The 104,906-nt window shown below is 45.5% G+C and overlaps 3 protein-coding genes across 3 annotated transcripts in view; 1 reads left to right on the top strand and 2 right to left on the bottom strand.

The window, feature by feature from the left end:
• The window catches only part of Dram1 (DNA damage regulated autophagy modulator 1), a 39,747-nt gene extending 29,240 nt beyond the window's left edge, over positions 1-10,507 (bottom strand). Inside the window, exon 1 of the mRNA XM_052165025.1 lies at positions 10,069-10,507. Coding sequence (XP_052020985.1) covers positions 10,069-10,199 — 131 coding nt within the window. The 5' untranslated portion in view covers positions 10,200-10,507. The remainder of the gene's footprint in view (positions 1-10,068) is intronic.
• Positions 10,508-29,771: 19,264 nt separating this feature from the next.
• Positions 29,772-101,951, top strand: Gnptab (N-acetylglucosamine-1-phosphate transferase subunits alpha and beta). Its single transcript, XM_052165770.1, has 21 exons — positions 29,772-30,086; positions 52,238-52,323; positions 63,560-63,679; positions 64,216-64,257; positions 66,394-66,599; positions 70,677-70,741; positions 71,081-71,215; positions 80,713-80,874; positions 81,751-81,930; positions 82,125-82,295; positions 83,706-83,829; positions 85,221-85,424; positions 85,815-86,872; positions 89,090-89,289; positions 89,459-89,678; positions 90,855-90,968; positions 92,554-92,639; positions 92,880-92,978; positions 94,736-94,903; positions 97,936-98,026; positions 100,410-101,951. Exons 1-21 carry the CDS (start codon positions 29,970-29,972, stop codon positions 100,485-100,487), a joined length of 3,726 nt encoding a protein of 1,241 aa, XP_052021730.1. The 5' UTR covers positions 29,772-29,969; the 3' UTR covers positions 100,488-101,951.
• LOC127671096 (COX assembly mitochondrial protein homolog) lies at positions 51,751-52,213 on the bottom strand. Its single transcript, XM_052165772.1, has one exon. The coding sequence runs from the start codon at positions 52,142-52,144 to the stop codon at positions 51,824-51,826; it is 321 nt and encodes a 106-aa protein (XP_052021732.1). The 5' UTR covers positions 52,145-52,213; the 3' UTR covers positions 51,751-51,823.
• Positions 101,952-104,906: the final 2,955 nt, after the last annotated feature.

The raw sequence follows: 104,906 nt of genomic DNA, 5'->3' as shown, positions 1-104,906 counted from the left end.
TCACGCCTCTCGAGTAACAGAATTAAACTGTAAGGTCTCTTCGACAAGCGATGGCATGCTTGCTCTATCCGATTTCTCTCCAGAATTCCGAACTCACAGCAGCCATCATCGGTGCGTTAGCCTGTACCCAGTAGGCTCATATCCCCACCCTTTCATCACCATAGGTAGTTGTCAACACCACAACTACCTAAGGAAAAACAGGAACTTTGCCATGACTCTACAAATAGCATTATGATTTATTCACTTATCAATAAAACATACAACAATCAGAATTCATCAACAAAAAGTGGGTGTGGTGTGGTTGGTCACTCTGTTGCTGCAGCAGATGAGGGGCTGAGGCAAAAGGATTACCTCAAGTTCAAGGCCAGCCTAGAATGGATGGATGGATAGATAGATAGATAGATAGATAGACAGACAGACAGACAGATAGATAGATAGATAGATAGATAGATAGATATTGATCCTCAAGCAGCAAGGAGGAGAGAACTCCTTTGATCCCAGTACTTGGGAAGCAGAGGCAGGCAGATTTCTGAGTTCGAGGCTAGCCTGGTCTACAGAGTGAGTTCCAGGACAGCCAGGGCTACACAGAGAAACCCTGTCTGGGGGGGGGGGGGAACCCACCCCCCAAAAAAATTAACAAAAAACAAAAAACAAAAACCCTCAAAACCCACCTACACAATGACTCGAACAAGGCCGCACCTCCTCCAGTAAGGCCACACCTCCTAGTAGTGCCACTCCCTGTGGCCAAGCACTGGAACGAATCTATGGGGGCCAAACCTATTCAAACCAACACACACACACACACACACACACACACCCGTGTGTGGTTATGTATGTCCTTAATCCCAGCACTCAGGGGACAGAGGCAGGCAGACCTCTGTGGGTTCAAAGCCAATCTGATCCACATATTGAGTTACATGCATGTCAGGGCTATATAGTGATACCCTGTCTTAAGAAAAGAACTCTTCACAAATCTGTCAGGTCTCTGACATTACATATTATAAGGTAAGTGAATGTTGAGTAATACCTTCTACCTGCTGCACAAATGCAAAGAATGTACCACCAAGGGGCAGTCAAACCTTCTGGTGAGCCTCTTTTATTTTCCCCTTTAAGATCAAACCTAAAGATACCTTCACACGAGGTCAGAGGGAGAGAGGCTGGCCAGTCACAGCTATCGCCATATATACTGATCTGAGGATTCAACCAAGCCAGAATCCAAAACACCATCTGAATGGCAGGTGTGCTGAATTCCCTTGCCATTATCCCCTAAACAATACTGTTCATCAGCTTTTCTCATAGTGTTTACTTTGTATCCTAAGAAATATAGCGATGACTTAGGGCATACAGGATGCTGGGCAGGGTTTTAGGCCAACCCTAACCGGTTTGAGCAGTCACTGACTTCAGTATCCTCAGAATCTTGTATCCGGAGGCTGTCTAGAAACCAGTCCTTCACAGATACTGAGGGATGGGATGTGTATTTGGGTAACATAGGTATCTCTGGGTGCCTGATTCAAGAAACTGGGAATGTGAGAAGGCAAGGCAGCACTAGCTGAGATCAGTCCATCTTGCTCCCAAGAATCACGTGGCTTCCCAGAGTTCTTGGCCCTGCCCTGGCTCCTCCCACTTCACTGATCTTTATTATTATTATTATTATTATTACATGTAAGTACACTGTAACTGTTTACAGACACTCCAGAAGAGGGCATCCAATCTCATTACAGACAGTTGTGAGCCACCACGTAGTTGCTGGGATTTGAACTCAGGACTTCTGGTAGAGCAGTCAAGTGCCCTTAACCGCTGAGCCAACTCTCCAGCCCTTCTCTGGTTCTCTTCAGGGGGTATTTATGGTAGCAACTGGGCGAGAGGAAGTAATATTTCATTTGCCCGTGGCTTAGAAGCTGTTGTAGTCATCATTCACACAGTAATTTCAAAACAAGTTGAACCTGGGAAATCAATTACAACCACATTTCCTATGTTTACATTTATGTAAGGTAAGCCAACTTTGCATAAGTCCAAGAAGTTTGAGGAACAAACTCCAAACTAGTTTTTTGCCAAGGTGGCGAATAATCACTTAACACTCAAACAATACAAAGAACACAGGCCTGGTACACAACTTTCCCAAGCGTGGACAAATGACATTCTTCATCAGCAGATAGGTGTGACTTCCCATTGTCTAAGGCCAGGGGATGTTGATACTGAGCACAAGGTGTAACATTATCTGTTTTTAGACAGAGGCTTATTAGCCTAAGGCAGGCTCAGTAGGAGACCGAGTCTTAATGGAATAAGGCTACTGGGTACACACACAGTCATTCTCTGGCATATGCACCATATACGATGAATAATTGAATAAATATAAAAACGAAGGCAGTGGAGGACTGGCTAGACAGCACGTGCCTGTAAATCCCAACACAGAGGCACTGAAGCAGGAGGGTCATGAGTTGGAGGCCAGCCTCAGGAATTCTGTCTGCCTCCAAAAAGGCAAAGCTCTTGCCTTCTCCAGGACTGGTGTTAGCTGTTAACGTTTAGCCTTTAATCTCCACTTGAAAACAGGAGAGTCACACTCTAAAGACCTCTTGACATTTCAGTCTATCGAGGGCACACGAAAGAGTTAGCGTAAGCCAAGCACCTCAATGATGAAGAGTTAGCGTAAGCCAAGCACCTCAACGATGACTCCGGAAGAGCCTGTGAAAGCCTGACTCCTGACTGCAAGCACACAAGGCCCTGCTCGCAGGACGCTGAAGGAATTGTGGTCACACAGGCCAGCGGAAAAGAGTTCCTAACTGTGTCCGTCGGAATTAGTTTTAGGTAGTTCTAGATGTTCAGGCTGTCTTCCTACTTATAAAGCCTTGGGCAAGTCATTTTTAAAGTATTGTCTTTTTGTTTTTAAAGGTTTATTTATTGTTATATGTAATACACTGTACCTGTCTTTAGACACCCCAGAAGAGGGTGTCAGATCTCATTGTGGACCGTTGTGAGCTGCCATGTGGTTGCTGGGAATTGAACCCAGAACCTCTGGAAGAGCAGTCAGTGCTCTTAACCTCTGACCCATCTCTCCAGCCCTTCTTTTCTTTTTAAAGTAACAACACTAACTACTTTGTGTTGGGTCTTTTGTTTTTATTTTGAAAGTTGCGTCTCATTCTATAACCCTGGCTCAATTGGATTTCACTCTGTAGACTAGGCTGGCCTTGAATTTACAGTGATCCACCTCCCTCTGCCTCTCAAGGGCTGAGGTAAGTACAAGCCACCACGCTCAGTTTAATTTTTCCTTAAGACAGGCTCTTGCTATGTAGCCCAGGCTAGCCCCAGATTCACAGATATCCACCTGCCCAGGACTCCCCAGTGCTGTGATTCAAGGCATAAGCTACATCCATCCCTCATTTTGATTTTGAAATTAAAAACCAGATCAAATTTTTTATGTCCTTTACTCTGCAACTCTGGTTTTCGATTTAAAGTGTCTTATTTCTATAGGTAGCCCAGTTTTCTGCCTGACCGAGCAGAAATTATGGTCATGAGGAACAACATAGATGGTTAAATTCTGTATAGTCTATTGAGCAAAACCAGACTCCTCATCAAAAGTGCTTACAAAAGGTCAGCCCAGGACCAGACTGACAGAACTGTAAGAGTTCACATGTGTAAGAGTATCACATGCCAGATACAAGCACACTTCCAAGGAAAGTTTAAGAGGGTAGCCTAGATGATTTGAATGGAAGTCCATGTGGATAAACTGATACCCGAGAACGAGACACTCCAAATTAAGCTTGTTTGGCTGTGCTTGAAATGTGGGTGTGGCCTAATCCCATGAGGCTAGTTTTGTTTATTCTTGGTTTTGATGACCTTGCATTAATGGGTTTACAATGCAGACACACACACAAAATGTTATATTACTCCAACATCTACATGTAGCTGGCATCTAATTCCATGTCTTAAGTTTAAAGAGTAGGGTAGCAGGCCAATTTGTTTAAAATATTGAAAACACAGAGGTGGGGGATGAATGCTAGGAACATTCTTATAATGTCTTAGTGACATTCATGTGGCCCTCTGCCACAACAATTTTATTAGTCTCTTTATTTGAGGGGCTGGTGATTAATCTAAGACCTGGTGCACACTAAACAATTCCTTATTTCCCCCCTTTTCTTGAGACAGTGTCTTGGTATGTGGTCCTGTCTGTTGTCCTAAGGCTAGCTATGGAAACCAGGCTGGCCTTGAATTCAAGTGCTGAAATCTTCCTATCTATCTCAGGTTCCTCCCTCAGACCTAAAGCAGTACTCTTGCCTCTGTCCCTCACTTGAGTGCTGAGATTAAGTACCACAGTAGCATAGCCAGCTTCCGATTCATCTTCAGCCAAGCTGATACAAGTGTGTCCTGTTTCTTCTCTCTCTTTTGTTTCTAACTAAAAGTAGCAAGCTTTGTTCTGCATCTTGCCTTTCACCTGTGTAATAATGTATCCTGGAGATTTAAAAGTCACAGGGATATGCTTCAAAGAGAAGATGCCACACAGCTCTTGCAGGAAGCACCACAGTTCTCTGGCTAATCTATTTACTCAGCAAGTTCTTTGTTATGGCTACTTAGACAGTTTCCAAGCTTCCTGAAAACAATTCTGTAACTCAGTGGGAGAGACCTTGCCACACACTCTAAGATTGCTAGAGATTGTTCCCTACCGCACATTAACAGGTAAATAAACGAGTGACAGGAAACACTGTGAGCTACCTCACAGGTATGCATTTCCTTCAGACAGGTGGGCAAACCTGTAGGATGCTCCTCAAAAAAGAAAAAAAAAAAAGCAACTGTTACACATAGGATGTGTTTCACATTTTCATAATTTTGGGGGGTTGTTTTGTTTGTTTGTTTGTTTGTTTGTTTGTTTACTAAAATCCTTCCATACAATTTAAAAATCAGGGGCTGGAGAGACGTTCAGTGGTTAGGAACACTGTCTGCTCTTCCAGAAGACCCAGGTATGATTCTCAGCACCTCCATGGCTGCTGCTGACAACCATTGTCACTCCAGTCCCAGGTGACCTGATACGCTCTAGTCTCCCAGAGCATCGGGCACACACATGGTGCACAGACATACACCATGGAGGCAGGTGTATGCACCATGTTATGCAGGCAAAACATCCATTCACATAAAAAAATTTAATTTTTGGGGTTTTTTAATTAATTAATTAATTAACTAATTAATTAATTATTTTGAGATAGGGTTTCTCTGTATAGCCCTGGCTGTCCCGGAACTCACTCTGTAGACCAGGCTGGCCTCGAACTCAGAAATCCACTTGCCTCTGTCTCCCAGAGTGCTGGGATTACAGGTGTGAGCCACCAATGCCTGGCAAAATTTAAATTTTTTAATCAATTTGCATTCCCAGGAAAAGGTCTGTGTCCCCCCCCCCTCCCCATTCCCCAGCCCCACCCTTACCTCCCACACCCCTCCCCCACCAAACGTCACAAAAGTGTTATCAGATGAAAAACAGCACCAGTGAATCCCAACTGGAGTCATTTCTACACTTGATCTTAGCCAAAAGGCCAAGAAGCAAGCGATACTGGAATCCTTTCTGTGCGTTGAGTCTGAGGATCTTTCCACGTCTCAGAATCATCTGACCATTTATGCAGCATTAAAGGGTTAGCAAGGCCTGTTATCTAAGCCCTGGAGAGCTGGAAGCAGGAAGAGCGAAAGTTCAAGGTAATCAAGTTTGAGACCGGCCCGGACTACTTGAGACTTGATGTCAAAAGACAAATAAAACCAAAAAGAAAAAAAAGGGGGGGGGGGGGGCAACAGTGTCTGTCACAAAGTTATCTGATAAGGAAGCAAGACTTCAAGGTCATCCTGGGTAGTGGTTTCCCTCTAATTTCAGAAATGCTAAAAATACCAGACCACTGTCACGGCCAAAAGGTGAAGAGAATTCACGCAGAGGAACTAAGCATCCCAACCAAGCACTCAATCAACTGGCCTTAGCATACAGAGATCCACCATGACCTTGGGTAAGGGATGTTTGTTTTTTTCTTACACATTTTTCATATGGATCTGGGGACCAAGCACGGGACCTGGAAGGTGGTAGAAAACACACTTAGTACCGGGCTCCACCTCACTCCCCAAGCTTTTGTGGATTGTATATTTCTGATCTGTTAGAAGACCATGTGTGCTAAGGTGAATGGAGGACTGGGGAGAAGGCATGTGGCTGGCCTCTGCCGCCGTCAAGCAGTTGGACTGTATAGATGTGGTTGTGTCCACCTAGGAGCCTCAGAAGCGCCTTGGAGATCCACAGGCCAGTGCCCCACACCGTGAAATGGGCACATTAAAACTGCAAGCATGCGGGGCGGTGGTGGCCTTTAATCCCAGCACTTGAGAGGCAGAGACAGGCGAATTTCTGAGTTCGAGGACAGCCTGGTCTACAGAGTGAGTTCCAAGACAGCCAGGGCTATACAGAGAGGCCCTGTCTCGGAAAAAAAAAAAAGAAAGAAAGAAAGAAAGAAAGAAAGAAAGAAAGAAAGAAAGAAAGAAAGAAAGAAAGAAAGAAAGAAAGAAAGAAAGAAAGAAAGAAAGAAAGAAAGAAAGAAAGAAAGAAAGAAAGAAAGAAAGAAAGAAAGAAAGAAAGAAAGAAAGAAAGAAAGAAAGAAAGAAAGAAAGAAAGAAAGAAAGAAAGAAAGAAAGAAAGAGAAAAAAAAACACTGCAAGCACATGGCCTCAAAGATGAGTCAGTGGGCAACACACACACACACATGCACGCACACACGCACGCACGGATTGGTTATAAGAGTCCAAAGAGTGGTAGAACGCAATTTTAAATCTTGAGCTACCTTTCCAAGCATTATTAGAACAGGCTTGGCTAAGATGATATTTAAAGAAAGGAAAAAATCTGGAGATAGCTAGACAGACCATACCTCTGAAGAGAAGAGCGTGTGTCGACAACATCCCGGGAAGGCCTATAGGCAGTACTCCACGGCAGAACTCTCGCCTGCACTGCAAGGTTCCACCACCAGAACCAGAAGCAAAGAAAGCCCCAGGGCTTGGGAGCCAGTGATTCTGAAGCCGAGCTGCTGGGTGACTGAGTCAGGAGGATGGAGACCCCAGCATGGGCTACAGGGGGATGCCCAGTTTCAAAAAGGAAAAAAGGTGAGGGAGGAGGAGGCATGGCTAGATGTGATGACCCAAGCCTGGAATCTCACAGCTCCGGAAGCTAAGGCCGCAGGAAGACTCACACATATGAGGCTAGGCTGGGCTACATAGCAAGACCCTGCCTCACAAAAAAACAGACTCAAGACAGACATAGAAAGGAATGTCGGTGTGACAGAGAAAGTACAAAGAGGAAAGGAGAGAAGAGAGGAGTGGGTAAGAGGGAGGAGGGGAGAGGAAGACTCGCAAGACCCACTGAGAGTGAGAGTAAACAGAGGACTTGTTTTGAAACAGGGTCTCTCTTTGTAGCCCTGCACGTCCTGGAAACGACCTGGTATACACCAGGCTGTACTCAGAGATTGGTCTACAGAGGGCTTTGGTGACTTTTTTCCCCTTTGTCTTGCTGTTCTGTCATACTGGAGTTTTGCTTTTGTTTTTGTTTTTGTTTTTTTTGGTTTTTGTTTTTTGTGTTTTTGGATTTGGTTTTTCCAGACAGGGTTTCTCTGTATGGCCCTGGTTGTCCTGGAACTCACTCTGTAGATCAGGCTGGCCTCAAACTCAGAAATCTGCCTGCTTCTGCCTCCCAGAATGCTGGGATTACAGGCGTGCACCACCACCGCCCGGCTCATGCTGGAGATTAAGCCTAGAGTTTTGCACACACTAGGCAGGCGGCCTATGTACTGATATAGCCCTGGCTGTCCTGGAACTCACCGTGCACACCAGGTTGGCCTTGAACTTACAGAGATCCTGCCTCTGCCTCCCAAGTGCTGGGACTGAAGGTGTGTGTGAGCTTTCCTGCCATTGTTCTTGATGTCTGCTTCTAGACATCTAGCTCTTGCCTGCATCTGGCCATTATATCAAAGGCTTAGAGTCAGCCCAGTGCCCATCCCCCACCCACTCCACTAGAAAGGTAGCAAACAATTCCAAACCCCAGGCACATTTGGGCAATCGTGTTTGTTTTGGATTATAGTTCCTACCACCGGTGTGGAGTTCCCTAAGTCAGCACTCCTAAAGCCTTCCTTGTTAATTTATAAGCCCCTTCTCCTTGGAGTGCCTGTGATTTCAGTCACAACAGTGTCACCTCAGTCAGCTCATTGCCCCACCCTGGTTATCTCCCATAGATAACCAGATTCACTTTAAGGGGAAGCCATTCATCACATCAGACCCAAGGGTTCCCGCCTTGCCACTGACAGCCTGGCCCACCCATATCACATATTAGCTGGGAGCGAACTTCAGATCTAGGAAAAGCATAGCTATTACTTCCTCTGCAGAGTAGCAAGGACACGAGCTCATTTTTATACATGTCACAGCAGTAGAACTTGATTCATTAATGAGAGAAGGGACAGGCTGGAGAGATGGCTCAGTGGTTAAGAGCACTGACTGATCTTCTGAAGGTCCTGAGTTCAAATCCCAGGAACCACATGGTAGCTCACAACCATCTGTAATGAGATCTGATGCACCTCTTCTGAGGTGTCTGAAGACAGCTACAGTGTACTTACATATAATAAGAGAGAGACAGAGACAGAGAGAAGGGACACAGATGCTGGTTCCCAGGACTGAGACATGCTCTGAGGAACCATTCCAAGGGTTTCTCAGGGACACAAGATCAACTACTTAAATCTTCCTCAGGGCTGGAGAGATGGCTCAGTGGTTAAGAGCACTGACTACTCTTCCAGAGATCCTGAGTTCAAATCCCAGCAACCACATGGTGGCTCACAAACATCTGTAATGGGATCTGACACCCTCTTCTGGGGTGTCTGAAAACAGCTACAGTGTACTTACATATAACAATAAATAAGCCGGGTGGTGGCGCACGCCTTTGATCCCAGCACTTGGGAGACAGAGACAGGCGGATTTCTGAGTTCGAAGCTAGCCTGGTCTACAGAGTGAGTTCCAGGACAGCCAGGGCTACACAGATAAATAAATAAATAAATAAATAAATCTTTAAAGTCTTCCTCAAAGGACACAGCTACCCCATCACTAAATACAGAGATGTTAAAGAGGTTCAGGTTGTTGTCCCTGCTGTGTATAAAGCGACCCTCAGGAAAGATGGAGCCTAAGTACGAAACAAAAGTAATAAAGGAGCGAAAGAAACATCTCAGGTTTTGACAACTTGAGGGCTCTGACTTTAGAGGCATCAGGTCCAGAGGCGTCTGAGGCAGGTCCATCCTAAATGTGCTACCGTCGGCTCAAGGGGACCAGGATTCGAACTCGGTAGGATCTCCACCAGTTTAAACCTTTTTTTTTTTTTTTTCCGAGACAGGGTTTCTCTGTGTAACCCTGGCTGTCCTGGAACTCACTCTGTACACCAGGCAACTCACTCTGTACACCAGGCTGGCCTCGAACTCAGAAATCTGCCTGCCTCTGCCTCCCAAGTGCTGGGATTAAAGGCTTGCGCCACCACTGCCGGGTCCCACTTTCTTTCGTGGAAAAGAAACTTAGCTGTTGAGAAATGAACCCCCCCCCCCCCCCCCCGTGGTGGTGAAGACTTTTAAATCCTAGCACTAAGGAAGCAGAGGAAGGTGGCCTTGGGTATACCGCCCTAGGGTTCAGGCCAGCCTGGGCTACACCAGGAAATCCAGTCTCAGAGACGGAGAGGGGAGGGGAGGGAGGGAGGGAGGGGAGGAGCCAGGAGTTGTTGGGAAGAGAAACAGATGAGCGGTTTGCCACATGCCTGGATCTACTTATAATAATAAATGGTATCTTAGGAACTCTCCTTGTCTGAGTGTCACCAAAGATTTTATCCCATACCCCAGTAGAACGGTGCCACTGACGGTCTTGCCGCCCTCTTGATGCTGCTCTGAGCACAGTTAAAGGCAGAACCCACATGTGCTTCCTGCCTCTCTAAACACGCCCGGGGCGTCAGTGATTATCTTGTCACACCTTTCCACTACCCGAGCCTGGCCCGGACGCCTTCCCTTCATCTCCGCTGCCCGAGTCCCTCGTACTCCTCTCGCCCCTCACCTGATGTAGGGGAGAAAGGGGTTGACGTGCCCAGAGAGCACCGCGACCACGTAGGAGATGATGAAGGCTGCGGACGACCAAGTCACCAGGAGGAAGGGGACGAAAGCCATACCCCTGAGGAAGCACAGCATCGCGGTGAGAGGGCGCTGAGCTCGTCGGACCACGACGCCGGCTTGCAGCGGGCTGCCTGGAGGCGGTGGCCGAGACACAGACAGCTAACGCGCGGCGGCGGCGGCGGCGGCGGGACGGAGGCTCCGCGACGGCCGGGGCAGGCCCAGCCCCGGAGGGAGGGAAGCGCTCAGAGGCGAGAGGGCGGAGGGCGGACGGGCAGCCCCGTGGGTGGGGCGCGGGCGGTCCAGGCTTGTTGCGAAACCGGTGAAGTCACAAAGCGGCAGCCTGGTCCCGCGGAGCTAGAGCTCGCGGCCACCTCCCCGCCCACGCCACGCCACGCCACGCGGGACCACTCGGCTTCCTTTCGCTTTTGCTTGGGACAGCGATGGGTGGGTGCGGCGGGAGACGCGGGACCCCCGCGGGGTTGGCCAGCTCTTGAGCAAGTCCCGCCAAATTGGCTGGATTCCCAGCTCCTCCTTCCTTTGGGGGGTTTCCCTCTGCGCCTCTCTCTCCAGCACCCACTGAGCTTCCTGCCAGCCTGGCCACTGGTGATGCCCACTCCATCAGGTTGCACTGTGGGTGCAGGGGTTCGGGCAGAGGGACTCAGTGATGTTTGGGCCACTGGGTGTGGACGTCATACATACCTACCTGTGTGATAAGCACTGGGAAAGCCAAATCGCATAGTAGCCAGGCCTGAGAGCACGGGTCTGTCATCCCCACTGCCTAGCTACTAAAGAGGCTGAAGCAGGAGGATCACAGGTTTAAGGCCTGAAAGCCTAGCTTTGTGAGCCAACCTCAAAAGGGCTGGGAATGTAGCTCAGTGGTAGAACACTTGCCTAGAATGGACAAAGGATCTCCCTCAAGCAAGTGACAGAAAGTTGGATCCAGCCCTGGCCCCCGGCACCAAAAGCTACTTGGAGTATTTATTTCCTAGCAGCAAGATAAGATGACTTGATCCTTTTCAGATCCACCCCAGTCTCCACCAAAAACCAAACTGATCCGGTGTTCCTGCTGCTCAGGCCAGCTCTGAGCTATAGTTTGGGAATCCTGAGGCCCACGGTTGGCCATAGATGACCTCATATGGGTTCAGCTCAGCCACATAAATGTGCCTTGCAAGACACACCATGCTAGGGAATAGCCTATAGGGATTAAACACCATCAGAACTAGAAAAAGAATCGACCGGCTATATAGAACAGAATTTTAAAAATGAAATAGACGCCGGTCGGTGGTGGTGCATGCCTTTGATCCCAGCATTTGGGAGACAGAGGCAGGCAGATTTCTGAGTTGGAGGCCAGTCTAGTCTACAGAGTGAGTTCCAGGACAGCCAGGGCTACACAGAGAAACCCTGTCTCAAAAAAAAAGAAAGAAAGAAAAAAAGAAAGAAAGAAAGAAAGAAAGAAAGAAAGAAAGAAAGAAAGAAAGAAAGAAAGAAAGAAAGAAAGAAAGAAAGAAAGGAAGAAAGAAAGAAAGAGAGAAAGAAAGAAAAAGAGAAAGAAAGAAAAGAAAAAATAGACTAGATCAGAGCTGGAGACCCAAGACAATAACAGAGCTTTCAAGGGGACATCTGGGGACAAGCACATGACCTCCAGCTAGCACCCAGCCACATCCCTAACTCCAAAAGGAAATAATTAACCAGACCAAAGCGAGAATGTCTTGGCACGCCAAGGAGACAGCAAAACTGCACAGACTGTAAATGCTTGAAATGGCTCAGCAGTTAAGAGCACCGACTGCTCTTCTGAAGGTCGTGAGTTCAAATCCCAGCAACCACATGATGGCTCACAACCATCCATAACGAGATCTGACTCTCTCCCTTTTCTGGGGTGTCTGAAGACAGCTACAGGGAGTAAGTAAGGGCCGGAGCAAGAAGAAAAGTGAAGACAGCTTCAGTGCATTTACATATAATAAATAAATCTTTAAAAAAAAAAAAGACATTTAAATACCCATGAGGCAAGGGGTGACTTGGTTTTAGCTCACATATCTGCAACTTCGACACTTGGAAAGGCTCAGCAGGACAGCCAAGAGCTCAGAGCCAGTCTGGGCTACACAGTGATGACTTCTCAGGGGGAGGGGTGTTCTTTGGACCCATTTAAAAATCTTCAGCCAGAAGTCCTTACAGCATCTGGAGGACCAATCCCCCAGTCATTTCGAGCTTAAAGAAACCTGGGCCTACGAGAGGGCCCCGTGGTTAGAGGGACTTGTTACCAAGCCTGATGACCTGAACGCCATTTCATGGACCCACAAAACAGAAGGAGAGAACTGACTGCCCTGATCTATCTTAGACTTCCACACATAGCTACAATACCCCCAACACACACGTGCACACACAACCTTAAATATCGCAAAAGCTGTCATTCAGAATATTCCCTGTACATCTTTCCCTAGTTTCCTGTGTTTTGGAAACCTACTCTTAGTCAGTCTTCTGCCCCATCTCCACCCCCCACACCTATTTCTCCTTTTTTACCATTAGTAAAATATTGATCAAATGAAATTCTCCCTTAGGCAAAGGACTAATGATCCTCGCAAAAGCACCTTAAGTTTTTGTTGATTGTATATTTCTTTACAAACTCCAATTTGACAATCCCTATTTTTGTTGTTAGGGTCTCTCTTTCTCTCCTCCTCTTCTTCCTCCTCCTCCCCCTTCTCCTTCTTCTTCTTTTTCTTCTCTCTCTCTCTCCCCTACCCCATCTTGCTTGTTTTTGAAGCTCTGTCTGTGTGATCTAGGCTAGCCTCCAACTTCCCCAGCTTCAGCCTCCTGAGTGCTGAGATTACAGTTCCGTACCATCACAGTGGGCTCACTAATCATTTAAAACACTGAATATAACGAGTTGTCTGATCAAGTGGCAACAACAACACTTGCTCATGCTGGTGTTTTAAGGAATATGGATGAAATTTATTACAAGTTGTACCAGATGATTTGGTGTGCCAACTTGGCATAGGCTGAAGTAATCACAGAGAAAGGAGCCTCCCTTGAGGAAATGCCGCCATGAGATACAGCTGTAAGGCATTTCCTCAATTAGTGATCAAGGGGGGAGGGACCAGCCCACTGTGGGTGGTGCCATCCTGGGCTGGTGCTCTTGGGTTTTATAAGAGAGCAAGCTGAGCAAGCCAGGAGAAGCAAGCCAGTAAGCAGCACCCCTCCATGGCCTCTGCATCAGCTCCTGTCTTCAGGTTCCTGCCCTGTATGAGTTCCTGTTCTGACTTCCTTTGGTGATAAACAGCAGTGTGGAAGTGTCAGTGAATAAACTCTTTTTTCCCCAACTTTTTTCTTGGTCATGATGTTTTGTACAGGAATACAAACCCTGACTCAGACAAGCTGGTACCGGGCTGGAGAGATGGCTCAGTGGTTAAAAACACCAACTGTTCTTCCAGAAGTCTTGAGTTCAATTCCCAGCAACCACATGGTAGCTCACAACCATCTATAATGCAATCCTATGCCCTTTCCTGGTGTGTCTGAAGAGAGCAATTGTGTACTCGTATACATAAAATAATTAAAAAAAAAAAAAAGACAAACTGGTATCGGGAATGAGGTCTTCCTGTGACAGCCTGACCATGTTTTGGGGAGGACTGTGGAAGGACTTTGGAGCTTTGAGCTAGAAGAGCCATTGGGATGTTAGCTCTGTGGGATGTCCTGTAGGAGCTTGGAGGGTAATGTTGAAAATAGTGCAAATGATGAAGGCCTGGCTTGTGAAATTTCAGAGGGAAGATTAAAGACTCTTATCAGGACCATTGCTGTTTTGATTGTGAAGAGTCAGTGGTTTTGGTTAGCTGTGGCTGAAGAACCAGCTGTGAGTAACAAGATCACACAAGCCGGGCAGTGGTGGCGCATGCCTTTAATCCCAGCACTTGGGAGGCAGAGGCAGGTGGATTTCTGAGTTCGAGGCCAGCTTGTTCTACAGAGTGAGTTCCAGGACAGCCAGGGCTACACAGAGAAACCATATCTCAAAAAAAAACAAAAAAAAACAAAAAAAAAAAAAAAAAGGAAAAAAAAACAAGATACCAGAACCACTAACTCGAAACCTTTGCATTACTGACATACTTGATGCTGGTTAGCTGGAGCTAAGAAATTAGCAGTGATTAAGAAGAGACGAGCATTACTAAGGTGAAATCTTCTGGGAAGTGTTTCCTGAGAGCACAGAGAAGCTGTGTTCCAGAGGAAGCCACGGTTGTACCTCTTGTTGGCAGCCAGACTTAGTAATATATAAGTCACCCAGGTGATACTGGTTTTGAAACATGAAGGGGCAGCTGATGTTTGACATTGTGAGAGGCCAGGAGAGGCCATTGATGAAGGTGCAGCCTCATGGCAGTTGAAGGCCCAGGACTGAAGGGGTCATGCAGAGAAATTGAGGCTCATCACCATGAAAAGAGCCTATGAGAGGCTATTTGTGAAAGTGCAGTCCAGTTACAGCAGAAGACAGCAGTGTTTTGGAGATGCCAGTGCCATGAGATGACCACCAAGAACAGCAGCAGCAGTGGAGTACAGGCAGCTGGAGCCTAGAAGACAAGCTGTGTGCTACAAAGAGCAGAGCTGGAGAAGTGACCCAAGCCCTTGGAGGAGGCAGAAGATGGTGAGTGGACCCCAGACATTGGACAGAGTTGATTTTGATTGTGACTGTGCCCTAATATTTTCCCTCTTGAAGTAAGGAAGTATTAGTGGAGCCCACAGTTAAAAGACTTTGAATTATAAAAAGACTTTGAATTTCAAAAGAGGTTGGATATTTTAAAGGGATTGAAATTTTAATATGTAAGAATTTTTAAAGACTGTGGGACTTTTAAAGTTGTTTAGAATTTGGGAATGTTTAAAAAAATAAGGGTTGAGGCTTAAGAGTGGTGTGTTTGTATGTCAAGTTGACAAGGGGTCAGTTGGTCTGGATGGTTTTGTGTGTCAACTTGACACAGACTGGAGTTATTACAGAGAAAGGAGCCTCCCTTGAGGAAATGCCTCCATGAGATCCAGCTGTAAGGCATTTCCTCAATTAGTGATCAAGGAGGGAAGGCCCTTTGTGGGTGGAGCCATCCCTGAGCTGGTGGTCCCGGGTTCTATAAGAAAGCAGGCTAAGCAAGCCAGGGGAGGAAAGCCAGTAAGAAACACCCCTCCATGGCCTCTGCATCGGCTCCTGCCTCCAGGTTCCTGCCCTTTGTGAGTGCCAGTCCTGACTTCCTTTGATGATAAACAGCAATGTGGAAGTATAAGGTGAATAAACCCTTTCCTCCCCAACTTGCTTCTTGGTCATGATATTTTGTGCAGAAAAACAAAGCTGACTAAGACACAAGGTAAATCTGTACACCCAAGAACAAATGCAGACTACTTAAGGGTTATCCATTTTTGTTAATTACAATGAATACATTAATTTTGAGCAAAGCCAGCATAATGATTCATTTCCATTGCCAACTTAATAGTACTAAGAAACACCTAGAACATTAAGGTAACACACCATGGATGTGTCTCTGAAGACAGTTCCAAAAAGGCTTAACTGTGTAGGGAAAACAGACTTTCAAGCAAGCAGCACCATCCTGTGGGCTCTGAGTGAGTAAGAAGGAAAGGAAGAAAAAGCCAGAGGGACACTTTCTCCCTCAGTGCTACAGAACAAGCTTGCCCTCCATGGTGGGCGGAACCCCTGTGGACTGTGAGACAAAATAAGCCCTTCCTCCTTTAAGCAGCCTTTTCTTAAGTAATTAGTCACAGCAGCAAGAAAAGTAATGACTGCAAGCAGTGTACTGGGGACTGTCAACCAAAGGCTGACAACTCCAGGAAGCAAAGAGGCAATTAAATCCAAGGCGACATCAAATGCAATCTAGTTAGACTTACCCGACAAAAGCATGTCTTGGGTTTCAGGAAGTTATATCATATCAGCCACCTTGGAAGACAGATTGATTGGTTGAGATGCTATGCTACATAAAATCCTGCAGCCACCTGTAGGTACCTGGGCTTTCTCTCTCCCACGTCTCTACATTTACATATTTATATTGTGTGTGTGCGCACACGTGTGTGAAAGCGTGGACTCATGCCATGGTATGTGCGTGAAGGTCAGAACTATTTAGAAGAGCCAAGTCTCTCTTTCTACCATGTGAGGGTTTGTGGGTTCCGGGGAATCAAACTTAGGTCATCAGGCTTAACCACAGGTTAATGCTGGCCCCCAACCTGGGCTTTCTCAAAATCTATTCGCATGTCAAACATTAGCTAAGAGACAGGTCTGCCTTCATCAACCTTTGTAAAGACTTAGTTCTTAAAGAATTTGGAGGGGCCTGGAGAGATGGCTTAGCATTTAAGAGCACTGATTGCTCTTCCAGAGGTCCTGAATTCAATTCCCAGCAACCACATGATGGCTCACGACCATCTGTAATGGAGATCTGATGCCCTCTTCTGCTGTGTCTGAAGTCAGGAACAGTGTACTCATGTGAAATAAATACATCTTAAAAAACAGAATTTGGAATAAGCTCATTAGGATTTTTGTCATCTTGACACAAGCTACAGTCATCTGAGAAGAGAGAACGTCATTGAGAAAACGCCTCCTGCGGACTGGCTTGTAGGCTAGGCCGTGGGGCATTTTCCTGATAAATGGTTGATCCAGGAAGGTCCAGCCCACAGTGGATCATGCTACTCCTGGCCAGGCAGTCCCAGGTTATAGAAAAAGAAAACTGAGCAAGCCACGGAGAGACAGCTAATAAGCAGCATCCCTCCATGGTTTCTGCTTTGGGTCCTGCCTTAAGTTCTGTCATGACTTCCCTCCGTCATCAAGCCTTTTCCTCCCCCGGTTGGCTTTGGTCAATATTTTATTACATCAAGAGATAACAAACTGGCCGGGCGGTGGTGGCGCACACCTGTAATCCCAGCACTTGGGAGGCAGAGGCAGGCAGATTTCTGAGTTCGAGGCCAGCCTGGTCTACAGAGTGAGTTCCAGGACAGCCAGGGCTACACAGAGAAACCCTGTCTCGAAAAAACCAAATCCAAAAACAAACAAACAAGAGAGAGAGAGAGAGAGAGAGAGAGAGACAGAGAGAGAACAAACTAAATAGGATGCATGCTGGGCCACCTGGCAGGCAGGACAGCAGTTATGACCCACGTGACCATTAGTCATTCATAGCAAGGTGGATCCCTACATAGGTATATAACCATAACTAACTGGTGTGCGTGTGTGTGTGTGTGTGTGTGTGTGTGTGTGTGTGTACAGCATATAATGTCAACCAGCCCTGAGAGTACACTGCTGCTTTCTCTTTCAAAGAATTGCCATACAACAGATCTTCCCAAATACCAGTTTTACAGATGTGTTTGCCACCACGCCCAACTCTTAACTTCTGTATTTAAAAGAACAGGGAATATTTTGACTTTGCATGCCTCAGTTATTTCCCCATGAGAGAGATTGCCGTGCCAAAAGAGCAAGTAAATGTCTTATTTATTTATTTATTTATTTATTTATTATGTGTAAGTACACTGTAGCTGTCTTCAGACGCACCAGAAGAGGGCGTCAGATCTCGTTTCAGATGGTTGTGAGCCACCATGTGGTTGCTGGGATTTGAACTCAGGACCTCTGGAAGAGCAGTCAGTACTCTTAATCACTGAGCCATCTCTCCAGCCCCTTTATTTATTTATTTATTTATTTATTTATTTATTTATTTATTTGTAAATGTCTTTATATAAACCTCCTAACTCGCCTGAGAGGATGGGCACACCATTAGCCTGAGTATGTCAGTCAAATATTACTTCCATTGGCACGGGAGCTATAACTACTGATATTAAGTTTTAACCTATATGCCCTTGTAAAGTCCATGATTGCTATTTTCCTTGTATCAATTTACTAGTGATTTACTAGAATCTGCCTTCTCACTGGCAGAATCCCATTCGTTCTGCCCCTCCCTGAAGGATTACTAGCTCTTAGTCTCCTGTGCAGTTATGGGTGCTATTTGACTTGATTTAGACCCATTCGTGAAATAAGTATTTTGCGGTATCTATAAAAATGCTGTTTGGGGGAAGCTGTCTTATTATCCGATGAGATGACTGAACTTCCTCAGCTGCACTGGAATATGGAGTCACTGACTTTAGGAAAGGAGGCTTTAATAGTGGTGGGGTTGGTGAGAAAGGGTGTTTCCAGGTTCTTGGTTTTATTCAAAAAAAGTAAAGGTTCATGAAGATTTCCAAAAGAAACAAGATAACTTTATTTGGGACTAAACAATAGTACAAATTAAACAGGGATGCACTGTCTGGGCCTGGCGGTGTGTGCCTTTAATCCCAGCACTTGGGAGGCAGAGGCAGGTGACTCTCTGAGTTCGAAGCCACCCTGGTCTATAGAGCAAGTTCCAGGACAGCCAGAGCTACACAGAGAAACTCTGTCTCAAAAAAATAAAATGAAAGCCAGGCAGTGCATAAAAGTCATTAATATAATAGGTCTCCATGTCATTTTATTAGGGAACAAGGATGCAGTAGAGAATCTGAAATAATAGTACTTTTACAAACCAGCTGGAGATATTCCTAAAGAATTGGGTAGAAATTCACTTTTCTAAATACCTCTGAAATACAATCACACACCCACTTGTGAATTATCCCCAAATTTATTCCTTTTGAAATGCTTTAAAAGCTCTGCATGGTCCTTCTCCCAAATCAAGTTTTTCCAAATTCAAACTGCACTCCTTTTGTTTCTTCCTTACACATCCATTTCCAATCGGCAGCTTCAAGTGTTGCAATGAGTCTATAGGCAGGTCAGTGATCCCAGCACTCTGGGGGGCTGAGGCAGGAGGATCCAATCGTTCATGACCTGCTGGGGCCACATAATGAATTCCTGTTTCAGAAAATTAATAAGACAAGGCAAGATCATGAAGAAAGACTTAAGAAACCTACACAGGCTAAAGGGAGTAAGGTAATGACTTACTAAGGCTGGATCCTGGGACATAGATGTTTAGTAAATAGATTAGTAAAAAGAAAATCAGTGAAGTATGTACAACTCTTTAATTATAATTTTCTATAAGTTTAAGATTATCCCCCAATAAATATTTCTTCTAAAAAGAGCTATAATTGTTTATGTGAAGTGAGCTCAACATAAAGTTCTTTAACTATAACACACACATGCACACATACACACATATTCACACACACTCACACACACATATACACACATATACACACACATTCACACACTCACACACACACACACACACACCTTGTCCCAGAGATTGAACCTAGAGCTTTGCACATACACACACACACACTTTTTCCCAGAGATTGAACCTAGAGCTTTGTAAATGCCAACCACATATCTTCCACCAAATCGCAGGTGGTAAGCTTCTTAGTTCCTAATTTCATACCTCAGTCCAGGAAGAGTGATGGTGGTCTTTGTAATCCCATCACGAGAAGGATCTGAAGTTCAAGGTTAGCCTCTGCTATATAGAGAGGCTGAGGACATCCTGGGCTACATAAGACTCCATCTCAAACAAAACAAAAATTTCATATATTTTAAGTCTCCTAGTTTATAGTGGGAGAGCTGTGTGTCACACATCCAGGACCCTAGTATCGGCTGGCAGATCCAGGGTCTGGTAAGCACCTAATCCCTAGCGGACACCCTCTTGTGTCTTTATGTATCAGGAGCCTTGCTCTTTTGGTGTTTTCTTCTAAAAAGCACATGTGCTGAGTAATATTGGTTATCAAATCGGATCTTGAATCAGCTAGGAGACGAGACTCTCAGGGGGTGCGTAAAAGCATTTCCAGGAAGGATTAACAAAGGTGAGAAGACCCTCCCTGAAAGTGACCCGTCCCTTCCGAGTGAGGCCCACGTCTATGGAGGTAGGAAGGAGAAAGCGGTCTTGCCTGCCTGCCTCCCTTCGCTCCTCGGTGGTGCGCATGCTTGTGTGGATGATTCCTATTGGCCCTTCTGCAGTCCTTTGCTGACGTGGACTCCAGCTTCCTCGGCTCTCTGGCAACTTTCAAGGCCCTTAGCCCCAAATCTGACACACCCCGCCCCGTTTCATAGACTGAACAGCTATTGTGTTCTTCTGCCTTTACACTTTGTTTTTGTTTTGTTTTTTAGTGTTTCAACACAGGGTTTCTCTGTGTAGCCCTGGCTGTCCTGGAACTCACTGTGTAGCCCAGGCTGGCCTCGAACTCAGAAATCTGCCTGCCTCTGCCTCCCAAATGCTGGGATAAAGGCGTGCACCACCACTGCCCAGTTGTGTTTTTTTTTTTTAACATTTTTTTAAAAGATGTATTTATTGTTTTATGTAAGTATATGGTAGCTGCCTCCAGACACATCAGAAGAGGGCGTCAGATCTTATTACGGATGGTTGTGAGCCACCATGTGATTGCTGGGATTTTGAACTCAGGACCTTCAGAAGAACAGTGTTCTTGAACCGCTGAGCCATCTCTCCAGCCCCTGCCTTTACACTTTGTAAACAGCCATTGTCGGACCATTCATTTAACCCAGGGTTTTTATAATACACCTGCATTTTATCTGTTCTGTTCCTTTTGAGAACCCTGCATAATACAGGGCACTAATTCTGTCTGGAGGGCTCCATCCCTGTGACCTAACTTGTTCCCAAAGGTTTATCCTTCTAATACCATCCCACTCAGTTTCAGGTTAGGGCACAAACATGGGGTTCATAATGTGAGTGTGATGTTATTGTGCACTGGGTAAAGATCATCCTTGTATTATTCAAATGCTGACTTTCGGCCTCCATATCTGGTTGCAGTCCTTATTCTAAGAATCTCCTATCTTGCCAGGCTGGGATGCCAGGGCGACAGGAGCCTGAGTCAACTGGCCCCACTGCATCCACAAAGAGGCTCTCGTTCAGGTAGTTTCCTCCTTGTTTACACAGCCCGGAACCCTGATCCATAGGGTGGTGCTCCCCACATTCAGGACAGGCCCTTTCCACTCCTATCAACCCCAATCTAGACAGTCCCTCACCAGTGTCTCCCTGTGGTTCTGGATTTTGTCAAGTTGACAATATTAACTCGTCTCCTTTTTCTGTATGTGGAACTGGGGCTTCAACCCGGGGCCTTGTGCATGCTTTCTTTTTGTGATCAGAAGAAATTTTAAGTGTGCTCTTGAAGATGTGTATCTTAGTCAGGGTTTCTATTCCTGTACAAACATCATGACCAAGGAGCAAGTTGGGGAGGAAAGGGTTTATTGAGCTTACACTTCCACATTGCTGTTCATCACTAAAGGAAGTCAGGACTGGAACTCAAGCAGGTCAGGAAGCAGGAGCTGATGCAGAGGCCATGGAGGGATGTTTCTTACTGGCTTGCTTCCCCTGGCTTACTCAGCCTGCTCTCTTATAGAACCCAAGACTATCAGCCCAGGGATGGCACCACCCACAAGGTGCTAGGTCCTCCCCCTCGATCACTAATTGAGAAAATGACCCACAGTTGGATCTCATGGAGGCATTTCCCCAACTGAAGCTCCTTTCTCTGTGATAACTCCAGCCTGTGGCAAGTTGACACAAAACCAGCCAGTACAATGGGGACTGCATAGACTCCTTTACATGCATTGGAATTCCCGGGAATGGATCCTTTCAAAATAGGGAGTCAAGACAGGAACCAGAGAAGGCTATCAACAGTCACTATGTGAGTGACTGATGCTGTGTGTGATATATATATCACACACAGATATAACACACACACACACACACACTATATATATATATACATACATATATATATATACATACATATATATACACATATATACATATATATGTATGTATGTATGTATGTATGTATGTATACTTGTATATGTTTTCCATAGTGTCTTAGTTGGGGTTTTATTGCTGTGAACAGACACCACGACCAAGACAAGTCTTATAAAGGACAACATTTAATTGGGGCTGGCTTACAGGTTCAGAAGTTCAGTCCATTATTAAGGCAGGAACATGGCAGCATCCAGGCAGGCGTGGTGCAGGAGGAGCTGAGAGTTCTACATCTTCATCTGAAGGCTGCTAGCAGAATACTGACATCCAGGCAGCTAGGGTGAGGGTCTTAAAGCCTACACCCACAGTGACACACCTACTCCAAAAGAGCCACACCCCCAAAGAGTGCTATTCCCTGGGCCAAGCATATACAAACCATCACATGGTGAGGTCCCTGAGCTGTGAGTGAGTTCTGAGTTTTGCAGATATCCCCAGATATGCGGGAGAGTCGCTCTTCACTATAGAAAGTCAGGATTTCAACACAACACGGGCTTTAGAGATTATACAGTGAGTTCGGATTTTCTGACCTCTAATCTTTACTTACTTACGTTATATATCTAACCCCTGAAATGTGGATTGTTTCTTTTTAGAGTGTCCCTCTGCTTACGTCTGTCCTTCCTCGAGGCTGCCTCCTCTGTCTAAGCTCAGTCATGGCTTCCAGATGTGGAGCCATGCTGGATACAGGCGCTTCTTGACGATCTGCCTCAGAAGCAGCCTTCTTCAGGAAGTCTTCCCTACCAGCCCAGCTGTTTGACCCTCGAGCCACTTCTTTGTATCCCAGGGCTATTTTCATTTCATATTCCCCAACATTGACATGTTACCCTACCAACTGGGTTCTAAAGAATTTGCTAAATTTCTGTCTCCAGTGCCAATAACTGACACACACTGATTGATTAAATAAATGTTTGTTGAAATATAAGAAAGTGAATGTTTGGTATTAGTTTAAGCCTTTTACCAAGACTACCTAACTTTATATGTCTGTCTGTACATGCCAGCTGCCCATTGTAATCTGATAAGAGGCACCGTGCCCCTGAGCATGGAAATCAGAAGGTGCCTAACAGCTGCCACGGAGGATACGCCGCCCTCTTCTGGCCCCCACAGGCACTGCATGCATGTTTGCAGAGTTATACATTCAAGCAAACCACCCATATACATAAAATAAAATGAAAATAAATCTTCAGGGCTGAAGAGACGGCTCAGTGGATAAGAGCACTGGCTGGCTGCCCTTCCATAAGTCCTGGGTTCGATTTCCAGCACCCACTTGGCAGTTTACAACTCCAGTACCAAGAGATTTGGTCCTCTGTTCTGCCCTGGATAGGCACTAGGTATGAATGTGGTACACAGACATGCATGCTGCAGTAAACACACACACATATATGTTACATGTTATATATTATATTTACTATATATTATATTATGTTTATTATATTACCTATTATATGTTATTTATTATACATTATAATTATATATTATACATTATATCCTATATCCTATATTATATTATATTTACCAATATAATTACATAATATGTAATTACATAATATTACATATTATACATTATTTATTATTCATTATATATTTATTATATATATTAACAAAAATACATTTGAAGGAAACACAGGAGATTTGGAAATGTCAGTCTCTCTCAGAGGCAGAGAATCCAAGTCCTTAGTGACTGTTGTAATGACAACTCAGTTTTTCAAGGCATTGCCTTTTAGGGCCATTGCATCTGAGACTTCCTTGATTTCATAATAATCTCTGGCAAGTGGTTTTTATTAGAGTTATGAAAAAGTACTTCTGAGAAATTTGGGGCTTTCCATTATGACAATGATGATGAATTTCTTGTAAGTTTTAAGAGGTTAGTTTCCCCCCTCTTCCCTTATGCACAGTTTCTAAGTTAAGTCCCAAATATAGAAATTTATATGATCTGAGTTTCTCGATCAAAGCTAACCTCAAATCTTTACTGACTTCAACAGTCATGTATAGGACTTTTCTTTTAGGTGAAATACATATTCAGTTGTCCTTATCTATTGAAATCCCGAGGAGCACTGCTCTCATTCATAAAGACCAAGACCACACTGATATATCTGCCTATTAGTGTCCCATAAGAGGTTTTTATTTTTAAGATTTTATTCACTTATTTTTATGTATAGGAGTACACTGTCACTGTCTTCAGATACACCACAAGAGGGCATCAGATCCCATTACAGATGGCTGTGAGCTCAGGACCTCTGGAAGAGCAGTCAGCGCTCATAACCTAACCTCTCTCCAGCCTCACCATGAGAGGTTTGGTGTGGTACAGACTGAAAGGCCTCTGCTGTGTGTGTCTCTTCCCTTGATAGTCTATAAGCATTGAGAAGTGCTTGAAAAGAGGCCAGGGAGGTAGCTCTGTGGGTTAAGTCTTCACCACCTAGCCTGAGTGAGACCCATTTGACCCCAGACACCCATATGGAAAATGGGGCACACTGCTTCCATCAAATTTTCCATGCGTGCTTGGGTACACACACACACACACACACACTTAAAAAGAAACTTGAAAAATGGAAAGTTACAGGAATATCAGTGCAACAGCAACTGCTTGACTCCCATTTCCAAAATCAATAGCAAGTTTGTGGTTGGGGGCTAGAGATCTGGCTCAGAGGGTAAGAGCGCTTGCTGCTCTTGAAGAGGACCAGAGTTCAACAACCAGTGCCCATATCAGGCAGCTTATAACTGCCTGTAACTCCAGTTCCAGCTGCTTCAATGGGCCTCCACAGGCACCTTACACACGCGTGTGCATACATGCCAAAAAGACATATACACAAATAAGAATCCAAAATGTTCAAAACAAGTTTTGGAGGGAGAGATTTCTTTACTGATGTACTTTATTTTACTTTGTAATTAATGTTTTATTGAGTACACAATAACCCAGAATGTAAGATTAGTTCATTTAAAAACACATTGATTGCTGGGCAGCAGTGGTGCACTCCTTTAATCCCAGCACTTGGGAGGCAGAGGCAGGTGGATTTCTGAGTTCGAGGCCAGCCTGGTCTACAGAGTGAGTTCCAGGACAGCCAGGGCTACACAGAGAAACCCTGTCTCGAAAAAACCAAAAATAAATAAATAAATAAATAAACAAACAAATAAATACACATTTATTTAAGGTTTTTTTTTTTTAAATTTGTGATTGAGGATGCATAAAGGGAGCACCCAATTCCTGAAAACAAGGTTGTGGTGCTCAAGTTAACCTTATTTGTCTAGAGGCTACTAGGTCCAATTTGACCCCAGTTCCTGTTCGTTTAGGAGAAGCTATGTGGCAGGAACGAACACACAAGGCTGGGAGAGAAGAAGGTTGGAGATTTACCAAGAAAAACAGTTAGGAGAGTTAGGCCATAGGGTGGTATCATTATTTGATTGGCTGATTCTGATACACCAACTCACAAAGGTTAGAGACAGCACTATCTCCCTAGAGATAGCATTGGGGGTTAAAGGTGAGTACTTTTAAGAAAAGTTAGCCTGGTATGGAGGATGCCTGAGTCCCAGCATTTGGAGAACAAAGGCAGAAAAATCCAGATTCAGAGCCCAGCTTTTAACTACACTGCAAGTCCGAGGCCAGCCTGGACTGTATAAGACCTCGTTTAAAAGCAGAAAATAACTGCTAAACATATGAATTAAGATTCTAGAGTGTGGGTGGAGGAAACTGATTCAGTTGCCAACTCTTTGAGAGGGATAAGAAAAAGAGTCGAGGAGACAGAGCTTGTTTCTTGCCTGAAAGGCTTGGGAAATTTAATCATTAATAAAGCTAGAGAAGGCAAATGTGGCGGGGTTGGGGAGTTTCGTTTTAGAATTATAGTCTGAAGTATCTGAAGGATGTCTACAGGAAGACAAGAACTGGGTGCTTGGGGAACGGAGGTGCCATTTGAAGTAGCGAGGTCACTGTGGAGCAAACACTGTCAAGGAGGAAGGAGAGGGGGAGGGGAACTGGAGCAGACCAGCGGACACTGGCAATCGTCACCCAGAATTCTAGGAGTTCAAATCAAAGAGAAGCTGGCGAGCCGGACTAAAGTGTGAATTCCTTAGAGTGGATCTCTCTGACCGCACAGCGAAAGTGGGTCTCCAAAAGTCCTAGAAATCCGAAATGCCCCCTACAGGCTTGTCTTGATTACCTTGGTTTCCAACTGGTGTCTCCTTTGAATGCTGAATGCTGTAGAGTGTTAGGAATTAAGGCCTAAGCAGGCCACAGGGGTGGTGGGCCTTCGAAGGTTACGCTCCCTCGCCTCTCTCCATCCCCCCCAAAGCCCCCTAAGGTTCCAGTGTCCTTTCTGCTTCCTGGTTAGTTGCCAAGTTCTGCCTCACGGTCCTGACCACCATGGCAGGTGGAAATGTCTCTGAAATCCCGAGGGCAAAGAAACTTTTTCCTCCTTTGAATTGTTCTTATCCGGGGCATTTTGTTCAATTAATACCTAAATTTTCTTTAGCTGACCTAAAGAAGAATGTCTCTGAACAGGTGGAATCGCATACAGTTCCGGAAGCGGAGGCAAAAGAATCGCTATAAGTAAATTCAGAGCTAGCCTGGACTACAGGTGCTAGCCCGGGCTACAGTTTTTCTTTACCAACCAACCAACCAACCAACCAATCAATCAAAAACTCTCTGACCTATGCTTCCTAACACTAGATCATAGACCCTCTGCATCCAGTGGAGCACTGGCAATTACCTGAAGGAAGAGAGGCTACTTAGAGAAAGAAAGGGGAATCTGAACAGAATGTTGGCTTCTCCACCCGATCCAGAAGGTATCAAGTCGGAGTGATGAAGTCTCTATAAAATCCCAAAGGGATCGGCGTCAGAGAGTTTCTGGGTAGCAGAACATATTCTGGTTTCTAAGAGTTGGTACTCCAGAAGAGGGCATGTGCCCTACAGATCTCTTCCCCTTTCTGACTCTTCATTTTGATCCTTCTTTTCTTTCTGGTGGTGTGGGTATCAGATTCAGAGCCTGCACATGATTGACAAACCCTCTATTCCTCACACCGTGGTTTCCTGAGATGCCAGGTCTCAATATCCAGCAAAGGTAGCCTCATATCTGTGACCCTCGGCCTCTGCCCCACCCCAGCTCTGCCCCACCCCAACAGAGCAGTGAGATTATGCAGGCATGAACGACCACACCTGGTACCTTAAGTTTGCATTTCTGTTAAGATAAACACTAGAGTGGGGCGGGGAAATGGGTTTATTCACTTTATAGATTATAAGCAGTCTAGCCTTGGAAGCCACAGCAGGAACTCAAGCTTGGAACCTGGAGGAACTCAAAGTATTGGCTTGCTGCCTCGCTTGTTCCGTTTCCTTTCCATCTGCCCAGGGTGATACTGCGGAGAGTGTTCGGGGCCCTCCCACATCCATTATTAATCAAGAAAATGCCTTGCACGCATGCTCACAAGCCAATCCGATGGAGGCATTTTCTCAATAGCGGCCCGTCTTCCTAGGTGACTATAGGCTACGTCTGGTAGGCAAAGCTAACGGGCACACTTGGCCAATTTGTAGCCTTTGTAACACATTATAATGAAGCAGCAATGTAAGGAAGTTACTTCCTGCATTCTGCCAGCTGCTCAAGAACCCGGTGAGATAGCGGTTTCAGGGACCGTGGGAACTTCAGTTTGTATTGTGTCCATAAGCCATAAGCACTGAGAAACCTGGCGAGGGGGTGGGGCTTGACTGGCATCTAACTAGAGGGCCCACTATTGGGCACTGAACCCTTGGGATCTGCTGCTACTGTGCTGGTTTTGAGCTCACGAGGCTTCTGTGTTGATTACGGTGTGAGAGTAAAGGGAACACGGGGAATTGCTGGTCGAGAGGCAAGTTCTAATTGTATAGAGCAGAACAGCCTTCAGTGCTATGCCAGGAATCGGTCGATAACTTTCTGCTTCAAATTTGTACCTCTGAAAAGCAGCCGTGGCTTAATGATGATCGCCTTTGCCGTGGGTGTGGTATTAATCTTGGCCAGTAGGGGGCAGTGGAGGAATACTGCAGGAACAGGCTGTTGATTCCTCGGGAATCTAGTGTGTGGCTTTTGCCCAGCCATGTATGCCCAGAAAACAGTCTTTCTTTCTTTCTTTCTTTCTTTCTTTCTTTCTTTCTTTCTTTCTTTCTTTCTTTCTTTCTTTCTTTCTTTCTTTCTTTCTTTCTTTCTTTCTTTCTTTCTTTCTTTCTTTCTTCCTTCCTTCCTTCCTTCCTTCCTTCCTTCCTTCCTTCCTTTCTTTCTTTCTTTCTTTCTTTCTTTCTTTTTCTTCCTTCCTAAAAAAGATTTACTTATTTTATGTATATGAGTACACTGTAGCTGTCTTCAGACACACACCAGAAGAGTGCATCAGATCCCATTACAAATGGTTGTGAACCACCATGTGGTTGCTGGGAATTGAACTCAGGACCTCTAGGTGGAGGGGTCAGCACTCTTAACCGCTGAGCCATCTCTCCAGTCCCAGAAAACAGTCTTATCATACCCTTGCCATCTTGGCGTGGGTTTGCTGACCTCACTCTGCTGCCCTTCCCTGATGGAGACACAGACCCAGGGTGCCCCCGGGCCTGACACCTCCCTCCGCTCTCAGTAAGAAGCATCTCACAAGACGCAATAAAAATCGCTGCTTAGTGGGAAATCTAAACTTTTGAGAAGGTTTATAAGAAATAGTGTAGCAGGCCCAGGGTTCGGTCAACATGGCACTGGAAAACAAAAATACTGGGGAGAAAAATAAACTAAGTATCAAGCTTGAGAAACATAGTCAAGAACATCTGAACAAACCAAGAATAAGACAAATGGAGGTTACAAAGACAATGGAACAAAGCATTTAACTAGAAAGCCTGACAAAAAGAGGTGGGCTGGTAGAGCGGCCCTGTAATCCCAGTTGGGAGGGAGCGGAAGGAAGAGTTCAAGGCTTGCCTGGTGATGTTGGGAGTTCGAATCCAGCTGGGGCTACTTGAGACGCTGTTTCAACATCTTCCACACCCCTACTTCCCAGCTTCTCCCACTCCTATCCCTCCCCTGCCCACCCCACCCCCAAACAAAACAAAACAAAACAAAACCCAATAATTCTCCAACCACTGAGCAAATGAAACAAAGTAGAAAACTAAGGGGTTTCATTTTAATTTTCTTTTGTTTATTGACAGGGTCTCACTACCAAGACCAGACTGGCTCATAACCTTCCTGCCTCAACTTCCTGTCCCAAGTGCTTTACAGGTGTGCAGTGTAATGAGAGTGATTTCCCATATGGGGGGGGAGGGGAACCCAAACAAACAAACAAACAAAAAACCCAAGAAAACAAACAAAAACAAAACAAAAAAGACCCAGACAGTTCTCCAAGTGAATTTGACCTTTTTTCAATGCCTGCTGGGCAGTGTTGGCGCACGCCTTTAATCCTAGCACTTGGGAGGCCGAGGCAGGCAGATTTCTGAGTTCGAGGCCAGCCTGGTCTACAGAGTGAGTTCCAGGACAGCCAGGGCTACACAGAGAAACCCTGTCTCAAAAAATAAAAAATAAAAAATAAAGTAAAATAAAATAAAACGTCTAGAGTAGATTATTATGTCATTTGGGGCATGCTGACTGTGCATTCCCTAGCCACGATCTTTCAAATTTTCTTTCAAAGATAAATTTGAGACATGAGCTGTGTTTTTTTTTTTTTTTTTTTTTTTTTTTTTTTTGGTTCAGCAGGGTTGCCCATCAGCGTACTGCAGGGGATTGCTTAACCTGTTGATTGATCCAGTGGGTCCCCCCCTACTCCCAAGTCTCGCCCCGAGGGCCCAGAGGGCTGGGCCCCCAGCGCACGCGCAGACGGGAGGGTGCGCGCCTGCCCTTGTCCCTCCGTCCTCCAGGTGGCGCTGGCGACCCGCCGCCGCCTCTCCGTGACCAACCCCGGGTGGCGCCGGGCGCCTTGCGGGCCCTGGGTCCGCCTCCGCCGCGCCGAGGGCGTGGGCTCCGGGCTCCCGGAAGCGGCGGCCGCGGCGTGGAGCCCAGCGGGCCGTCGGTCGCCGGAGCGACCATGCGCGGCAGCCGGGGGCTGTGAGCTAAGCGCGGCGGCGCGGCCGGGGGCCCCTGGATGGCAGCTCGCTGAGGCGGTGGCGCGGCGCGGGCTCCTCCCGGCGTGGGGTGGCGGGGCCGGGGTGATGCTGCTTAAGCTCCTGCAGAGACAGACCTATACCTGCCTATCCCACAGGTATGGGCTCTACGTCTGCTTCGTGGGCGTCGTTGTCACCATCGTCTCGGCTTTCCAGTTCGGAGAGGTGAGTAGCGGAGCCGCGTGCGCAGCTCTCCCCGACCGAGCCCCGCGCGCGGTGCCGGCACCCCGAGTCTCCTTGCCTCCCCATCCTCCCTGCGTGCAGCCTGGGGACCAGCACACGGCCCACCAGTCCCAGGCGCGATGAGCGCGCATCCTCTCCGCGGCTCGCCTGCTGCAGCTGGACTGGACGTCCGGGCCTCCCATGCTTTAGCGTGCATGGGTTCCCTTCCTTCTGCAGGGTGTCCCCAAGAGTCCTCTGGTCATTTGATTATGGCTCTAAGGCCTTGCGCTGGTGAAACCCTCTCCCAGGGTTTGTATTTTTTTCTGTAGCGAATCCTTCATTCCGTGGCCCTCCGTCGGATCCAGTCCTGCGGTGCCACCCTATTAATCTTTCACCGTTGACCAAACACCTTATCTTCTGTTTCTTCTGGATCTCAGACTTTGTCTTAGCCACATGCGTGGCTTTGCATGTGAATTTTGCGCGGTTTTGCATGTGAATTTTGCAGAGTGAAAGGGGAGTGTTTTTTTTAATTAACTTTTTATTCCTTTTTCATAATTGCTCTGCTGGTTTTTTGTACAGCTGCATGTCAGCGGGTGGAGGCCTTACTCGTGAGAATGCACAGGCTCTTTAGAAGCACCAAGTGCTTATCTCAGACGAACTAGGGCCCTTGTCAGGTGACTAGGACTGCCTGCCGGATCTTGGACTTCAGCCCGGGACCTCTTGAGAGCCAGCACAGACCCTTGCTAATACTTTTTAGATCAAGTCGCTGTCCTTCTTGGACTGAGAACTGCGCTTAATTGATGTGCAGTAAAGCAGTTTGGTTGGACTGTAAACTCTTCAAAGGGCAAAGGCAACCGGTTTGGGAGGTGTGAAACACCAGATTAAATACATTTTATGCTCCTTTGGAGACTATCTTGAATGTTTTGGGGCTGCAATTACTCTTCAGTTTAAATTTCAGTGATTTGATTCTTGCTAGACTGATACAGTATTTTCTATCTCAAGTGTGCAAAGGGGTATGAGTAGGTCAGAAATAAATGGGCACAAGTGTGCTCTTCAAAAAACACTGCTCCCCCCCCCCACCGGAAGAAAATATGTGATTTCAAAGAGTTTGAAATGGTCTCCCTGTTTTATTTATTTGCTTATATTTTAGTAAGAGGTTTAAAGGGTTTTATAATTAACAGAACGCTTTTATGAAACTGCACAATACATGTGTGTGCCCTCTGCACCTACACTGGACTGTAAGCTCCGTGGGGGAGGTGGTATCAGTTTATATGCTGTAACCCTAGCCCAAGCCCCGGTGCCAGGCAGTGCCAGTGTGTGCATACAAAGTATCTATTTAGTGACTGGCTGAACAGTATGGCCTGTTTCTACGTGTGTTTTTAGTGGTTCTAGGGACTAGAAAAAAGTAATTTTATGGGTGAGAATGAGACTGTCCCCGACTTCCCAGTGTGGGGTATTTTAATTTCCCACTACTTCCTGTTCAGCCTATGTTTCGTGTGTTATAACTTGATATGTTTTTGCATAGTCAGTGTCTTACTGCTTTTGGATGACTTTTTGTTTTGTTTTTTGTTTTGTTTTTTGTTTTGGATTTTGGTTTTTTCGAGACAGGGTTTCTCTGTGTAGCCCTGGCTGTCCTGGAACTCACTCTAGAGACAAGCTGGCCTCGAACTCAGAAATCCGCCCACCAGTGCCTCCCAGAGTGCTGGGATTACAGGCGTGCGCCACCACCGCCCGACTATGACTTTGTTTTTGAGGAAGAGCCTCACTAAGTTGCCCAGGCTAGCCTGAAGTTTCCAGTCTTCCTTTAGCAGCCTTTCCGAATGCTAGGGTTACTGGTTTATGTTTTTAACGTGGTTCATTTTAAGTGAGCTGTTTACTGACCACGGTGTAAAATACATTTGTTACAGCCTTGAGTTTGAGGCAGGGCCTCACCACGTAGCTCAAGCTGGGTTGCAACTCCCTATGTAGACCAGGCTGGCCTTGCACTCAAATCCAAATCCAAATCCACCTGCCTCTGCCTCCAGAGTGCTGGGATTCGAAGTGTATGTATGCCACGAGGCTTGGCTCGTGGGCACAGATCGTAAAGTTTAGATTAAATGAGAGAAATAAGAGTAAAAAAGTGTCACCAGGTAGCAGGAGAGGTGACAGCTGGCGTGTGGTGGGCAGAGGGTTAGGGAGGGGTAACCTGGCTGTGACTAATGACTCCGGTTGGTACTAAACATGGTAATAAGAAGCGTAGTCCTTACTAGGTATTCTCCTAACTGCTTCACACACTAATTTAGTCTTCATCTTCAGCGTCATCTGATACGGACAGTATTATTTTACCAGCCTCACAGGTTATGCAGCCGAGGTGTTCGCACAAATTAACACAGCTAATTCACAGCAGACATGTGCTTCAAACTTAAGACAGCTGGCTTTGATGCTAACATCATAACACCTCTTTTAAAAGATTTATTGATCTATTTATCTTATTCGGATCAGTGTTTTGCCTGTATGTATATGTGTGAGTAAGGTCAGAACCCCTGGAACTGGAGTTACAGACAGTTGTGAGCTGCCATGTGGGTGCTGGGAATTGAACCCAGGTCCTCTGGAAGAGCAGCCAGTGCTCCTAACCACTGAGCCATCTCCAGCCCCCAATAGTCCCTCCCCCTTTTTTTTTCAAGAAGGCTTTCATTCCTTATATGAATTATGTACATGCATGTGGGTGCATATGCGTCACCGTGTGCTTTTGGTTCTTTCTCTGCACCTTGTGGTTCCCAGGAATCAAACTCAGGTTGGTCAGCAGGTCCCCTCATCCTCAAAGCCATCCCCTCACTGGCCACCACCTTTCTTTCCCCTGCTGGGGATTGAACCTGTGACCTGGTGCATCCCGGGAAAGAGTTTCGCCATTGGGCTTCACCCGAGCGCCTGATGGTTAGTTTCCCAAGCAGCCCTGTCACATCTGGGAGGAGATCTGACCCCCCTCAGCTTCCTCTTCTTAAATAAAGGCAAGGCTGTGTTGCTATCAGGGTTGCTAGGGGAAATTAAGTGTAGGAAGCAGTTGGTGAGATTGATAGCACCTAACCAACGGTTGTTAAGCCATAATGGTTGATGCTATCACGTCAATTGTTTAGCCTCAGCCTTCACTCTGAAATATTCTGGTGAACTAGGACTTGGATTATGTAGGTGGCACCCCGCAGTTAACTAGCTGTGACCCAAAGGAGGCTAAGATGGCTATTGTTAAATTGTGGGCTCATTAGTTCCCTCCTCCTAGTGTAGGAGGTAAAGTGGGTATTTGAAGATTTGTGTGTGTGTGTGTGTGTGTGTGTGTGTGTACACACGTCTGTGTGTCTGAAGATCTCCTGGAGCTGGAGTTACCGAGCTGGCTTCTCAGTATGGGAGCTGAGATCCAAACTCTAGCCTACCAGAAGAACAATAAATGCTCTTAAACCCATGGAGTCATCTCTCCAGCCCCTAGCCCTGCCCCCCATGTGTATGTGTGTCTGTGTGTCTGTGTGTGTCTGTGAGTTTGAGACAAGGTCACTTGTAGCCCAGGCTGGCCTCCAACTCCCTATGTGCTTGAGAATGTCCTTGAAATTCCTTCGGACCCTTCTGCTTCAACCTCCCTAATGCTAGGGTTATAGTTGTTATATAGGATTATAATTTTGTTATTGAACTATTAAAGTTTAAGACCGCTGTACCCAGTACCATCCCGGACTCTATGCATGTTAGGTAAACACTGTACTAATTAATCTATCCCACCCCACCCCCCTAGGTTGTTGCTTTTTAATTAGCCATTTGAATACTTGTCCAAATTTGGAGAAAAAAATTGAATCAAGGACAGGATCTACTAAGTAATTTGTTTTCCCTTACAACTCAAGCCAAGTACGTGCTAGAAAACCCCTAGGAATTCTGATGAAATAGGATACAGTTGAATCCAAAGGTGACAATCTAGGGTGAGCCCTTGAAGTGGAGATATGGGTCTGAATGAAATAAGGACGTGACAGCTCCCAGATGTGCTTGAAAGGAAGGCTCTTTTTAATATTAATTATTTTATTTGTTTACACGACAAATGTGGTTCCCTCTTCCACATCTCTCCAGAAAGAAGGTGTTTATTATGGGTGTGAAGGAGAGAACAGCCAGAGGCATCTGGAAGAGTCCAGAGCAGGGAGAGAAAAAAGTGGACTGGTCCCGGCCATGGGGTGGGGGAGGGAAGAGGGGGGAGGGGAGGGGACAGGGTGAGGGAGGGGGAGGGGAGAAGGTGAGGGGGGAGGGGAGGCAGCATCAAGGGGGAGCTGGGGAGAGAGAGCACGCGGCTGAAATGGCAGGGTTATGTAAGAAGGAGAAGCAGTGAAGCCTGTGAGCTAGAGTTTAGGGGAAGGGTGGACGGGGAGCCTGTTCCTCAGTATGCTAATAGACACCACACGTAACCGATTGTCCATTTGTCCCAAGCTTCCTTTGCAGTGACTGCTCACAGTCTTACTGTGCTGTGGGGTGAGGGCAGCAGGGAAGAACTGGCCTACTGTGAGTCTCCTGGGTCTGGGAGCCTGGGTTTCTTATATGGAGCACCAAACGGTGACTAAACGGTATCCTAGAAGAATCCTTTTGTGTGTGTGTGTGTGTGTGTGTGTGTGTGTGTGTGTGTGTGTGTGAGACAGGGTTTCTCTATGTAGCCCTGGCTGTCGTGGAACTCACTGTGTAGACCAGGCTGGCCTCAGACTCAGAAATCCTGCCTGCCTCTGCCTCCCAAGTGCTGGGATTACAGGCGTGCGCCACCACTGCCCAGCCTGGAAGAATCCTTTATGGGCTAATTCATAAATGCTGGATTCTGCTCTGTGTGGTATAATATGTCTGTAATATTAGCATTCAGGGGACAGGCAGGAGGGTTGAGTGAGCTTTAGAGGTTACCCTGGGCTACACAGTGAGACACTGACTCTAGGGGAAAAGATACAAACTTCTGGCTTTAACATTAGTATTTCGTGTGCCTTATTATACTTGCTATTACGTGTCTTTAAAACATACTTTAACGAGGAAAATGTATTTCAGGCCTGTCCTCAGTTATGTTCCACACACCCTTTCCAGAAACTTCTACAGCTACTACATTATCCTAACATCAAGTCCCTGCACTTTCCATAGTGCATGGATATTTGTACTCTGTGAGAAAAATACTGACTATAAATAGCCTCGTCAGTTACCTCAGGTGTGCCTTCTCTTGTCTGGAACATACCACTTTCTTATGTAAACCACATGTGGAAACAAAATCAACTCACTTGAGAAAGTCAGTAGGCGAGGTCAAAGTCCATCCCTGGTCTGTGAGAATTCCCCCTTTCCTCCCTTCCCTTCGACTTGCCTATTTATGATCTTGGTCCTGGATTAATGATGTACTCTCCTTTTCAACGGTAAAGAAGGATTGAAAATGGGATCCGAGGCTAGGCGGTGGTGGCGCACTCCAGTAATCCCAGCACTCAGGGAGGCAGAGGCAGGTGGATTTCTGAGTTTGAGGCCAGCCTGGTCTATAGAGTGAGTTCCAGGACAGCCAGGGCTATACAGAGAAACCCTGTCTCGAGGAAAAAACAAAAAAAAAAAACAAAAAAAAAACAAAAAAAAAAAACAAAAAACAAACAAACAAACAAAAAAAAAACCAAATCCAAAAAAACAAAAAGAAAAAGAAAAGAGAAAAAAAGAAAAAAAAGAAAACGGGATCTGTCCGGCTAGAGTTAGTTACCTTACTCACTAGTTTCTTAGCTGGCTAAATTTCAGGAAAGAAATGTGTTACCATGTTTGTATTTGATCAGTTTCCTGATTTAACTGTTTTGTATGTTCTTGGTCAGAGGCAAAAGAAGGAGGGGGTTGAGGGGGGAGGCAGAGATTCCATCTGAGGGGATATTCTATTCCCTGGCCTGCACAGTGCCCAGACTGAGTTATTTCTCAACTCGTCTTGTGGATTGGTAGTTCTCTCTCTGTTAGGAATTGTTTTGCTAGATATGATGGTGTGTGCCTTTAATACCAGCCCTTGGGAGACAGAGGCAGGTAGATCTTTTGAGGCCAGCCTGGGCTATGTGTATAAATAATTGCTGGCCAGCCAGGGCTATGTAGTGAAAACCAATCTTGCAGAAATCAACAAAAACAACAACAAAATGGTTTCAAAATTACCAGCCAACATATTCAAGACCTCTCCCTCCCATTTAAATATTAAAAATAATGTACATTATTGGACATTTCTCTTAAGAAACCTATACTGTGGTTGGGAGTTGGAACTCATGTAAAGGCTGAAGGAGATCCTCTGGCTTGCACACACAACATGCACATGCACAAACGTGTGTGCCCCAGTAAAACAACAAAAAAAAGATATATGAACTATAATATTAGTGGAATTTGTGCAGTGGAGGAAATGCTAAAGATCACATAGAACTTTTCTTTTGAAAAATATAAATCTTTTTTGGGGGATGCTACTATCAGATATCAGACTCTAGTTCATTAGCAAAGCAGAGACTTTGTCTCAGTCACTATTCAACTCTTGGTAAAAGAAAATTGCTTATTAACTGAAAGGTGCTAAATAGATTCCGTAGCATGGTTGGATGGAGGGATGAATTAGGGGCGATTTTTAATTAGCATCCTTTTAACCTCAGTGCCAATGAAGATAAGTTTTATACTCTCATAGAATGTATGGTTACTTTGTATTTTTTAAACATAATGTTACTGTAACATTATGTCCGTTCTGATGTTCTGAAATTCATTTTTGTCCTAAGGAGATTTTCCCAGAACCCTGAGACTGGCATTCTGTAGGATGCACACGGTATGGTAGATGGTTCTTAGCTCAGACTAGGAGAGAGGAGACCACTGCAGACACGAGAACTGCCTAATACTGGAAGGGAAAAGGGATTTCAGTATGTGGATGCGTAGGTACGCAATACCAGCTTAGTTTAAGGGAAGAAAATCACGGGTTGAAGCATTTTAGAGGGACCTTCGTGACCTTTGCAGGAGGCACAAGCTTGTAGGGTGGCCTCGTAAAGGCGTAGGTGGGCAGACAGAGAAAAGCAAAGAATGCTTTGGGAAGTGAGAGATTTGGAGTAGGGAGCTGAGCTTGGTAATGTAGAGAAGTCTGTTCCCTTTTGCTTGTTGAATCACTAGTCACTGGAAATGGCCGCCACCTCCATCACTATCAGTGACACAGGGTTGCAAGTGACAGATTCCCACCCAGCTCAGACCACGTTTTAAGAAAAAAGGGAACTTGTTAGCTGGTGTAACTGGACTGGGTAACGTTCTGGCAGGGTTGGATCACGGTGCTTGAATGGTGCAGAAATTTGTCCTGGTCTGGTCCTTCACCTCCCTTGGGCAGCCTACCACAAATGGGTGTGGCCTCGAGTTTCTCTTCTGCCTGAGAGGAAGTGCAGAGACTTTCTCAGGAAGGTAGTCCACACTTGAAGCTGCCTGCCTTGCTTGCCCTGGGGTCGAGTGCCCCTGCCATACCTTTGTGTACCTCCTGAATCCTCTGCAGAGCCTTGGGGATGGGCAGGCCTGGAAGTCACACCTGAACCACTGGATCTGTGAACCCTGGGAATAGTTACCAGATTGTTATCAAAGAACTGGCCAGAGCAACAGATGTCCAAGATACCGGGTTCCGTCCAAAGCCATTTCCTTTCCTTGGCCTTTGCATTATGCCCATGATAACTGGTTGCCCTTTATCTTGTAGACATGATCATGGCCGTTTCCATGGAAAGTGTCTGTGAAATTTGTTTTCTTGTCTGGGCATATTATCCTGGGAGTTTGCTAAATACAGCTTCAGGGTACTTCATAAGGCTTCCAGCAGTAATTCAAATATATAACATATGTAGCAATTTCCAAGTTACATTTGGTCAGATTTTAAGGTCTAATCTTTTTATTAATGAATTTTAGTATGTTGTGAAAGCAAAACTTAGCCTGACCCTCCCCCCCCACTCCACCCCCCACTCCCGCCTTTGGCAGGCAGTTTGTGTCTGGATGTTCTCTCTTTCTTTTGCAGGTCTCCCCACCCTCACCCTCCCTTCCCCCTTCTCACAGCTCCTTAGTCTTAACTTTGAGACTTGACAAGACTACTTCTTTACGTACTTCCCACTCCGCTCCTGTGACAGACACGCGTGTTTATCATGATGGTGTTCTTCCCACCCTGAGCCCAGACATAGTGTCAGGAGAAAGAACGCAGCAGTCTGGTCTTCTACCAGTGTCCCAAAGCTCTCCCAGGAGTGGAAGGAGAACTTTCCTGAGTCCTAAGCAGCTCTTTCCGGGCACTGTCACCAGTTGTGTCAGAATGACGCCTGAAAACACGCAGACATTTGTACTACCTAGCAGTGAAGTTCCTTTATGAGGAACACGGAGGACGGGCCATTACCTGTGCTTGTCCCAAAGAATAGTATCCTGCTACTTGGGCCCAAGAAGTGTGGTGCTCCTTGGTAACAAAACCATCTCTGTTGGTCTGGACATGGTAGTATACACCTTTAATTCCAGCTTTGGATAGCTAGAATAGGCAGATCTTTGTGAGTTCGAGGCCAGCCTGGTTCCACACTTAAGCAATTACTTCAGATTACAAACTGTAGTGTTGCTTAAGCATTAGAGTGGCCAGTCTCAGAGAGGAACAGATTCCAGAGCCTAAGCTGATACTTTGTGCCTCCCCTCGCTAGGCCTGCAACACACAGCAAACCCCAAATTAAGGAGAGGAGGTGGGTTTGGGGGCCCTTCCCTTTCCTAGGTCAGCGTGCCTCCGTTTCCCCTGTGCGCATGCAGAAAGCAGCAAGAAACAAGGGCAGAAAGGCCTTCCTCTGTAACCTCATCCGAGGGGGCCACTGAGGGGGCCACGTCAGGGTTGGCAAGTGTCAGAGTTCGTTCTCTACTGAATTCCTTCAGAGGATATTGGGGCCACTCCTTACCTCCACGCTTGCAGCTGTGGCTCGGTCATCCGCGGTGTGACCAAATGTCACTTTCATTTAGATGGGTTTCTTATTCCTAACATAGTCTCTAGAGCTTCTCATCTTCACCTTTGCCTCTGTGCGGGTTGGGGTGGGGGTGGGGTGGGGTTGGGGTGGGGGTGGGGTGGGGTGGGGGTGGGGTGGGGTTGGGGTGGGGTGGGGGTGGGATGGGTTCTGGACTCTAGGTGTTTTTTTGTTTTTTTGTGGTTTTTTTTTTTTTTTGGTTTTTTTGGATTTGGTTTTTTTTCGAGACAGGGTTTCTCTGTATAGCCCTGGCTGTCCTGGAACTCACTCTGTAGACCAGGCTGGCCTTGAACTCAGAAATCCGCCTGCCTCGGCCTCCCAGAGTACTGGGATTACAGGTGTGCGCCACCACTGCCTGGCTCTGGGCTCTGTCTTATGTGTGACCCACTTTCAGTCCATACACATCTTGGGCTCCAGGGAGGGCGTGTGAGCTGATTCCAGGCGGTTGACTACCACCTTTCTGTTAGCTGACAGCCCTTTGTGTTTCTGAGGTGCCAGTCAGGGCTGGCACTTACCTACCAGCATCATGAGCTATAGTGAGCTGTGTTGGTGATCCTGCTGAGTCTGTCCCTGGCCTTGGGGAGATGGGGACCGTTTCTGTCTTTGGGTGGGGTGGATCAATCGGCAGTTACAGAATGCCTTCTGCAAAGCTTCTAGCCTCAGGATGTTATGCATGGTGGGGATGACCCCCCATTCTATAGGAAACTCTCTGTTTTGGTCCATTACTTACTTGGCCCTGGAATGGCTTCTTGTGTTTGGTGCTCCAGCCTATTTTATGTGCACAGCAGCTCCTCGGTTGATCTAGGGTGCCCAGGAGATAAAACTTAACTTCCCGTTCTGTTCTCAGCAACCTGGGCTCAGAGGTGACGTCTCTTACCTTAAAATTCTGCTGTCACCACAGAATGCTTGGCTCATTTATTCTGTTAGGAAATACTTAACCAGGCCCCTGGGGACAAAGAAGACATGGCTCTTGCTGACGAAGAGCTTGGGTGGTGAGGCATTAAAGGCTTCTTTATCACAGTCCAGAGCCATGCTGTAACCATGTAGAGGGTGTGGTGAGAGAGAGGCCGTGAGGGATGACCTGTACCTGGCCTGCCTGCCGGGATGCCTGCCTTGATGCTGTGTAAGCTCAGCAGGAGGCGGGAGCACCCAGACAGGACAGAGGAGGGCAGGGCTGACTGGACTTGGGCATTCACTTTCAGTCAGTTTGTGGTGATACACCCCCCCCCCCCAGGATGTTTCGCAACATCTGGAGACATTTTAGATGGTCATAGCTAGACATGAAGTGAAATGTTGCTACTGGCTTTAATGTGTAGAAGCTAGGGATTCTGTTAATATTTGGGACAATCCCCCTCCCCCCCTCAGCAAAGAATTATCCAGGTGGCCCAAGGCCCTTGATCCTGTGAAGGCTCCATGCCCCAGTGTAGGGGAATGCTGGGGAAGGGTGGGGGTGGGGGTGGGGGGCCTGAGGTAGGAGTAGGTGGTGGAGGGAGCACCCTCATAGAAGTGGGGGGGAAGGGGGAATGGGATGGGGGTTTCCAGAGGGGAAACCTAGGAAGGGGATAACAGTTGAAATGTAAGTAAATAAAATATCCAATTAAAAAAAGGGGGGGATTATTCAGACCCAACGGCAGTGGTGCTGATACTGAGAAACTACCATTTCCCAATCAAAGAACAAGACTAAAGGCCTTGACATTGAGGGTAAAGATGCCTGCCTGTCACCAAGTCTGGTGACCTGAGAGTGAGTCCCAGGACCAATGGGAGAAGGAGAGAACAGATTCCCACAAGTTGTTTTCTGCCCTTTGTGCGTGTGTGTGTGTGTGTGTGTGTGTGTGTGTGTGACAGTGACGGCCCTGGTATAAGGGTGACTGGTATAGTTGTAGTGACCCTTCCCCCAGCACAGGGGATTTTGGTAGTACCATTAAAGATTGTTTTGTATTGGCATCTAATACCTGACACCCAGGAATACTGCTAAATAATGATAACCCAGCCCTCATAACCCAAAACAAAACAACCCTCCCCAAACAAAACAACAACAAAACAAAAAAAAAAAAACCCTGTCATGGCCCCTTACCAGTGGTAGAAGATTTGAGAAATCCTGAGAGAGACTGTAAGAACGGCTGAGGGCATGGTACTCTGCAGGAGCCTTGGACTAGACTGGCGTGGAGAAGTGGGTAGGACAGGAGCGCTCAGGAGGCCCAGTCCTCTGCATGCCTGCCAGCCCTCCACTAACACCTCCATCAAAGAGTAAGCAAAATGGGCAGTTGGTGCTCCCGGTCCCTAACAGTAGGTGTTCCGGTGAATCTGTTGAGGGAATAGTATGGCATCAAAACTTTTTTTTTTGGATTTGGTTTTTTCGAGACAGGGTTTCTATGTATAGCTCTGGGTATCCTGGAACTCACTCTGTAGACCAGTCTAGCCTCGAACTCAGAAATCTGCCTGCCTCTGCCTCCCAGAGTGCTGGGATTACAGGCATGTGCCACCACCATCCGGCTAAAACTTATTTTTGTACACTGACTGTGCTGGCTGTTTTTGTGCCAACTTGACACAAGCTAGAGTCCTCTGAGAGGAGGGAGACCACATTGGGGGAAAAAATGTCTCCATAAGCTGGTATGCCATTTTTGTAATCAGTGATCAGTTAGTGTGGGAGGGTCTGGACCATTGTGGGTGGTGCCATCAGGGCTTGTGGTTCTGGGTTCTATAAGAAAGCCAGTAAGCAGCATTCCTCCATGGCCTCTGCATCAGCTCCTACCTCCAGGATTCTGCCCTGTTTGAGTTCCTGCCTGACTTCCTTTGATGATGAGCAGAAATTTGGAAGTGTAAGTGGGGTAAAACCCTTTTCTTCCCAAGTTGCTTTTGGTCGTGGTGTTTTGTCACAGCAATAGTGGTCCTCACTGAGACACTGATTGTGACTAAACCTAGTGACAACAGGTGGGCTAAATGAGGTGTCAGATGTCTACAAGGCACCTTGCAAAATGCTTGGTAGAAAGCATCCAATAAACACTAATTAAAGGCCATATGTCCCCTCTGGGGAGCTCTTCTAGCTGTGATATCATGCTGGCAGAAGTGGGAGACCCACTCTCTCAGCTGGTGCCTGTCAAGTGTTCCCCTAGAGACAGCACAGAAGCTCACAAGGGCTGCCTGGCTGTGCTGTATTATGTTACTGGGATAGCAGAGGGGCAAGTAGTACTTTATTAATATGGCTTGCACTTTTATAATTACGAAGTAGATGTCTTCTCTACTTCCTTCTAGAAAGCAACATGCCAGTGTCTGTAGCGGATGATAGATATTCTTAGTATACCATTTTAAATTTTTCCAGTCTTGGGACAGTTTGTTCCAATCTTGTGATGCAGATGGCAGTATCTTTAGGAGGTGATTAGTCAGCCTGTGGTGTGGTTGATTCATCCACACAGCACATTAAGCAAGAAGAAAGGATCTCAGAGACATCCTACAGATCAAGTGTTATTCAGACAGAGGGCACAGCATTCTGTGATCAGACGGAAAGCTGTATGGCCCGCTTTTAAATTGATTTCTAAGATTCTTCATTTATTTTATGATTCTAGTTAATCCTTTCTCCTTGATGTGCCTGTTTCCCCTTTATTTATAGATGTACTTATTTTATGTGTATGTGTGTTTTACATTCAAGTATGTATGCCATCATGTGCGTATCTAGTGCCCTTGGAGGTCAGGAGAAGGCATCAGTTTCCCTGGGACTGGAGTTACAGATGGTTGTGAGCCGACATGCTGGTGCTGGGAATTGAACCCAGGTCTGCTGGTTAGCACAGCCAAGTGCTCTTAGCCATAGTTCCATCTCTCCTGCTCTGTACATGGCTGTTCTTTGCTTTTTGTTTCCAGTCCCTTAACATCATGTCCATTTCTTCTTTATTTCTTATTTGATAAAGATTCTTCACCAAAATTCCAGAGGTTGTCCACGTGACAGATCTGTGGAGGTGTTTACTGTGGTCAGGTTCTTGGGTAGATCTCCTTCTGTATTTGAGGAATTCAAGTTCAATGGGAAATGGCCCCGAGAATGGACTTAACATCTTCGCTGGACAACGGTGGTAAAGAGAGGTTGAACACGTTCCAAAGATGTTGACAGAGGGCACCACAGTCAGAATGAAGGAAATGGGACATAGAGGGTCATGAGAAGAAAACCAGAAATGACGCAAAGGACTGGTGGGAGGAGGGCTGCTGATGGCTACAGGGTGACCACAGGCTACCCCACTGCCACACAGAGCCGTGAACGGAATGCTGAGTAAGAGGGCAACTTTCTTTGTCTCTGTGGGGTGGCTTAGAAGGTTTGATAACCACACAATACAAGCCAGGCACAGTGACGTTCATTTCCTTCAAGAGTGAGTTAAACCCAGATGAGAGGATGCTTGCCGGTAGTGGAAATGTGGCACGGGGCTGGCTGCTAGTCACTGTGGGAATCTCACATTGGCCATGGTGGAGGAATAACTCAGTCAGGGAGGAGGTCCTTGGCGGCGTCATCTGTCTACTTCAAGGCCACCATTATTTCAGTGAGGAGTAACACTGCCGTTGCCCAGCCAAGCTACCCATGCTCTGAACCAAGAGTGTACTTGTTTGGTCCCTAACTTACCTCTTAGCACCCCAACAACATCAACATGCCGAGGACAGAGGGACCCTGGCAGCAGCCCTTTCAAACCCTTTAGAAATTACAGTTGAAGCCAGGTGGTGGTGTATGCCTTTAATCCCAACACTTGGGAGGCTGGTAGATCTCTGTGATTTTGAGGCCAGCCTTGTCATCAGGGCTACTTCTAGAATAGCCAAGACTACCTAAAGAAACCCTGTCTTGAGCCCCCAACAAGGCACTGATCTGAGTATGGCTTAATATCATTAGGACTCATTTTATCACAATGTTTTTCTGATTTCTTTTTTTAGACTAGTAGCATTTGGTACTACTAAGTCCCAGGTACAGTAAGTCCCTGGACTATCTAGTCTCTGGTTCTAGGTCACCCAAGTAGTGTTGGGTATGGATTCAATCTCACAAACTAGGCTTAAGTCAGATCAGTTATTGCTTGGTTATCTCCACAGCTTTGTACCACCATTGCCGTAGCATCTCTTTTAGGCAGGAAACCATTATAGATCAAAGGGTTGTGGCTAGCTTGGTGTTTGTTTCTCATTTGAGAGCATGCAGTATACCCTCCTATACCAAAGACACCAGAATACCAAAGACACCAGAACGGTGGTTTTCAACCTTCCTAAATATCTGATAAATATCTGTTATGCAGGATATCTGATATGTGAACCCCAAAGAACTGTTGCACTAGAACCTAGGGGTAAAAGGTTCTATGTAGGCACAAGCTTAATTTCTCAATGCTCAGTGAATTGTGTAGGTGTTGTCTTCAGCAATAAGGCCTCACTGTCAGATTGTGGAGAACAACCTATAGTCTTTGCTACAGCCTGGGTTGTTTAAGGATTCCCATGAGGCCCTTCCTGGCCAACAACTCAATTAGATGTAACCCAGTCTTCATCGTGGAAGCTACATTTTGTGACAAGAGATGGCCAATTGGGACTCTGTCTCCCTCATTTTTTGGCGATTTCATTTAGATTGCCTTCATATACATGCATATTTTAGGAGGCTTCTATTGTATCAGGGCTCCATACTACCCATCAATGGCTCTTAATTTTAGGTGTCTCCCTGTATTTTCTCCTGTTCCCCATTCTAACCCCCCATCCATCCATAATTATTCTTTATCCCTTTCCTAACAAGATCTATTTGTCTCCCTTACTCCCTTAATCTATACCTAACTTCTGTGGTTCTATAGCCTGTAGCTTGGCTATCATTTACTTAACAGCTAATACCCACATATAAGGTAATACATACCATATTTGTCTTTCTGGGTCTGAGTTACCTCACTCAAAATGATTTTTTTTTTTTCTGGTTCTGTCTGTTTGCTTGTAAGCTTCATGATGTCATTGTTTCTTTAGACAGCTGAGTAATGCCCCATTGTGTAAATGAACTACATTTTCTTTATCCATTCTTCTGTTGAGGGACATCTGGGTTGTTTCCAGTTTCTGGTAATGAACTTAGTTGAGCAAGTGTCTGGTAGGATGAAGCATTCCTTGGTGCTATGCCCAAGAGTGGGAGGACTGGGTCTTGAGGTAGACGGATTCCCATCTCCCTGAGGAACCCCCAAACTGTTTCCCATAGTGACTGTACAAGTTTGCACTCCCACCAGCAATGGGTGAGTGTTCCTTCCTCTTACTCCACATTCTTGACAGCATGGGCTGTGACTTGTGTTACTGATCTTGGCCATTCTGAGAAGTATAAGATAAAATCTGAAAGCAATTTTGATTTGCATTTCTCTGATGCCTAAGGATGTTGAACAATTTTTTTTTTTTTTTTTTTTTTTTTTTTTTTTTTTTTTTTTTTTTTTTTTTTTTTTTGCTTCTTGGCCATTTGATTTTCCTCTTTTGAGACATATCTGTTTAGATCTGTACTTCATTTTTAATCGGGTTATTTTGTTTTGTTTTTTTTGTTTTTTTTTTTTTTGATGTCTAGTTTCTTGGGTTTTTATGTATTTTGGATTACCCCTTAGATGTGTAGTTGGTTTTAAAAAAAAGTTTTCATATTGTGTAGGCTGTTGCTTTGTCCAAATAATGAAGTCCTTTGCTGTGCAGAATAGTCTCAGTTTCTTAAGGTTGTTACAGAATATTCAAACTTGTTTATAGTTAGGGTGTGGCTTAGCCCTTAGCACATACCTTCAATCCCTCTGGCTGGAATACAAACACACCCTTAGTACACGCCTTTAATCTCAACAATGAAGGTAAAGAAAGTTTGTAGGAGGAAGTAGCCACTTTTGAAAGTGATCTCTACTTGAGAGGTAGACAAAGTGACAGAATCAGAGAAAGATATGGCAGAATAGGATATGTCCAACTCTGGAGAAGAGGAAGGAAAGGGAAGCTACTTAAGGGGGAGACAGACAGTCCAGGAATACAGCAGCATTCCTGGAGACAGTGCACTAGAGTTGAGAGGGCAGGTAGAGGGGCACAGAGAGGGAGGAGGAGGCAGTGTTACCAGGAGAGTTTTACAGAGACAGATTGAAGAGAGAACAAGGTAGACACAGTAAGACAGAACAAGCAAGAGAACGAGAAGGAGCCAGAAGGTTAGAACAGATTGCTAGAGTTAGTTTGAGGTCAAACAGCAATTCAGAGGCCAAGAGAAACTTCAGATTGAGTAAGTCATCCGGGAGAGGAGTTTAAGCCAGAACACATGAGTTGAACCAGATAGCTAGAGTTAAGAAAGAGGAAGAAAGAATGAGTGAGCTTATCCAGCAGCAGGTCTCAGAGACTGAAAACATTCTAGGCCTAGATTAGATTGTGCAGAGGCTGAAAGCTTCTGGGACTAGGCCTAGGTTAGCAGACGAGGCAGTAAGCCTCCCAGACAATAATTACAACAGAAGAAAAGTTACTCTTACATGATGTCCCACTTAATAATTGTTGATCTTAGTGCCTGTGCTAATAGTGTTCTATTTAGAAAGACTTTTCCTGTGCCAATGTGTTCATGGCTATTTTTACTTTTCTTCTATCAGGTTTAGTGCATCCAGGTTTATGGTTAAGGTCTTTTATCCATATGGAGTTGAGTTTTGTTCATGGTGATAAGTATAAATCTATTTGTATTTTTGTACATGTAGACACTGAGTTTAATCAGTACCATTTGTCTGTTATCCAGTGTGTAGTCTTGGCAGGTGTCAGTAGACATGTGAATTTATTTCTGGATTTTCAGTTTAATTCCATTGTCTGTTTTTGTGTTGTAAGACCCTAGCCCTCAGTTGTTGGTACTAACTTCAAGACGTCCCCAAGTGAGACACCGAGATGCAGATCGATGCAAAAGCAAGAGGTTTATTTTCTGGCGCATCGGGGTCAACCCTCAATTGGTCCCTTGAGGAGAGTAATGAGAAGGCAACCCCAAATGTACAGTTTTTATACTTTTTAGGGGCACAGGTTACATCAGCCAGGTTACATTTCAAACCTATTGGCTAAGCATGTTGACCTTTAAATCTATTGGCTAGCAAGCATGACACTACCTGGGACTTTCCAGAGGGTCAGGTGACTATCATAGTCAGTATATTGAGAATCTTTTACTCAAGAATGTAGGTGGAGAATGGAACTTGGCCTAGTCTTGACCCGAGGCAGGTGAGTGTAAGACTAGCAAGGACTAAGAAATGTACCATAATGTAGACATTCTGAGTTTCCGATTAGGAAAAGCCCTAGCTATGTTATGCAGAGTTCATGTGCCCCTCCAGCTTCATAATCTGCCACGTTCTCCGTCCTTAAAAAAAAAGGGAAGAAATGTGCTTTTGCAGAGAGTGTTGTGCCTGTGTTTGAGCCTGCTCTTTTGCCCCTTTAAGTTCTAGTTCTCATCTTCACCACAACCCTGTGGAAATGGACTCAAAGTAGAAAGTTCTGGAGAGAAACTCGGGAGTGGTGAGCAGTTCCAGGATTCCACCCTCATGCATCCATTAGCCTTGTCTGAAAGCATTCATGATGTTTGTGCTGGGCATGGTGGGAGGATCTGGAACTAAAAGTGTCAGATCGAGTTCCTAGCTTGTAGGCATGGAGACAGCTAGTCTGTCTTTGAATTGATACGTAGAAACTGTGCATATGTTTACGAGATGCTGTGGGATATTTTGATAAATGTATACATTGTAGAAAAGCTTTGGCAAATAGGACTGATAAGTATCAGGTTCGAATACATGCCTTCCGATTGTAAATCTTTGGATGTTTGTATTGTGTGGGGATAAATACAGGATTCTGTACATATCATTCACATATTCTGCCCTATATTCCAGACCCAATTCTCCTCTTTCTTTTTCCATTAAAAAAAACTATTATCTTTATTTTATATCTACTTAAAACATTCTTCCATATAAACGCTTTTACAAGAGTGTTTTGCCTGCATGCACATCTATGTATCATGTGTATGCATGATGCTAAGGAAGCCAGAAGACACTACCAAATTCCCTGAAACCAGAGTTATAGACATTTTGAGTTGCCATGCAGGGACTGGGAACTGAACCCGGGTTCTTTTCAGGAATAGCAAGTGCTCTTAACCACTGAGCCATCTTCCTAGACCTTCCCCCTCCTCTTCTTCTATATGTTTAATCATGTGTGTTCGTATATGTGTGTCTATGTGTGTTACAGGTAAGGGTGGTTAGTTTCTGGCTGAGGCCAGAGGCATGCGATCCCCAAAACTGGAGTTACACAGGAGGGTGTAGCCCAACCAATGATGTGAGTGCTGGGAACCGAAACCCATTCCTCTGCCCGAGTAGTGTGCTGTCTTAGCTGCTGGAGCACCTCTTCAGCACCACAGCTTCCCTCTTAGCAGTGTTCCTAACAGATCCCCAGCAGTGTGTTACATGTGTGTGCATGCAAGTGTATGATGACATGCGTGTGGAGATCAGAGGATGACTTACAGAAGCCGGTCTCGACTTCATCTGAGAATTTGAGCAATAAGGGCTGAATAAGAAAATGCACTTTTTATGTAATCGCAGGCATTTGTAGCCATCTGAGGGAAATAGTTCTGGGTCGCTGGATGTCTGGTGTGTTAGGTAAACATCGGTTTTAGAACTGCTGAATGGCTGCATTCATAAGTGTAAATTTAATGAGCCAACTGCAAGCTAAGTCTGAGGGAGCAGCCTGGGCAGAGCTAGAGTCAGGTGACCCAAGCTCAGTCCCATGGCTAAGGAGGGAGGAGGGAGGGACCCCTGGAGGAGAAGTCAGAGTCAGGGGGACAGCTCAGTCAGTAAAGGGCCCGCCCTGCAAGCATGAGGACCTGGGTTCTGTTCATGAGCACTCACAGTAAAAATGAGTGCAGACACATGTTCTCCAGTCACAGTCCTGGAGAGAGAGGTGGGGACAGAGCCGGGTGGCCATCCAGCCTAGCAGAATCAGAGACCTCCATGCTTAACGAGAGAAAATGAGGAAGATATCTTTGATATCCACATACATTAATGCACTCGCATAAGGGGACGGGGTGGGGGGGAAGGGGAGAGAGGCCGGAGACAGACAGACAGAAAACAGAAAGACAGACTGACGGACAGAAACAGAGAAACATTTTTACCTTCTAATGGGATTTATTTTTAAAACTAATGCCCCCCCCCATATGGCATATCACAAATAACTTTCATAAATAGTATTATAGTTCATCTAGTCTCAGATTTTACCAACAAGCCACCCTGATCGGTGGGGTCTGTTTGTTTACCAACAAACCATATTTAGAGGAAAATGGTTTAGAGCAGTGGTTCTCAGCCTTCCTAATGCTGTGACCCTTTAGTACACAGTTCCTTACGTTGTGGTGACCCCACCTCCCCAAGCCATAAAATTATTTCATTTCTTAGAAAATTCCTTTTTACCAAGTATTTCATTCATGATAAAATTATATCATGAATCATAATGTAAATATCTAATATAAAAATATCTGATATGGGAACCCGAGAGGGGGTGGAGACCCACAGGTTTAGAGGTTGATTTAGAGGATGGCATCTGGAAGAAAAGCTTCCAGGGGCAACCTAGCACTCCCTATGTAAAAAGTGACATTAATCCCTGCGTACGTTTTAAATTTGCCTTAGTGCAGCATAATGTTTTAAGTATCCTGCCATTACAATAGTGAAGGTTCCAGAAGCCATGCTCTGTTTAATAAGAGGTCTAGCGTGCCTGGCTAACAAAAAGCTAATAAGGACATCAACGCTGAGGCTGGAGAGGTGGCTCAACATTTAAGAGTGCTGGTCCTTCTTCTCCCAGGGGTCCTAGGTTCGATTCCCAGCACCTATATGGCAGCTCACAATTGTCTGTTGCACCAGGTCCAAGAAAGCCAATGCCCTTTTCTGACCTCCACAGGCACTGCAAACACACGTACAGACACACATGCAGGCAAAAGTAAAAAAAAAAAAAAAATTCAGATGAAAGCAGCAAAGCCAACAGCCAGGCATGGGGTGGGGCTACGGACCGTGGGTGGCTGATTTCACTGTCAACAGTCAAGATAAAGGTTGCTGGAGCAAAGGATGAATGGTGAGACGTGGATTGAGCTGAGTGTGACCCTTGGTGAGGTCGTACACACCCACCCTTCTGTCTACCGCATCTTCTGGACGGCCTGCTAACCGAGAACGATTTTCCTCGCTTCATTTTGTGGTTTGCTTGCTTCTCAAACGAATTGATTGCTACGTGTATACTCAATAAATTGATAGTCATGCAGTTTATACTATTGAAAGTTGGCACACCTGCATTTCACAGGATAGATGACATTTTATAGCTACGAGTTTGGTTCTGTGTGACATGTCCAGGAATTTGAAGCCCAGCGGGAGGACAGTGGTTTGCAGGTCTAGCTTTGTTCACCATGGTAATGGCAGGGTCCTGGGTCTTGCCAGGAATCCTGTAGCCATCCTGCCTTGGCAGAGAAACAGCACGGAGCTAGAAGGCCTGTGGTAGGGAAGCCACCGGAGTAATAGAGGGGGAGGAACATGCTTCTAGAAAGAGGAACTAGTCAGCTCTCAAGAATTAAGCTAGAGAGCTGGCAAATGTCACTGGACGCGACAGCATAGAACCTTGGTAGGCCAAGATGGACGAGGGCAGAAGTGGGGGACAGGACTGATGGTTTCTGAAGGGTATGGATGACTTTGAAAGCTATAGAGGATTTCAGATGGAGTTATCAGCTAGTACGGTGTAAAGTGAAGGCTTTCCAACAACCTAGAACGTGCTTATGCACCGGTAGGCAAAATCTATGGTGCGGAAAAAGGAAAGGAGGAAAGGCCATGAGATGGGCGAGGCCATTACACAGAGGTAGGGTGTTGGCTCGGAAGGAGGACCCTTCCTCAGGACTCAGGAACGGAGGAGGAGATGAGGCCTGTGTACGGATGTTAGTGAACATCCGTCGGGAGCTTCTGTGGCTAGGCCATCAGTGGAAGCCTGGTAGTACTCGTAAGGTCATGTTAACCTCTTCTGCTGTTGGTGTTCTTCTGACACTGTTCTCCCAGACATCAGCGGCTACGGCGGCTGTTCTCCAGAGCTTCTGCTAATCCTTGCATGGCAGAGCATGGCCATAGTAAGGACCCAGCTTTCTGTCCTAGCTCCAGTGTCTCCTGGTATCTATCTACCTATTCTCTGCTTGAAAAAGCTAACCACATGGGGCTGGAGAGATGGCCCAGTGGTTAAGAGCACTGGCTGCTCTTCCAGAGGATCTGGGTTCAGTTACCAGCACCCACGTAGCAGCTCACACCTGTTGTAACTCTGGTTCCCTCACACAGACATTCATGTAGGCAAAACACCAATGAACACTTAAAAAAAAAGGAAGACAAAAAAATCCAACCACACCGTCGGCCTCTTGCAACTTGCCCCAAACACATTCTTCCAACTAGCTGGCATTGTCTTTCTCTCCCTCCTTCCAGACCCCATTCCAACATCACTCCTGAACATTTTGTATTCCCAGACCTCATTCCAAGGCTAGTGAGATCCTAAGTCTTCTCAGATGGCCAAGCCATGGTTGTAGCTTATTTGCTGGCCAGAGCAGGGTGTCTGATGTGGGGCACCCGTGGCGTGGGTGGGTGGGTGCTTTGGATCACCTCATCTGCTCCTTTCAAAGTTGTTTATGACTTGAAGTGAACTTTTGTACTGAGCTGTTAGTTGATTTTTTTTTTCTGAAATAAATATTTTCATTTAAAAAAATCAGTATTTTCATGGTTGCTCATAGAGTGAGCAAACATTGTTTCAGTCCATCATTTCTGGTTTACATTACAGCTGGCTTCCAGAAGATGTGACTTCTGATCACCTCTTTGCCTACATGTTTGTGGGAAGCTTCCGTAGCCTTTGCTTGGTAGGAACTCTAATTTTTCTGAATTCTTCCCTTTCCTTGAGGTATTCCAGTTTGCCTTCTTCATAGAAGGCTGGATCATTGTAGTAAGCAGTTAGACAGTCTTTCAATGCAGAATTCTCCTTCCAGCATTTTAATACTGTAAGGATCCCAGAGTCCTTGCAACATCTGGTAAAATTTTCAACGTGTTCAGAACACCTTTCTCTGGCCTTTTCTCTCATGTTCTTTGAAATCCAAACATCTTTCTCAACATGTCTGAGATGCTGCTCTCTGGGGTCCAGCTCCATCTTGGAGGGCAGAGAAGCAGCAAGCTACTCACGGGCTGTGAACTATTAGTTTTTGATGCACAGAAAGTGTTGGTATTTCTCTTTTTCTTGTAGGTGGTTCTGGAATGGAGCCGCGATCAGTACCATGTTTTGTTTGATTCCTACAGAGACAACATTGCTGGGAAATCCTTTCAGAATCGGTAAGATGAGAGTCATTTTGTAGAGCGTCTGTTACTTGAATTTAAATAATAAGTCATATGTTAAATATGGTGGTCACTATAGTGGGTTACAGCAAATTGGGGGATCTCTGCTATAGGTTTCAGATGATGGAATCTATTCCTGGCTTTTGGATTGATGCAAACTAGTGATCTGTTAGTATATTTTAAATATGTCTTACCCGGCAGTGATGAGGATCTTAGATCTGACACAGAGGTAAGCACTAGATGGCTATTAAGAATATTACAAATGGCCCAAGAGGATGGGGCTCCGGATCTGCAACATTCCAACCCTCTGCAGTCAGATAGTGCCAGGCACTCATTTTTCCATGTAGACTTTTTAATAGAGGTGTGCTTTTGTTCTCAGAACTTCAGTTTATATATTTCAAAGTATATGTACCCACCTGAAACAACCTTTTAGTCCATCCCATTTTGTAGGTAAAAGTATGTTCAAGAAACAACCTTGCCTTGCAGTGCTAAATAGACTAAGTAGCAAGGACTCATTTTATGCCTCAAGTTCTGTGAGGTACAGGATGTGGAAACTGGGTAGCCAGTACACAGCCTGCTTGCCTCACTGTCAGTCACACATGCCCTAGTAACTGCCAGGCTGGGCCTTGCAAGTTTGGTCATCCCATCTAGCTGTGTCTGTCTGTGAGGGACACCTCACAGTGTCCTGGTCTTTCCCTGTTTAGGCCAAGATTCCCAGTGAACAGCTATTTCACACTCTTGGAGATTTTACCCCTTATAAGCCAGGCCTCAGAATAGAAGCAGTTTTTACCCCCACTATCCTATCCCCTCTCTGTGGATGCAGTGAATCACCAAGGTCCTTTTCATATTTAAAAAAGTTTTTAATTAAAAGAAATGTAAAAATCATGTGTTTATATATGACTGGGTGCAGTTACACGTAGGTGCCCATTGGAGGTCAGAAGAGGCCATCAGATTCTCCCGAACTGGAGTTTCGGGCAGTTGTGAGCAGCCTGATGCGGGTGCGGGGAACCAAACCCACATCCTCTGCAAAAGCAGTCAGTGCTCCTAACCCCTGAGCCATCTCTCCAGCCCAAGCTCTCAGACTTTGCTTTGGTCTTTAGTGGACACTAAGGGTAAATGACATACATCGCTTCCACAAACGGTAACTCCTGCAGCTGTACGAAGTTCTGGACACAGATGCGTGTTTCTGTTGTAGCAGTATTAGGGGACAGAACGTGTAATCAAAGTAAGGGAAAAACCCCTCCCTTAGGGTCCATAAAGCAGCAGTTTTCAAAGACACCCAGGCTTTCAAAGAGCCTCCAGTTCAATGAAATAAGAGATCTCTCTATAACAAATGTTTGTCTGTTATTTGATTTTTGAAAACTATATACATTAGTGAATGGTATAAAAACAAATGTGTAAAATTGCTCATATCCTAGTATTTTACCACTGCATCTCTTAAAGGGAACAGAAGAGGCTGGTTCTCTTTATAAATACGTATGATGAATCAGAGTAGTTATTAGCCCGATTTTATGTTGACTCTTGAGTACACACGTGCCTTTTTAATGTCCTAGATCAGTGCTTCCCAACCTGTGGGTCACCACCCCTTTGGGGGTTGAGCAGCAGATATCCCGCATAGCAGATATTTGCAATATGATTCATAACAGTAGCAAACTTACAATTATGATGTGGTAATGAAATACTTTTACGGTTGGGAGTCACAACTACAAGAGGAGCCGTATCAAAGGGTTGCAGCATTAGGAAGGTTAAGAACCACTGTTCTAGAGGATGTTCACATTAACTGCGTGGTGATTGCTTAATTAAGTAAATGCGGTTGAGTCACTAGTGCAACTAGCCATCTTTTCCGTGGTAACTCTTACTACTTTTTAGAGCAGACAATAGTATGTTCACTTGAACACAGTGATCTTGTCCTTTCAAGGAGAGCAAACAATAGTTTTTGTTAGTAATGATAACATTTGTGTTTTCAGGTTTATAGAACTTGCTTCCAATATGGAGACATTAACAGGTTTTGTGATTAGTTCGGGTCTCCTCTCTGCAGTCACATTTGTTAATCTTATGTAAGAAGATTAATAAAACGTATCAACCTTTGGCAGATCTACATGACCGGTTAAGCCTTTGGTTTCTAATGTGTGATGTTACAGAATCTCAGATTAATAATTAAACTGTTCCACGTGCAAGAAAGGCCAATGGGTTTAATATAAAAAAGCCCTAGAGTTCTCAGATTCCACACAGCAGCTAACTCTTAAGTTGCTATGGCTGATTTTGGTTTTAGGGTCAGAGTATAAACTATTGTCTGAAAAAGCTATTAAAAGATGCCCTCTCTCCCCATGTCTGTGTATGCAGAAAATTTCTCCAAAGCTCTTTCCCTTTTGGCTGGCCAAGCATCACATGTAAACAGATTGAAACTGGAAGCTGTAAGATGCTGGCTAGCTTGCTTCTTTTAAATGGAACAGAAAATGTCAGGAATCTCAGAAATGCCTCTCTCTAACGTTTGATGGTATTTCCTAGAAAATACATTTTTCTGGGTTTCACAGATGGATCCATTGGTAAAGTGCTTGCCAGTAATAAGAAAAAACAAACAAACAAACAAACTGATTCCCAGGACCTGGGTCAAAATGGCCAGGCACACACTTGTAATCTGGGTGCTGGGGAGGCGGAGGTGAACAGACGCTGCTGGCTGCCGCCCCAGCCCATTTGATAAGCTCTGTGCCAGTGAGATGCCTTGTCTCAAAAAAAAAAAAAAAAAAAAAAAAAAGGAACTGAATGACCCTGGAGAGTGTCTTCAGGCCTGTGAGCGCACACACATCCTCCACACATACACAAGACAAAGATAGTTTCATTGTTTGGTCCCAAGTCTCAAACCCTTGAACTGGCCTCTGCCATTTTTACCCACACACATACACAAGAAAATCATGGTTTTCATGACAAAAGCTATAACCATTAACATGTAAGAACGCTCATAGTTGTTTTGCTCCATTGCAAATCTGGAAAACATGAGTACCTACAATCCACAAGCGGAGCTCTCTGGGCCCTGACTGTTCTCAGTGTGGAGGCCAGCAGCCCCATGAAGGCTGCGACACAGTCCCTAACTACGGTGGTTGTTGAATTTTGCATGCTAGGAGGGTGTGAGCAAAGGGTAGTTTTTTGGGTTTTTTTTTTTTTCTTCCCATCCCAGAGCTTCAGAGTCTTAGAGTGTCTCTGAGAATTGAGTTTCTAACCAGTTTCCTGGTGGTCCTGAGGCTGTAGGTCTGGTGACCAGCACTTCAGGAAAGGATTCGTCATGATGCATCATTTCCTTGCTTCTCCATCTTGCGCTTGGACAAGTTGATTCACTTGGGAGGCAGAGGTAGGCGGATTTTTGAGTTCAAGGCCAGAGTGAGTTCCAGGATAGCCTGGGCTACATAGAAACCTTGTCTCGAAAAAACAACAACAACAAAAAAAAACAGAGAGAGAGAGAGAGAGAGAGAGAGAGAGAGAGAGAGAGAGAGAGAGAGAGAGAGAGGGGAAGGAAGGAAGGAAGGAAGAAAGAAAGGAAGGAAGGAAGGAAGGAAGGAAGGAAGGAAGGAAGGAAGGAAGGAAGGAAGAAAGAAAGAAAGAAAGTTAAGCTGTTAGGAAATACAGATTTTTGAATTCAGTAAGTTTTTGAAAAATTATTTGTCTTAGTTTTAAATTATGTGTATATGTGGAGGTGTTGGGGATTGTGTGTATGAGTACAGTGTCCACAGAGGCCACAGAAGGGCACTGGATTCCTGATGCTGGAATTGAAGGCAGTCGTGGGCCACGTCATACAGGTCCTCGGGAGTCAAACTCCCGTCCTCCGGGAGAGCTGTGCGTGCTCCAGGCTTCTGAGCCCAAGTTCAGCGCTTTTTATCAAATCCTCTTGTTTTCTTTCTAAAGAAGTTTTTGTTTTGTTTGAGACAAATGGATCTCATTCCTCAGCCTGGATCTTACTGTGTAGGCCAGGCCAGCCTCACACTTACAGATCTGCCTGCCCTAGCTCCTGAGTGCTCAGATTGAAGATGTGCACCTACACCCAGCTCACTGAAGAGTTTTCTTTCTTTCTTTCTTTCTTTCTTTCTTTCTTTCTTTCTTTCTTTCTTTCTTTCTTTCTTTCTTTCTTTCTTTTTGTTGTTTTTTGTTTTTGTTTTTTTGGATTTGTTTTTTTCAAGACAGGGTTTCTCTGTGTAGCCCCTGCTGTCCTGGAACTCACTCTGTAGACCAGGCTGGCCTCCAACTCAGAAATCCACCTGCCTCTGCCTCCCAGAGTGCTGGGATTACAGGCATGTGCCACCACTGCCCAGCTGAATTTTCTTTTTAAATATTGGTCTCAGTATGTAGCCCAGTCTGACTTCACGTTTAGGTTCCTGCTTCAGCCTCCCACGGGCTGGGGTTGCAGACTAAGTCTGTGAATAATGTTTCCTCCACTTTCTAGGTTGCACTATGTACTGTAATGTTTATTGAAAGCTTCCATTCTTTTGCTAGTTTGCTAGTTTGTTTTGGTTGTTGTTTTGTTCTGTTTTTGTGTCAGGGTTTCTCTGTGTAGCCCTGGCTATCCTGGAACTTGATCTAGAGGTCCACCTGCCTCTGTCTCCCAAGTTGTGGTAGCACCCACCCTGCTACTGTACAGTTCTCAGTAGTGCCATTGGCTCTGAATGAGAAGGAAATCCCAGCCTGTGTGTTTGATTGTTGCTAATACGTAAATCATCCATTGCTCCTGATTCCAAGGCAGACATTCCCTCTGGGCTCTTTCCTCATGTGTAATGCATGGGTATTAAACCGTGTTAAGCTCTTTTTCTCCTGCAGGTCTGAGGGTCTGCAAAATGACTTTGTTACTTTATGTAGTGATTTGAATACAATTGTGTCACATACTTGTCACCTTCCGTCCCTTCCATTCTGAGTCACAGGCTTCCTTCCCAACTGGAAACTGATCATGGTCTAGTGGTTATAACTAAAAGCTCAGACTCATCTCTGCCATGCTTGATAGAAAACCACCTGACTGATGGCTGGGAGCCAGTCATGTGGTCTCTGTGAGGTTTTTAATTTAACCCTGTGAGTTAAACATGTGATAACAGGCTCATTAGAAGAGCCAGCCTATGAGTGACTTAGGAACTTGAGTTGTTTTCTTCAGTTGAACATTTCCCTAGATCTCCTGATTCTAATAAAAAAGCACAATCTATCTATCTGTCTGTCTATCTTTCTTTTCTTTTTTTTTTTTTTTGGATTTATGTTTTTCAAGAGAGGATTTCTCTGTATATCCCTGGCTGTCCTGGAACTCACTCTGTAGACCAGGCTGGCCTTGAACTCAGAAATCCACCTGTCTCTGCCTCCCAGAGTGCTGGGATTACAGGCATGTGCCACCACCACCCGGCTATAAAAAAAAGCCATTATGAATGAGTCATTGCTTTACCAGGAAAACTTCAGGATATGTATTCTTTCTTTCTTTCTTTCTTCCTTCCTTCCTTCCTTCCATCTTTCCACCGGAAAGTGTATTGAAACAAGCAGGGTTTTGGGGGAAACACACTTATATGCTGAAGAAATAAGAGTTACCAGGGCTAAAGAGATAGCTAGTGGTTAAGGGCACTGATCGCTCCCCCGGAAGACTGGGGATTGATTTCCAGTACCCAGATGGCAGCACCCAGTGGCACACAGTTGGTTCCAGGGGACCCAGTGCACTTTTCTGGCCTCCGTAGGTACCAAGCACGTAGAAGGTACACCGATACACATGCAGCAAAACACCCAAAACATTGATAATGATAATAAAATTGTAATGAGATTATAGTTACTTATCTAACTGGTACATATTAACCCACTAATACTAGGCACTATTCTAGACCTCAGGCAAAGAGCAGTGCCGGAGAGGAATCCATTACTCTTACAGAGAGGATGGAAAGGAGGTGCAGTAGAGGAGATGGAACACAATGACTTAGAAGTCAGCTGATCTCAGCACGCGGCTCCCCAGGGGGGCAGCGACAGCATTAGCCCAGAACTTCTAGAAGAGCATTCATTCTGGGGCCGCCTTGGACCCTCGCAGTTAGAACCTGCCAAGAGAGCAGCAGCCTGTTATAACTTCTCTGTGTGGCCGCTGGCTACTGCGTGAGGCCCTCCAAGGAGTGCGCAGGGGTCACCTAGAGGGGATGTCTCTGGAGTGGGGAGAGAGCCTGGAGGTGCAAGTGAGAAAATAACTGACTAGGAAGGCAGGCCGCAGACGTCCAGTTCCACGTCTGCCCCGGGTGGTGGCGGTGGTGGTGGTGGTGGCGGTGGTGGTGGTGGCGGTGGCGGTGGTGGACATGGAGGTGGTAAAGGTATTAAGTGTACTAAGAATCCCTTCAAGTTTAAAGTGCTGGGGAAGATATGTATGGTGAGTGAATTCTCTTCCAAGAGAATGGGGCTGAAGTGGAAGGAGGCAGGAAGATGTGGTTAAAGGCGTATTGACAGGAAGGAAGAGCAGCATCCTGGGAGTTCCTATCCACCAGCAGTGAGGATGAGCAGCCAGAATGTCCCGAGAACAGCAGACTGTGAAGCCTGGACGGCTGGGGTCAGCTGTGGCACACGTGCGTGCTCGTTTTCCTGACAAAGCATCAGGACCCCTGTTACCTCACTGGTCTCTGGTTCTAGTCGGGGTCATCCGATTGCTTGGTCTTCCCTAGTTTCTTGGATAAGCCAGATAAGCGTGTGTCTCACTCGGGGCACATGAAAAGACCCTTTTCCTGGTGTGTTTCTTCCTCCAGCTTCCACACTATCTCATTTCCATACTTTACGATGTTTTCTACAATGCTGTAGTCTCAGCACCATGGTGAAGTTGCACAGACATCATGTCTACTGAGCCTACACTCTACCAGTGGGCTACATTCATACCCCAGACTATTTCCTGTAAAGGGCATCTCTAATATTGTAAGACCCCCCAAAACCGAGGGCGCCCCAGAGCCCCATGCCTCGGAAGGCGACACCCATATCACTTGCGAGAAAAGGTCTCAATTCAATAGCTTTTATTCCAGAGCTCCGGGGTCCACAGTCATTACCGAGCAGGTGTAGAGGACTATGGGACCCCGTGCAACTGAAGTCAGGGGTATTTAAAGGGGAAAAACCACTAGACAAGGGGTGAAGGACACAATTCTCAAGGCTAGGGGTGGAGGACAAATTATGCATGGAATGGGGAAGTACAGAATGAGTAAGTTTATGCCTTAAGGAAGGTTAGCGATTATCTGGAGCAAATGTCCTTGGGGCTTTGTATAGTTAAACATTGGAACTAGAACAGGGTGGGCTATCTTTCTCAAGCTGAAAGCAGAAAAACAAGTTACTGTGCCGGGCTAGTTGTTTGGGGGTCTAAAAACATTGAGTTGGGGGGTCTCTCAATATCTCTATCTAAAAATAGTTCTTACATAGACAGGTTTTCTATATTTTCCCCCGTGACGTTTAACATCTCTGACTTTATCTATTTAGTTTTTACTCAGCTAGAATACAAATGCCACATCTCTTTGGGAGGTGGGGTGAGGGCAGGGTCTCAGCATAGCCCAGGCTAACTCAAGATCATCTTTTCTTGGGCCTCTTGAGAGTTTTGTGATTACAGATAGGTGCCACCAATTGCTTGCTCACATCTTTCAAGCACAATTTTCCCATGAAAATGGTTGAAAAGCTATGTAGGTACAGCCGGAAGCCTAATCCTGTACCCAGGCTGCAAATAGGACAAATGGAGCGTGCATTTCCTCATTGCTGAGACCAGATACCTGACAAAGAGCAACTTGAAGGGAGGAAAGGTTTATTTTGGCTGTTGACTCAGGGAAAGGTGTGGTAACTTGAGGCTTTGCAGGCAGGTGAAGCCAGTGGGTGGATGGGGGAGCAGAGGCAGAAAATCCAGCGCTCAGCCAGTTTTCCCTTTTGTCCCTTTTAACTATGTCTGATAAGCCAATGGGGATTGCTCTGCCCACATCCAGAGGTCCTCCCTTCCCCCCAGTTAGTCCTCCCCTGAAATGCGGGCACACTCAAGCTTGTGGCCCCATTGCCTTGGGCACCTCTGATTCTTATCAAGCTGATAATCAGAATTAAGTTATCACCAAGGCTAGCTTTGGAAGTTGGCCATAAAACCAGCAAAGGAGCCAACAAACCTGTCCATTTATTGAGAAAAGGGAAAGAAGCATCTAAAATGTCAACACCCAAAGAGATATGAAGTCTGGATCATAGGTCAAAGTGGTGGGATTGCTTGTTTGGGGTTTTTGGTTTTGTTTTATTCTGGTCAGTTGTTTATTGTGTTTTGTTAAGTCAGTGAACTAAAGAAGAGACCTTCTTTTGCCGGGATAAACCTGAACAGGAACACTAAGGCAAGGCTGTGCCTCATTCTTATTTTGCAGATGATTTAAAAATAAGCGGGAGAAACACCATCCGTATACCTCACGTTGAGGGCTTTTCAGCAGACACTAGATGCTTCCATGCCAGGTGCTATACTACCTCGGATGCTTTAGGAAGCGAAGCGGGAAGGTCTCCTGCCTTCTTGGTGCCTATGTGCACAGGAAGGAGATGAGTAGCTATACAAGAGGTGGCAGGTTAGGTGTCAAGGGCTCTGGGACAAGGGGAAAGAAGAGAAGGGCTGGACTTGGAACTTGTATGGGCACTGAAGGAGGTGCGGTGCCTGCTTAGGCCTGGTCTTGGGCTGTTAGATAACTTCACTGTGGTTTGTTAAGATTCTGGTTACCTTTCTTTCTGTACTTTTGATTATCTTTTTTATGTTTGGCTGCATTTGATTGCCACGGCTCAGCCTCGGCATGGAGAGGGGGTTCTGAGAGAAGGGGGTGTCTGGAAGTGTGGGAGAGAATGACTCAGAGTCAGATCGTGGATCCACGCTGATGACCTGTGTTCTACTTGATACAACTTTTCCAGTCTGCTTCTTTCTAGGTTCTATTTTCTCTCTGGAGATTTCTCTGTCTATATTCTGTTTACTTGCAATTCTAATAGGTCTCTCTGACCGTGTCCTGCTTTTGTGTGTGTGTGTGTGTGTGTGTGCACACGCGCGCGTGCTTGTGTTCTCCAAACAGTTCTCTTTTTATCCTAACAAATTCTCAGGAAAATCTGCTGAACACTGGTCCAGTATTTTATTTTACATATCAATCCAGTCATTTATTCCAGTTCTTAAGAGAGCAAACATACATTTTCTTCTTAAATTTGTGAAAGAATTCAGATCTGTCTGTCTTTAGCACTGCGGATAAGCTAGTTGGGTGGGGCCCCGGTGGGCCCCCCCCCCTGCCCTGAGGAGATCATTTCTACCACACCTGGATCTAACCTAAGTCCTAGGCTGACCTTGAACTCAGGAATCTGACTGCTGTATCTTTCTGGCAAGCTGGCTCATAATGTTCCTTTGTTCCTTTAGATTCATGAAGCCCCTCATAATTCATATTGCATCCTTATATTTGCATAGTTGAGAAATTATATTTTCGAAGTCATGTATCTAGAGCCCTTTCCCATAGCCTTAAAGGCTGCCCTGAAGGTCCCGGTCCCAGTGATTACCATTTTTGGAGGACATTAGCCACACCTGTAAGACTCAGGGGAGTGGACCACGTGTAGATGGGAATCAATGCAAAAAGCAAGAGGGATTTTATTCAATCTAGCATGTTGGGGTTGCCCTGCACATGAGAGGATAAGAGGACTGCAGAGGCACAGTGGGGGTTTTTATATAGTTCTCAGGGCAGCCGGCATTAGGCACAATGTGATTGGCAGAACAGTGTTACCTTTAAACTAATTGGTTGTTAGTGAGGTAGGTGACCAACAGACTGTTAGCAGGGACCCCCCAGTGGTCTGAGGAATGTAATTTAGTCTCTCTCTTCTGGGAGGGGAAATACTTGCCCTCTGGGAGGGGCTGTTGTTCCTGGTGTTAACCCTTTCACACCTTAATCTCCTGGTCTTGTGCTATCTCATTATCTTGAAGTCTTTAACGCTATCTGGAGGACACTCCTTGGAGGAATGTGAAATATGTACTTTATAGGAACTAACCTAATGCCCAAGGCAGGCATTGACACTTACAGAGGTTGACACCCGGGGTCCTGTCTGTCCTAGGGGCAGGAACAAGGTCTCTGTGTCCCCACAAAGGCCACGATGAACTTGGCATTTGATCCTGTCAGTCTTGTATTTGTGAAGTTTTGTGATAGATTGTCTAATCTAAGCAGAGTTCTGAAACTGCCGCCCTCTACTCCCCAAAAAATTCTTTATTCTCACCCAGCTTAGCAAAACGTACCATAGCACAGATGTTAGCATTTTAACCATTTTTATAGTGTATGGTTGAAAGCAGCACCAAAAGCGTTCCCAGTATTATGTGGCTGTTGTCACAACTAGTTCCAGAACTTTCTCTGCCCCAAGCAATCCCACCCTTACCCCCCACCCAGCACCTGACAATCTCTCCCTTCTTGACTGGAGCTCTAAGGCCTCTAAGGAGCTCCTTTTGTCTCCCCCGTTAGTCTTTATTACCACCATCGTCACCATCCTCACCATCCTGTGTGTACGAGGGTGGGGTGGCACACCATGGCGCATGTGTGGACGTCAGAGGATAACTATTTTCCTAAGAAGGGCCTGGTGGCGAAGACTGTAATCTCAGGACTCAGGAGACTAAGGCTTGAGAATTGCTGTGAGTTCAAGGTCAACTCGGACAATACAGAAAAAAAAAAAAAACCCTGTCCCCAAAACTATTTTCCTTACCTTTCCAGGATCAAACTCAGGTTGTAGGTTTGTGCGACAAGCACTTTGAATTCACCAAGCCATCTTGCTAGCCCTGAAAATAATCTTTAAAAAGGAAGGATATCAACCTCTGGAAGGGTAGTTGTGAGGCTCAAATGATTTCACGAAGTTTCTAACATAATGAAGTTCACAGACATGGTATTTGATAGGCACCTCTCCTCTAGCAGCCGCCCCAGGAAAGCACACAGTTCTGTCACCTGTGCATGTCACACCCCTGTGGCCTTTTAGTTGATTTTCTTTGATAATGTCTAAATTTAAACTCTTTTGTTATTGTGTTTGTTTATTTTTTTCAAGACAGGGTTTCTCTGTGTGGCCCTGGCTATCCTGCAATTCACTCTATAGACCATGCTGACCTCACACATCTGCCTGTCTCTGCCTCCCAAGTGCTGGGATCAAAAGCATGCACCACCACCCAACTTAAATTTGAACTCTTAACTATAAGTTCTGTTAGAATCTTTCCCCAAAAAATGTTCTGAAAAATGTGCAGTTAACCTGGAGGACTTGTGGTCTGCCCTAGGCTCTGTCTGCCCATGCCCATCGACGTGGTTTACACCTGGGTGAACGGCACTGACCTCGAACTGCTGAAGGAGCTACAGCAGGTCCGAGAGCACATGGAGGAAGAACAGAAAGCCATGAGGTGAGTCACTTGAAGAAGAAGCCCACGACTGACGGAGAGCACACAGAGGTGTAGGTCAGAGATGGCAGGGTGACCACGCCAAGCTGGGTAACCCTGTCTCGGCTGGAAGAGCTATGACTTTATAAACACCACCGGTACACTCCAGTCGCAGGTCATTCCCACCATATACTGCAATGGCTTCTCTGTCCCCAGGTCTAGAATGATGCTGTTGCATAAAATGACCGGCAGCCCCATGCTCTGGTATTTTGAGTGATCTTTATAGGTTACAATTGAAGTTCAGGGTTATTGACAACATTTCATTTGCTCGGCAGCTGTGGATTTAGTTCATGGCGTGAAGTCCCCGTGTCCCCTGCTGAGAGATGAGCAAATCACATGATTTGTTTACATTTTTTTTCAGTGCCCTAAGCATTGTGACTCATGGGCACATCAGTTCCAGTGAAGTCACCAAGAAAGTGACCACCGTTGCAAAGTCTGCCCTGTCCACAGTTGTCCACTAACTGATGTGTGTATAACAAGCCAATTTTGCTCTTTACTAGGGAAATCCTGGGGAAGAACACAACCGAACCAACAAAGAAGAGGTGAGTGAGCTTTTTTTTTTTTGTCTCAGGAATGAAGCTGGAGGAGGCGATGAAATGTCAGGATTATCGCTCGTGGGCACACGCTGTTTTGTATTTAAATGGCTGCTCATGTGCAGCCCCTCCCCCGCTATTTTGACACCCCATTAAGTGCGCCTATTAGAGAGAATTTCCAATGACTGGGCACTCGCTGGGTTTGTGTTCTGATGGCCGAGTCCGGCCTGGTTCTGGCAAGGCCAGAGTACTCATTTATCTGTCCCCATGCATTGTTCTCTGGGCCTCTTTAAACTAATTACACCCCATGTTTTACTGACAAATTTATGCTTGTCATTTATTTGTACCCTTATAACCCCTCCTTATCTATGGAAGCTGTCACGCTGTATATATTTAAGGACTTGGCAGGGGATTTAGCCCAGTGACAAGAACCAGACACATCTCTTTTGCTAAATTTACTGATTTCAATCGCGCCTGGCTCTGACAAGTCTCTGACACTCACCTACGAGCAGAACCGTCTTTCCTGCTTCTTTCCCACGTAGATTTTAAAGGCAGCTCTTTGTGGAGATGGTCATGACCCCGGTGATTCCTCCACAGTCCTGCTTGTTTGTTTTCATTTTTTGGAGTCAGGGTCTCATATTAGCCCAGGCTGGCTTTTATATCCACACTGTAGCTGAGAATAGCCTTGAACTCCTGACACTCCTGCCTCCCCCTCACGTGTTTGTATCACAGGAGTGTGCGACTACAGTCAGCTCACAACTGTCAGTCATAGTTTGTGGCCCTAGGTCTCCTGCTGTTTTAATTCCTATGTCGATGCATTAGTTTCCTGCTTCATACCTCTCAGGATGTCAGACAGACTTATTATAAGTATACATATTTATGTTATGAGTAATATACATATACATATACATTCCACATTCTGTCCCTAAAGAACTATGAGGACACAGATGCTTGAGAAGGACAGATTTACAGTGATTAGAGTAACCCTCGGTCATCATTTTTGAGGGGCATTAATTGAGGCAGGGAGGTGACAGTTGCTGTCTTTTGCATTCCCATTACCAGCTAAAGAGGTTCGAGAGTTTTATGCAGCACTGGACTAGATGTGGTTCCCACTTTGTGAACTTTCTAGCCATGTCGCTTGTCCATTAACTTTGAGTCACCTGATTTTTTTTGTTTTTTGGTTTTTTGAGACAGGGTTTCTCTGTGTAGTCCTGGCTTTCCTGGAACTCACTCTGTAGACCAGGCTGGCCTCGAACTCAGAGATCCGCCTGCCTCTGTCTCCTGAGTGCTGGGATTAAAGGCGAGCGCCAGCACTGCTCAGCTGGTCATGTAATTTTTAAAGGAGTATCTTTAATGCAGATAGAAAAATCTCCTACATGTTCACATTAGAGCCACATTATTTGTATCAGTGTAGTGTCCAATGTGGTTCATATTGTTCTAGTTGGAGTGGATAAATTGTATCTAGTACCATGTCACAGCTAGACTGTCTTTCCTAATATGCTAACAACAGCCTTCAACGGACAACAAATATAAATATTTTAATGGTAATACTGAAGTACTTAATTTCTCAAGGATTTTTGAGTTAGTATATTTTGGTGGCACACTTAGCTTCTCTCCCCCCCTCTCTCTTTCCATCTCTCTCTCCCTCCCTCTCTCCCCATGATTTCACTATGTCTTCCAAAGTGGCCTAGACTTTATAATTGGTCCTCTTGTCTTACCCTTCAAGTAGGAGATATCATACCTGACTGGTAATTCTTATAATTAATAATTAATAGAAGTTTGAAGCCGGGTGGTGGTGGCACACGCCCGTAATCCCAGCACTCTGGGAGGCAGAGGCAGGCAGATTTCTGAGTTCGAGGCCAGCCTGGTCTACAGAGTGAGTTCCAGGACAGCCAGGGCTACACAGAGAAACCATGTCTCCAAAAAACCAAATCCAAAAAAAAAAAAAAAAAAAAAAAGTAGTTTGAAACCGGGCTCTAAAATGTGTCTTTCTATTTGTATTCCATATTTACTAACAAAACTTTCTTTACCTTCTTGAGATTTTAGTAAGGTATAATTTTATATAGGTCCTGCGGTTTTAGAACCCACCTCACTCTGTCGTGGGCACGAGCTGTTCCTGGTTTCAGGTGTCGTTTGTCTCCGCAGTGAGAGGCAGCTGGAGTGCCTGCTGACGCACTGCATCAAGGTGCCCATGCTTGTTCTGGACCCGCCGCTGCCTGCCAACTGCACCCTGAAGGACCTGCCATCTCTTTATCCGTCTTTTCATGCTGCCAGTGACATATTCAATGTTGCAAAACCGAAAAATCCTTCCACTAATGTCTCAGTTGTCGTTTTTGACACTGCTAAGGATGGTAAGATTAATTTTTTTTTCCTATTTCTATAAAGAAGTATCTACTACCTTGTGTGTGTGTGTGTGTGTGTGTGTGTGTGTGTGTGTGTGTGTGAGCGGTTTGTTTTCGTGGGAATGTATGTGTGAGTATCTCATTCCTGGAGGGTGTGAACTGGAGCTATAGAGAGTTGTGATCTGCCAGGTGGGTCTTAGAAACTGAACCCAGGTCCTCTGGAAGAGCAGCAAGTCCTCTCGACTGCTGAACCGTCCGCCTCTCTATATATTTTATTTTTAGAGGTTTTGTTGGGAGGAGGGCCCCTCTATTATGTAGCCCTCGCTGTCCTGAAACTCACTATAGACCAGGCTGACCTTGAACTCCTAGAGATCCTCCTGCCACCTCTACCTTCTGAGATTAAAGGTGTGTTCTACCATGCCCACTGGGTATATTTTAAAACCATGATATCTACCTTTTTGTTCAGAGTAATAAAATTCTGAATGAAACAAATGATTCTGTAAGAACTGTTTGGTAAACTAAAAATGTCCAGAGAAAAGCCAAAGCCCCGCTACCATATTGTGTTGTAAGCTATCCCACATCTCAGGAAAGGACCACCCAGCATTTCTTTCATGCAAACACTTTGGATCATGTGAGATATCTCATATCTTATGAGAACCTTGGATCTTGTATTCCAAAAGTAGTTCCTCCTGGCTCCAAGTCATTCTGGAGACTTAAAAAAAAAAGCCATATAATATACTAGAACATATACTTTATTCAGCACATATCAGGCCAGTCACACAATATTCAGAAATGCCTTCATGAGTAGAGCAGTTGTGTAATACAGACCCCAGAGTCCAGCTCTTCCCGGTGGAGTTAACAAGATATTACCTAAGTGCAGTGGGAAGACTGTCCTCCCTAGAGCCCACCTCTGCTGGGCCCTACTCTTGACATTACTACCTCAGAACTATGAGGCATCCCTATCTACACAGCAGCCGTGGAATTAGTGGCATGAGACTCCTATGTCCCTATGCTGAGAGATAAGCTGTGAGGCCACACGTGTGCCCCAGCCCTGGGCTCTCTTCTCTCTCCGTCTTCCTGTGCATTGGACATGTCTACCTGGAGATGCGGTGGATTTTGCTTGGGTACCATGAAAGTTCGTGAGCTCTTTCCACTGTACAGAGTATCATTCTGTCCACGTCATACCTGACAGCCCCACCTTTTGTCTTTGCTTCTTCCCTCATAAACTAATGACTGACCTCATCCCGCCTGTGGCTTTTGTTTTACCAACAGTTCTTAGGTTCCGCTCCTGTTCATTTCCTTCGTAGACTCCTGTAACAGACACTGAGCTGTTCAGTGTATAAAGTTCTCTACCTGGCACAGACTTGCAAATCTGAAAATCCTGATCTCATTGATTCACTCTCCCTTAGAAGACAGTACTTCAGTAGTATTGTATTTGCTTGTCATATGGGTTTAAACTCCTTCCTGTTCCCAGTATTGCAGATTCTGCTTGGCTGTGCCCTTAATTCTCTGTAGTGAGAATTTTGGTTTCTTTTAAAATGCAGAGATATTAAAAGGAGTAGTTTTTGTTTTAATCCCAGGTGTGGGATGTGGGGCTGCTTCAGATTGTCCACAGCAGCTGACTATGATTTGCCTCGTGCTCTATCAAGGGTGTGATTTTGCCTGCTGCAGCTCGTTCCTGTGATTGTGTGACATTTGGAATTCTGGGGACTCTTCAGAGGGTGTATAAATGCTAGGGCCCCAAGAGGAGAGGGGATGGGAGGTTGCTGCCCGTTGCTGTTTGATAGTAGTCATGGTCAAGCAAAAAGAATAGATTGAGGAATCTTTTTCTCCTACTTTGTATCTAAAGGGTGGAAGAAAAAAACAACTGCCAAAGTAACAAAAGAACAGCTACAATCAACAAATAAGTCAATCACATACTTTGTAGACAATAATGCCACAGAGAAAAACTTCACACAGAGGTCAGGAAGGGGGGCAAAGATCCTAAACTGAGTGTCAGGATGGGCCGGCTTCCCAAAGAAGGTGAGGGGGCCAGCAACAGGACTGACTGCAGAATTATCAGAGGTAGAATAGCTATTGGAAAAGCTATTCCCACAGCAGGACCATAGCTGCTGCGTCTGAGGAGCAGGAGGCCGTTGTGAGTTAGAGAAGATGAGCAGGAGGAAGCAGGTAGAAGATGGGGCTGGGGAATTGGGGCTGGGGGAGGGGTGGTAGCTACATAGAAGCCAGAGCCTTTAACCCATAGCAAGATGGCGGATCACTGGAGCGATTGCATCATGTTCCGTACAAACCAGTTTGCTGTGTGTAGTGAGTATAGACTGAGAAGGGACAAAAAGTGTCACAATCCAGGCCAGAGTGAGTATGCCCCAGACAGAAGTGTGTGGGAAGTGAGGAGTGTTTGCATTTGGCCCATTTTGAAGGCAGCCCACCTAGGTTTCTTGGTCAATACCTCTTGTGGTGCTTCTGTATAGATTTGTAAAAGCTACATTTGATGCATTGCTCTTAGCAGCCACAAATTTGGAGAGCTATTAGCCTGTTATCTAGGATAAGAAATCCCACTGGGCTGTGGGGGTACAAGCCTTTAGTCCCAGCACTAGAGAGGTAGAGAGGCAGGTGAATCTCTGTGAGTTTGAGGCCAGCCTTGAACTCTGGTCTACAGAAGGAGTTCCAGGACAGCCAGGGCTGCACTGAGAAAACCTGTCTTAAACAGACAAAACCCTCTTACCTTTGTCTGCCCATTTCACCGACACTTCCCTTTTCTTTTCAAAACTTTGGTGTGGGGTTCCTGGAGACAAGAACCACAGCAAAGCTCTCTTCCAGGCATTCTTCCAGGTTGTCTATGGCTGTGTGATTCGTATCCTTCAGTCAGAATGGGTCAGAGCATGCTCTTCCCTGCTGAGTATTCAGCCTGTGTGTCTCTTAGAAAACACGAAAGGTGGTGTGAGGCCATTGCAAGGACTTTGATGATACTTTTACATGAATATATGTTACCCATACTAGAGCTGTTAACCAGGGTATCGTCCTTTATATCTGTGGAGATAGAGTTACCTGATACATGTATTAAAGTTAGGGGCACTCCTAACAGCCGGTGTTGCTGCTTTTAGGGTGGGGTTGTTGGTGAGCTGGTGGTCTTTGGAGATCGGACACTGTTGTCAAGTCCTGGCTTGTCTAGCCTTCACTGTGTACAAGCTTGTATTGAGTTTGTGACAGTCCCCTTGTATCAGCTCTGCGAGTGTTGAGGTTAGAAAAGTGCACACCACTCCCGGCTGTTTTAACACTTCTTCACTTCAGAATTCCCAGGGCCTTGTGCACGCTAAGCAGATGCTCCCCGCTCAGCTCCAGCCCCGTCCCAGCTCTGTTTTTCTGGCATCTTTGAAGCTCTTGTCCAGGGCTGCTGTCCATCTCCCTGCAATTGGTAGGACCTGCCTCATTCGTCCCTTGGTCCAAATCAGAGCCGCCACCCCGAGATCCCTCTGTCTTCCTCCATCCTGGATGTCGGCAGCACCTTTGCTGGGTCCCACCTGTACTTTCCTTCATGCTTGCAGTCAGAACCAGCCCCAGCCCTGTTCCACATCACCTGATGAATCTAGGACTTGTCACTGTGGGGAAGGAAGCCATTTCTTAAAGGAATGTGAGCTGTAAGGTAGCTGCTTGCTCTAGTATAAATACCTCTGCCTCCTCAAGCCCCCGTCTCTAGTGTGACTACTTCACTTACTAGCACTGAGGTGCCCAGAGGTCATGCTCTAGTCAAACGATGCTTTGTTCTTCTCGTCCATGTTTGCTCTTAAATCTGAGTTTTCATTTATCCCCATCTCTTCTTCCTTGCAGTCCTGCCTGCTTGTGTACTCTGTGATTCTGAGCTCTGCATACATCTCTTGGCAGTACAGAGTTTAATGTTGAATTATACCCCACTTTCTATTATGCCTCCTTTGTTGAATGTGATGATTTTTACCTTCCTAACTACTTTCCTGAACCCGTGTATTATACTGCTTCCCTGGCTCCCAAGATGCTCTGTGTAGCTCTCTGCCAGAGAGTCTGACGAGGATCTGTTAAACATGTGCTCGCTTCTTGTTTTGTTTGTTGTAGTTGAAGACGCCCATGATGGACTCTTTAAGGGAAGCAGCAAGCAGACAGTGTGGAGAGCCTACTTGGTATGTCATTTGGACTCCAGTTGTTCTTTTGCATTGGACAAGAATAAAAGTATGCGTAATCAAGACCTCGGGTCTTCCCGTGTAGGCCCAGCTGGCCTTGAACTTGCAATCTTCCTGCCTCCATCTTGGGAATGCTGGGATTGCAGTCCTGTGCCACCCACCATGCTTTGCTCCTTGAAGACCTTTCTCTGCAACTAGCTTGCTCATGAGTGTCCAGCGTGGTGAGGTTTTAATCTGAAGCTCAGAGAACCACAGTGGAAGCGCACCCGCTTCTCCACTGTAAGTTTCCCCCAGCTTCACGACACGGAAGGTAAGTCGAATCTTTTGTTTTTGTTCTAGACGACAGACAGAGAAGTCCCAGGCTTGGTGCTGATGCAAGACTTGGCGTTCTTGAGTGGCTTCCCACCGACATTCAAGGAGACAAGTCAGCTGAAGACAAAACTGCCAGAAAATCTTTCTTCTAAAATTAAACTGGTAAGAGCAGAAAAGGGGTCACCAGCATGGCGGCTCTCATTTTACGCATTGACCCTCCTGTCACGACCCACTTTGCATTTTATTCAAAGTTTAGCCAACAGTTATAAAAAGAAAAGAGTAACTCTGTCCTGTCACAGTGTGCTGTCAGGAAGATAGATCTGCGCAGGAGGTCCTCACTGCTTACTTTGTTTCTTGAGACTAGGTCACAGCCAAGTTGGTAATGAGCTTGCAGCAATCCTCCTGCCTCAGTATCTTGAGTGCTGGCATTTCAGATTTGCACCTTCAAACTAAGCTCTGAAATTAATATTTTTATAATTCATCACTCACTTTTTCTTACTCTGTGTGTGTCCGTGTCCATGTCCGTGTGTGTGTGTGTGTGTTTTGGAAAGTCATGAAAGTCGTTAGAACTCTTAACATGTATCTATGAAAGCTTTTATTAATAAAGGGGTTATTTATTAGAAATAAAGATATTTCTAATGCTTGATAATATGAAATTCTGGTTAATACCAAATCCAGCCATCAATGTATTTAAGATATAAGTGTATTTCTTACCCATCGGCCCTGACCATTCTTTTTCTAAGGACTGACTTTGGTTGCCTGGTGACTGGCCTTTTCCTGAGTATTTCTTGTTCTCTGAATCATCTGCCTGGTAGATTCAGGATGGCTGGCCTTATGTCACGCTGTCATAGCACTCTCCAGGGGGTGAGCAGGGGCGTCTTCACCCTCAGAGGAGCAAGCATGCAGTCCTTGCCTCTGAAAGGGTTGAGCTGTGTCCCTCTCCTGTGTTTGCTGTTTAGTAAAATTGTGAGGGGATTGGAGAAACTGGGGGTAGCAGGAAGGGGGCAGGGAGTTCTTCTTCTGTTTTTGCATTAGTCACTCCATCCCAGAGTTCTCTTTAATTTTTTTAAAGATTTTATTATATATATATGATATATATAATATATATATACATCATATAATATATATATCATATATATATACACACTGTAGCTGTCTTCAGACACACCAGAAGAGAACATCTGATCTCATTACAGATGTTTGTGAGCCACCATGTGGTTGCTGGGATTTGAACTCAGGACCTCTGGAGGAGCAGTCGGTGCTCTTAACCACCGAGCCATCTCTCCAGCCCCTCCCTTTATTTTTTAACTTCCTCACTGGCTTTTATGGGTTAAGATGCTTTGTGTTACATCTGTGAGAAACCCATGGTGTGAATGACATCATGTTTCTCGTTTCCTGTCTCCCCACAGCTAGCTAGCTTTGTCCCTTAGTTTGTTCGTCCTCTTCCTCTTCTTCTTCCTCCTCTTCTTCCTCCTCCTCCTCCTCCTCTTCATCTTCATTTTTGTTTGGGGCGGATCTCACTCTGTAATCCCAGCTGGGCTGCAACTTGCTATGTAGACTAGGCTGCCCTCAAATTTGTAGCCTTCCTGTCTCTGCTTCTTATCAGTGCTAAGGGACGCGCCACTGCGCCCAGCTGGGCCCTGTAGCCTTTCTTCATCTGACATTGAAACAATTCTAGACGCGCCATCAGTTAGCCTGCAGTACTTGCACGGACCGGAATAGCACGAAGCTGTATTTGGGTTGTATTTGGGTTGTATTTGTGGTTAATCTTCAGTTACCCTAAAATAGATGCCACATTTCCTCCTTCCCCTGGGGTACTTGCAGGACTGATTTGAGAAGTCGAAACCATAGATTGGCTGTTTGGCTTCTTGGCTTTTTAGTTGCTAGTCTCAGAATGACAAATGACATTGGTCCTTTCCACTGCCGGCTCATTTCCCTTATATGGGAAGAATGATTTTGCTGATTCTATTTCTGTGAGCCCACATTAATCAAAAATTTAAAGGCCATTAGGAATGTATTCCATCCCTCCACCTTAAGCTCGTGTGGGCACCTCCCAGCCTGCTGTGCGGCCCAGCTCATGTGCCGACATTTGGCATGCCTGCTGGTGACCGGTGCGTGCGTACTGGCGAGGATGACGGTTCCAAACAGTGGCGGGCTCGGCAAGCTGCTGGTGGGTGGCCTGCTGTGTGGTGTGTGCAGCTGGATGTGAGGTGTGACAGTGACTTGAGTTGCCAGGGAAATTGAGAACCAGGCAGCAGCTGAGTTCAGTTTTTCAAATCTGCGTATGTTAGGGGGGAGTGTGGGTAACACGTGTTCCCCAAGAATGTGTGTATATCTGTGTGCGGTGTATGCATGCAGAGGCCAGAGGTTGGTGTCAGGTGTCCTCCTTGGTTACCCTCTCCCTGATGAGCCAGAGTCTCTCATTGAGTGTTTGGCTTGACCGGTGAGCTCTAGGCAATCTGTCTCCCTTCCCCCAACCAAGCACTGGGCTTACTGGCATACCCAGTGTGTTACGTGTGGGTTCTCGGGATCAGAACTCCGGTCCTTAGAATTTCATGCAGCCCCTTCCCAGCCCCTGGCTCTTCCATTCTTCCTGTGGGTTCAGCCTTCTGGTTCTGCTGTCCTGGAACTCACTCTGTAGACCAGGCTGCCCTCGAACTCAGAAATCTGTCTGCCTCTGTCTTCCAAGTGCTGGGATAAAGGCGTGCGCCACCACTGCCCAGCCGTTATGCACTTTCTGAGAATGGGATTCCTGTCATAGGTTCCCAGTCCATCTAGATGTTTTTAATCAGATACCTCCTGCATGCCAGGGAGTATGTGAGGGAGAACGGAGAGAATCAAAACATTTACCTGGGACATGAACACTTCCAATATAGCAGTAAAAAGTGCCCAAGACCACCTGGGCTTTAGTCACATTGGGAGTTAAGGCTCTGCAGCTTAGCTGGGTCCTCACCAGAGCCACTGTTCTTGGGTTGAGAAGGGCGTGCTCTGAGAACACCCCAGCAAAGGGCTGGGGCTGGGAAGTAGGTAGTGTGTCTGGGGAGTTCCTAGAGGCAGACAGCCACAGGTTTCCTCGGGTGGAGCTGGGGAGATGGGCATGGAAAGGTTGCTGGACCTTATCCTGGAGACAGGGAGGGCTGGGACCGGAAGAAGACAATCTGGTGTGTTTCCTAGGCACCTAGTAGGGAAGGACACTGTGGTAGCGCTAGAACCAGTTCAGTCCTGCAAGCTCTTCCTATGCAGGGCCTCTGGCCAAGGAAGGCCAGTAGTGGGAATAGTTACTGAAACCTCCAAAGATGCTTCAGAGCTGTTGTCGAGAAGGCAGACTCAGAGGTGGGGGTATACAGTGCAGAGGGGAGTGAGGGCGTCAGCCGCACTGAACTGCAGTGGGAGAGACAAGTTCAGTTTTATTGTGGCAGGCGAGGCACGTGCCACACATGAGAGACATCCACGAGACACTGAGGGCCAGGACCTGAACAGCTCCATCACAGTCATGCTCCTGTGCTCTTCTGGGAGGACTTGGCTGAGGCCTGTGGTAGCAGACACCACAGGCTGCATCTTAGAACATTGTTCTGATGGCCCCTGTTTCTGCGCACATGGGGTGAGCACTTGTCCTGAAGGACACCCACAGGATGCAGGCCTTGGACCAGAGGGAAGGCCTGTCCTGTGGTAATCCGCTCCCAGTGAGCTGATATGGACAAACACCATTGCTGTTGTGTGTCCTGTTAAAGGAAAGTGTGCTTTTGTAGCTCTGAGGGGAGGATGGAGACTAGAGAGTCTGTATTGCTAAGATAATGGATCAGAGGGAGCTGGAGAGATGGCTCAGAGGTTGAGAGTACTGACTGCTTTTTTGAAGGTCCTGAGTTCAAATCCCAGAAACCACATGGTAGCTTACAACCATCGTAATGAGATCTGGTGCCTTCTTCTAGGGTATCTGAGGACAGCTACAATGTCCTCACATATAATAAGTAAATAAATCTTAAAAAAAAAAAAGAATCAGAATTCCTACAAGCCTTGTGACCACCCTCATCCTATACAATAAACAACACCCGTCCCCAATCAGGTTTTCCGTTTTGAGAAACCTGGAGGTGAGTCGTCTTATCATCCCATTACCTACAGGTTTAGCAGAATTTTTAGATGTGACAAATACAGAATTGCTCTGTTGATATATTACCTATCATCTTTATTTTCTTTTCACTTCCAATCCTTCTGTGGTTTTTAGACGCTTTTCATGGTGGGGCTTTTCCATTGACTTTTGGTTTGGTTGCGTTCTATTCCTTGCCGTGTGAGGAGCATTTGGGGAAATGGTCCCAGAGCTAATAAGGAAACGCTCACAGTAAGAGTAATTCAGCGATGGTGGTTGTACGTGAGTCCACAGGTGGGGGTACATGCCCTGCCCTCCGGTATTTAAATCATGTTTGGAAGGACGACCCACACACAAAGTATTTGGAGTGTGTGCATACTGAACAGACTGCCACAGAGTGGTCCCTTAGGATTTAGACAGAAATGGACCCCAGACGCTCCTGTCTCAATCAGGGATTGTGACAGTCTCTCTCTCTCTCTCTCTCTCTCTCTCTCTCTCTCTCTCACACACACACACACACACACACACAAACCAATGTGCACATGGAAATAGGGAAGGTCTGTGTAGTTTAGAGACATGGTGGGGGGTTGTCACACTAAATGCTTGTTCACTGGAGGCTAGATGAGCCTTCAGGTGGGAGGGATAGGCACTGTTGCCTAGTGACTCACCTGTGTCCAACTTCCTCAGAATTCTCTCCCGGGCCTGTTTAAGGTCACCAAAAGTTGTGCTGCCAGTTAAACACCTCTAATCTGAAGATCCAAAGTATAAGATGCTCCAAAGTCCAAACATTCTGAGTGCCAGCATGATACCCCAAGTGTAAAATGAGATATATGAAATGAGATTATAAGGAAACTTTTGTTATTTACACTGTGTGTGTGTGTGTGTGTGTGTGTGTGTATGTGCATGTAAATGCTACAGTGTGCTTGTGTAGAGGTCACAAGGAAAACTTTCAGGAGTCAGTTCTGTCCACCATGCAGATCCCGGGAATCAAACCTGTGATGTCATGTGTGCTTGGTGGCAAGTGCCACGATCCACTGAGACACCTTGCCAGCCCAGGAAATTCATTTAAAAAAAAAAACCCTTTGGTATATATGTAGTTTTACCCTTTATCAAAGATGAAAACAAATTTTATACTATTGAGATGGTCATAAGTAATTACATTCTGGCCGTTGTTGATTCTGCAGGATCATCCTCAGGGTTTTCCCTTCTTTTTCTTTTCTGTATTTTCTTTCTTTTTCTCTCCCTGACACAGGGTTTCTCTGGCTGTCCTGGAATCACTCTATAGACTGAGCTAGCCACAGAGCTCTGTCTGCCTCTGCTCTGCCTCTGCCTCTGCCTCTGCCTCTGCCTCTGCCTCTGCCTCTGCCTCTGCCTCATGCTGGGATTACAGGCATGTGCAACCATTGGCCAGCCTTTAGTGTTTTTCAGTTGAGATTTTCTTTTTTTGTCATAAGTGCTAAGAATTCTTTCTAGAAATAGTGCAAATGGTAGAAACCTGTTTAGGGGTATTTCAGACATTTTTGGAGGTAAGAATCCACTATGTGGATGCCAGCACAGCATACCAGAGGTCCCAGGATAAGTCCCTAGCACTGCCCAAAACAGATGGTAGCATCCAAGAGGGGCTGGCAATCCCAGCTCTGCAGAACTGGTGGCCAGACAATCAAGAGTTCCAGCTAAGAACTCCATCCTTCATCAGAAACCACAGACACTCAACCTGACCAGAAAGCAACATGGCATTTGCTACCAATTAATAATAATAATAATAATAATAATAATAATAATAATAATAATAATAATAATATAATTCAGGATCAAGTTACATCTCGGATTCCTTTCCAGCAACATGCTTTTTTAGTACAAGTAAAAAAATTTTGCAGGATTGGGCTGCCACCTAGTGGACAGAAGAGGCTACTTCCCCCCCCTCTTAGGCAGAAAATCTCATGCTTTGAAATCCTCTTTTAAAGTTCCTTACTTTTTTTTTTTTTTTGGATTTGGTTTTTTTTCGAGACAGGGTTTCTCCGTGTAGCCCTGGCTGTCCTGAACTCATTATGTAGACCAGGCTGGCCCCGAACTCAGAAATCCTGCCTCTGCCTCCCAGAGTGCTGGGATTACAGGCATGCACCACCACTGCCTGGCTTAGTTCCTTACTTTTTAAAATCTCTCTTTCGTCTGTTGTGTGGTTACTATAAGAGGACCTCTTTCTGCTTTTTTTTTTTTAAAGATTTATTTATTTATTTTCTGTATATGATTGCACTGTTGCTGTCTTCAGACACACCAGAAGAGGGCGTCAGATCCCATTGCAGATGGTTGTGAGCCACCGTGTGATTGCTGGGAATTGAACTAAGGACCTTTGGCAGAGCAGTCAGTGCTCTTAACCACTGAGCCATATCTCCAGCTTTCTGATTTTTGATGATGTAGTTAGAAGCCAGTCCTAGGCAATTGCTAGTGTGGGCTGTCAAGATGGTTTGCAGGGTAAAGGGGCTGTTGGGTTCATAGAGGAAGCCAAGAAAACTTACTTCAGAGATAGAAGTTTACAAATGAAACAAATGAGTTCAGTTCCTAGCAACCACATGGTGGCTCACAGCCATCTGTAATAGGATCTGATGCCCTCTTCTGGGGTGTCTAAAGAATTACAGTATACTTACATAAAATAAATTTTTAAAAAATTATAAAACTAGATGTCATTTTAACATAATGCTGTGAATTTTGGGCTCTTTTATTAAGATTCTCAAGTTGTCTTAAGACTCTCTGAAGCAAAAAAAAAAAAAAAAAAAAAAAAAAAAAAAAAAAAAAAAAGCCAGGCATGGTGGCACACGCCTGTAATCCCAGCACTTGGGAGGCAGAGATAGGCAGATTTCTGAGTTCCAGGCCAGCCTGGTCTACAGAGTGAGTTCCAGGATAGCCAGGGCTACACAGAGAAACCCTGTCTGGAAAAACCAAAAGAAAAAAAAACTCTCTGAAGCATTTTTTTCTTTGTAAATGAATGGTACTGGTTTGGAAGCAGAGACTCACTCACACACAAGAGTCAAGCACTGTTCCTCAACTGCATCCTGACATCAGTTTCTTCCTTATATAATTAATATAGCAGCAGCAACAGCAAACCTTTATACTTACTGGTTAACAGTAAAAAAAAAAAAAAAAAAAGAAAGAAAGAAAGAAAGAAAGAAAGAAAGAAAAAAAGAAGATTGTGTTTTGTTTCCCTTTTCTCATAATGGAAATTCCTAGCCTTGCAGAGACAGTTACCATCTCTGTAGTAGTTTGGAATTCGGTAGGAGCTGTGTAGTGGACAGTTCATGCAGGACCTACTGAACCCCTGGCTCCTGTTTTGCATTCCAGCAGTGCTGGATGATTTTCCTGCCCTGACACTGGCTGGTGATCCCTAGACCGCTTCCTGTGGTGGGCAGAGCTAAGAAAAGAGTGCCACTTTGTTTGGATTCAGAAAGGCCAGGTTCTGATTTATGGGGCTCAGCCCAGCCGGCGACAGGGCCTGCAGGGCCTGAGTGTCTCCAGCCAGCCTACCAACTGCCTGCCTCTGCGGTATCTCCAAGGGTCTCCGCCTTCCACTTGTAGTACAGGGGCCTGCTTAGCCATCACCCAGCCCTGCCTCTCACAGGCCAGCTCTGCCAGGGCAGCACAAGCCTGGATGGATGGATGATCCATTAGGGATCAGCGCAGTGTGGATCTGAATTCACACTTTCAACCCTGGCACAATAATGGCCCAAGGCAGTGTCTGCTGCCCATTATGTGCCCAGTCAGTGGTAGAAATTGTAGCGAAAATGCTATAATTACCAAGTTAAAGTGTAACACAGGCTTGTAATCTGCCTCAGAAGGCTCCGGTAGGAGGATTGCAAATTCAGGGCCTTTCCAGACACCTCAGTGAGATCCTGTCTCAAAATAAAGTGTGTGGGGTTGGGGGGCTCGGGTGTAGTTTGGTGGCATTTCTATGAGGCTTCAAAATTACTTCCAAGGTAAAAACAGTTTTGATAGGAGACATTAGGATGCACATTATTTTCCCATTGAAGTTTAAAATTCTAATAGTACAGTACTGTTTATTCTAGAGGTTGGTTTTCCTCACTATGGCAGGAGCTTAGAGGTGTTGTGGGAGCCGGTGAACTAGAAGGAAGGGGCACGGAGCCCTGCTGGGAGAGGCGGGAAGGCACCTAGGCAGGCTTCCTGTTCCTCAGCACAGGCAGGAATGACAACTGTGATGACTGACTTCTTGAGACCATGATGTGTGTGACAGGACAGTCAAGGAAAGGAACACAGTCAGAAGACCGTGTGCACACTGTTGATGCTTAAGAGTTGACGGCGTACACCCGGGTGATAGCAGGTGGATCTCTGTGAGTTCTAGGGTTCGAGACCAGCCTGTGCTACAGAGCAAATGCCAGGGCAGCTAGAGCTGAACAGAGAAAAGACCCTGTCTCAAAAACACAGCTAAAGGAAACACAACAACAGGGACAACAAACAGTTGATGGCATGCATGACGAAAAGAAGGAAGGACACACGTGAAATTCTACTGTTCCTCTGGCTTGGGGGCCACTAGGAACTCAGGGAACTGCTTAGCAGCAAATGGAGAGCCCAGAATGATCCTGTGATCAGGTGTTTATTTCTGTCTTATCGATTAAGAAAGATAGAGGAGCCAGTGCGGCAGGCAGGAGGACTTTCTGTCTTCAGTGGGGTGGTTTCTCCTTAGTGTCTGGCTGAAAAAGCTCTTTGCCTAGGAAATCTTGATCCGGAGTCTACATCTCACACAGATGGAGGTGGTGTGGACGCTAAGAGGGTGGAGAAGCCCGTGTGTAAACGCACTGCTGTTTATGTTGGCCACTCTTAGGTTTGTGATCGCTCCAAAGCCTTGCTCACGAAAGGTATTTTCCTCTGGAAGTGCTTCAGATAGTCAGGCCCAAGGTGTTCCAGGAGTGCATAGATACCCATGTATCGTAGAGTCACCGAATCCAGCAGTTACAGTGGAGGATTCCCCCAGTGGGATCATGCTGGTAATATTCACAATCAAAGTCAGAAACTGTTAGCTATTAATTAATTAAATCTTGAGGCAGTGTCTCTCCACATAGCCCTGGCTGTCCTGGAACTTACTATGTAGACCAAGCTGGCCTTGAACTCAGAGATCTGCCTGACTCTGCCTTCTGAGTTTTAAACGAAGTGTAGTGAAAAGCATTTAAGCCAGCTCGGAAGAATTAGACAGGTTTCATAAAAGCAGCACCCTCTCAGGAGATCTAGCATCTCTCGTGGGCGCCGTGGCGTGGCTGCAGCTGTCAAAGGATACCCGAGGTGTCCTGTTCACACTGGCCTCCACCCTGCCCCATCTGGGTAACACGTGGGGCCTGTGATACTGTCTTAGTGTGTCGAGATTAAAAGGTTAAAAACTGGGCACGATGACTCACACCTGAATAATCTCAACACTTGGGAGGATTGCCAGGAGTTTTAAGGTCAGCCTAGACCTCGAAATTCCCTTTCAGAAGTAAATAAGTAAATAAACCAACGAATGGGTACATAAGTAAGTATACATCTGTTTATTCGCTGAGGTGCATGTGACATGCTTCTCTCTGTCACCTCTCAGCTGCAGTTGTATTCGGAGGCCAGCGTCGCTCTCCTGAAACTGAATAACCCCAAGGGTTTCCAGGAGCTGAGCAAACAGGCCAAGAAGAACATGACCATCAATGGGAAGGAACTGACCATCAGCCCTGCGTACCTGCTGTGGGACCTGAGTGCCATCAGCCAGGTAAGCGGTGTGGACTCCTGCAGGAATGTCTGCCCCTGCCAGAACCGCTCAGCCGGGAGAGGGGTCGGCCGAAGAACTGGAACGCTAAAATTTTACAAGTCGATTTATTACAAGGAGGAAGAAGGCTTAACTGAGAGCTGGCCCGATAAGAACTTCCCCAAACCTCCTTTCTCTACCTCTGGTTTGCTGCTTATTGAGAAGAACAAGGCCAAAGAGATGGCTCTGCTGTGGAGAGCACTGGCTGCTCTTCCAGCGGACGGCACCCATCGCGGATGGCTTCTGACCTCCTATGCCTCTGCTTCCGAGGAATCTAACACCTTCTCTGGTGTATTCTCCCAGGGCGCCCACAGACACAGACGCTCACAGTCACTCACCACACACAAATGTAAACAAAAATAAAGTAGAGCTCTGGCCAGGGCAGATGTTACATGCCTTTAATCCCAGCAGATATCTGTGAGTTTGAGACCAGCCTGGTCTACAGAGGGAATTCCAGGGCAGCTCTCCAGGGCTACAGAGAGAAAAATAAAAAAGGAAACAAGGAAGGGAAGGGAAGGGAAGGGAAAAAGGAAGGGAAGGGAAGGGAAGAAGGATGGGAAGAAGGAAGGGAAGGGAAGAAGGAAGGGAAGGAAGAAAGGAAGGAAGGAAGGAAGGAAGGAAGGAAGGAAGGAAGAAGAGAGAGAAATTAATTCCCGAGAGTCTTGCCTACAGCCCAATCCTACGGAGACATTTTCCAGTTGAGGCTTCCCCCTCTCAGATGACCAGCTTGGGTCAAGTTGACATAAAACTTGGCCCCCGTAGAGCAGAGCAGGCGAAGGATCAGGAGGAGCTAGATTTAGATGCCTCACGTCTTTGTGTCCAATCTCTCTCATCTCCCAGTCCAAGCAGGATGAAGATGTGTCTGCCAGCCGATTTGAAGATAATGAAGAACTGAGGTACTCCCTGAGATCTATCGAGAGACACGCGCCGTGGGTGCGGAATATTTTCATTGTCACCAACGGGCAGATTCCGTCCTGGCTGAACCTTGACAACCCTCGAGTGACCATAGTGACCCACCAGGTGGGTGACTTCACACATACCGCTCGGGACTGCAGTTTCCTGTCCGTGCTTTCGGTGTGGTGCAAGTGATCTCGTGGCCTTCCTCTTGTCCACCTCTGCGTCTGCCATTTTGAATTTCCAGTCTCCTCTTTCTAAACGCCCAACCCAATCACAGCCGCTCACGTTGGCCTTCTGTGTATGTTTTCTGTTCAAAGGACATTTTCCAGAATCTGAGCCACTTGCCCACTTTCAGTTCGCCGGCTATTGAAAGTCACATTCACCGCATCGAAGGGCTGTCCCAGAAGTTCATTTATCTAAACGACGATGTCATGTTTGGTAAGGATGTTTGGCCGGATGATTTTTACAGCCACTCCAAAGGTCAAAAGGTAAGAGATAGGTGAGCTCCTAGCTGGAGAGTCACTAGCAAATGGGGAAGTCCGTGTGGACATTTCTGTCTGCAAGTATTAACAAGCAGGCGTTTATGACTTCCAAGTCAGCAGTTAGGCGGTAAGAGGGCTACATCGAGAAGTTGCTTTCCTGCACTCTCAGATAACCAGAATTAGTCTCCATAGTCAGAATTCCTTTTTCCCCCCCTCTCCTTGAACTTTTGTATTTTCTACTATAACAAAACCTTTGCAACAAAATTGCAGCTAGAGTGCCAGCAAAATGACCAACATAGAAAATTAGCTTAACAGTGCTTAAAGAAGGGGGCGGTGAGCCCAGCGGTAGTGGTGGCACAGGCCTTTAATCCTAGCACTCAGAAGGCAGAGGAAGGCAGATATGTGAGTTCAAGGCCACAGGTGACTTCCAGTACATAAATAGTAGAAGCGGGAATGGGCGAAATTTCGCGCAAGGGTGGCCTGTCTGACTCCCGCTGGGTTGGAGATGGTGGGTGGAGTGGGGGAGGAGCTGGAGGTTTATATCAGGCTGCACGGTTGACCTCCTGTCTGAACTGAACTGGATTTGCTTGTTTTCTGTGGGACCAGACCTAGGAACTCATACAAGCTACAGAGCCAGATTCTTCTAGCTATTGACAAGCTCTAGTTTCCGTTTAGATTTGGAAAGTAGATTCTGAATAAGCGTAGTGTGCAAAGGAACAGTGATGTTAAAAAGGAGAATGTGTGTTTACCGTTAGTGGATTTCATTTATAAAGTAGCCATGCACCACACGGCTCGTTTGGGGAGCTCTGAATGGTGCAGGAATTTCCCTAAACACAGCCTCAGCATCTCCTCGCATCGTAACAGCTCCTAACAACGAAATGCACACAGGGGGTTACCAGTGAGTGTCACAACTAAAGAGTGACTGTGACGGAGGCATGTTTTTATACTCACATGTAAGTCTGGCGTTGGTATTTCATGTCAAAGTAGATTATAAGAGCGTGTCATTAAAACTAGTGGCCACGGGGCCGTGGTGGCGCACGCCTGTAATCCCAGCACTTGGGAGGCAGAGGCAGGTGGATTTCTGAGTTGGAGGCCAGCCTGGTCTACAAAGTGAGTTCCAGGACAGCCAGGGCTACACATAGAAACCCTGTCTCAAAAAAAAAAAAAAAATACCAGTGGTCGGTCCTTGTTCCTGAAAGGGAAAGAGTAGCCACGAGTACGGTGATTAATCGCGATCAGCCGTCAGCGCGCCAGGCTCAGTGCTGCCGTGGGCATCGGCCGACCTAAGGCGGAGCCAGATATCAGTTGCCAGTCTTTGGGAAACCAATTTTTCCTAAGGCTACTTTATAATTAAATTTTAATTCAAGAGTAAAAAGTGTCAGAACTTACTGCAGTTTCTCTTCAATTTTGTCACAGGTTTATTTGACGTGGCCCGTGCCAAACTGTGCGGAGGGCTGCCCGGGCTCCTGGATTAAAGATGGCTATTGTGACAAGGCCTGTAATAACTCAGCCTGTGACTGGGACGGCGGAGACTGCTCTGGTGAGGATGTGCTAGGACCTGCTTCTCATGCTTCATCCTACTGACACTCTAGAATCCGTGTCGCCATTTTTTTTTAAATGAATTTTTTTTTTTTAATTTGTGAGAATACTGTTGCTGTCTTCAGACACACCAGAAGAGGGCATCAGATCCCCATTACCAATGGTTGTGAGCCACCACGTGGTTGCTGGGAATTGTACTCAGGACCTCTGGAAGAGCAGCCAGTGCTCTTAATTGTTGAGCCATCTCTCCAGCTCCTAGGATACTCTTAATTACGTGAACCCAAGGATTGTTCTCACTGGTTCTGCAGGAGTCCAAGGCATAACTTTCAGTGGGAAACTGTAGTAGGCTGTGAAGTAGGCTGTGAAAGGGTCAGAGTTGCAGCAGAAATAGCACTTATCTACTTAGCGCTTCCCCCACCTTGCCCACCTCTCTCATTACCCCCACCCCACCCCTAGCTCCGCCCCCCCCCAGCTCCTCCAACCCCACAAACTGCCATGCACCCTTGGACTGATGTTAGCACCTTTTGTTTTTTTTTTTTTTTTTTTTTTTTTTTTTTTTGCTTTTTCAAGACAGGGTTTCTCTGTGTGGCCCTGGCTGTCCTGGAACTCACTCTGTAGACCAGGCTGGCCTGGAACTCAGAAATCTGCCTGTCACTGCCTCCCAAGTGCTGGGATTAAAGGCCTGTGTCACCAACGCCCGGCAGCACTTTTTAAAATATGTCCACTTACTAGCTTTCAGTTCAAAAAGCACTAAATTCTAGAGCATGATTAATTACCCATTTAAATTTTGGGGTTTGAGAAAGAGTGTGCACAGGTATTATTATCCTCATGTGGGCTGGTTAGTGTGTTGACTATTAGAGGAAACAAAGTGTCCAAGCTGTGTTTCAGTGTCCTTTGTCAGGTGCACTTCTGTAGAATATAAGCACAGCACAGAGCAGACCTACAACTGTTAATTAACACGTGACAACAGTAAGCCTGTGACCTGACACCAGCTCTGCTGTCTTGTCTTAACCACCACTGCCTGGATTCTACCAGCTGATACTTCCGGGGATTTCCTGAAGACACAGATGGTCTTCTATTGAAGAACAGGAAGAGACTTTGTAGCTGCAGTCCATGTATCTCTCAGTCTTGTTTTTGTTTTGTTTTTTTGTTTGCTTTTTCTTTTCCAAGACAGGGTTTCTCTCTGTGTAGCCCTGGCTGTCCTGGAACTTACTCTGTAGACCAGGCTGGCCTCCAACTCAGAATCCACCTGCCTCTGCCTCCCAAGTACTGGGATTACAGGCGTGTGTCACTACAACCCTGCTTATCTCAGTCTTGCAAACATGATGAGCTGTCCTCTTTCATGGCTGTAAGTCCTCCAAAGACTGTTTCTGTCTCCTCCTCCCTCTGCAGGTAATAGTGCAGGGAGTCGGTACATTGCAGGAGGCGGGGGTACCGGCAATATTGGAGTCGGACAGCACTGGCAGTTTGGTGGAGGAATAAACACTGTCTCTTACTGTAACCAAGGCTGTGCAAACTCCTGGCTCGCCGATAAGTTCTGCGACCAAGCCTGCAACGTCTTGTCCTGCGGGTTTGATGCTGGTGACTGTGGACAAGGTATGTTTGTTGCAGTGGAAACATTAGGGACAAATAGCTGAACCCACAAATACCTCTCACACTTTTAAGTGACACTCGATGGTTGTCATTCTTTAAAGTAATTCTTCTCAAATGGGCACAAAAAATTTGGAAACTAGTCACTGAAGTTTATTGATAAACGTCACACCTCGTCTTTATACTGAGTCAGGGTTAGCATTCCACGTGAATTGCTGTGATCACCTCACATGGGGACATGAGCCATACACCCAAACCTTGTATTAAAATTTGTGAGCATTTTAAGATAAATTTAAAGTTACCTTTAGAAAATGAGAACTTGACCGCAGAGAATTCAGGCCAGGGAGTAAAAAACGCCTAATTTAAAAGAAACCATGTTTGTGTTTTTTCCTCTAGATCATTTTCATGAATTGTATAAAGTAACACTTCTCCCAAACCAGACTCACTATGTTGTCCCCAAAGGTGAATACCTGTCTTATTTTAGCTTTGCAAACATAGCCAGAAGAGGAGTCGAAGGCACCTACAGCGACAATCCAATCATCCGTCACGCATCCATTGCCAACAAGTGGAAAACCATACACCTCATAATGCACAGTGGAATGAACGCAACCACGATATATTTTAACCTCACACTTCAAAACTCAAACGATGAAGAGTTCAAAATCCAGTTAACAGTAGAGGTGGACACGAGGGAGGTGCCCAAACTGAATTCCACAACCCAGAAGGCCCATGAAAATTTGGTTAGCCCAGTGACACCTCTTCCTCAGGCTGACACCCCTTTTGAAGACGTTCCCAAAGAGAAACGCTTTCCCAAGGTCAGGAGATTTGATGGCAATGCTACAGGGAGATTCCAAGAGGAGGTGAAAATTCCCTGGGTAAATATTTCACTCCTTCCCAAAGAGGCCCAGGTGAGGCTGAGCAACTTGGATTTGCAACTGGAACATGGAGACATCACTCTGAAAGGATACAACTTGTCCAAGTCAGCCCTGCTGAGGTCTTTCCTGGGGAATTCACTAGATACTAAAGTAGAACCTCAAGCTAGGACCGATGAGACAAAGGACAACCTGGAGGTCCCACAGGAAAAACGCTCTCACCAAGGTCCACTTGGCTTTGCTGCTGGACACAGATCAGAGAGATGGACGACCCCAGCAGAGACAGTGACCAAGAATGACCGTGACCATGCTTTGAATCCACCCCCGGTCTTGGAGACCATGGCGAGATTGGCCCAACCATCGCTAGGCGTGACTGTATCCAGAGAGAAGCTCTCACCACTGATTGTTCCCCAAGAAAGGCACGTGCCAAAGGAAGCGGAGAGGGACGGGGCGCAGGGCAATGCTGATGGCCGTGTACCTGTGAATGAGCTGGTGCCCGGCAGAAGGCTGCGCCAGCATGTACAGAGTTATCCAGGCTTTTTGCCCTGGGAGAAAAAAAAGTATTTCCAAGACCTTCTTGATGTAAGTTAGAGCCAGTCTTGTTCTCTGTCATGCCATAGAACATAAATAACTTCCTGGTAATAACATGATAGTGACTGCCATTTATCTAGGATTTTCCTGTGACCACAACTGAAGCAGGTGTTTTTTTCTCCAGTAACCCTCATAATAAACATGCCACACGATTAAGGATTTTAGCTAGGTTGGAATCTGGGCAATCGGGGAGAGCAGGGCTGACATCTTGTCTCTCCTTAGCCTGTAGAACTAAGGGTTCTGCATACCATCCCCAGCCTTGCTGGTGAGAAAACCCAAGGTTCACATAAGGTCGTTAGCATTTCCACCATCAGTGTGACCAGCAGGCTCATGTCTCTCCTGTTGTCCGTGGCCTTCACTATGACATGGGGTCATTTTTCCTCCAGGTGCTGCCACAGTGCTAAACACTGGGGGACACACAGTCAGTCCTCAGGAAGACGGAGAGGCCACGAAGAGGGGGGGATGATTGTGGCCATAAGGTATCTATCTCTGTTGAAATTGGGCAAGGGGTCCCAAGAGAGATGGCTTCAGCTTTGCCCAAGGCCTTGGGGAAGGCTTCTAGGAACCAGCCCTGGTGAGCTGACCACACACGGGTTGGAGTTGACACACCAAGGAAAACTGGACAGTCGAGGCTGGACAGTGCAGAGGATGCTGAAGCAGGGTCTGTGTATCTTGTTCGGAGACATCTTTTTGCCTTGCACATTGGACGCTCGCTAATTGAGTGGAGCGTGGCAGATTCTAGCCTGTATTCCTTTATACACTTCCGTACCTTTCCTGAACATGCAGATGTTTGGCTGTAGACAAGCGCAATTTTTTTAAAAGATTTATTTTATGTATTGAGTACACCATTGCTCTCTTCAGACACACCAGAGGAGGGCATTAGACGCCATGGCAGATGGCTGTGAGCCGCCACGTGGTTGCTAGGACTTGAACTCGGGACCTCTGGAAGGGCAGTGCTCTTAACCACTGAGCCATCTCTCCAGCCAAGTGCAGTTTTTAAGCAGTATGAAATCTGCCATAGAAAGAGACGGTCTTGAATCGCCCTCCTTGATTGAGATGGATGAATGACCGTCCTCCGGTCTTTTCTTTAGGTGCATTAGCAGCCAGCTCTGTGGATCTGCGCTGCAGCAGAGACTCTATGCCATCCACACGCTCCTCGGTGGCTCTGATCAGTACCTGTGAGGAAGGAGCCCTTGGCGGCCCCTGTGTTCTTCCTGACAGCTGGCCATTGCAGCATTTCACAGCTGCCTCATCTCAATACAAAACATATCTTATGCTTCAGTTTTTATTCCCATTGGTAGACTTGCTAGGTTTCATCTTGAAAATGTTGGGTCCTTAAAGATGTATTTATTTATTATATACATATATTGTATATATATTATTATATTATATTATATTATATTATGTTATATTATATTATATTATATTATATTATATTATATTATATTATATTATATTATATTATATTATGTACACTGTAGCTGTCTTCAGACACTCTAGAAGAGGGCATCAGATTTCATTACAGATGGTTGGGAGCCACCATGTGGTTGCTGGGATTTGAACTCAGGACCTTCAGCAGAGCAGTCGGTGCTCTTAACCGCTGAGCCATCTTGCCAGCCTGAAAACGTTGAGTCCTAAAATGTGCCACCACCTTACACTCCCATCGTGCCCAGGATCGCTCGCTGTTCCGTATGCTAACTAGCACTGGCTCTAGTCATTCCTTCACATTTTCTTCAGTTCAGGAAGCAGAAAGTGCCTTCCATTAAAATATGTTCAAGTTCTTTGCCAATTGTCTTGGACTGTTCCGTTCTACCTAAGGGTTTTTTTTTTTCTTTATCATACAGTGAGGTCAATTTCTTTTAGTCGTATTCAGAACTCAAATGCATGCTCTTTGTCACCAGCCAAAGTAGCTTGACGTTTGAGGCACTATAAGTTTTGTATGTAAATAATTTTTCTAAATGTTGCGCCATATTGGCTTTGAAGTCATTCTTTTTGTGACTAGTCATTGATGCATACCTGGCCTGTCACATCACTGCAACTCTCAAGCCCGTGCTTAACTTCTTAAAGTGATCTGACACGGTGAACTTCCCTCATCCTCCAGGACTAACAGGAACCAGTTGTTATCACTGCGTGGTGGCGCCTTTATCGCTTTTTGATAGAATCCACTCTGGACCATCACAATGTTGAGTTATGGAATTCTCCCTTCAGGAGGAAGAGTCATTGAAGACACAGTTGGCGTACTTTGCTGACAGCAAACATACAGGGAGGCAACTAAAAGACACGTTTGCAGACTCCCTCCGATACGTCAATAAAATTCTCAACAGCAAGTTTGGATTCACGTCCAGGAAAGTCCCTGCACACATGCCCCACATGATCGACAGGATTGTTATGCAAGAACTGCAGGATATGTAAGTCTTTGTTGTGCCTGTGTTGCCTGCTTATATACCCGGCATTTGTATATTTGCCCTACTGAGCCTATGGCCTGCCTATCTGATGAGTCGAAGGTGTAAGACGTGAAGGCAGACTTCTGTTCTCGTGAACAGGGCCTCCAGAGCTCTCTCTGTTCTGTTTGGACAGGTTCCCTGAGGAATTTGACAAGACTTCCTTTCACAAGGTGCGCCACTCTGAGGACATGCAGTTCGCCTTCTCCTATTTTTATTACCTCATGAGTGCAGTTCAGCCCCTGAATATTTCTCAAGTCTTTGATGAAGTAGATACAGACCAATCGGGTGTCTTGTCTGATAGGGAAATCCGAACACTGGCCACGAGGATTCACGATCTACCTTTAAGCTTGCAGGTAAAGTATTGTTTTAGCCTTAAGGGGAAAAAAATTCTGATATTGCCTCTTTTTCTACTACATTTCAAGTAAAGATAATTCTGAATATTTAATGTATACACTGGTGTCTCATCCATTTATTAAAGACAGATTTTTTTGTGTGTGTGGCCCTGCAATTGGGATTAGTCATCTATTATCTGAGGGGAGATTCAGTGGTAGATAACGGGCATATGATCCTTGTGACAAGTTCGTTCCCAGCCTGGAGGTGTGACTGACTGGAGTCCTTCCACGATCCGTAGGAATACAAACTCATGGTGGAGATACTAACGTGAATTAGTTGCCCAGTGTCCCGCCTGTAGAAATGTGTCTCTCAAGCCTCATGTTCTTTCAGACGGGTGAAATAGTTACTGTCGTATAGTGCCATTTTCTTCTCTTGAAATGTTTCTATTTTATGTTTTTTTTTTAAGATTTATTTATTTAGTATATGTAAGTACACTGTAGCTGTACTTCAGACACCCCAGAAGAGGGCATCAGATCTCATTACAGATGGTTGTGAGCCACCATGTGGTTGCTGGGATTTGAACTCTGGACCTTCAGAAGAGCAATCAGTGCTCTTAACCGCTGAGCCAACCCATGTTTCTATTTTATATTAAGAATTCTATTGCTGCCGGGCAGTGGTGGCCCACGCCTTTAATCCCAGCACTTGGGAGGCAGAAGCAGGCAAATTTCTATTCGATGCCAGCCTGGTCTACAGAGTGAGTTCCAGGACAGCCAGGGCTACATAGAGAAACCCTGTCTTGAAAAAACAAAACAAAAAAAAAACAAACAAAAAAACAAACAAACAAACAAAAAACCCAACTATTCTGTTGCTTTTGAGCCATTTAAAATAGCCATTTTTTTTAGACTTTCACATACTTTTTATTATGATTTTTCATTTTCCTTTTTGAAATTATAATATCATTTCCCCGTTGCCTTTCTGCCCTCCAAGTCCTCTCATGTTTCTCCCTTCTTGTTCTTTTTCAGATCCATGCCCTTTTCCCCATTAATTGTCATTAGATATGTGTGTGTATATGTGTGTGTATACATAAATACAACCTGCTCAGTCTGTAGATTGTTACTTGTACACACATACTTTTTATTTTTAAGCCACAGTTTTATTTATGGTATATATAACAGATTTATATTTTGTGTTGTTAGGATTTGACAGGTTTGGAACACATGTTAATAAATTGCTCAAAAATGCTCCCTGCTAATATCACTCAACTAAACAACATCCCGCCAACTCAGGAAGCATACTATGACCCCAATCTGGTAAGTTTCGTGTTCCTCCTTCTAAGGTGCATCTCCTTCCTTCCTATGAGTTCATCAAAACCAGGGGCAAAGTAGCAGCACAGATGAGACACTTACATCTTGCCTTGGAATCTCTCCCGCTCTGCGAATATGTAAGCTAATATTTAGACTGGTTACTCAGATTCCATAAACAGACTTCCTGTTGACCAGTGGTGGCAGCAAGTAACCCCAGAGCCCTCCCAAGAAATGTCAGTTGGGGCACTACTGGCCCTTCCTGGGTGACAGCAATGCGTTCTACCCACCCGTTGCAACGTCACTTGTTCAATGTGATCAGAAGATTGTTAGCTGTCAGAGATGTCTCCATTTCTGAAATGTGTGCACCTCAGAATTGATGGGAGGGCATACAAAATACAGTATTTAACATGGTTTTATAAGTAGTGCATATGATATATGGAAACATGCTTAGAGAAATCAGTTGATTAGGAGGAAAATGGAAGCATACCTATGAGTTGAATTATCAAAAATCCCCAAATACAATCCATCCCCTACCTAGAGACACAGAGCACACACGCCTCAAAAGATATCTTGAATCCCAGCTTTTTGGTACTAGTATCTTCCTTTGTTTTTCATATTTTGTTCAATGAATAACTCTCATGGTCAGAATAAAGTTCTATTTTTAAAAAAAATTACTAGGGTAGAGAGGCAGCTCAGTAGTCAAGAGCACCTTTGTTCTCCTAGAGGACCTGGATTCAGTTTCCAGTGCCTACATGGTGGTTTACCATAGTCTGGAACACCTGAGAACAGTCCAAGAGAAACACAGCTGGCTCTCGGGATGTTCTTAGTCAGTGAAATGCTGTTTGGGTAATCTTAGGCATTTTTGTCTGCCTCTAGAGAGAATAAAGTCATTTTAAAACATAGAATTATCTAACTAATTACACCAGCTAAGGAACCTTCTCAGAAGAGTTTTAAAGTAATAACTCCTTTTTAAAATTTCCCCAGATACCAATTCTATCAAAGCTATCAAAGCTAATATGGTGAAAGGCATATATAGGTTACTGACTTGGGTTTTGTTTGTTTTGTTTTGTTTAATTTTTATTTTTTTTTAACATCTGTTTTAAGCAAGACCTGGTGGTCCACGGCCTGGAATCCCACCCCATGAGACAAAAATCAGGAGAATCATAAGTCATTTAATATCAGCCTGGGTCTTAATTCCAAGCCAGTCAAGACTCATAGGGAGATGCTGTCTAAGAAGACTATTATTATTATTGTTATTATTATTATTGTTGTTATTATTAAATTAGGCCAAAGATGGGTAATTAATTTTCATGTGTTTGTCAACACACCCATTCTCCTCAAGATGGAAGGCAGGCACCCTGGATTGCCAGCCCCATCGTCTCGTCACATGTCTTTAGGTGTACCCCAAGAGTGAGGCTAAGACAGTGGCCAAGGGGAAAGGCTGCTGGGCTCCTGAGCCGTTTCTCTATCAGTATGTCCTTAGCCCAGTGGACTCTCGGTGACCCCGTAAGCTCAGCACCCAAGACGCATGCCTCACCCGCCATCTCGCTTGCCCTGATGTCTGTCTGAGCCACTGTTTATTCTCTCCTAGCCTCCAGTCACCAAGAGTCTTGTCACCAACTGTAAGCCGGTAACTGACAAGATCCACAAAGCATATAAAGACAAGAACAAATACAGGTAAGGAGTGAACGGGTCTCCGATCAGCTTAATAGTTACAAAGATCCAGTGCGCTTCTACCTCTATGGTGTTTTATTAATTGTGCATTCATTTAGAGGTTCCTCTAGTAATCTTAAAGGATGCATTTATTTCTGTTCATGTTGACTCCAATAAGTGTTCAAGAATGCTTTTCCTATTGAAATGTTATTTTCCATTTCCATGTATTATTTAATAAACTGTTGAAATACGTTTGACAACTAGGTTTGAAATCATGGGAGAGGAAGAAATTGCTTTCAAGATGATACGTACCAATGTTTCTCATGTGGTTGGCCAGTTGGATGACATCAGAAAAAACCCCAGGTACAAATTCTTTTTTTTTTTTTTTTCTGATTGATTATATGTATTTTTTTAAATTCTAAAAAGAATTATAACGACCTACAGGGGAACAAGCAGGAGTAGAGAGAAGAGTATTTCAGTTTGGAGTAGACAGAGAGGCTCCCTGGTGAAGGACATAGTATTTCAGCTGGGTTTGAGCAGAGTCAGGAGCTGTGAGTTCAGTTGTCAGTTCCCCACTGAGGGTCTCGCCCAGACTGCTAAGAGGTGGGTGGCACCAGCTGTAGAGCCACGTGGGGTGGGTGGGGTCGGGGTGGGGTGGGTGGGGTGGGGGTGGGGGGGCTTGTACACAGCTGGCACTTAGTATTTCTTGAAAGGCTCCTCCTGAGCAGTTGCCATGACAACTAGACTGAGTCCCCGACGCCTTCCTAGCATGCAGGAAGGGTCACATGAGTGGGTTCTCCAGCTGCTGGGATGCCATTGGCTGTTTGATAGCCTGTTGCTTCTTAGCTATTTTTTATTTTGCTGTAACTTATTTTTGAGACAATTGTCACTAGCCCAAGGTGTCCTGGAACTCAATAGAGACCTGCCTCAGCCTCCCTGAGATACAGCCACTGTGCTCCGATAATTTTCTTTTTAACTCTTTCCTTCCCTTTTTTGTTCTTTGTAAGGTGTGTGTGTGTGTGTGTGTGTGTGTGTGTGTGAGTGTTTAGTTTGGTTTTGGTTTGTTGAGACAGGGTCTCTCCGTGTAGCCCTGGCTCTCCTGGAACTCTCTCTGTAGGCCATGCTAGCCTCAAACTCGATATCTGCCTGCCTGCCTCCCCACCCCCACCCCCACCCCCCCTTGGTGCTGAGAGAAAAGGCATGCGCCATGATACTGACACTATGAGTTCTTAAATTGTTTCTACATTCTCTTTACTTTTCCAAGAATTGGTAGTTGGATCTGAAGGTTTTCTTTTCTTTTATTTTTTGGATTTAGTTTTTTTTCGAGACAGGGTTTCTCTGTATAGCCCTGGCTGTCCTAGAACTCATTCTGTAGACCAGGCTGGCCTCAAACTCAGAAATCCTCCTGCCTCTGCCTCCCAAGTGCTGGGATTGCAGGCGTGCGCCACCTCCACCGCCACCTCCACCCGGCTGAAGGTTTTCTTAAATTGGTTTGATTTTTTTTTTTTTTTTTGATTGTTGTTTTCAAAAGTGTTGTCACGGACTGACCACAATCTTCACAGGCCCTCAGCTTGTGACTTTGTCCTTCAAGAACACTTGAAATAAGGGCAGACACCCCCTCCTACCTCGCCCTTGCTGACCTCAGCCGTCAGGCGCTCACAGCTTGGCTGGAGATACAGAGTACACTGTTGGGCCCCATCTCTGTGCCCACCGTCTGCAAAAGCACATGAACTAGGTGTTCCCTCATCTTCTCCCCAGCTGGGCAGCCAGTCAGCTCATCTCCTGAGCACGTACGCCGAGCTGCACTGAATGGACGTCGCTTACTCATTCCCGAGGTGACACGCATCTTTCAGAGTTCTCTGCTCCGGTTCTCTTGTTTTACAGGGAAGGTGGTTGCAAGGAAATTTTAGAAAGCACTCCTCCTCCTCCTCCTCCTCCTCCTCCTCCTCCTCCTCCTCCTCCTCCTCTTCCTCCTCCTCCTCCTCCTCCTCCAGAGAACAGTGTCAGCGAGTGTGCCAACTAGGGGAGCTGGCATACCGAAGTATTTTTGGAACCCAGATTTCTTACTTTTTTAGATCAGGTTCATGCGTGTGATGACCAATAACTCCCTGTTGTTTCAGGAAGTTTGTCTGTCTGAATGACAACATTGACCACAATCATAAAGATGCCCAGACAGTGAAGGCTGTGCTCAGGGACTTCTATGAATCCATGTTTCCCATACCTTCCCAGTTTGAGCTGCCAAGAGAGTATCGGAACCGTTTTCTTCACATGCACGAGCTGCAGGAATGGTAAATTCTTGTTTTTCATATATGTGTGTGTGTGTGTGTATGTGTGTGTGTGTGTCCATGTATCTGCATATATACTTTGTTTTTGTTTTTGTTTTGTTTTTTGGTTTTTCGAGACAGGGTTTCTCTATATAGCCCTGGCTGTCCTGGAACTCGCTCTGTAGACCAGGCTGACCTCGAACTCAGAAATCCCCCTGCCTCCTCCTCGAAAGTGCTGGGATTAAAGGCGTGTGCCACTATTGCCCAGCTGCATATATACTTCTATTTGGACTTTGATGTATTATCTGCCATATAATTTATTTGGAAAAGTAGATTTAGAATTTCTGTTCTATTAAACATTTAAAAGACATTTACAGGCATTTCAAGAGATTTGAAAAATATGTAACTGAGTTTTTTCAGTTTCATTTTCAGTTTCATTTAATCAGCTATTAGCTGATCAATATCGAAGTGAACAGCATTGGCGTGGAAGATCTTCACAGTACAAAATGCTAGGCCTGTGCAATCAGCATGGGCTGGCCTGACTGCCGGGCGAGCGTTTAGAGCCAGTGGGAACTTTGGAGATAATGTCCAAAATATTGACAAGTGTTGCTTAGAATAGAACTTAGAGGCAAGGGGGTGAGGGGACCAGGACCGGGGACACCATTTGAAATGTGAATAAATTAAATAATTTAAATAAGTGTCTGCTGTGGTTAGGAAGGATGAGACAAGAGGAGACCAGTTAAAATTGACATGGGGGGGTCATACAGTGCACCCCACCATTTCAGCCATACAGTTCAGAGGCTTTTATGCATTCGTGATGCATAAATGTAGCATCTCTCTGGTTTGAGGACTTTCCCAGAAGCCTTTGCGCAGACATTTCCCCATCACTTTACCCTCAGCCCCTTTTTTTATTTGCTGTCTCTCTAAACTCACTTGTTCTGGATATTGCTTATGTAAGGACTTGAGCCACGTGACCCATGTTTCTGACTCCTTCCCCATTAGGGGAATTGTTTGTTTTCTGAATGAGAGGAATCAAGCCGTAGGCCTTGTGCATGCTAGGCAAACACTTTAAGGCCAAGATACATGCCGAGCCCTTGATTGTTAAGACAGGGTTTCATTATGCAGCTCATACTGGTCTGGAATTCCCTCTGCAGACTAAACCGGTCTGCAGCTTGTGATCTGATCTTAACTCTGCCTCATAAGTTCTGGGAGTAATTTGCCCACACTAAAGCAGCTGGCCAGTGGCAGGCCAAGCCTGACTCTTGTTCACACCTTCTAGCATCTTCCGTAGCTGCTCCGTGTGTGCTTCTCTCATCTTTGTTGGCTGCTTTTAAGCCTTCGCCTGCCTCCCTAGGTTGGCTGCTGGGATCCAAAGGTGAAACATACACAGTCCTGGCTTCGGGGTTGCATTCTGTCTAGGGCGAGGTGGACCAGAGAGAATGTATCAGGTGTGGCAGTAAGGTTTGCTGTGATATTGGTGTCCTGGGGATGGGAACACTGATTCTTTTTGGACTTGATTTTTGTCCTTATGAGACATGCCTCATACCCCAAAGGGAATAGAAGTTTACTCCTCTGCCAGATGAGAGTGACTGTGGCCTGGGAAATGAATCCTGGTTTCCCAATGATATGATCCCATGTGGAAAAAAGGTTCTAGAACAAAAGAAAATCGTAAATCAAAGTACCTTAAAAATTCAGTGGTAGAAACAATCAGGTTAACAGCTGTGTGCAAACATATAACTCTCATGTCAAGGTGCCTGGCTTTACTGGAGCCAAGTCAGAGGGACCATGCCCTTAGGAGCGTAGATTTAAGTCGCCCCCAGATTCCACATTCCATTGTGATAATAGATGTTTTCAATAATAAGGGAACAAAGAAAGCCATAAATTAAGGTACTTTTAAAATACATTACTGGAAACACTAGATTGCTGGTTAAAACCAAGCTGAGGAATGTCTGCTGCAGGCTCTGGTGCTGTCTGCCGGCCTTCAAGGGAAGGACGAAAGCAGTACATAGAGGTGACAGATGCCATTGGGCAGGCTTGGCAGGGCTTGGGAACTTAAAAGAGCCCAGTGGGTGCAGCTGGATAAAGGAGGCAGTGGTCTCGCTGCCCTCCCTGTCCACTCTCGTGAGGAGAATCCCTGCTCACAGCCGAGTATGGATTCACCTCACACATACAGCTTCTCACCGTGTTCAGCTTCCCCGCGCTTCCAAGTGTTAATTCCCCCAGTCCGGTTTCTGGCTTTATCTTTAGCGGCACGGTTGAGTATGTGGCGGACTTGAGAGCTGTGTGAGCGCTTTTCCGTGGCACCCCTAGGCAGTGGGCCTCGTGGGGATAAAGCTGACTGTCTCCCTCACAGCCACCTGCTGTCAGAAGCTCGTGAAAGTGGATGCTGTGTCCTTTCTGTGGGGACCGCATGGCCACACAAGTAGATGCTGGTGCTATAGGTGACTGTAGGGAGGGTTTTGTGGTCTGAATCGGTGGTGGGAATGACAAAATTGTATATCAGTCATTTTAATATAAAAGTATGCAGTAAATTAATACAGTGGCTGTTTTTTTTTAATCCTAGCAAGTCCCCCAATAACAACATAGAGAGACTAAGATTTAATTTCAACTTAAAGTACAATAATTAGGCATTATAATTCTATTATAATCCTCTGATCTAATCTGATCTGATCTGATCTAATCTGCTATCTCCCAGCCAAAATTCTTAATATACTGCATTTTTATATTGGTTTGGCCTTCTGTACTACCTGAAGTACAGTATTTATTATAAAATAATGGACCCGAACTTGTGTTAGAAATGTATATTTTGCTGGGCAGTGGTGGCGCACGCCTTTAATCCCAGCACTTGGGAGGTAGAGGCAGGCAGATTTCTGAGTTCGAGGCCAGCCTGGTCTATAGAGTGAGTTCCAGGACAGCCAGGGCTATACAGAGAAACCCTGTCTCAAAAAAAATGTATATTTTATTAATATTTTAGTTGACTGAATAGATCTTTTTGCTTCATAATATGCATAGTATGTTTCTGCAAAAATCAGTGAATAACTTCTGTTTCTGAACAGGAGGGCCTATCGAGACAAGCTGAAGTTTTGGACCCACTGCGTACTAGCGACATTGATTATATTTACTATATTCTCATTTTTTGCTGAACAGGTAAGTGTTCTATGTTCTGCATGGCCTTTTAGAAATGATATAAACTCACACCCAGAGTCAGGTGGAGAATCCCAGTACTTGGGAGGTTTGAGGATAGCCTGGGCTACTTAGAGGTTGTGTTGAAAATCTGTACCACCAACCCCCTCCCCCAAGCGGAAGAAGAAAGAAAGGGAAGGTAAATCAGTGTAAAGAGAACATTTAAATTTGTCCCATAAGTGCACTGCCCTGTGTCAGGGTGGCTACCCTGTGTCAGTGTGTGTGCCCAGCCATTAGCTTATAGCCATGTCAGTGTGTCCAGCATGTCCGGTCATGCAGTGCCCTGCCATTAGCTTATAGCCCTGTGTCAGGGTATCCAGTGTGTCCAGCAAACGGTTGTTCATTATCCTGTCTTCCTTTTTACCTTTGTGGACTTCAGACCATAACTGAGAAGCTCTATTTCCAACCCAAACTGTGCCTAGAACCGGCTCTGGTTCTAGTTTTCTTCCTTTTCCTTCTTAGAGAAGCCACAGTGTCTGTCCCCTCAGGTGCTTGTGGACACACACCAGCAGTCCCCTGCTCACGTCCCTTTGAACTGTCTTTGTCCTTCCTCCTCAGTCATCAGCCTCTCACTTCTGTCCACCTGGGCGTGCGTTCAGCCTCCGGATAAGGGCCCAGAAATGGGAGGAGGTTGTGATAATAATATGAAAGAGATAGGAGAGCTTCCACTGAGCTGCAAGGGTGACATACTGTGAAGGGAAAGACTGAGGGGAGGGGAGGGGAGGGGAGGGGAGGGGCCCTGACTGGTGTGAGACCAGAGTGGGGCCGGCAGTGTGGGGTGCTCCTTGGCCTCCTCAGCCTCCCGGGAGGCGGCTGCTGAGTAGAACTGCTGCTCGTCACACCCTGGAAATGCACCCTGTAAAGGAGGATGTAAACACCCAGACGGTAAAATTCAGGAAAGAGTGAGAGGCCAGCGTGGCAACAGGACCTTCATGCACCGTCCAAGTACCAAGACCGTTCTTGATCTTTATTGCCTGTTCTTGTAGGGAAAAAAATAAGTTTAGAAAAGAACTTAAACACACGCACACACACACACACACACACTAAAGCAAAACTTAGTGATCTGCTCTCAGCTGCTTCAAGCTGAAGGAGAGAGACTTGGCTGAAACAGCCCCTGCTCTGGAGTGTTGTAAGGAGCATGAAGGCCGAGCCTTCTCTTGTGTCATTTGTCCCAGGAGAAAGCAGGGAGCTGGAAAGATGGGAGGGAAGAGGAAGGGAGATTCCCTTCTGTGCTCCTCCAGCACCTTGCTCTGCTACTAAATCAGTGTCCATCCTTCTGTCCCACCCCTTACCACCCTCACAGACAAAAGCACCCACTGCCCCTCCCTCCGCTCGTTAGTGGAATTACTTAAAAGGCCCAGCCAGCCTCCGCCTCCGAAGGAACAGGCTGGTCCTGCATAGACCAGGAGGGAGAGGGAGATAAAGTCAGCGGTAGATTCCAGATGGAAACCCTAGAGACGAAGTTGGGTTTTTTCCTTTACAGCTTTACAGCGTGGTTAGCTTTTCCATTTTACTTAGAGCACGTGTAACTGTGCTTTTGAGAAAAAGAAATATTTATTCAAGTTCTAAACAGCAAATTCAGAAATGAACTTTAAAGACTTTTTTAATTACTTGCTATCTCTATGTGTGCGGGTGTTTCGCCAGCATGTTTTCCATGTACCAGGTGTGTGCAGTGCCAGAGGAGGCCAGGAGAGGGCATCAGATTACCTAGAACTGGAGTTTAGCGGGACTGAGCCCTGATACGGGTGCTGGAAATCAAGGCCAGGTCCTCTGCAAGAACAGCCAGGACTCTAACCCTGAGCCACCTACATCTCCAGCACCTGAGATGAGCGTTTCCCATCGCACCCCATTCCTATTTTCACCCCCATCTCTATTTTCAAATGACCATTAAGTATAGGAAAAAAAAAAACACCGATAGGACACCAATTTTAATATAATTTTTTTAACTGTCTTACAAAAAAGAGTCTATTCAAACCCAGAATTACTGTTCTAATGATTAGACAGAGCAGTTCCTTTTGATTAAAAAAAAAATCTAATAAAACCGGTCAAAGTTCTTAAAAGTAAATGTCCTTAGCAATGGCTATATAAAATTGGTCACTATAGATCTTCAAAAAATGACCCGTGGGCCAACATAAGTATCTGTGAGCACTCACTAAGGGCCGAGTATGGCCCAAAGCAAAACTAGAAGGAAGATTTTGGTTTGATTTGGTTTGGTTTTGTGTTGTTGTTGTTGTATCCGATTTTGGCAGTTATCAAGAAATGTGCAGGTCTCAGAAGGAAAGCTGGCTTCACTTAACAGTCTTTCATCAATACAGAAAACCAATAGTTTCTGTCCTCCATCACGTAGATAATTGCTCTGAAGCGGAAGATATTTCCCAGGAGGAGGATACACAAAGAAGCTAGTCCAGACCGGATCAGGGTGTAGAAGATCTTCTTCTGAGAGTCACCTACCTCAGCGTCTGTGAACCGCCTCACCGCCACAGCTGTGTCCCTATAATAGGGCCCGGAAACAGCCTCCTGGGGAGAAGGGGCAGCACAGACTGGGTATCCAAGAAACGGGAAGAGAGCCCACTGACATGGAATTACTCCACACACTAAGAACTTGTGTGGAGAGCTTGTTCAACTTGTGCTTTTAAAGGGTTTGCTAAGGACCTGTCAGCTTGTTGATAACCCTCCGCGACAAGCTTCCAGTTTTCTTCCCACAATTACTACAGACTGAGAAGCCGGGCCATCTTGAAAGCAAGTACTGAGGGACCCCCAGTCTTTGCATTCCAAAGCCATCCGGCATAATTTCTGGCTTCTCTCATTTGATCCATTTCCCATTTTTTAAGACAATAAGTGGGTACTAATTTAGTCATTCTCACTTCTGAAAGTCACGAATCGGGATATCAGAACATGTTTGTATAGATCTTATTTAAATAATGTAGAGCAATTACTTCTTTAGCCTATCTAAATTATTGATTTTATTAACATTTCTTGGATTGCTAACAACTACTGAAAGAGCTAGAGATCGGCGCTGACAGTGCTTTGAGTTTGCGTATTAACTCATTCCCCAAGAATACTGTGATCTTGGGAGCGGGCCTGATTATAAAGGGCTAGTGTCGAGTAGCAGTGCTATTCGCAGGATGAAATTATGTCGTGGAAATGGACAGATGCAAACAAAAGTGCCTCACTTCAGAAATGAGCAGTGCTGACAGCACCGGCGCCTGACTGGTGTCCAGTTGGAAAACCCATCACACCTTCCAATGCTCGCCCTGCTTACGTTATACAGAGCTGTCAACCAACTTCTATAAAAGAACAGTAAATAACTTGAGACACATCCATCTTTGTCAAACAGTCTTCTTTGCTTAAATTTGTTGTTTTGGGGGATTTATTATTTTGTTTTTCAAGACAGGGATTCTCTGTGCAGCCCTGGCTGTTTAGTAATTCACTCTATAGACCAGACTGGCCTTGAACTTAGAGATCCACCTGCCTCTGCTTCCTGAATGCTGGACATATGCCAACACTGCCCAGCCCCCTCTCTGGTAAACAACTCAATAAAAAGATGAAAACCTGCTTTAGTTTGCAGCTATACAGAAGCAAGCCTCAGCCAGACTTGACCCCCGGGGCCATTGTTGGCCAACTGGAGAATCATTTTTAACATGTGGGTAAGCAAACCCCGACATTAGCCATGCCCCGTTACGTCATTATGCAGTGGTTTTGTGGAGACCTGATTCCATGAGTCCTTGAATTCTGGCAAATACCTTCAATCATGATCTTAATAGTATTCTGCAAAATGGCATACATTTTTGTAACGAGAACTTGAAATGTAAATATTGTGTTTGTGCTGTAAATTTTGTGTATTTCAAAAATTGAAGTCTCATAAAAAGATACTTATTGATAAACTTGAGTTTGTTGTTAGTATTTTTATTATTAATTATGTACGAATATTTTGCCTGCATCTATCATACCTATGCTTGGTGTTTTTGAAGACCAGAAGAGGGTTTCAGATCCCCTAGAACTGGAGTTACAAATGGTTGGGAGCCACCATCTAGGCTCTGGGGACTGAACCCAGATCCTCTGGAAGAGCAACCACTGAGACATCTCTCCAGCCCTAAGCTTTAAGTCTCTGAAGATTGAGGTTACTGTTGTTCAGATTCAACAGGCAATTGAATAGTTGTCTGTGTTGTGTGTTTTTGGCTCTCAGGCTCCACAATGAACACTATTAAGTGTGAAGTAATGTAAGGTTAGATATGACATGCTTCATGGGACGGGGAGAGATTCTAAACAGAATTTGTCAAAAAAAAATGTAACATCTGTGTATTACTTAAAAACTGACAATTTATTTTGGGAAAGTTACATAGATAATGGATGTTTGGGTGTTATGTGGGGCATAAACTGTACCTAGTGAGAAGCTCGGTAATACAGTAGATAATTATATACAAACATTTGTAGAATCATTCATTATCTAATGATTCAGCAAGTTGTTGGGATAGGATCTGCTTAAGCAGTCAATGGCCAGAAATTTTAAATGCTTATAAAACCCTTCAAGTGCAATTCAATAAAAGGTCAAAATGTGTCTAAAGTCAACTTGTGATACTGAAGTAAAACACAACTTGCTTGTTGTAATACTTGATTGCTCTCAGGAGGCTGAGATCAGAGAATAGCCTTGAGTTCAAAGAGTTCAAGGCCAGCCTGAGCTACATAGTATGTATAGCATAGGTGGCCTGTGCAACTGTGAAGCCTTATCTCAAAACCACCACCACTATAAGTAAGAAGAGGAGAAGAAATACTACTACTGTAGTATGAATAATTTATGAAAAATAGAAATGCATTATCCAGTAGTTTTAGATGTTGAGATGTCTAAGGTCACGGCGCAGGTAAGTTTCACTTGTCTGAAGAAGGCTGCTCTGTTTCCAGTTCACAACTTGAATGCTGTGTCCCTCAGACGTGAAATAATACCTTGTGCTACCAGGGCAGATTCTTCTCATCAAATGCACAATTGGTCACGTCACCAAGGTTCTGTCCTCTCAGCAACGTGACATGGCTGATGGAATTCCACATGAATCCGCCTTCCCTCTTGAGTGCAGGGATGAAAGGTTTGCACCACCACAGCCATCTTAAGTATTTCTATTGTGCGGCAGCGAGTGGCAGATACACACCACAGCATACCTCTGAAGTCAGCTCCCTCCTGAGACATGATCAGGTCCTCAGGCTAAGAGCAAACTCACCAGCCCTGTCAGTGTTTGTCCTGACTAGCATGGTGGCTCTCATTTATCATCCCAGAATTCTGAAGGATACAACTAGAAGATAGATACCCAAGCCACTTAGCCAGGAGAGAAGAGTGTGAGAAAATGAATATCCCAGATCAAACGATGAAAGAGGTCTCTTGTGTAAGTTGAACTGCTTTTCCACACACACCCCTCTTGTTCAAATTCCAGCCCCAACTTAAAATTCAACTCTCTCTCTTAAATGGCAGTCAGCTTTTCTACTCAATTCTCCATGAATTCATTCTTCAGCACTGAAATAAATATACTTGGATTGCAAAGCAACAGATGAACCTTAAGCTTCCTTTAAAAGAAGAGTACCAGAGATTTGCCTATGTGATGCTTAATAGCGTCCATTTGCCAAGGTCTAGCTAGACTCATCCCAGAGGCAAGCCTCTGGATAGAGCTGTAAGGTATCATGTAGGTTAGGTAAACGAGTGGGAATATATTGTGTGCAATATTTAAAAAGCAATCTACACTACCGCCGGCATGGTACCAATGCACAGGCTGACCTGTTCTCAGCCCCGGCAGACTCTCTGATTCAGAGCTCACTAAATTCCCATGGCGGCCGCTGGAATGCATGCCCTACGCTTCCAAATTCCTGTGGCTGGCTGGGGTGCCCTGCCACCACACCTTTCTCTGGAACCCAGCTGAGTGTGTGAAGAAAAACACCACAGGATCTTAGTTTAGAATCAACAGGCAACACAACTGCTGGACGCAGAAGCTAGCATCCTATTTCTGGAAGCTATTTAAGTTATAAATTCTCAGGAGGCGGATCCTAAACCAGGGCCTCTGGCTACCTACATTTGTCACCATGCTCTCTCCCATCCAAAAGGAAGTATTCTCCTGCCTCCCCTTGTCCTCTCTCCAACCGGAAGTCCTACTCTCCCAGTGATTGGTTCCTTGAAATCTTTTATTCATTAGGGGAAGGTTCTGCCACCTGAATATCCATCTTCCATGTGGATGACATCTTTGTGACAGCACAGCTCTAAGGATATCTGAGGGGAAAGATTATTATTTCACCAGCCTGCAGTAGCCTCTGCTGGCGAGCGTATGTTGACAGCTTCCTTACCCTGGGGCTGGCCCTCACTGATGCTACTGCTTCCATTTTCTATCGTACCCAGTCCCAGCTTCTTCAGCCTTCCAATGTAGGTGAAGATCATTGGCTCTCCAGGAATCCTCAGCCCGTCGGTGCCATCGTGGGACAGCCACGGCACCCAGCCTCATAGACTTAGCAGCTACCAGAGGGCTGGTGTGGAGACATCCATTGTTGGACTGCCCAGAGATGATGTAGTAACTTATTTTTTTAAATCTCAGATGGGGCTTTCTGTCTCATGCGTAATCACTCAGTTCCCAGATAAAAGACATATAACTTTTATATATTCATAATAAGCCTTTAATGCATTAGAGCTGGGCAGTTATCTACCTTCTAAGCTATTTACAATCAACTTCCCAATTGGTATTATCTCTGTGTCACTCTCAATAACCCTGAGTTATAACTTGCCATGTTCCATCTGGGCTCTTAACTCCCAGCCTTCATGGCGATGTTCTCATAACTTTGTCATCTTGTCCTCTCTCCACCTTCTTCCTTCTCCTCA

The sequence above is a fragment of the Apodemus sylvaticus genome, chromosome 20 (assembly GCF_947179515.1).
Source record: "Apodemus sylvaticus chromosome 20, mApoSyl1.1, whole genome shotgun sequence".
Taxonomy (NCBI): domain Eukaryota; kingdom Metazoa; phylum Chordata; class Mammalia; order Rodentia; family Muridae; genus Apodemus; species Apodemus sylvaticus.
This window is presented reverse-complemented; position numbering and strand designations above follow the sequence as displayed.

Excerpts from the sequence above, each read along its gene's own strand:
- Gnptab (XM_052165770.1), top strand. The coding sequence starts at position 29,970 with ATGCTGCTTAAGCTCCTGCAGAGACAGACCTATACCTGCCTATCCCAC. Across the intron at positions 80,875-81,750 it reads ACCTGAGTGCCATCAGCCAG|TCCAAGCAGGATGAAGATGT; the intron begins GTAAGCGGTGTG and ends CTCATCTCCCAG. Across the intron at positions 85,425-85,814 it reads TGCTGGTGACTGTGGACAAG|ATCATTTTCATGAATTGTAT; the intron begins GTATGTTTGTTG and ends TTTTTCCTCTAG.
- LOC127671096 (XM_052165772.1), bottom strand. The coding sequence starts at position 52,144 with ATGGAGCTGGACCCCAGAGAGCAGCATCTCAGACATGTTGAGAAAGAT.